Source organism: Phyllostomus hastatus, unplaced genomic scaffold, assembly GCF_019186645.2.
Source record: "Phyllostomus hastatus isolate PE091 unplaced genomic scaffold, TTU_PhHast_1.1 phas_scaffold_1674, whole genome shotgun sequence".
NCBI lineage: Eukaryota > Metazoa > Chordata > Mammalia > Chiroptera > Phyllostomidae > Phyllostomus > Phyllostomus hastatus.
The window spans coordinates 25,415,216-25,559,394 of NW_025334011.1; the positions used below are offsets into that span (position 1 = coordinate 25,415,216).

Sequence of the window (144,179 nt, forward strand, 5' to 3'; positions counted from 1 at the left end):
TCATTTCGAGTATTGTCTTGTTCACCAGACAAATGAGAGGCACTCAGCTAGTTTCTGAATGTCTTTTAGAGGAAATTGCTCTCTGTGCAGCTTTTCATTCAGGTATGTCTATGGGAGGGGCAGAATTCAGGAGCCTTCTATGTCACCATCTGTGAAGACCACCTCAATACTTTCCAAATTGCCCTGGTTGGTGTAGCTCAATAGATTGAGCAAGGGCCTGCAAACCAAAGGATCGTGGTTCGATTCCTAGTCAGGGCACACGCCTGGGTTGCAGGCCAGTTCCCAGCAGGGGATGCACGAAAGTCAACCATACATTGATATTTCTCTCCCTCTCTCCTTCCCTTCCCCTCTAAAGATAAGTAAATAAAATTTAAGAAAAAAATACTTTCCAAATTATGTTTGTTTGTTTTTCGGTCCAAGGATGAGCAGATCTGAGCTTGGCTGGGTAGGTAATGGCAGAAGTCCCCAGTGAGGAAAAAAAACGTATGATAGAAGAGGGAACTCTGGTGGAGCCTGGTGTGGAGAGAAGCAATATGAACTCGAGGTAACATAGGGAGGTGTTGACCCCAGATGTGGGAAGTAGCGAGATCCTTCCTTTGAGGTGGGAGAAAGAAGTGTGAGTGACATGCTAGGAAGTTGAGGACACACATTTCTCATGGACTGTATTTTCTCAGTAAATATAGTGGAGGAACAGATATCTACTGATTATGAAAGAGAAGGAGGTGGCTCAGAAATAAAATGAGAAGCAATTCAAAAAGAGGCTGAAGTTTATGGTAAAGATTAATAAGAAAATTAGAGTCCCACCAAATATTTTTATTTCTCACTCACGTTGGACCTTTCTGGTGAGCATTTATGATAAAAATTATTGTAAGTCACATCTTTTGAGTGCTTGTGGAGTGTCAGGCACCCTGCCAGGAATACTGAATAATTTCAGTATTCTTAACAGTCTTTGAGGCAGGTGTGATTATTATCCCCACTTCACAGATGAGTAAGTATAAAAAGAGAAGTGAAGCTGGCGTTGAACCTTGACTAGCCACCTGTACCAGTTGTGTGCATTGGATGATTTATTTAATCCCTTGAAGCCCCAGATTCCTCTTGGAGAATGGAAATCGGGGGCACTATTTTATAGAATTGTGATGTGTGTGAAAGAGCCTCGCACAAGCTGGGTGCTCGATTGTTTTTAAAGCAGCGTGGAAAGTGGACTGATGCCAGGCCAACAGTTGGTTCGGTCATTGTGATCTGAGTTCGTGTTCTCTCTCCCCGAAGGAGGGTGGGGCCCTGAGAGAATCCCTGTTAACTTCTGTTTCCAGGCAGGTGCCATAGCGTGACGCAGCCTAGTGCTGCACCCTAAAAACAGGAGCTACAGCAATAGAAACAGTGGCCTTAACTGAAGCCACCGAAGGTGTTCACATTCACACACCATGGTGAGGCCCAAGAAACCTCTTCCCCACACTAGGTGTGGCGCACATGCTACCAGCTTGTGACTCTTGGGGACTCTATTTAAAAAGATTCTAGATTCTATCTGCCTCTTGTTTATTATATGACTTTGGCCTGAACCATGGCCTGCACCTCAGAGATTGGGCTAGGAGAATTTGGCTGACATATATCAAGTTCTGGTGAGTGTTTATAGCTGGAATATTCTTGCATGAAAAAGTTCCTGCCAGTACAATAAACAAGTGGCAAGGACCGTGGTTAAGATGGCAACGCGGCAGATAACAGGGACCCAGGGAGTTAGTTCCCTTTGGCAATTGATCTGAGGGTGCGTTTGATGACACTGATTACTGAAGCTGCTGTCCCTCATGTGGGGCAGGCCAGGACAGCACTGTTTCTCTGCAGGTGTTGAGAGACGGACACGCAGAGAGAGACAGGGTCGCTTTATTGTTGTGGCTGAAATATTGCTCATATTTATTGAAAAGGGAGACATAGTGCAGATGTAGAGACCCAGCTCCCACATTCTTCCCACAGTGACTGTAAGTCACCCTTGGGCTTGTCATCCCTTCACCGAAAGCACAACCGCTCTGAGGGAATGTCCCCAGGAAGAGTAACCCAGAAGATGCCCCTCCACTGTACCCCACTGAAGCATGAACTAACAAAGTGCAGGTAGAAGCTTGGAAACGAAGAGCCCTCGAGCCAAAAGTTCCAGTGCCACTCAGTCCAAGACAGAGTCTGCCCCTGCGGCAGGAGCCTGCCATTGAGACTCAAGTGACACAAGGTCCAGTCCTCAGACTGGCTGCCAGTGGGATGGACACCTGACAGGAACTGCCACTTCTAATGGAGAAGACAGAACATTCCGGCCCTGTGGTGTCTTGGGTGGTCTGTGGGTAGCAGACCCCCCAGTGAAGGGCCAGAAGCTTCTATCTGGACAAGCAGGGAAGGGAAAGGTCATTATCTTCTACCATCAATAGAAGATCACCGACAGGACACTCAAATGACTTCTTAATGACACAACTGGGGCCTGATCACATGAGCCTAAGTCAAGAGCTCCAGCGTCAGGTATAGTGAACACTCTGCTCTTTTCTTGCAGGGCTGTCTTTAAAGGTTTCTTTCCCAAGGGGATGAAGTGTTTTACTTGGGTACAGGTGCAGTCAAGACAGGCAGACTGATGTACAAACGTTACTCCAGGGCAAGGTCCATCCCAGTGGGTGGAAAGCATCTGCATACAGCAGGAGGAGATGAGAACACCTGGAACAAGGCCTGCCTGGGAATGAGGTAAGGTCACCTGGTCCTCCTAGGTAAGGAGGTGTTTTTACAGAAGTCCAGAGTATTAGGGAAGCTCACCTTCAATTTGGAAAAGTGGGAAGAAATTACTGAGCAAACAATAAAAATTTAAAAGGGGCTGCAATGCTACTCAGGGTTTTCCCTTAGGAACATGGAGCGATAAAACATGGCAGGCCCATGAGGCTATGTCTCTCTTGATTAAAGTGAACCCTAGCTGTCACTTTCAGCTCTGGGCAGCTGGTATTGGAAATCAGGTATAAGGTATCTTTTTAATGGCCTGCTGCCCAACTCAGTTCCCTTACCTGTGCCGAGTTCATTAAGTCTTCACATGCCTCAGCTGGGAGAAAATGCTGGCTGGAGTAGGGACACCCTGCACCTGCTACTTACAGGCATCATTGGGAGCTTTGCAAGGCCACTGTCCTTCCAAAGATCTGGAAAATGAGACACTGGGCAGTTCCATGACTGAATTCAGGTCACTCCTCAAAACTAGTCATTCTAGAGCTCAGAGTTGAGGCTGCACTGCCGCCTCTTCTGAAATAAAGGCCAACCTCCTTGCAGTCTCATGTATCTAGAGAGTCTAAAGTGTCCTTTCCCCAGTATTTGCACTTTGCAGGCCAGTCCCAGAAACTGAGGACAGGCCCCAGGCAAGCACACAGCTTGCTTGATCCTGCTGCCTCTGGACTGCCAAGCACCATGTGTGGAGCTGGGCCAGGTAGGAGCAACGGGACCTGCCCTTTAGCCAACTAGACACTACCCAATGCAAAGTAAAAAACATCTTCTACAAGGTCTGGAATACATGCACGTTCAACATCACCATCATTTTCCACACCCTGGCGAGAGGCAAGGCACCCCAGCAGTGCTGGCTGTGGCACCTCGGGGTCCCCGCTATCCCCGCAGGTAGGTGCCGCGTGCGGGCTCCCGCTCCAGGGCGTTGATGTGCGGGATGGCTCCTGTGGTGGCTGCCAGCTTCTCACTGAGCTTCTGGTTGACCAGTTCCAGGTGGCGGCCGTTCTTCCGTGCCTGCCGCAGCGACCTCTTCACCTTCTTCACCCGGTCCCGGAGCTGCCTGTTCCGCTTCTCCAGGGTGGCCACCTTCTGCTGCAGTTTCTTGACATGGTCCTCCTCCTCAAACAGGGCCTTCTGCACCGACGAGCACATGAGCTGGGGACATAAATGCGGCGCAGGAAGAGGCAGGTGAGTTTTGGGAAGTCGGCCCAGGTCGGCATCCCAAACCCTGGCATCACCCACAGCCCGGACTCCAGGACAAGGGCACCCGTCAAGGCCCCTTTCTCACTCTGTGGCTCCTGCCCAGACCTCCGACCGAGCCTCTCTTTTGCTTTCTGTGTTTGGGGTCCTTGGTAATCTTGTTTTAAGAAGATATTCTAAATATTTGTCACTCCTATCAAAAAGGAAACAGGTTCAGGGAATTGAGAAGTAAAAGACCAAAACCCGAGACAAAAAAATGCACAAAGGATGTGGATAGTTCACAGGAAAGGTATTATAAACCTCTCAAATGTAGGAACAGCATCTCACCCTCTCTCATAGTAAGATAAATGCCAATCAAAGCCTCGATAAATTGCTATTTCTGACAAACTGAGCCCAGGTGTGGGGGATAGACACTCTCAGACTCTAGGTTTAGTATAAGCCGCTGTAGAAAGCAGTCCAGCTATATCTATTGAACAAAAGCATCACATACCCTTTGACCTAGTGATTCTGGGCTTTTTCTCATAGAAATACTCCCGTGTATGTGAACTGCCACAGGCAGAATATAGGACAGTGCTGCTTGTTATAGATATAAAAAGATTGAGAAGTGATGTTAGCATCATGGTAGCCTAAGATCCCCTTATTTTTTGTCCACCCTCCAAAACCAAAAATTTGTCATCCATCCATGAGCATAAGTGCATTTGTGGGAGCTGTGGGATTCAGTGACCATACACTGAGGGGCCCAGGAAGAGTCTTGCCCCCTATGCATCATCCAGACCTCGGTCCCAGTGTGCAGCCTGCAGTGCCCCGTGAACTGGCTCCAGCCCCTCTTAGGCAAAAGGCCTCGAAGTAGACATACAAATGGCCAACACGAATATCGCTAATCACCAAGGAAATGCAAATCAAAACCAGAATGAGGTGTCACCTTACCCGTTAGAATGGCTGTCATCAAAAAGATAAGAGGTAGCCTTATGGTACGGGATGGTGACATTGGCGGATCCTGAACCCACCTCCTCCCATGGACACAACCGAATCTGCAGCTACATACAGAACAGCTTCCTATGAAGGAAACCCAGTCACTAGGTGAGTGACTCCCACACACTGGGCAAATGAGAAAAAACCCCGCGTGGAAATGGGAAGGAGAGGCTAAGACAGAAGCTTGTCATAAAGCCCGGGTATGACCCACAGGCAGGCGGGGACTCAGCTCCCAGCTTCTCCCTGAGGAGTGAAGGGTTTGAACCACGCGCTGGGGACTCCAACTTTTCAGACCTGCACCTGAGAGATGGATCCCCACGGAGAGCCAGTGGGGCTGTGTCCACAAGGCTACAGCAAACTGAGAAACAGTTCTTACAGGACTCAACCACGGACTCCCCAGCCCAGGCGGCAGACTGAAAAGCACCCAGTCCTTCTGTGATGAGGCCTATTTGCTTTTAAACCTTCAGCCTGAGAGACTAAGTGCACATCTAGAGGCCTACTGCAGTATTCTGCAAATCCTGTGGACTTGGCCTCTGCCTTGCTCCAGGTACCACCCAGAAAGGAGCTTGTGCACACACCTGGTGCCCCAGCGGTGGTGGCTGTGCTCAGGGAACACCCCCTGATCCCTTGGTTCTGGGCCAGCAGGACTCACTGTTGCAGATCCCATAGGACTGTAAAAGTAGGGAAATAGTCTTAACCAGCTACCCCCTCAGGGCACAGTGGGGGTAATGCTGCAGCTACAGGTTGAAATCCCTGTGACCTGGAACAGTGAGAACCCAGGGCCAGAGCATATCAAGAAGCACACACATTAAGAAGTCATGGGTGACCCAGCTTCTTTTCCGGGACACCCTCCTGAATTGTTATGCCAGCAAAATGGAAAATTATGACAGGGAGAATAACATACCTTTCAAGATTTTTTAAAAATTTATTTTGGAGAAAGAAACATTGATTTCTTGTTCTACTTATTTATTCACTCATTGGTTGCTTCTTATATGTGCCCTGACTTGGGATCAAACCTGCAACCTTGTCTTATCAGGATGACACTCTAACCAACCAAGCTACCCGGCCAGGGCCAAGATGATGTTTGTTGTTGGTAATGCTTACAGACATCTTCCTTCCGATATCAAATCCAAACAATGGAACAAGGAGTTATAGCAGCGTTTAAACCCTACTGCTGAGGAAGACCTCTGCCCGGGCCATTGCTGCAACAGGACGACACAGATGCAGCTCTGGAAGGACCACAACCTCTGTAACTGATTGAAGACCCCTGCTTGGGCTTGAGGTGACCTGACCAAAGAGTGTACAGATGGCATCTGAGGTTCATCCATGACCTCAAAGGATGGGCCAAGATGGAGGAGCCTGCAAAAACCAACAAGGCTATGGGTGAGGATGACATCGAGGAGCCCTAGGGCTGGTTCCTGAGGACTTCACTGAGAAATTGTTGGAAAAGGAACACGTAACTGAAGAAAAGGCAAGAGGAAAGGAAACTGCAAGAGAAGAAAAAGAACCACTCCCAAGAAAACTCACAGTGAATGGCTTAGCAGAAGCTTTAGCAGACCTCAAAGGAGCTCCTTAAAAACTTTGAAAACATGCCCCCCCAACACCAAAAGGTTTTCATTAACGGAATGTCCACGTTGCATTATGCATGATGAAAATCTACACTGAGAAAAGGAAACCAAGCAAACCACCATGGACCTATTTCTGAAAAGAGTGACTGATCCTCCAGAAGAGCTGCAGGCGGGTCCTTCAGCAGGTGTTCCAGAAAGAGGCCCTGCTGTCGAAGGAGACGACGGCTCCACATGTTACTGCACTTGGCGCCCTTCCAGGGGGACAACACATGAGTGTGAGAGGCAGTGAGTGACACTGAAGCTCCTGACCCTGTGCAGGCCATGCTAATGTGCAGGCATCTTAGTTCTTGACAAAAAAGTTTTCATAGGAAGAAGCTTATAGAATAAAGATACAAAGAAAAAGATACAAAGAAAATATTTTGTAGCGCTGTACCAATGTCTTTGTTTTAAGATAAGTGTTAATACATGAGTCAAGTAAAAAAATTAAAGTTTATAAAGTAAAAAATTACCATCCTGTAGGCCCCCATCATGGTCAGTGTGCTATACAGGCATGCCATTTTTTCTTTTATACTGTATTTTACTGTAGCTCTTCTGTGTGTAGATATGTTTAGACACACAAATATTTACTACTGTGCTACAGTTGTCTATGGTGTTCGATGCATTAACATGCTGCACAGGCTTGGAGCTTCAGAAGTAGCAGGCATACAGCCTAGGTGTGTGGCGCAGGCTGCACCACCTAGGCCTGTGTAGGTGCACTCTACGATGTTTGCACTGTGACAAAACTGCCTAATGACACATCTCGCAGAATGTATCCCTGTCCTCAAGTGATGCCCAACTGTACTAAGGTGGCAGCTGAATCACATGTAAAGCCATTCTGAAGGTTAAAAGATTAAAAAGCAGTAAAAATGGCTATATCTACAATAGTGTGTTAATGGATACATAGATGTAAACTGTGATTTCAAAAACATAATACATCCAACAGAGAAGTTACAAAACAGCCAGAAAACAATCAATAAGATGGCAATATGAACATACGTATCAGTAACTACTTGGAGTGTAAATGAAGTAAATTCTCCTAAGGACACTAAATGGCTGAGTGGATTTAAAAAAAAAGATCCAACTATATGCTGGCTACAAGAAATGCAGATCAGCTTTAAGGACATAGAGAATGCAAGGGAATGGAAAAAGACATTCCATGCAGATGGAAACCAGAATAAAGCTGACGTAGCTACACTTACATCAGACAAAATAGACTTTCCAACAAAAACAGAGAAAAGCATTAAATAATGTAAAGGGATTGATCCAACAAGAGGATATAACTTTTGTAAACATGCACACAATATAGGAACACCTAGAGATACAGGAGTGGGCAATAGTAGGTTTAAAGTTGGAATACTAATAAATAATACAAGATAAACTCTGTGTTTCATGAGGTCATAACTGCAAACCTGCTGTAGCCCACCCCTGTATAGGGCAGGGACAGATAGAAATATAATGATAGTAGGGGAGTTTAATACCCTGCATTGATCAATGTATGAATCATCCAGACAAAAGATCTATAAGTCAACATTGGTCTCGACATTAGACTAGATGGACTTAAATGACATATCTTAAATATTCCATTCAAAAGCCAGAGCATACACATTCTTCTTAAGTACACATGGAACATTCTCCAGAACAGATCATATGGTGGGCCACAAAACAAGTCTTAGTAAATTTAAGAAGATTGGACTCACATCAAGCATCTTTTCTACCCACAATGATATATGGAACTATTAGAAATTAAGTAGAAGAAGAAAACGGAAAATTCATGAATACGAGGTGATTAAACAACATGCTAATGAATAACCAATGGGCCAAAGAATAAATCCAGAGAGAAATTAAAATATACCTTGAGACCAATGCAGAAGGAAACACAACAAACTTACACTTGTGAAATGCAGCAAAAGCAGTTCTGAGGAAGTTCACAGTGAAATGTACCTACATCAAGGACAAGAAATACCTCCTATAAATAACCTAACTTTATACGTCAAGAAACTAGAAATAGAAGAACAAACTAAGCCCAGAGTTAGTAGAAGGAAAAATAAAAATCAGAAAAGAAATAAATGAAATAGAGATTTAAACAATAGAAAAGATCAGTAAAACTAAGAGCTTTTTGAAAAGATAAAACTTTACCTAAAATTAACAAAAGCAAAAGAGAGGGGAACTCAAAAAATAAAATCAGAAATGAAAGAGGAGATGTTATAATTGACACCACAGAAATACAATGGATCCTAACAGACTACTATGAACAATTTCATGCCAACAAGTTGGACAACCTAGAAGAAATGGGCAGATTCCTAAATATACAACCTAGAAAGACTGACTCGTGAAGAAATAAAAACCTGAATAGACCAATTACTAGTAAGGAGATTAAAATAGAAATCAAAAACCTCCCAAGCAGTTAAATTCCATTACCAGACAGCTTCACTGGTAGATTCTACCAAACATTTAAAGAAGTAATACCCGTCCTCCTTAAACTCTTGCAAAAAAAAAAAAAAGAAAGAAAAAGAAAAAGAAAAGGGAACACTTCCAGACTCATTTACAAGGGAGGACCCAAAAATCCTGGAACTTATTTAAAAAATGTGTATTCTTACATGTTTAAACTTCATTCACCTTCAAAGTATTCTCCATTTGATGCAATACACCTATTGAGATGCTTTTCCCACTGTTCAAAACAATTTTTGAACTCTTCTATTTTGGTGCTTTGAAATCCTTCTGCCGTTTTTTGTTTCACCTCTTCTACCTCTTCACCTTTCACCTCTTCAACAAAATGTTTCCCTTTGAGGACTTTTTTCTTCCAGGAAAACAAAAATTCACTCAGGGTGAGGTTGGGCGAACAGGGAGGGTGGGGTATGGGGGTCATGCTGGTTTTGGTCAAAAACTGCTGAACACTCAGCACAATGTGGGCAGGTGCACTCACTAGTCACCCATCATGAAATGAGCAAACGCATTGAAAGGGTCTTCAAATAAATTCACTGAAGTCAAATTCTGCCTCTCACAACAAGGACAGCTGGTACAGTGATACAGATGGATTCCTATAACACTCACTGAGTGGGGGAAGCCTGCACTACAAAAGGCCCACCCTCCAAAAGATAATTCCAGGTTTGGCGGGGGGAGGCCCTGCCTCATACAAGGCCAGCATTACCCTGATACCAGACAAAAGTGACATAAGAAAATTACAGGCTAATACCTCTGGTGAATACAGATGTAAAAATCTTCAACAAAATATTAGCAAACAGAATTCAGCAATTCATGAAAAGGATCATACACCCTGATAAGTAGGGTTTATTCCAGGGATACAACAATGTTTCAACATCTGTGAATCAATCAAGGTGATACACTACATAAACAAAAGATAAAAATCATATGATTACCTCAATAGTTGTAGAATAAACATTTGACAAAACTGAACATTTATGATAAAAATTGTCAACAAAATGAGTAGAGGGAACGAATATACCTCAACATATTAATAACAAGGGCCATATATCACAAGCCCAGAGCTAACATCACACTTGATGGTGAGAAGCTGAAAGCTCTTCCTCTGATCGGGAACATGACAAGGATGCCCTCTCTTGCACTTTTATTCAACATAGTACTGGAATTCCTAGCCAGAGAGCAGTTAGGAAAGAAAAAGAAAGAAAAGGCATTCACATTCAAAAGGAAGAAATAAGACTGACTATTTACAGATGGCATGATACTAGACAGAGAAAACCCAAAAGATGCCACCAGAAACTTAAAATTAATTCAGTACACAGTTGCAGAATACAAACCAAGAAGGTTAAAGATCTCTACACTAAAAACTATAAAATGTTGATTAAAGAAATTGAAGACAAATAAATGAAAGGCTATTTCATGCTCATGGACTGGAAAAATGATTGTTTAAATAGCCATACTGCTCAAAGTGATCTACAAATTCAAAACAATTCCTATCAAAATTCCAATGGTATTTTTTCACAAAGCTAGAACAAACAATTCTAAAATTGGTACAGAACCACAAAAGACCTTAAATATCCAAAGTAATTTTTAGCAAGAACAAAGTTGGAGGCATCATATGCCCTAATTTCAAACTATATTATAAAGCTACAGTAATCAAAACAGTATGGTATTAGCATAAAAAACAGACACATAGATCAATGGAACAAAATAGAGAGCCCAGAAATAAACCCACACATTTAAGGTCAAACAATTTATGACAAAGGAGCCAAGAATATATAATAGGGAAGGATAGTCTCTTAAAAAAAAATGGTGGGAAAACTGGACAGCTACATGCAAAAGAATGAAACTTAACCACTATCTTACACTATACACAAAACTCAACATGGATTAAAGGCTTGAATGTAAGACATGAAGCCAAATCCTAAAATAAAACATAGGCAGTAAGTTCCTTGCCATCAGCCTTGGTGATAATTTTTTGAATTTGGCAAAGGAAGAAAAGAAACCAACATTTGGACTACACCAAACTAAAACTGCGCAGCAAAAGAAACCATCAACAAAGGGACAAGATGATGTATGGAATGGGAAAATATTTTTGTAAGCTACATATCTGATAAGGTTAATATTTAAAACCTATAAAGAGCTCCTATAACTCAATAGCAAAAACAAAGCAAAACAAATAATCCAATTAAAAAATGGGAATAGGACCTGAATAGACATCTCTACGAAGATATACTGAAGTCCAACAAGTATATGAAAAGATGCTCAACATTACTAGCCATTAGAGAAATGCAAATTAAACCACAATAAGACATCACCTCACACCCTTTAAAATGGCTATTATCAAAAAGAGGAGATAAATTTTGGTAAAGATGTGTAGAAAAGGGAACCTTTATGCACTATTGGTAGGAATGTAAATTGGTCCAGCCACTATGCAACAGTATGGAAGTTTCTCAAAAAATTAGAAATAGAAATAGCATATGATCCAGCGATCTCACTTCTGGGTACTTATCCAAAAGAAATGAAAACAAGCCCTGTCTGGTGTGGCTCAGTGGATTAAGCACAGGCTTATGAACCAAAGGGTCGCTGGTTCAATTCCCAGTCAGAGCATATGCCTGGATTGTGGGCCAGGTCCCCAGTAAGGGGTGCATGAGGGGCAACCACACATTGATATTTCTCTCCCTCTCTTTCTCCTTCCCTTTCTCTAATAAATAAAATCTTAAAAAAAAAAAAAGATCACAAAGACATCTGCATTCTCAAGTTCATTGCATTAGTCACAATTGCCAAGATGTATAAACAGCCTTAGTGTCTGTCAACAGATGAATGGATTAGGGTGTGTGTGTATGTATTTGAATGTGTGTACATACATATATTCAGCCATGGGAAAGAGGCAAATCCTGTCATTGGAGTTTGCAACAACATAAATGGACCTTAAAGGCATTATGCTAAATGAAATAAGTCAGACAGAGAAGGACAAGTACTGTATTATGTCATTTATATGTAGAATCTTTAAAAAGCTAAACTCATAGAAATAGAATAATGGTTGCCAGGGGTGGGGGAAGTGGGGAGATGTTGGCCTAATTTACAAACTTTGAGTATCAGATGAAAAGTTCGGGCATCTAATAATGTGCAGGGTGTCCAACCCACAGCCCGTGGGCCGCATGCGGCTCAGGATGGCTGTGAATGTGGCCCAATACAAAGTTGTAAACTTACTTAAATGTTATGATGTTTTTGTGTGGTGACACGTCACAGTGTATTTAGTGTGTGGCTCAAGACAACAACTCTTCTTCCAGTGTGGCCCAGAGACGCCAAAAGGTTGGACACCCCGATGCAGCATGGTGATTACAGATAACAACACTGTATTACCTACTGGAATGTTTCTGAGACAGTAAGTCATCAGTGTTCTCACCACAAAAAGGAAATGGTTAACTCTGTGACAGGAGGGAGGTGTTAGCTAATGCTCAGGTGGTAATCATTTTGTAAATGTATCAAATCAACACATTGTACACCTTAAACTTATACACCATTATATGTCAATTATATCTCAGTTAAGCTAGGGGAAAATGCAAACAATCTAAAAATGCTTAGCAAGAGAGATCTGGTTCAACAAATTACAGTAAACCCACACAATAAAACACCTGCCATCTTTAAAAGAACGAGGCAGTTTCCTGTGAGTGTCACTGTAGTAATATCTCGGGTAGGTTGTTAGTAGGAAACCAAGGTGCAGGGCAGTGTGGACTGTGAGACACAAGAATATAAAATGTAGACTCTGTATGCATATGCTGTCTTTGGGAAAATATATTAAAAACTGGAAAGGATGGCTGTGTCCAGAGGGGACAGGGGTGAGATTTATGCGTACCCTTTTGTAATTTCTGAGTTATGTGTTGCATATTTATTTTTAAAATATTCTCATCTCCCAACTCCCTTCTCCTACCCATTCTACATGCTACTATCAAGAATATACTTTCTAAAGTAAGGCCTGAGCTGCCAGTCACCTCTGCTTAGAATTATCCATCGGCCCCCAACATACGCCCTGCGATGCAGCGCAGTGATGACGAGTCACCTGCACTGGTTTCCCATCCTTAAGCTCACAATAGTGGGATCTCTGCTGCACCTGCCAGACCCCCCTCCACCCCCACCAGGGACTAAAGGAGTTGTTCCCCCAGATTCTTGCAGTGTTGACAGCCCTCAGCTGAGCCTCCCTCCAGAAACTGCCACTGACTCAAGGGAGCTGCCTCACTCCCATCACTCCTCATTCCCCAGGGTGCCCACACCCAGTGACTGGTTGGTTAACACAAGGGTATGGACACCAGGGCACGCCCAGCCTCCGAGCACACCTGGGGTAGGCTATGGCCTTCGAAAGGCTGCATTTTGTGAGACTGCATTGCAGTCCAGCTTTTCCCTCTGCCCAGTCCCATTCTTCCTCTCCTTCCATTCGCGTCCTCAGGTGTTGATCCGAGGAGTTCTCAATAAAAAACCTCCTACATATGCATAGAATCACTCAGCTCAGTCTGCATCCCAGAGAACCCAGCTGGCAGCACTCACAGTCCTCACCTGTGCAAGGGGAGAATCGGGGCACCCTCTTACAGGGCTGTGTCGAGGACTTAATGAGTTTAAGTGGTGATGCTCGGAACCGTACCGTGTTGGTGTTTGAACATGTCTCTCCAAAACTCATATGTTGCAATCCTAATGTCCAATGTGATGGTATTTGGAAGTGGGCCTTCAAGAGGTCATTAGGTCTTGAGGACAGAACCCTCATGAGTGAGATTAAGGTACCCATGAAGGAGCCCACAGCACTCCCTTGCCCCTCTGCCACACAAAGATAAGAAGTCTGAGACCTAGAAGAAGGCCCTTACCCCACCATGCTGGCACCTGGATCTTGAACTGCGAGTCTCTAGCTCTGTGAAAAAATAGATTGTGTTTATAAGCCACCCAACCTGTGTTAGGGCCACCCAAATGGACTAAGACGTAGTAAATGATCTCCAGGTGTTAGTTATTAGTATGGGATCTTCTAAAACCCTTAACCTTTGTAATCAGACCTGGCCTGCACCTCCAGTCTTATTTTCCATCCTGTTCCCCACTTTATGCGCAAGACAACCCAACTCCTGGCTGTTGCCCAGCACATCCAGTTCTTCCCCATCCTGGGCCTCTGCCACAGCCCTCCTCCCTCCTGGAAGGCTGGCTCCCTCACCTCTATCTGGCAGTGCTATCACCGTGCTGCGGGGTCCTCCGTACCACTGCCCACGGGGCCTTCAGCTGTACATCACGCTTCCTGCTCCCATGTCTCCTTAGTGCCCCTGTAGCTGTTCGTCCAGCACGTACCAAGCGCAGCGCAGCACCGGCGTGCACTCACTGCCCTGTCAGGTTGCAGACTCCTGAGGGCCAGCTCGACCTTGCTCTTTGTAGCCTTGTTGCCCTGGCCACTTTAGGCATACAAGACAAAATCTGAATCAAGGTAAGTGTTCCAAAAATACCTGTCATTTAATAAAGAGCTTTGGCCTCCTGGGGCTTCCACTGTTCTGGGGGAGACCATGTGCGCAACACTGCCCTCTTCTGGCCAAAGAATCCCCTCAAAAAAAGAGGTGGGCAGGGAGACTCTGGAGAATTCATTATAGTTGACCCCTGAACAGAGCAGGAGTTAGGGACACCAACTCCTGTGCAGCTGAAAATCTGCATATAACTTTTGACTCCCCCAAAACTTAGTTGTCTTGTGGTATCCCCAAGTCCCTATATAACATGGCATAGAACGATGAGTACAGTGGGCCCTCCACACCTGTGGTTTCCCAAATGCAGATGCAAATAGCACAGGCATTTACTCATTTTAAATCTGCATATAACTGGGCCTGTGTGGTTCAAACCCATGCTGTTCAAGGCTCAGCTGTGTTTATCTGTATAACTGAGGGTTTAACAGGGCCAAGTACCAGGCCAAGCACTTTTTATCCACTCATTAAGTCATAGCCTTTCTAAGAGTTACAATAGATTCTTCAACTGAAAATGGGATGAGGACTTCTGGCCAAGATGGAGGCATAGGTAGACGCACCATACCTCCATGCACAACCAAGATTGGAACAACAATTTAGAGGCAGAATAACATCCAGAACTGACAAAATTTATCTGAATGGAAGTCGGACAGCCAAGAAGTTGAAATAGACCTGTTCATCCAAAACGGTAGGAGGGGCGGAGACAAGCAGCCAGGCACGGATCGTGGCACGGAGAGCAGAGAGTTGGGCACATAAGGCATCCAGGGGGGCGTGAAAGGCATCTGGGGCACGCAAGATCGCAGTGGGTGGACCCTGAGTATGCAAGTGGCAGCTGGCAGACCCAGTGAGGAGGCGATTGTGGAGCAGGGCAGAGCGAGCAACCCAGGAATCCAGAGAAGGGACTGAGGTCCCACAGAGAACGGAGCAACCACCATTATTCCCTCCCAACCCCACCCCCACATACAACGTCACAATCTAGTGACTGAGGTGCCCAGCCCTGATGAACACCTAAGGCTCTGCCCCTCACTGTAACAGGAGCAACCAGACCAAAAAGAGAGAGATGGCTCAAACAGAAGAACAAATCAATGCCCCAGAACTCATCCTTTTAAGCGACCAAGAGATAGCAAACCTATCAGATGCACAGTTCAAAACACTGGTGATCAGGAAGCTCACAGAATTGGTTGATTTTGGTCACAAATTACATGAACAAATGCAGGTTACCATACAAGAAATGAAGGAAAATGTACAGGGAACCAATAGTGATGGGAAAGAAACTGGGACTCAAAACAATAGAGTGGACCAGAAGGAAGAAAGAAACAACCAAACAGGAAAGAATGGAGAAATAAGAATTCAAAAAAAAAAATGAGGAGAAGCTTAGGAACTTCCAGGACATCTTTAAACGTTCCAACATCCGAATTATAGGGGTACCAGAAGGGGGAGAGGAAGAGCAACAGATTGAAGACGCATTTGAACAAATAATAAAGGAGAACTTCCCCATTCTGACAAAGGAAATAGACTTCCAGGAAGTCCAGGAAGCTCAGAGAGTCCCAAAGAAGTTGGACCCAAGAAGAAACACATCAAGGCACATCATAATTACATTAGCCAAGGTAAAAATGAAGGAGAGAATCCTAGAAGCAGCAAGAGATAAGGGGACAGTAACCTACAAAGGAGTTCCCATCAGACTGTCAGCTGATTTCTCAAAAGAGACCTTGCAGGCAAGAAGGGGCTGGAAAGAAGTATTCCAAGTCATGAAAGGCAAGGACCTATATCCAAGATTGCTCTATCCAGCAAAGCTTTCATTTAGAATGGAAGGGCAAATAAAGTGCTTCTCAGATAAGGTCAAGTTAAAGGAGTTCATCATCACCAAGCCCTTATTTTATGAAATGTTAAAGGGACTTATCTAAGAAAAAGAAGATAAAAAAAACATGTATAATAAAAGGACAGCAAACTCACAATTGTTAACAACCACGCCGCAAACAACTAGAACAGGAACAGAACCACAGAAATGGAGATCACATAGAGGGTTAGCAACAGGGGAGTGGAAGGAGGAGACCATGTGAAAAGGTACAGAGAATAAGTAGCTTAGATAGTAGGTAGAAAATAGACAGGGGGAGGGTAAAAATAGAATGAGATATGTAGAAGCTAAAGAAGTTATAAGTATGACACATGAACATGAACTAAAGGGGGGGACGTGGGTGGGAGAGGGTGTACAGGGTGGAGGGGAGAGAAGGGGGAAATGGGACAACTGTAATAGCATAATCAATAAACTATATTAAAAAAATTTTAAAAATGGGATGAAAGTCCAAGCAAGGTCTATTAAAACAAGAGGACCAGGTTTTCTCATGGCTGTTAGTTCGAAGTTTGGACAGAATTCAGTATGCTGGAACCCACAACAAAGAGAGGTTTAAGTCATGTTTTATAATGCCCTCCAAAGGCTGCCCTCCAAAGTATTTTTAAACAATATACAAGCAAACAGTGGGATGCAACAAGATATGTACCCTTGGTGGGACATTAGTGGTCACTTCTGAGACTTCAGCACTCTTCATAAGCATCCCTTAGAGTCCAAGGGGCCAGCTATTCCCTAGTCTGGTGAAGCAAGAGGAAGACTACCTTAATGACCACCTCAAGAAACCTGGGGGAGAAGAAAAGGACGCCTGGAAGTGTGTGGGGATGGGAGGGGGTGCTGGGTGGTGGCAGGGCTGTAGTTATTAATTTGAGATGGGTGGGAGGATAGGGACCTTGGGGTGTTTGTCATTCTTGACCCCCACAGCCTCTCTGTGACATGGGTGAGGTTTGAATAGCAGCAGAAAGATACAGAAGGACTCTTAATAACTTGCCCAATGTCACCAACAGTACAGCTGTGACCCAAGCAGAAGGTGACCCTTAACCAAGCAGAAGGTCTTGATCTCTGCAGGAAAGTGGTCTATGTCACCAAGTAGGGAGACTCTAGGCCCCATCATATGATGAAGCCACTGCCAACAGTGTCTCACAGAGGCCCCCCAAATCCTGGCCACACCTCAAAAGAAAATTCCTTTTCATCAAGAAAGCAATTTCTACCCAAGAGCTGTGCTTTCAGATATGTGTGTGTCTTTAAGAAACTGTCCTTTCTCTGGAATAGTTTCCAAATGTCATTGATGTCTTTAGAAAACTGCTTTTTAAAAATGCATAAAGTGTCAAGACACATTATTTGCTTATTTAGCTTTGCGGTATTTTTTGTGAGCCGAGAAGAGGAGGTGGGAAGGCCCGGCCCAGCTGGAACAGGTACTGCCACACTTTCCCTGAAGAAGAACCAAAGAAAAACAAATGATCTAGCATTCTGGCCCCGAGATAACAGATTCCTAGGGCACACCCCTCCTTTGGCCTGCATCACACTGACCCTGAGGGGCTAAGCAGGAGAAAGCACCGCAGGCAGGGGTGTGCGTGGGGCGCAGCGCCCAGCCTTCGCCTGTGGTTCATTTCTCCCAGAAAGCTCCGCACAACCAATAGGAGCCTGCCGCCCAGCGGAGGAGCGGGCAGTCACCGGGGAGCCTGCTCGCCTGTTCTTGGGAAGGCAAAATGTAGACTGGGACAACCATTCTTTTTCTTTTTGAAATAATACCTTTTAAAACTAAGCAACACGTTTATTGTAGAAGACTTTTTTAAATTATGAGATCAAAGAAGAACAATTAAAGTCACCTAATTTAATTGCACAGAGGTACTGCTGACATTTTAATATACTCTTCCTAGAATTGTCTTTAGGGGTGGAGTAGAGATAGTGTTTTAAACAAAATTAGAGTCATGCCCTCATTCCATTTTCTGTTCTACCACAATCCCTGTGGCCTTGCATCGTGACTGTTTCCTGCACTTCACTTTTCACCCTTCCCTTGAGCATTTCCTTGGAAGCTGGGGGAGGCCGAGCCAGGGCTGTGCCTCGCTGCCGCTGCCATGAACTGCACAGCTGGACCCCCACCTGTGAACCCTGCTCTCTCTACGAACACGGGCCATGGGAAGGATGTGAGTGGGGCGTTTTTGCATCTGTGAGGCTGAGTGACTTCAGTGTGACTTTTGGTGGGTCACCTGTCCCAATGACAGGACAAACCTCTGGAGAGTGTCTCACCTGTACCTTTACCTGACACCTTCCTGTGTGCTCTGGTCTCCCAGGAAGACCAGTCTGCTGTGGGACACCTCCAGAGTCCAGATCATGGAGGCTGAAGGACTGTGTCTGTGCTGCCACATACCGTCCCCGCTAACTTATTTGTGAAGAAATCGTCTCTAAACAGTTTCAGCTTCCATATGTTCACCCATTCCAGCAAGGAGCATTCATTACTCCATGCCTGGCACTGTGTGGTACAGAAAGTTTTCCTGAATTATTCTCAATATGCCAGTAATCTGTGCATCGAGCTAAACACAAAGAGTATTAAAAATTACTGTTTCACTTTCCCGACAGCAGACCTACCAAATGCTCACTGAGAGGATTCTTGCCTTCTTGCCTTCACGGCTGCTTTGGATTTAAATAACCACCTATTAAGACAAGACAAAGTGTACTTTCTAAAATGTTAAAAATGAGAGGAGGAAAGTCCAAAAGCAACATCACAGACAAACAGCTTGCCTTTTCAACACTTTGTTCCTATTCTTCAGATTCAAAAAAAAAGAAGGAAAAAAAAGGAGAGAGTTTAAATCTAGGGCAGGGGTTAGCCAACCATGGCCAAGTGCAGCCTACCACCAGCTTTTGCAAATAAAGTTTTACTGGAACACAGCCACGCTCATTTGTTTACACGTTGTCATGGCTACTTCCATGCCACAGTGGCAGAATTGAGTAGTTGTGGCACAGTCTGCTCAAAAAAGCCTGAAATACTTTCTCTGGAACTTTACAGGGAAAACATCCCAACCCCTAACCTTGAGAGGGGCTCAAAGCAAAGTGGGGTGCCAAGGCAATAGCTGACCCCTGGATGAGTTCAGAGGGAAATAGCCAAAGGACAAAAGGAGGGTAAAGGGGCAGGAAAACACCTGGTCACCAGGGTATCGCAGGACCCTCCCCAGCCCCACCGCACCATTTCACACGACTTTGAAAATAGTGACTGGCGATGGCTGCTTTTGGCCGCCAGGCCTTAGCTCGAGTTCTTGATAATCCCTGTCAGCAAGGATCCTTCTGACTCCATCTCAGCACACTGCTGCCAATTTCAGCCCTCCAGTGAACAAGACAGTTCTTTCCAGAATGATTAGCAACTGTTTCTAAGATACTTCCCAGGTGGCACTGGAAAGATAAGCTTACTAGAACCTACAAATGTGCACGTTCCCTGCATATCAATGGTCAAAGTGGAGCTCAGGGGACTCTAGACATGAAATTTGTCAGATCTGAAAAGTTTGCATTGCGCTGTGTTTTCTGACCCAGCTGAGGGCAGAAGCCAAGATTCACCTTGTCTGCGTGCTTCGAGTGCTTCGGGCACTCGGGGCTGATGGAGTGCGCACAGGCCTCAGCCCAGGTGCTCTGTGGTCCTCTGCACTGCGCGTTGTCTTCGACCCCTCAGGCACAGAGGTGTGTGAGGAAGGGCAGCAGAGTCAAGTTAGTGCGGAATGGTGTCCTGCTGGTTCAACACTAACGAGCTGGATGACACCCAGAGCTACTGAGAAAGCTTCCCGACCACAGAGGTGACAACGGGGCAGTTCTTCTGAGGACTCTGGAGGCACAACCTGAGATTCCTGGGACGGTATTCAGCTTGGCAGCTAATTCTCTGCTCCACCCAAAGTCTGAAAGAGGAGTCTCCCGTGCCAGGAGCCCCACAGAAGGGGAAGCAAGGGCCCCAGGCAGGCTGTGGCAGGAAGGTGAGGGGAGAGAAAACAGGCACGCAGGCCTGGGGTCAGGCAGGAAGTCAGGAGGGAGCTGTGGGCAGGTCTGCCCTCCCCACTGCGGCACTGACTCCAGAGCTCCCCTCCCACCACTCGCCCCTGAAAGCACGGGACCATCCAGTACCCTGGGTAGGACCATGCAAAACTGTTCAGAATCAGGCAGTGAGATTCTATCCTGGCTCCCCCATCACCTGGCAGTGGGGCCTTGTTTAAGTCAACGAAGCTGCCTGTGCTCAGTCTTTTCTACAACAGGAATAATAAGCCTCTGTCGAAGATGAAACCAGATAATACATGCAATGTATTTGACCTAGCACCTGGCCTGGAGTGAACAACAATAAAGGGAGCTTTTACTATTATTTGTCCTGAGTTTGAGCGTTGTTAATCACATTGTTACTCCCTGACCACACTACTAGGCTCTCTCAAGTGGCTGCATGTTCGCACGTTTACTTGGGTCCTGCTTAGAAACTCTCTGCCAATCCACACTCCTCATACTTTTACCCAGCTCATGAAATTCTACTTATTCTCTGAGTCTCAGTTCAAGGGCCACCTCCTCTGTGAAGCCTTCCCTGATTCCTCCAGGCAGAGCCATTGTTAACTGTACCCTGACCCACCACCAAGTTTACTGCGTCATGCTCTGTTAGCAAGTCTCACTCTCTCATAGACTGTGAGCCCATCTTTACAAGGGTTTCATCTTTTCATCTTGGCATCCAGCACCTAGCGCTCGGCAAGCACTTAATAAATGAAAGGAGGAGTGCAGATTGAAACGGAAATAAGTTCAATGACTTAAAAACGGGCAACAAATGGACAAGCAGGAGCTACCTCTGGAAAGTGGGTGCCGAGCTCATCACGATCCTTGTGAAGCCCTGTTTCCCAAGAAAAAGTCAGTTTTGACTGCCTGTCCTGGGAAGATTAGGAGCTGGCCTTAAAGATTGCTGAAATTAGTGCATGTTTTCCCCCCAAGTTCTCCCCACACCCCTGACTGGGCTAGTTTATACATCTATACCAAATCCTACAAAAGTTGCAGGTCATGGTGGAGATGAGAAAAGACAGTGAATTTCAGAGGGGAGATGCTAGGCTGCAGAAAACTTGGGTACCTTAGGGGACAGGGTCACAGTTGAGAGGCTGGCTGCAGAGGGGCCTGGGGAGGGGAGGGGCCTTAGACAGCCCAGGCTTAAATCGTGAATTGATGGTGATTAAAACCAGAAAAGACTTCACTGCCTTAGGTCCACTCCTGCCATCGTGGAAAGAAAGTTTATTAGTAAAGTTCAGCTACAGAGAAATACATTTGTACCTTTAGGTAATTTCCCTCCAAAGTGCTGCCCAAAGTGGGGTCCACAGGGTGCTCAGCTCATGAGAAGCTCGCATGGGAGTGAAGGGGTTTTCCTGGTCAAACGAAGTTGAGAAACGCAGCGTGTTGCATCTCCCTCTGAGGCAATGCTCATTATCACGTCAGCCCCTGAACACTGGCCCTGGATTGCGTCAACCTCTGTGACCCCGGATCTCACCTGCCCCAGGCAGAGCCCTCCAACAGACACCGAGAATGGACCGCAAGCTACAGAGATTTCATCTTCTTCTTGGTCCTGAAGGGGCCCGGGCCCCCTGACAAATCCACTGAGCTATGGGCAGCCTGCTACATTTTCTCCAGGGGATTTTTTTCAATGTCCATAACAAAAATTTTCTTGTTATTGTTGAAAATAGCATAATGAGTCTAGGAGTTCAGTAACTTTTAAAATAAGTTAATTTGAAGATATTTTAATTACCACTGGTCCAAAAAAAATGAATGACTTTCTCATTGCATTCCACTAGCTCGCTTGCGCTCTAACTAGGATCACTCAGCTGTGCGCACGTGGGCTCACCGACGGCAGCTGAGCCCATCCCATTCTGCGGCATGTCAGTCTTAACTTTTAAGCTTCTTGTGGGTGAATCAGTATCTCACCCAGGGAATTTTGCAAACATAACTTTCTGTTATTTATGATGTAAAGAAGACTAGGAAGTGCCTGGCTATGGCACTTCCAACCCACAATGCTTCTCTGGACCTACCAAGGGGAAGAAACACAGATCCTTGGGTAAGTAGGCTGCTAGGGCTCACTTAGCACCCAACACTTTCTGGGGTGCACTGAAGAAAAAGCTTCCAGGTAAAATGAGAAGGAGGGTATTTTACTTTTTTAGGATCCCAGAAAATCAGCATCACTGCGGAGGGGTTCCTCCATCTGGTCCCAATTCTGCCACCGATGAATTAGTGACCTTGCTGAGTCATGCATGGTCCTTCCTGAACCTCAGTCACAGCCTCTGAAACACATCTTCCCACCTCTGATACCCACACAGGTGTGTTCAAAGCTTCTGTGGGCATCTCAGTCCCCAGCTGGCCAGTCACGGCCAGGGCTGGGATTCCTTCCCATGAAAACAGCAGGCAGGAAACAGGCCCACTGCAGACCTGCTTTCCCTTGGGAGGGATGCGAGCTGTCCATGCTCACTGGAATCTCAGGGTTTTGTGAAGATCTGCCCTCTGGCCTTCTGATGTGTGCGTGCTCAGTCTCCAGGGTATCATGAGCTATGGGAGAGGAAGTACGAAAGGACTGATGATGTAGCCGCCTGCTCCAAACCCAGCAGTCAACAGATGTGCTACCACTGGAGATGGGAGGCAAGTTCACTCCTGCCCCTGCCCTGAGTGTGCATCACTGCTGAGTGAGGTGCACTGACCCACTCACTGGCTTTTTAAGCAGCATGTCTCTGGTCATTGCTATTGCCCCAGAGAACAGTAGTAGGTCGCTAACCACGTCAAAGCTTCCACGCCCCCTTGTGGACCTCTGAACTTGGTCTACGTACACACGGCAGTCCCCTCTGATCTCAATGCCTACTAGTGAGGCTGCTGAGACTGGGAAGGTTGGACGTGGACCGCTGGGGTCCACCAAGGTGGGGAAGCCTAGAGAAGACTGGCCCAGAGCAAATGCTAGCCTGTTCCACCCCTGCTCTCTCTCCAACAGAGCTGTTGACTTGACCCCTCTCTGATCTGATGCCCATTTCACTGGGGACTTACACGTCCCAGGTTCCAAGTATTTGGGTTCAGTCTCCAGCCACCCTCCTGCAAAGGGCAACTAAGGACCGGGCCCTACTTTTTCTCTCAATGACTGGTGTGTTTTCCTGGCATCATCACCACTGGCTGAAAACCCTACGGGGCTCCTGCCACCCGCCCTGCCGGGGAATGTGATGAAGATTTACGAGCTGTGAGGGCAATCCTATTTACTTCTCAGGGACTGACAGACAACTTGTCCATGTGGCCACATCCAGGGCCTGATTCAGCTGAAAGTCTGCTTGAGAGAGCTTTTCAAACCCAGAAACTGGCTTTTCTGCTACTGAATCAGGACAGGTGGCCCTGCAACATGCCAAAGAATGAAATGAGACTGCCGTTTGACACCACACACAGAAACTGACTCCAAACGCACTGAAGGCTTAAATATAAGACCCGAAACAATAAAACACAAAGAAGGAAACATAGGTACTAATCCTGTGGACCTTGGTCTCCAGAGAGGCTTTTGTGAACTTGACCCCAAAGGCAAGGGAGGTAAAGGCAAAAATAAATGAATGGAACTACATCACACTGAAAAGCTGCAGGGCAAAAGAAACCATTGACAAAACAAAAAGGCAGCCAATAGGATGGAAGAAGATGCCTGCAGTATCTGATAAAGTGCTAACATCTAAGATATACAGAGAATACATACAACTCAACAACAACAACAAAAAATCCCATTAAAAAATGGTCAGAGGCTGAACACATACTTTTCCCAAAAAGATATACAAATGGACAAGAGACATAAGAAAAGATACTCAACCTTGCTAGACATAAGGGAAACACAAATCAAAACCACAATGAGATACCATCTCACACCTGTCAGAATGGCGATTCTCAACAAGACAGGTAATGAAAGTATTGGCGAGAATGTGGAGAAAAAGGAACCCTCACTCACTGCTGGTGGGGATGCAGACTGCTGCTGACATGATGGAAAACAGCTGGAGGTTCCTCAGAAATTAAGACTAGCACTACCATAGGACCCAGCAACCCCTCTTCTGGGTGTCTACCTGAAAATTTTGAAAATAATTATATGTTCACCCTTATGTTCATTGTAGCATTATTCACAGTAGCCAAGACATGGAAACAACCTAAGTCAACCTAATTGTCCCTCGATGGATGAGAGGATAAAGAAGATGTGGGCCATGTATACAATGGGACGCTACTTAGCCATAAGAAAGGATGAAACACTGCCATCTGAGACAACATGGATGAACCTCAAGAATATCATGCTAAGCAAAATAAGTCAGACAAAAAAGGACAAGAACCCTATGATTTCACTCATATATGGGAGAAAAAACAGAAAGCAACAAATAAACACACAAAACAAACTCATACACACAGACAGCAGTATGGTGGTTACCAGAGGGGAAGGGGTGGGGAGGAAGAGAAGGGTACAGGGGGCCAAATCTATGGTGAGAGAAGGAGGCTAGGTTCTGGGCGGTAAGCGCACACTACACTATACAGACGTTGTGTTACAGAACTGCACGCCTGGAACTTACATAATGCTATTAACCAATGTCACCCCAATAAACTTAATTTTTAAAAGAGACCTGGGGCAGGGATTTAGTGGGCCCTCGCTTCAAACCTGGCTCTGCCTCTTGCTGGCTTGGCAGGTGTTTTCCTTCTTTCACTCAGTAGAGATGCTGAGAAATTGTTCAGAATGTGCACAGCTTCACTCAGTAGACCTTAAAGCCACTCAGTGGTAACTGTTATTCCTACAGACTGCTGGGCTATCAATAACCTCCTGTCCAAAATCATCTTCAGTTAATATTTTATTAGGGACAATATTATTAGAAAACCTTGAAACAACAGATGAGAAGTGGATACTAAAGCACTTAAGTGACATGTTTCTGCTGACTTTCAAAGGCTTCCTTTCTGGCTTGGTATCTGGCACAAGTCCTTGCAAACCCGAAAGTTTCAATAACATGGTCAGGGCACAATTGCCATGTGAAGAGCATTAGATTACAGAATCCTACCCAGTGCAAGGTTATGACCAGACTCTGTGACAAGTGAAAAATGGATATTAGCCGTGAGAACTTATAAACATGCCTTAACTGTTGTTCCACTCTGTAAACAGGTCTAAATTATTCCTAGCAACCTCTTTAAAAATTTGCTGTTCCATCTTCCATGGGTGCTGTGTCATGATACTGCATGGCAGGGTCGCTCTCATCCTGTTTCCTATCATCTCATCAGATATCTTTCCCCACCTCCCTGTGCATGGCCTCCCCCCGTGACTCTATCTCGGCACCTGCTTGTGGCCCAAATGGCCTCGGACAATCAGGTTTACCCAGTAATGGTAAATGGTCTCTTTCTTCTACCATAAAACCATGACAACAGCCCCGCTGCCTGACACAGTGCCTGGCGCACAGTGAGTGCTCAAAGGCGTGACTGAGGAATGAAGTGACGGATTCCAGAATGATCACATGCTGGCTATTTGTGACACAGGACTCCCGAGAAGCAGACAGTAAAAAAAGTCACCTATCATGTCACCACTAGAAGACTACCTTCATTTTTTTTTCCTGGCATGATTATTTCAACCTGGTTATAAACACACCATTTTCAGTTTTGCTTTTTTTAAACTTACATTTCACAAAAAATTTATAATCCAAGGGTTTCATTATTCTAATGGCTGTAACTATTTTACTCTTTCATTTACTTAGCTCCAGCTTTTGTTGGGCACACAAGCTATACCTAGGTGTTGTACTATTTTAAATAACATTCAAGAAAATAAGACACTGTGTTTATTCTTTATCTGGATTATTTCTTTAGGGTTGACACTTGGAAGTGAAATTATTAGATTATTAGATTAGAAGTACTAAACATTTCTAAGAATTTTACTTTATGTTACCAAATTGTTTTCTAAAAGTATTATACTAATTTAAGGTTTAATTTTCATGCTTATTTCTTTAATTTACTAGAATGTATTTGTGTACATGGTGTGATAATAGTATATAAATTTTTTCTAAAGAGCAAATTGATTCATTCCCCCACATTTTATTGAGTACCCTCCATTGCCCACAGATCATATCACCTCCTCCTTAGACTTCTGACTGGGCCTCCCTCATCCTGTGTAGCTGTGGGTTCCTATATCCATCCCATGTGGCTTTCATTAAGTTAGTTTGAATATGCAATAGGATATTCCTCTTTTTCAAAAATTTTTGGCCAAACTTTTTAAAACCCAGGATTGTATCATAATATTAAAATTATAGTATGGAAACTATGCAGCTCTACACATATTTTGAATGGATCAAAAGCTACAGACTAATATTTGATAATGACAATGTTAAAAATTAGAGTATATGCTTCCCTGATTTATCTTCCTGCCCATTGCTTTTTCTTAGATACACTCTTGATTCTATCTATGTCTTATTCCTAGTCAGGGAATAAAGCCATAAAATTTTATGTTTCATTCTTTATTTAACCTATAAAAGTTGTATTTTCCGCTCTTCTCATTACCCATCTATGAAAATATGCACAGATGTTCCTAACGGGGACAAAGAAGGATGGCCACTGCAGAACTGCAGACTTGTTTGTAAGACTGGAAAAGTGGGAACAACTTGCATTCCTGTCAAGAAGGGAATGGCTAATAAAGAAGAAGGGAATCTTACCGTTTGTGACAGCATGAATGGACCTAGAGAGCATTATGCTGAGTGAAATAAATCAGACAGAGAAAGAAAAATACCACGTGATTTCACGCATATGTGGAATCTAAAGAACAGTGAACCAACAGAACAGCAAGACTCAGAGAGACAGAGAACAGACTACGGGTTGCTGGAGCAGAGGGTAGGACTGGGGGACTGGGTGGAAAAGGTACAGGGAGTGAGAAGTACGGTTGGTAGTTACATAACAGTCACGGGGGTAAAAAGTTACAGCGTTGGGAGTACAGTCAACAATACTGTGTTGTGCTAGGTGGGTCCTGGAAATATTGGGGGGAAAGTTTGTGAAGTATATGATTATATAACCACTCTGCTGTACACCTGGAACTAATACAGAATAATATTGAATATAAACTGTAATTGAAAAATAAAAAGATAAAATTTTTAAAAGGGAATAGTTAAATAAACTACAACACCCTCACCCCATGAAATACCCTGCAGAATTAAAGGATGAGGGGAAAGAGCTCTTATAAATATATCAAGTGAAAAAAGCACAACCACCAAATTTTAGAACCATTCCTATAGTATGATACCATTTAAGGAAAAAAATGCCACAACACTATTTTTTAGCATTAAAGATATGTATTTTATTGCCAAACTCAAATACTGTAAAGCCAATACTTATGAACTCCATTTAAAATGAGCCATTGGATTTGACAATAAATGACAGTCTTTTGGTACTAATCTTCCTTTTCATGTCAGCTTTTTCAAACCACAGTTTGCATTCAAAGAAAACCACTTTTTAAGGGCCTACATACGGCATGTAAAGCCCCAGCCAGAGCTGGGAAGCATCTCTACCTCCAGCATGGTCATGTCTGGGGAGGGCATGAAGCTGTGTGTGAAGGAAGCTGTGTTTTTATTTGTAATGCTTACATTTTTGCACAGATAATATTTCCACACCTGTCTTTCTAGTGCAATTAGAAATTAGTAAATAGTTTAAAAGCCATTCTCTTTAAAGGGATTATCGGGGGTTGTATTTCTCCTGCGTGCACCTGGGTGCCACAGGTCACATGGTCCCTTCTGCAGGTGCTCAGCGCAGACTCAGCCCCCACAGAGCACATGAGTGATTGGCACACGAGTGATCAGCACACTGCAGCAGAGAGGGGCGCTTGGCCCCCAGGGAGATGTGCGATGACTACGTCCTAGCCCTGAAGGAGCCACAAGGACTTGCAGATGCCATTTTAGGTTAAAAAAAGCCCAGCTTGGGAAAGAGTGGGGGCTTGACCAGGAATTGGCACCAACTTACCGCAGACGCAAGCAGAAGCTAGGCTTCCCCACCGAGCCTCCCAAAGGAGCAGTTGCTAAGCCTGTTAACTGCCTGGGGACATCAAATGTAGATGTGGCCCTCGGAGCTGGTTCACAGCTATGGGGGCGAGTAGTCATTTACCCAGAGAACTAAGGTCCTCAGCCTTGGGGCTTGATCTTCACTAGATTCTGGCATCGGAGAAAGAACAACTGTCACTACTATTAACTGAGCACTTACTATGTGCTGGGCCCTGCACTAGGTATTTTGGATACATTCTCTTACTAAATTCTGACATTCAGCCCACACAGTAGGTTGTACTACTTTCCCCATTTTAGATTTAAATAAAGCTTAGATTGCTGAAGTCACTTGCCTAAGGCCCATGGTCTGTGATAGAGCTTGAACTTGAAATCAGACCATCTACCTTAAAAGGTTGTGCCCCCATGCTCTTAAGCTCTGTGATAGACTCCTAATGTCTTCAGATCAGCTTTCATTTGCAAACCAGAAGCTCAGTGGCAGTTTCAGGAGCCTCTGCCCTCCCCTCGGCTCTCCCTGACCCCTGGCAGCACACGCAGGGCGTGCTCCTCACAGCACAGCTGCCTTCCAGCTCTCGAGAAAACCCCAGGCAAACCACACACGATACTATTTGTCTGGGACATGGTGGTTTCAGTTACCAAAAAATAAAACTTAAAACCACCATTCCAGATGACCGCCTTCTCATCCTCTTCCATAATCCCACTTGTGAGCAATCTGGATATTCAATTTAAAATGAATTAAGGAAGCAACTTAAGTGAGGAAGAATGGCAGCCCCAGCCTTTAAAAACTCACAGTTAATGAACATCAAATTCCACTCTAGTCCCTGAGAAGGTGGCCTTTGGACTCATGAGCTTGATACATCCTCCGCGGCCAGAGCCGCCTCTGTGCCGCAGTCCCACCCCAGGGCCGTGCATGGCTGCTCGTGAGGCTGGCCCAGAGAGCGGCCCCAACAGGGTCCTCTGATTGACTGAACTTACAGCCAAGAAGCCCTGCCCACTAATAGACTTCACTGATATGAGTAGAAAAGCCAGGCCTTATTTTTTTAATGATTTTTTATTGTGGTAAAATACACGGAACATAAAATTAACCATTTTTATGTGCATAGTCCTGTGGCATTCAGCACATTCACACCATTGCACAGCCATCACCACCCCACCCACTGCCAGGCCTCGCCTTTGGACTCCTGGAGTGCTTCCTCCCAAACCCTAACTTTTACCGTCTGTTTCCACCTCTGCCCTTGCAAACTGATGTCCACTCTCCAGATGGTCCTCTGCTTTCTCCAGAGCTGCGGTGTTTGTGGCCACCCTGCACAGGCTCTGAGGGCTTCCTGGGCCTCCTTCCAGGCCCGGCCAGACCTCCTGTCCAGAGAGCTCAGGATCCGCCGCTGGTGCTAACTCCAAAGCTTCCTCCTAGCAGGCCCCTCCTCCAACCTCTCCCCTTCTCAGCCTCCTCCATGCCAGGAGATGCTGTGGAGCCACATGCCCTGGGTGACAACATGGCACCTCCTTAGCAGCTACGTAGCCCTGAGCAGTTGACCAAACTTCGGGGAGCCTATGCACCCTCTCCAAAATCAGGCCATGGAATCAAACTGCTGGGGTGGTTGTGAGGACTGGAAATGAGACTCATCAAGCGCCTGGTGCCTGGAAGTCCATGTCATATGCTGTCACACTCTGCCTATTAAGTCTGTCCTGACCTGCTGATCCCTCTCCAGCGTCCCCTCCCTCCATCACTTTCCTTCTCCCTCATTTCCTTCTTCCCACAACATCCTCTTCCACCCCCACCTCATTCTCCGCCTTCCATGGGAACCCAGAAAGTTTATGTTATCCCAGGAGGGGGTAGAAACTAGCAGTCTGGCTCTGCTGCCTGAGCCCCAGCGAGCCCACGTTTTTCCTTTCTCCCCTTTGGCTGAATCTGGCAGAAAATGCCCACTTGGGTGTCATGTCTCAGAGTGTGGAGTGTGAGGAGGATAATTTGCCAAAAGCCATTTTACAGCCTCACAGGGGAGCCTGGAGTCTGGAAAACATGCTCTTCTTCCGATACTTGCCAAATGTTCAACAGACAAACCTGTGATATCCTTTCCTGGCCTTCCCCCTTGCTGAGATAAGAAAGACAATCTCTTGACAGGCCTTGAAGAATAAATCACTTATTTTTAAAAGTCAGTCGGGGGGAGGAGACCATCTGGATGGAGGCTTTGAAAACCTGAGAACACAGGAAAGAAACTGAGTAGACGAAGCCACATTAGAGTGGCCTCCGACAGACGTCCCATGGGCCCCCCATCTGTAAGTTTAATTTTCTAGATGGCAAAGGTCTCTCTGGGTGACAGCCCCTTACTTGGGGAACACATGCTGGCCAACACACTTGCATTTTGTCATTTCTCTGCTTAGAAACCTTCAAAGGCAACCAGAGCCCCAGGGGACCGTCCTCACTTCACTTCCTAATGTGACATCATTACTCTTTCAGGAGCACTCGATTACAGGCACCCTGAACTAGTCTCGCTGCTCCCCAAACACACCCCAAGCATCACATCTGAGCCTTTGCTCTTGATGCTTCCTCCACCTGGCGTGTCTCCCACCACCACACCTTAAACAGCACGCTCTCCAAGGCCAATCTCTGATGCCACCTTCACTGAGCCTGTCCTGGATCCCTCACCTGACTGGAATCCACCCTCTCTCTGGACTCCCATGGTGCTTGGAACCTCCCTTTTTGCATTTATCTCACAGAGGCAAAAATGAAAACCAATTATGTTATATTTTGTTATAAAGTTCATATGCCTTTGGGTTATACATCACAGTCATGTACATACTCGTCTTCACCTCTGTGCTCAATGATGAGCTGTTTGAAGGCCACAGGTGTGTATGCCTCTGGTCTCCATCACTCACCACCCTTTCTCTATGCCTGAAACTTGCTGGGTACTCAGCAAGCACTTGCCTGTTAAGCTGTACAAGTCAATAACCCTACTCTGTGCACACAGTCTGTGGACACGACCTCCTGTGCCACGTGTGTCTTTGCAAACAGTGGTGAGGGTGCCTGGACTCAGCGATTCAAACACCGACCTGGAAGAGCTACCCTTTGCAGGGAGAGCAGAATGTCCTCCCTTTGAGAGACTGAAGAAACACTAAGTTTGGGGTGGGATTCATTTGTGTGCCCAGTGCTGTGCCTTGAAGGAGACTGGTCTCAGAGGCTGTAGAATTGCTACAGCCTCAGTTTCTGCTTGAGGCATCCAGTGTCATTAGCTCTGGCTGTGCAACCTTCAGGTGAAGCTCTGAGTTTTTAGAGCCCTTCTCCATCTCCCAAAAAGCTGTCAAGAAGTCAAAGAGCTGGACATGCCATATCTCTAACTCTGTCTTTACACTACCTTGCCACACAGTGTGGCTTACAACATGACTCCTCTGACAACTGGCCAGTCAGCCTCCAGGGCAAGATACTCTGCCTGTGCATGGGATGCAGCCCAGTTTTTGTTTTGTTTTCTCCTGTGACAACTACCTATTCCGAAGGTAAGTATAACTATGTACCTTATAACAAAATATAAAATAAATGGTTTTGACTCCTCCTTATGGAATCACTCAGAATAAAGCCATTTCCTCTTTTCTGGGGCAGCATGCCAAAGGGTTGTGCACAGCGTCATGCCTCCTCCAAACCTCCTCTATCCCCGGGTGAACATGTCAGTTCCCCAGATCATTTCTCAAGTCACATTTTTCAAGACGCTCCATGATCTGACCTCTCCCATTTTCAAGATCTGGAATCCACCAATCCATCATTCTCATGTAGTTCCCGCAGCTGAGCACTGTGCTCTAGGGTTGGTCTAACCACGACTGTTAAAGCTCAAACCTTATGTATGAGGCAAGAAGGAGAAAGGAGGGGAGTCCTCTCAGGCCTCAGGAGGCCTTACTGGGCTGCAGAGGGAACATCTGCAGGTGCACTAGGGTATTTGAGGTGCTATGCCCAAGAGAGAGGTTGGGCAGGAGCACAGGCCACGTGGACACCTCATGACACACTAGAAGTACAGGACAGTGCTCCAGTTCCAGGTGGGGACTAGGATACTGAGTAGCATGGACACAGGTGGACACGCAGAAGGAGAAACACAAATAAGAACATCAATCCATGCTATGGCCAAGGAACACAGGTGGAGTGAAGAGCTGTGAATTAGCAATAACATGCTGGTCCCTACTCTGTGCACCGGACTGTGTGTAATGGTAGTGATCATCAAATTAAGAAATTGACATAACCCTAAGCTCTTCAGCTGGGGCCATGTATTTAAAGCCATTCATATATTTCTCAAGTAGACCAAGAACTCTGGCTGAATGAAACCTGAGAATGACAGGAAACAGTGGTCTTTGCCACAAGGTCCAGAGAAAAGCAAGCAAGCTAATGAGGACTCTAGGGTGGCTCAGGCAGGGTGTACTGGAACTGTGCTCCAGGAGCATGCTTCTCAAACAATGGGGTACGAAGGATGTATCGTGAAATTCTGCATCTACCCACAGGGAGAGAGACTCCTTTCTTCACTGCATCCTGTCTGTCTACTAAGGTAGGAACAAAGGTTACATAACAGATAGAAATAGAAAACAAAGAGCAAATGGTATAGCTAAACTGAACCGTTAAATATGAATGGACTAAATACTAACTAAAAAGGCAGAGATGAGTCCTGGCCAGGTGGCTCAGTTGGTTGGAACATCATTCCATGCACCAAAAAGTTGAGGGTTTGATCCCCAGTCAGGGTACATACCTGAGTTGCAGGTTCGATCTCTGGTGGAGGCAACCAATTGATGTTTCTCACATCAATGTTTCTCTCTGTGTGTCTCCCTCCCCCCGCCCCTTCTCCCTCCTTTCCCCTCTAAAATCAGTAAGCATATCCTCAGATGAGGATTAAAAAAAAAAGACAGAAGTGATCAACCTGTGTAAAACTAAGACCCAACTATATACTATCTGCAAGAAACGAACTTTAACTACAGCCAAACAGTTTGAAAGTAAAAGGATAGGAAAAATATATAAACATATCGTGGAAACACTCAGCATAGGAAAGTAGGTGTGGCTACACTGCTAGCAGGCAAAGCAGACCTGAGGACACGGAGCATCATTCCTCAAGAAGACAGGACACCTCAACAAGGCCAACTCATCATGATGACATTATAATCATAAACGGTTTTTGCCCCTAAAGTAAAAAAATACATGTAGGAAACCTGTATTTAGCATTGTAGGCATTAGAAAGATAAATAAGAAAATCACTTCCCCCAGATACCTTCTGTCTTGCAAAGAAAAATAAGTATTTAAAGATTTTCAGAGTAGAGTATTGGCAGCAAGGAAGGACAGCCCACCATCCTGGTCGTCTTCATATCAGCTGATGTGATGCTTGCCACATCCCGTTTTCCATCTCCACCCAGGAAAGGAATCTTTTTTGTAAAAGATCCCTTTTTTATTATGGAAGTTTCCAAACACACATAAAAGGAGGAGATTAGTACAGTGAACCTCCATATACTCATCACCACCCACCTTCAACAATTCCCAGCATTTCGCCTCTCCTGTTTCATCTACCCAGTGGCTCATCCCGACTATTTTTTAAAAGCATGTTTCAGAGGCAACCCCAGTTATCACATCAGATGACCTGGAAATACTTCTGTAGGCTTCTCTAGCTGTAAGGACACTTTTAAAAAAGCATAACCATCATACCTTGATCTCATTCAAGAATATTAATCATAATTGCTTAATATCAGGTAATACCCAGTATATTTCCCTCACAGATTCTTTTTTTTTATTTGGTTTGTTCAAATCATGATCCAAATAGGGCCCACATTTTGCCATTTGGGTGTTATAACTCCCAAGCCTCTTTTATGCTATAATAATCTTTTTCTTATTGTCTAAGCCATTGATTTCTTAAGAGGAACTGGGTCATTTATGCTACAAAATGACCAAAAAAAGAGCTCTTTCTGACTTAAAGACCTCTTCCAGAGATGACTATTATCACCACATAAAGAACAATAATATGGAAGTTTAGGAGGGGTTTCTCTAATACATATTCTGTTCCAAAGCACTCCAAAGAGATTGCTTCTTATTGCCCAGCAAGACCAATGACCCTCTGGGTAAGTCTATTTGAACCCCATTAGAGTATAGGGACCTTGTTAGAACCATCAGGAGCAAAGACTTACTCTAATTCAACTTCAAGTGAAATTCCACCACCATTTGAAAAGCACTATAACAAGACACATAGGTTTGCCCAGCCAGTGTGGCTCAGTTGGTTGGAGCATTGCCCTGTAGACTGAAAGGTCACCAGTTTGAGTCCCAGTCAGGGCACATACCTTCAGTCCCAGTTGGGGTGCGGCGTGTGTGTGGGAGGTAACCGATCAATATTTCTTTCTCTCCCTTCCTCTCTCTCTCTGGAATCAATAAATATATTAAAAATAGTAAAGAGTGGCTCTTTAAAAAAAAAGACACACAGGTTCTATTGATTTCAAATGACAGGTAAATCCAGAAAGTAATTAAAACAAAGAAAAGAGGGCTCTGAAGGAGAACACTGCCAAGCCACAACTAACTGTCTCCCTGACCTGAAGGCCTGCTGGGGCACACGGGAGCCGTCGAGGAACCCAGGTGTGCACACCCAGGGCCTCCCCGTGTTCAAACCAGCCAAGCAGATGAACCCGCAACACTGTTCAAATGCAACAATGCAAAGACAATGAGAGCTTGGAGGGGGTGTGGCAATGGCACAGGAGGTGAGTCAGACAGGGAACTATCTCTACCCTTGCCCACAGCAAACCCAAACTTTGTTCTCTTTTAAAGAGCTTGGAAAGCCAAAATCTTGGGAAGAAGAAAGTTCAAAAAGCCCCAGGCACAGAAGAGAAGACAAGGACAAAAGGAAAGAAAGAAGAAGTGTGACATGATTGCCATTCCCCAGCAGCTTTGGGCTCCATTTCCTTCCAGTCCTTTCAGGAACAACCACACTTGACATCCTCAGCCGGACACATCAGTGAGTTCAAATGACCCAAAACCAGCTTATCATTAGCCATCTGTCCTCCTGCCCCTCTGCAGGACTGCACTTGGCCACCACCATAAAGAAAATTGCCTCTTCACAAAGAGAGGCTGAATAACCTCAGTAACCTCCTTCTAGAACGCCTTTTCAGGGTATACAAACTTATATGGACAGCGGAGCCTTATTAACATTCAGCCAAGTCACCTGCTCTGCCTCGCTGCAGGAGGGACTCTGCACACAGGGGCCCTGTGCAGAGCACAGGGGTGCTCTGTGGGAAGCACCAGGTGTCCCGTCCTCTGATCCGCACGCCATCCATGAAACAGCACTGTGTAGTTCAGTCCTCCCCTAATGTGGCCAGCTCTGATGTAACAAAGAGCTCTTGTTTCACTGAAGACCTTCCACTGAAAACATGCCCACATCCAAAGTGAGGGGACAGACAGGGTCCCATCACCCAGGCAACCATTGTTAAAGGAACCTCTTTGACACATGCCCCAGAGAAAACAAGAACAGCTTTGCAGGCACCTGGCTGACCTCAGCTGGAGATGAGTGTGATGGGTAGTTTTCTGTGTCAACTTGCCTCGGCTAAGAGATGCCCAGAGTGCTAGTAAAACATTTCAGGGTGTGTCTGTGAGGGTGTTCTAGAAAAGATTAGCATCTGAATCAGCAGACTGAGTAAAGATCTACTCTCACTAAAGTGGTGGAGCCTCATCCAATCCTTCGAGGATTGAACAAAAAGAACAGAATAGAACAGAAAGGCAGAGGGAGGGGGAGTTCTAGCTCTCTGCTGGAGCTGGGATGCCCATCTCCTCCTGCCCTTAGATGCCAGCTCTCCAGGTTCTTGGCCTTTGGACTCAGAGCAGGACTTAACACCATTGGTCCCCTCGGTGCTCGGACCTTCAGGCTCAGATCCAGCTTCACCAATTTAATCATTCCCTCATTAGACTCTTTCTTTAGAAGTATAGAAACCTTTAGACATACAGAATTTAGAATATTTCTATTTCTGTTTCTCTGGAGAACCCATACAGAGAACCCTGACTGATACAGAAGGGATCCAGGCCAACTGGGACCATCCAACTAAAGGATGAAAGCTCAACAGGAGAATGTTGCCTAAACATTTTATTAACATGACAGCACCCTGTCATGTTAGACTAGCTACTCAGCCTGCCTCTGCCTATTCTCAAGATCACCAACAGGATGCAAGAGCTATGAGGGGCTCTGATGAATGACTTCCACAGAAGTCATTCCACGGAAACAGAGCTTGTGAGCACAAGGTAACACAGCTGCCGCTGCTTTAGTGGCTCCATCATTTTCTATCATTTCTCTGGGAGGCCTGGATCCTGGCATTGATGGATGGCACCTACATACCCATTGCTGGTTAGCATCCAAGGGATTCGAGCCCACGCTGCCCCTTGCTGCTACAGATTCTCTGTATCACTGTCAGCCACGTGGCATTAAACACAGTGACCCCCTCGCCCTTCCTGGCACTCCAGCAGAGGTCTTCGCCCCTTCCCCACTGGTCTGTAAGACCAGCATGCCTCGAGACTGACCCCATCCAGACAACCCAGCATCATTGGATCCTGAGCTGTTAGCCTTCACCTCTTGAGGCTGGCATTTTTTTTTTTATGTTTAAAATGGGACTAATGATGTCAGTCTGAGAGAATTTGGAGGAAATATCAAACATGGAAAACGTACGTGGAAGGTCTCTGAAGACTGTAAATGCTGCACAAAACCAAGCTAAATGACCAGCTCAGGAGGAAGTGAAGTTATGTTCTGTAGGACACAGTCAGAGAAGGGCTAGACCGAGAGAGAATTTTCTGGTTTTGATCTGGCCACTGAAATTTCTTTTTGTAATGAGTAGGTGGAAGGTGAATAGTATTAGAAAGCAGTCTTTGAAGAGAAGATGGGAAATAATGTTTAATAGTTACATTTCATTTTCAAAAAATGAAACACGTAGATGTTCACACATCTACGTGTTATAATGGGAGACACTAACCTGGGAGAGAGCCTCGAGGATGGTTCTGAGTTTGCTATAACTGCAGTCAGAGCAGGTTTCCTGATGTCATCGAGCTCCTGATCTGGGCAGAACTTCAGCCAAATCATTTTCATCACATAGGGCTCTAATCCTTTTAAAAGGCTTTCCAGAAGAAGAGTTTGTAAAGTTTCTCTACAAAATGGTTCAACTTGTTTCAGTTTCTTTTTTATTCAGCGGTAATAGGTCACCTACCTACTTGCGATGAGCACTCTGAAAGTTTGGATGTCACAAAAGCAATGTGCTACATTTAGCAGGGAGCACAACCAGATATTATTTTAAGGAAAAGCATAAGGAGAGATCCCTTTTATTTATGAGAGGTCACTACCACATTAAGGGGATGGGAGGTCATTTTCACATGGGCAGAGGTCTTCCTGTGCCACCGACAACTGCCACAGCAGACAGCGGCTGCTGCTACTGGGTTAACAGCTGAAACCATGTTCTAGAGCCATGGTTCTCACATGGGGGTAAATCTACCCCCCAGGGGACATTTGACAGTGTTTGGAAGCATTTTTGTCTGACACAACTTACGGGTTTTGCTACTGCCATCAGTGGACAGAGGGCAGGGATGCTGCCATACACCCCATAATGCACAGGACAGCCCCCCACAGCAAGGAATTTTCCAGCCCCCATGTCAACAGCGCCAATGTTAAGAAGGGAGCTTGTGAGGAGGAAGCTTCAGGAAAACCTCCAATGGCATGTGCCTGCCCCAGCTCAGACTCCACAGTGAGAGGTGCACATTGATTTAAAGCCCTGACGAGTATACTGTGGTCACAAACCTTTACAAACGAGGCCAGCCCAAATGCAGCAATTAATAACTTCATTAGTTTCTAACTAATTATTTACAGTGCATGGCAGATATGGTGAAATGGGAAAAAGCCAGAAATTCTAAACCTACCAGACATCAAGAATTCAGTCCTGCATGTTTCCTCTATGTGGGGGATCTTAATCTGGGGTCCCCACTGCCCAAAGGGCTGTGAGGAAAATTCAGAGACCATGTGGATTTGAGTGAGAAAACATTACAAGTTTATTTCCCCTAATCTCTAACTGAAAAATAGCATCTCCTTCTATTATTCATGGGATCAAGAAGCTGCAGCGGCACAGCAGCACCTGACATTCTGTCACAGGGAGGTCTCATGGATATCTTCATCTCACGTTATAGCATAATACATTATGTACGCTCGTCATTGCTTTGAAATTATAACAGGTATTAGATCTGCTGCCAGCTCTTCTGTTATACTGTAAAGTGTTAATGCAGTGTGTTTCTACATCACAGGTTTTTTTTAATATTCTGATAACCTATTAAATATAACTGGTTGCCTTTGTAATCCTGAGCATTTTATCAAATGCACTTAAAAATACTGTTGTGAAAAATGGTCCATAACTTCAGCAGACTGTCAAAGAGCTTTATGGCACAGAAAAGGTTAAAAATCCCTATTGGGTGGGGACAGTGTGTGACACAGAATAAGCCCATTCATAGCTTGCTGTAGTGGCTAAGGGAATGTGGACTGTCGTGGAAAGCACATTCACTGGCCCAGCTCAGATGGAAGGCCCACCTGGTCCCCTTGGACAACGGCCGCTGCCTGGGACCTTGGCCCACATGGAGTACTGTGCAACTTTATACTAGGGCCCTACATGGAAACTTGAAGGCAGACAGTCTGCCCATGCCTCAGTCATCACCCAAAGGGTTGGTCCCTTCAGTCTCCCATCCTTTGTCCTACCCTCAACCCAGCTTCCTCTGTGTTCCTATGCCTTTGACCCAGATTCCCCACATCTCCCTCCAAAATCCCTCAAACTCTGCAATATGGAAAATAAATTCCCAGACATCTTCAGCCCACATGGAGAATTTTCCTCCCATCTGCCTACTTAGCTGAAGCAGGGCTCCGTCCCCCAAACACAGCTTCCCAGTCCCTTAAGCTTCAGGGTTGGAAAGAGGGGTTAGCATTTTCCACCCTGAACAATAGCATGTCCACATTGTTTCTCCTCCACTTACATATAAAAACCCTGGGGCTTGGGGACTCATGCCATCTGACTGCATCACCATCTCCACCTCTTCATTTTGCCATCTACTGGCCTTCCGATCACCAGCCTACACACGTGCCTGCTTTTCACCCCCAGCCACACAGTCTTCTCTCCCCTCAGTTCTGCTGTCATTCTGGATATGACATCAGTAATTATGTGGATAATGAACCTGCCAGTCTTGCCTCCAGTGACACTTACCCACACCCAGCTTCAGCTACTTTCTCCTCTAGATATATCCAATACTGTGTCATCGCCTGGAACCACTCCAACTTCAGCATTCTGCATCCCATCCTGACCACAGCCCACTATAGGCAGGATGGTACAGTGTGGAAAGCTTAGGCTTCAATGCCAGTCTGCCTGGGTTCAAATCCCAGCTCTGCTCCACACTAGCAGGGAGACCTTAGACAAGTTACTGAACATGTCCATGCTTGTAATATGAGTAATAATAGTCCTTTCTCATAGCGATATTATAAGAGTTAAAAGAGTTAATGTGTGAAAATAATCTAGAATAATGTGTGGCATACACACAGAGCTATTTAAATACTGGCTTCCTTTATAATCCATCCAGATTTCTTGTGTCCTCACTTCCTTTCCTGGCCTTTGAACACCTGAGGCTTCTGATCTCCTGACTATCCATTTTCTCTGACAGTATTCATTTACTTCTACATTTATCTCTTTCCTAATCCAGCCACTCTTTTCCCATGGTTGCTTAATAAATGTTTATTTAATGGATGAGACAATCAATGATTCATAACTTCAACTGTGTTCTCATCCATCCCCTTAATCCCTCTGCCCTCTTGTCTTTTCAATAAACACACCCAATGATACACTGGCCCCAGATCTAAGCAGAAATCTATCTTCTCACCTCCTACCCCTGAGACTGTTTCCACTAGAGGTTCAGCACCTCCAAATTCAACTCTGCTGGGCCATTCTTTTCTGTGTCACAAGTCCACTCTCTTTCTAGTCCTTATAACAGTGACTTCTAGCCTTAAAGACTCTCTTCAAGTCCCCTCTTCTCCTTTCACCTCTTCTTTCACTCTTGGCAGATGACTGTTTCCTACTATATAGAGAAATGAAGTCTTCCACATATCTACATAGAGAAAGAAAGACTCCTCGACTTCCTTCCCCATTCTTTAAAGGTGTCTGCATCCTCTAATCTCCCCCATTCCAACAGAACAGATGTTATCCTCTCCAGTAGGGTAAATTTCTACACCAGGGCTCAACTTCTGTCCAGCTCATCCAACCGGTAGTGCTTCTAAGCTGCATGAGAAAGAAACTTTATATTTTATAATGAAGGTTAGTTCATAATAAATGGTAGAAGTCAATCAATTCTGTCCAGCTATCAGCTGATCACTAAGAATAAATAAGACACTCTGGGGAGGTCAGTCTCTCTCACACTGAAGCCATGAAGAAAAAAAATTATTGCATGACAGAATACAGAGTCTGAGAAAATCATAATAATTACCTAAAAGGGTGATGAAATCAAAGCCTGGTCAATCCTATTAAGAATAACCAAAAAATAACTATATATAGCCAATGATTTAATAAAAATATTAACTACAGCCAGCCAAGATGGAAATGTAGGTAGATATACTTTGCATCCTTGCACAACTCAAAGGACAACAACAATTTAAAAACACAAAATAACCAGAACTGCCAGAAAATTGAACTGTATCGGAGTCCAACATCCAAAGAATTAAAGAAGAAACATTTGTTCAGACTGGTAGGAGGGGCAGAGATGGGCAGGTGAGGCAAAGAGGACATGTGGCAAGGTGGCAACTGCAGGACAAGGGCAGTCACACATTTGTATGCAGATAACCCAGAAAGAACAACTGGGGAGTGAGACAGACTGCACAACCCAGGGTTCCAGCACAGGAAAAGAAAGCCTCAAACCTCTGGCTATAAAAACCTGTGAGGGTTGCAGCTTCAGGGGAAACTCCCAGCCTCACAGGAGAGCTCATTGGAGAAATCCACAGGATACTAGAATGTACACAAGCCCATCCACCCAGGAATCGGCATCTGGAGGGCCCAATATGTGTGTGGTTAGTGGGGAAAGTGACTGAAAGCCAGCTGACAGCTGAGCAAGTGGCACTGTCCCCTCTTGGACCCCTCCCCTACATACAGCACCACAGTGCATCAAAGTGGGTTGTCCTACCCTGGAGAATACCTAAGGCTCTGCCCCTTACAATGTAACAGATGCACCAAGACAAAGAAATACAGCCCAAATGAAAGAACAGATCAAAACTCCAAAAATAGAACTAAGCAATGAAGAGACAGCCAACCTATCATATGCAGAGTTCAAAACACTGGTAATCAGGATGCTCACAGAAATGGTTGAGTATAGTTGCAAAATAGAGGAAAAAGTGAAGGCTATGCAAACTAAATAAAGAAAAATATACAGGGAGCCAACAGTGAAGGGAAGGAAATCAAGACTCAGATCAGCAATTAAGAGCAGAAGGACAAAATAAACATTCAGCCAGAACAGAATGAAGAAATAAGAATTCAAAGAAATGAGGAGAGACTTAGGAATCTCTGGGACAACTTTAAACATTCCAAAAGCCAAATCATAGGGGTGCCAGAAGGAGAAGAGGAGGAGCAAGAAATTGAAAACTTATTTGAAAAGATAATGAAGGAGAACTTCCCCAATCTGGCAAAGGAAATAGACTTCTAGGACACCCAGGAAGCACAGAGAATCCCAAAGAAGTTGGACCCAAAGAGGACCATATCAAGACACATCATAGTTAAAATGCCAAAGGTCAAAGAGAGAATCTTAAAAGCAGCAAGAGAAAAGGAGACAGTTACCTACAAAGGAGTTCCCATAAGACTATCAGCTGATTTCTCAAAAGAAACCTTACAGGCAAGAAGGGGCTAGAAAGAAGTGTTCAAAGTCATGAAAGGCAAGGACCTCCATCCAAGATTACTCTCTCCAGCAAAGCTTTCATTTATAATGGAAAGGCAGATAAAGTACTTCCCAGATAAGGTAAAGTTAAAGCAGTTTATTCTCACCAAGCCCTTATTCTATGAAATATTAAATAAACTTATCTACGAAAAAGAAGATGATCAAAAATATGAACAGTAAAATAACAACAAACTCACAACTATCAACAAATGAACCTAAGAAAAACAAAAACAAAAATAAACTATGCAAAAACTAGAACAGGAACTGATTCACAGAAATAGAGATCACATGAAAGGTTATCATTGAGGAGGGAGAGTATAGGGGAAAATGTACAGAGAATAAGAAGCACAAATGGTAGATAAAAAATAGATGGGAGAAGGAGAGGTTAAGAACAGTATAGGAAATGGAGAAGCCAAAGAACTTATATGTACAAACCCATGGACAAGAACTGGGTGGGGGGTATGCTCTTGGGGGTGATGCAGGGTGGAGGGGAGTAAAGGGGAGAAAAAAATGGGACAACTGTAATAGCATAATCAATATAATATACTTTAAAAATATTAACTGCAATAATTGTTAAATAACAATTTACTTAACACAGAGATTGTTAAATAACAGCACAGTTCATCAAAGGAGATTGGAAGCCTTTAAAAATAAAATAAACCTGGCCAGGATGGATTAAATGCCCATTCCAGGGCCTCCACCATCTCTAATTTTACTTCTGAGTAAATACCTCAGACCTAAATGTCTGAACACATGCCGATTTTTCTGACAACGTACAAGACCCTGTTGGCAGATGCTTTACATGGAAAAGGAAATAGCTCAAAATACATCAGACTATTTCAGTCACAGAAGCAACAACGCAAGAAGAAACATAAGGCATCTGGAAAAAAAGCAATTGAAATAGTATTTTTCCCTAAGCCAAACTGCAGTTCACTGTTTCTCCTGGGAATGAGATTTTATGGTTGGGAAATGTGATTGGAAGATAATGGTTGCATTTCAAATACGTGACTGGTACGCAGGAGACCACAGTGAAATGGTCAACAAGGACTTCAAAATCACATGACCTTTGAGAGTTACACTAATAAAATCCACAAAATGGATGAGCTCAGATGTCTCCAGAAGCCACTTTAGGGTCAGGGTGGTTCCCTAGTCAAAGAGGGGAGAAATGGTGTCAGGCTGTTGGTATAGCAAAATCAACAGATGGTCTTATGTCAGACTGATCTGAGTTTGAATCCTACTCAACCACTAACTGCATGACTGTCCTCCATATCTAATCACATTTACTACCTATATTGGTGGTGAGGATTATGTTAAGAAAGAATATGAGTCCAGAGGCTTCTGGTCAAGATGGTGGCATAGGCAGACATGGCTCACCTCTTTGCACAACCACATCAAAATTACAACTAAAATATAAAGAAACCATTACCCAGAACCACCAGGAATAGAGTTCAGTGGGAGTCTGGCAACTACAGAATTAAAGAAACCACACCCACCCAGACTGGTAGGAGGGGCAAAAATGCCGAACAAGACGGTCTCTCACCCATGTATGGTGGATAAAAATTCATGAGGGATATCACAGGAGCAAGCAGGCCCAGCCCCATACCAGGTCCCCCAGCCCAGGGTTCCAGTGTCAGGAAGACAAGTTACCACAACTTCTGGCTGTAAAAACCAGCAAGAATTAAGTCAGTGGAAGAAACTTCTGGAGCCCCAAGCAGTTACTCTTAAAGAACACACACAGACTCAGCTACTCAGATTGACTCTCTTTGAGCTCTAGCACCAGGGTGGCAGTTTCAAGGGCACCAGTGGCATACTAGAGAGGCTGAAGTGTCTGGCATTGGAGAGAGCAGAGGCCATTGTCCCTTTTCTAAGTCCTCTCCCTGCAGAGCCACTGAGCCAGCAGGCTAGTACCTATATGAGACTCCATCAAGCTGGTTAACACTGACCTGCCTTTGATATCCCCAGAGACTCTACCCCAGTCAACTTACAGGTCCACCCAAGCTGTTTTTTCACATGAGTGACTGGTCTTGGCTCATGCTTCACAAATTCCTAAATCCTACCACACAAGCAACAGCTGGCCTCTGTGAGGTCCATGCCTGGCACTAGCAGCAGCCAGATTACTTTCATAGCTTGGCTTCACCTGTGAATCTCCAAACCCAGCACAAGTAGCAGCCTTCTCAGATTGCTTTATAGCTAGAAAGGACAGCCTCATGCAAAACAAGGGGCAGGGGGCTGACTTTGGCCTACATCACCCAGGAAATCCCAGGACCAGCACACCCAGTGGCTACAGACCACTCTGGAACACTGCTACCCTGCTCCTGCACAGATGATCCTCCACAGAGGGTGAGGTTGGTTATCAGTGGTCACAGCCAATCCTTGCAACTGATTGGCCTGGGCAAATCCTTCCCATTAATCTGCCATCAAAAACCAAGTCTCAAATACAAGAAGAGAGTGTACTCAGCCCACATGAAGGGCAAACCTCAAGTACCCAGCGTGGGTAATAATGGAGGCAGTGCCACTGGACCCTACAGGACACCTGGTACAGTAGGACACACTACCAAGACACAGAGTCAAAGCAGCTGTACCTAATATATAGAAACAAACACAGGGAGGCTGACAAAATGAAGAGACAAAGAAACATGACACAAATGAAAGAACAGAACAAAACTCTAGAAAAAGAGCTAAACAAAATGGAGATAAGCAATCTATCAGATGCAGAGTGCAAAATACTGGTTATAATGATGTTCAAGGAACTTAGTGAGGACTTCAACAACATAAAAAAGATCCAGTCAGAAATGAAGGATTCACTAATTTAAATAAAGAACAATTTACAGGGAAACAACAGTAGGGTGGATGAAGCTAAGAATCAAATCAATGATTTGGAATGTAAGGAAGCAAAAAACAACTAATCAGAACAACAAGAAGAAAAAAGAATCCAGAAAAACAAGGGCAGTATAAGCAGCCTCTGTGACAATTACAAGAGGTCCAACATTCACCTCAGAGGTGTGCCAGAAGGAGAAAAGAAAGAACAAAAACTTGGAAATTTATTTGAAAAAATAAAGAAAGAAAACTTCCCTAATTTCATAAAGGAAATAGACATGTAAGTCCAAGAAGCACAGAGAGTCCAAATCAAGTTGGACCCAAAAAGGACCACACCAAGACACATCATAATTAAAATGCTTAGGGTTAAAGATAAAGAAAGAATCATATAAGCAGCAAGAGAAAAGCAGAGGGTTACCTACAAAGGAGCTCCCATGAAACTGTCCGCACGTTTATCAAAAGAAAACTTGCAGGCCAGAAGAGCTGGAAAGAAGTATTCAAAGTGACCAAAAGTGAGACCTACAACCAAGATTACTCTATTGAGCAAGGCTATCATTTAGAATGGAAGGGTAGATAAAGTGCTTCCCAGATGAGGTCAAGTTAAAGGAGTTCATCATCACCAAACCATTATTACATGAAATTTTAAAGGGATTTAAGAAAAAGAATATCAAAACAATGAATATTAAAATGACAACAAACTCACAATTATCAACAACTGAATCTAAAAAATAAAAATAAAAACAAAAATAAACTAAGCCAACAACCAGAACAGGAACAGAAACACAGGCATAGGGATCATTTGGAGGTTTACCACTGGGAGGGAGAAGGGAGAGAAAGGGGGAAATAGTGGAGTGATCAGGAAGCATAACTGGTAGGAACAAAATAGACAGTGGAATGTTAACAATAGTATAGAAAAGGGATAAGTCAAAGAACTTACGTGCACAACCCATGGACATGAACTAGTGGTGGGTAGGGGAATGCTGGAGGGAAGGGGAATACCAGGCAGAGGCAGCAAAGGGGAAAAATTGGGACAACTGTAACAGAATAATCATAGAATGTACTTTTAAAAAAGAATATAAGTCAAGTTACATAAGAGGTGGACAATTTAGTCTTCTCCCTTGTCTCCTGGCTTTAAATCAAATGTGGCTGAATTAAAGGACAAAGAGCCTTCAGTCTAACCTTTGGCATTACTGGTTCTGAAGAAGGATGTGATCGACAACAGGTAGCAGCTGATGGGAATCTAGAAGTGGGAATCTGTGAACATGACAGGATTTATTTAGCACTATCCAGTAAAAGGCCAGGAAGGTGCTGCAATTACAGAGCATTGGTCTCTGATCCCTGAGTAGGAATTATTCATCTCTGACCCCTGGTGTTCTGTGGGCAGGCTTTAGAAAATGAATGAAAGTATAGTGCATACCTAAATGTATTTTACTGTGAGAAAGTTCATTGCTTGCACCCCATTCCCAAAGGAATCTGTGAGCAAACACCCACTAAAAGAAGTAGTTCAAATAACTGCAAAGCCAGATAAAAGGTTAAAAGGCAAAAGGAAGAAGGTCGTGTGAAATTACAACAACAAATTCAGGGATACAAAAAACATACATACAAAAGAAGTAAAAAATGATGACAAAAATATAGATGTGGAGGAGTTCAGTAAAAACTGTAGTGATTTTAGAATTTTGAACTGAAGCAACCATCAATTTAAAATAGACTGCTATAAACATAGCTTAGGATATATGAAGTAACCACAAACCAAACTTTGCAAGAGATATACAAGAAATAAAGAGAAAGGGACCCAAACACAATACTATAGAAAGTCATTGAAATAAGAAAACCAGAGCAAAAGAATAAAGGAAGAAAGAACTATAAAACAATCAGAAAACAATAAAATGGCAATAACTACATACCTATCAATAATTACATTAAGTGTAAATGGACTAAATGCTCCAATCAAAAGATATTGGGTGGCTGAATGGATAAGAAAACAAGACCTGTACCTCTTCTGCCTACAAGAGACCCACTTCAGGTCAAAAGACACACAGAGACTGAAAGTAAAGGAATGGAAAAAGATATTTCACGCATATGGAAATGAAAGAAAGCAGGGGTGCCAATACTTCCATGAGACAAAATGGACTTTAAAAGAAGGGATAAAAAAAGACACAAAGAAGGGCATTTTGTAATGATAAAGGGATCAATCCAACATGAGGATATAACTTTGTACACCTAATGTAGGAGCGCCTAAATATATAAAGCAAATATTGACCAACATAAATGTAAATATTGACAGTATTACAGGAACAGCTACCATGGATTGCCCAATCAGACAGAAAATCAACAATGAAACAAGTGGCCTTAAATGACACATTAGAGCAGACAGGCTTAGTTGATGTTTTTAGGACATTTCACCCCAAAGCAGCAGAATATAAATTTTTTTCAAGTGCATATGAGATCTTTTCCAGAATAGATCACATGTTAGGCCACAAGACAAGTCTCAATAAATTTAAGATTGAAATCACATCAAGTATCTTCTATGATCACAATGGTATGAAACTTGAAATCAATTATAAGGAGAAAATTAAAAACACACGGAGGCTGTATAACATGCTGCTAAGCAATGAGTGGGTCAACAATGAGATCAAGGAAGAAATCAGAAGATATCTTGAAACAAATGAATTGAAACACAATGACCCAAAAATCTATGGACAAAGCTAAAGCAGTTGTAAGAGGGAAATTTATAGCATATAGGCCTAATTCAAGAAAAAATAAAAATCTCAAATAATCTAACCTTATATTTAAAGGAATTAGAGAACAAAGAACAAGCAAAGCCCAAAGTGAGAAGGAAGGAAATAATAAAAGCGCACAGAAATATGCAAAAGAGTAAAAAAAAATAGAAAAGATCAATAAAAACAAGAGCTGGTTCTTTGAAAAAGATAAACAAAATTGATAAACCTTTAGTTAGATTCATCAAGAAAAAAAGAGAGAGGACCCAAATAAATAAAATAAAAAATGAAAGAAGAGAAATAACAATCAACACCACAGAAATGCAAAGGATGATAAGAAAATACTATGAACAACTGACTGCCACCAAATTGAAAACCTTGCAAAAAATGGGTAAATTTCTAGACACATACAATCTCCCAAGGCTGAATCAGGAAAAAAAATAGAAAATCTGAAATACTAATGAAATCAAACCAGTAATTAAAAACACTTCCAACAAACAAAAGTCCTGGAACAAATGTCTTCACAGTGAATTTTACAAAATATTCAAAGAATTAATACCTATCCTTCTCAAACTATTGCAAAAAATTGAAGAGGAGAGAAGCCTCCCAAACTCATCTTACAAGGCCTGAATTACCCTGATACCAAAACCAGACAAAAATACTATTTAAAAAAAGAAAATTATAGGCCAATATCACTGATTTTTACATAGATGTAAAAACCTGAATAAAATATTAGCAAACCAAATACAGCAATACATTAAAAATATCATACACCATGATGAAGCAGGATTCATTCCCAGGATGCAAGCCTAGTTCAATATCCCAAATTAATCAATGTGATACACCACATATACAAAATGGAAGATTATATCAATACATGCAGAAAAAGCATTTGACAAAATCCAACATCCATTTATGATAAAAATTCTCAGTAAACTGGGGATAGAGGGAACATACCTCAACACAATAGAGGCTATATATGACAAATCCACAGCTAAGATACTCAATGGTGAAAAGCTGAAAACTTTTTCTTAAAGATCAGGAATGAGGCAAGGATGTGCACTTTCACCATTTTTATTCAACATAGTATGGGAAGTCATAGCCCAGCAATCAGACATGAAAAAGAAATAAAAGGCATCCAAATGGGAAAGGAAGAAGTAAAATTGTCATTATTTGCAGATGACATGATAAAAAACCACACACACACACACACACACACACACACACACACACAAAACTATTAGAACTAATAAATTCAGTAAAGTAGCAGGATATAAAATTAATATTCAGTAATCAGTTGTATTTTTAAACACTAATAACAAACCATCAAAAAAATTAAGAAAACAATGCCATTTACAATTGCCTCAAAAATAATAAAATACCTAGGAATAAACTTAACCAAGGAGGTAAAAAACCTGTACTTGGAAAACTATAAGACATTGGAGAAAGAAATTGAAGGAGATACAAATGAATAAAAGGATATACATTGCTCATTGATTGAAAGGATTAATATCATTAAAATGTTTACACTAGACAAAGCAATCTACAGATTCAGTGCAATCTCTATCAAAATACCAATGGCATTTCCACAGAACTAGAACAAATAATCCTGAAATTTGTATGGAACCACAAAAGATGCAAAAAGCCAAAGCAATCTTGACAAAAAAGAATAAAATTGGAAATATCATGCTACTTGATATCAAACAATAGTACAAGGCTACAGTAATCAAAATAGCATGGTACTGGCATAAAAAAAAACAGATATAGACCAACTGAGCAGAACAGAGAGCCCAGAAATAAACCCACCCCTATATGATCAATTAATCTATGACACAGGAGAAAAGACTATACAATGAGGTAAAGATAGGCTCTTCAAAAAAGGTTCTGGGAAAACTAGACAGATACATGCAAAAGAATGAAAATGAATCACTTCCTTACACCATATACAATAATAAACTCAACATGTGTATTGAAAACCTAAATGTGAAACCTGAAACAATAAAACTCCTAAGAGACTACATAGGCAGTAAATTCTTTGATGTCACTCTTTGTAACATTTTTTTGATATGTTTCCTTGGGCAAAAGAAACAAAAGAAAAAAATAAATAAATGGGACTACATCAAACTAAAAAGTTTTTACACAGCCAAGGAAACCATCAACAAAACAAAAGACAACCTACTGAATAGGAGAAGATATTTGCCAATGATATATTTGATAAGGGGGTTAATATCCAAAATTTCTGAAGAACTCGTACATGTTAACATGCACTCAAAAAAAATCCACAATCTGATTTAAAAACAATCAGAGGACCTGAATAGATACTTCTCTAATGAGAACATACAGATGGTCAATAGACATATGAAAAGATGTTCTATGTCACTAATCATCAGGGAATTTCAAAGTAAAACCACAATGAGATATCACCTCACACCTGTCAGAAGAGCTATCATTAATAAATCAACAAAAAACAAATCCTGGTGAGGTTGAGGAGAAAAGGGAACCCTAGTACACTGTTGGTGTGAATGCAGACTGGTGCAGCCACTGTGGAAAACAGGATGGAATTTCCTCAGAAAACTAAAAATGGAACTGCCCTTGACCCAGCAGTGGAACTGCTGGGAATATACCCTAAGAATCCTGAAACACCAATTCAAAAAACTTATGCACCCCAATGTTCATAGCAGTGTTATTTACAATAGCCAAGTGCTAGAAACAGCCTAAGTGCCCACCAGTGAGTGGATCAAAAAACTATGGTACATTTACACAATGGAATGCTATGCAGAAGAAGATAAGAAGGAGCTCCTACCTTTTGCGACAGCATGGATGGAACTGGAGAGCATTATGCTAAGTGAAATAGGCCAGGTGGTGGAAGAAAAATACCATATGATCTCACTTTCAAGAGGAATCTAATGAACAAAATAAATAATGAACAAAATAGGGCCAGAGGCATGGAAACATGGAACAGACTGACAGCAGCCAGAGGGGAGGGGGAAGGGGGATAAAGGTGGAAAGAAGGGAAAGGGGTTAGTCAAGGAACATGTATGAATGACCCATGGATGTGGACAACAATATGGGGATTGACTGTGAAGTGGGGGGTAGGCTGGGCAGAGGAGGGCAAAGGGGGGAAAATTGGGACAACTGTAATAGAATAACAATAAAAAAAAACACAATGAGGTATCACCTCACACCTGTTAGAACAGCTATCAACAAAAAAATCTACAAACAAGTGTTGGTGAGGATGTGGAGAAAAGGGAACTCTCCCAGCCCTGGCTGGTATGGCTCAGTGAATTGAGCACCCTGCCTGCAAACTGAAAGGTCACTGGTTCGATTCCTGGTCAGGGCACATGCCTGGCTTGTCGGCCAGGTCTCCACTCTGGAGCCTGCAAGAGGCAGCCAATCAATGTTTCTCTTACACATCGATGTTCCTCTCTCTCTGTTTCTCTCTCCCTGCCCCTCCCTCTGAAAAATAATGGACTAGCCCTGGCTGGTGGGCTCAGTGGATTGAGTGCTGGCCTATGAACCAAAGTTTCACTGGATCGATTCCCAGTCAGGGCACAAGTCTGGGTTGAGGGCCAGGTCCGCAGTGGGGTACACTCAAGAAGCAACCACACATTGATGTTTCCCTCTCTTTCTCCCTCTCTCCCCCATCTCTAAAAAATAAATAAAATCTTAAAAAAAAAAAGGGTACACTCATGCACTGCTGGTGGGATTATAAATCAGTGTAGCCACTATGGAAAATAGTATGGGGTTTCCTCAAAAATTTAAAAATAGAACTACCATATGATAGCAATTCTACTTCTGTGTATTTATCCAAAGATAACCAAAACACTAATTCAAAAAGATATATATAACCCTATATTCACTATAGCATTATTTAAAATAGCCAAGATATGTAAGCAACCTAAATGTCCATCAACAGCCAACTGCATGATGAAGATATAGTATATACACATATGTTTAAGAGAAACAGAGAATCAGCCTAAGGAGTCACCAGGTTATTTAAACAGACAATATGACAATAAAGGATATGGCTCTGCTGAAATGCTGAGCTAACTCTGAGAGGGTGGTGGAATTCCTCCACCCTCCCTCTCAGATTCAAGCCATTGTGCCTGAGATCAGCTCTGGGGCAACCAGCAGAATGAAATGAGGTGTTCTCTATTCAAACAAACAGTGTGAAGTGCTTTAACATGTTGGAGTTGGTGAACCCCAGAAAAATGTGCATTTGATTGTCATTTTCCCCCCTTACCCTGGGTTTTCTGTACATTAGACTAGGGAAGACAAACAGTTCTGAACTTACAACCACCTCGCCCACATCAGAAACGCTTAGAGGAGCCCTTTTGCCACAACCAGAACCCACTGCACAAGCTCAGACCTGTGTTTCTCTCTGGGGGAAGGTGTCACATCATGCTCCTTTGTTCAGAGCTGACAGCAAGACCTTCTGGAAGGAAGGAGGGCTTCTCACCCACCGCATCTGATTATACCAGGGCAGCCTGGGTCACCTTGTGGTCAGCAGAGTGTGCAGTGGGCGTGGAGACTGATTTCCCTGGTAATACCAACTATGAGTGATCTCTAGCTCAGCTTGTAAACAGTTACTTGGGTTATAAAAGGCCAAGTACAAGCTGAAACAATCCATCAACAAGTAGAAACGGGAGAAATCAAGTTTAAAACCCTGCTGGCAAGGGAAACAATCCATCAACAAGTAGAAATGGGAGAAATCAAGTTTAAAACCCTGCTGGCAGCACCTTTAGGCAGTTGTTCTTAGCCTGGAGGCTGGGGTCCAGGCACAGCGGGCTGTGAAATCAATGTAGCAGCTCTCCACCAGCATTTGTGAGTATAGCAGAGTAGAAGAGATGAAGTATCAGGACATCACTTCCATAATTTTGTGAAACTTCTGTTTGGCTCCAAAATGTTCTTCTTTGCCTGCACCACAGCCTAAAACGTTTGGAAGCCACTAACTGAATGAAGGATGGAGAACCTGCATTCTCCTGGGAACCCCTCTTTTTAATATGACCTCCATTGGCACAACATCTGATTTGTTCTCCAGCTGTTTTCACCAAAGGTGGCCACAATGATGCCCATTTGACAGGTAAGGAAACACAGGTGCAAAGTAGGAAATGACTTCTTGTAGCCACACAAGAACAGAGCCAGAAACGATCATGCTAAAATCCAGTAAGACCCCAAAAACAGGCCTGTGCAGTTCTCAAAGCTCCTGTGTAGCCAAGCAATGAACAGCCACAAGCAGGTAGTTAGAGTGTGAGTTCTGGGGCACAGGCTTTGTTTAGCTCAGCACTCTAACCTCAGTTTCTAGAACAGGCCCCAGCACAAAGTGGGCCCTGAATAAACATTGGTGGAAGGAGTAATTTAATGATGTATTAGGACATCCCCAAACTCAAAAACAATTATTTACTGAAACAGACTTTTAGCTGACCCTACACAGAAACCATGTTTCACTGAGGTGCAGTAAATAGCCTCCACTGGACTTAGAGAACTAGTTAGAAGGAGAACCACGATTATTCATCTCCAGCTTGAAATGCTTTGATAGCATCAGCTACATGAAACACTCACCTGGCCTGGGACGTTTTTTAATACCCAAGTTCCTGCCTACCTTTCTAGCTATACCTTTTTCTTCCCTTTCATCACAACTTGAAATATATTCTTTAGCACTAATGAACCTATTTAAATTCTCCAAATTCTTGGGAGTGTAGTATGCCTTGGTGCCATTGCATATTCAGCATCCTTTGTCTTCTTTGAGAGCCCAGCCAAATAATACCATTAAACCCCAGGTCAGGTGTGACCTCCTCAAAGCCATCCCTCATCACATGCCCCTCCCCCCAGCCTCTGCAGAGTTGAGCAAACTCTCATCTACGCTGCCCCTGTGCTGTGCACTGTGCACCTCTACTGAAAGGAGTAACCCAATGAGGCCTGCTGGATCCCTCTGCCTACCCTGAGCCCATCTCGTCATGTCCCCCAAAATTACGTGTGTGAAGAACATTGAAGCAATGAAATAAAAAGATTAAAATGTACACAAGCAAATGAAATACTAATATGGCCTGAAGTAAAAGGAAAATAGGAAGTGCTTGATCACTTCACAGGTATTCCACAGAGACATTATTAGTCCACTTCTCCGGCACCAGCTGTTTACACATGGGAGGGAAAACTCCCCTGCGCCTCATTGCAGCCTTGCTCACAGATAATCAGCTGATAACCAGCTGAGAGGACAGGACCCTCCAGCTTAACCCTATGGAACTGTGACTTAGGAAGAGCCTGGGGAGCTCACAGCCACTCAGCCTGAGGAACTGCTCAGATGGCCTGACCCCAGGAAAATGAACTTCGTGTGCAGGACGAGGAGAGTAACGGAAACCACCAAAAGGGTCTAGCACAGGGGTGGACAAGTGTGTTTGGTAAAGAGCCAGTTAGTAAATATGTCCAGCTTTGCAGGCCACACAGCCTCTGACAACTACTCACCTGGGGCCACTGTGGCACAGAAGCAGCCACACACGAAATGCAATGACCACCCAAGGCTGCGAGCCAAAAAGCCCTATTTACGCACACTGAAATTTGAATTTCACACAATTCTCATGACTGTCAAACTGAAAAACCTTTTTAATGTAAAAACATACTTAGCTACAAGCCATACAAAAATAGGCAGTGGGCTGGACGTGACCAGCTGAGAAGATGTGGCCTGTGGGTCCAAGTTAACCGACCTCTGGTCTAGTGTGGAGAAATCGTGCTACGTAATCATGTCTGAAAATCTTCACTTAGAAAACAAACACTGCGGTAGTTTACCCAGAATGCCCGTTTCCTGACTTGTTCTAAATTAATCAGGATTTGTAGAATTGGGATATTTTGAATCCAAACAATCACAATGTTCATGAAAGACTTCACCCAACCCAAATGTTTTTTATTGTGAATGATCTGATGTTTCCTTTCCAGGACACAGGTTATTGAACAGGGTACATAATACGTATCTGCCCGAGTAGGATCCAACATCCAGACGGACTGTTGTAAATGAAAACACGTGAGAGAGCAGGCAGTCCTGACGCCCGTGCCACTGTGAGGCTGCGGGACAGCCTGCCAGCGTCCGCCGCCACCTGCCTCTCTGCTTTCAGCACGAGGACTGGCCCACCCACATCTCACCACTGCTCACTCACACAGCAGAGCTTCCCATGGTCACCACACACCCCCTGCAACAGCAAACCATACTTTGATTTTTTATTATGTTTTAAATGTTTAGAATAATTCTGTAATTTTTCAAATGTGTGTGGTGTTTAGACTCCTTGGTATACCACATGGAGTTATGAGTCACCAAAACTGTTTACTTCCATTTTCATAAAGGGTCACTATAAGACACCTTTAAATACCACGCTCTTCTAATGCAAATAAAGTATAATTAACTTTTTAAAGAAATATCTGCCAAGCAACCTGTACTATTTTGCTTAAGAAAACCCTAGTACCCACTCTCTGAGTAGTATTCCACTCCTCTTTCCACTCCATCACTTAGATTCTGACTCCTGTCTGAAAACACCACCTTTCTGAGGCAAAACCAAGTTATTTCTAGGCCTATCCTTAGTTATTATGGCAGGATATTGGGAGTGAGGAAAGTAAGTTCAAAGTGAGCCCTGTGTATTATCTGGTTTGTAACCAAGACCAGATTCAGGAAATTTGTCCTCGTTCCAATGACTTGTGACTGTGTTGCCGTTCTGCCAAGCCACCATTTCCATGGTCAAAAATAAAAAGAAACTTTCTTATTCCATCATTCCATGCCTTTTGAGGTCTAATGGGTTGTCCCTGAGAGAGCTAAACATGTTACACTCTTCAGACCAATTTTCCTCCATTTGGCATTTCCATGGAGCAAGACAAATTATTAAGATGAACAGTAACGGCCCCACTACCCATCACAACTGGGGAGTCAGCCCAGGAACCCAGTGGTGGACCCCGACCCACTCCTCACCCCCTTCTCCTACCCTTGGAACTCTGATTTTTGTCACCTTCCTCCTGGCCTTGGGCTCAGAGAAAAGGCCCTTCCCAGCTCCAGAAGATGGATCTTGATGAGTCCAAGATTACACTCTACACTAATAATGAAAATTACAAATCTTTTGCCACAGTACATGCCTGGAACTTTTGGTGGCTTGGTCGATCAGGGACTCATAATGCAATTCTGGCCAAGGAAATAATGGACCCTTTCTCTGACCATACTTTAGCCATGCTCCCCTGAGCCTCTTTCCCACTGGGCTTCAACATGGGCGCATAAGAACTGCGGCTTTCGGCACAAACAGTTCTGTCCGCCCCACCACACTAACTGACCTTAACAAACTCTAACATGGCTTCCAGCAACCCCAGGCCATGTCCCTGGACCACCCGGCCCCCTTGAGTTCTTGTCAGAAAAAACTCAAGGCTGCCAATCAGATTCACCACATGTTCCAGCCAACAACCTGAGAGGCCCCTGCCTTCCCTTTTCTTAAAGCACTTACATTAAAAACTTACAAGTGTGAATCATCCCACTGCCCCTTTGAGATATACATGTATCTCCTACAACCCAGGGGTGTCTTTCTCAAGGCCCCAAAACCCATTCCACTGAAATGCCACCATCAGGAAGGACAGCAGCCCTGTCTCCCACTCTCTGTCAGAGGGGAGGAGCCTAACTTCAATAAGCAACAGTTAGCAAACCCAGATGGCCTAGTAACACTGACCAGCATACCTGCTCTTTGTAATTTTCCACCTCCCGTCTACTCTTTCCTCTAAATTTTTCCTTTAAAACTTCCAGCCACCTCTACATGGATCAGAGATGAGCTGGTCCCACAGATACCTCAGCTTTTCTCCCTCCTGCAGCAGTGCTCAGTGACATCTGCCTTTACCTCCTTTAACTAGCGCCAGGCTTTGTTTTGCTTTAACAGAAACATAAAGGAAATTCTGATAAAGGGCTGCTGAAAGATTTTTTTCTGATCTAAAATAAAGAGAAGTAATAAAAAGCAAAGAAACCAAAGAAACCCAATGATCCAACTCTATGAAGGAATTTTGGGAGAAATTGCCATTTGGGATACAGCAGCCATGTGAGAAAATGATTTCTAGAGCTGCAATTTTGTACCATGTGGGAACAGACTTAAGGATCAGCCAGAAGGTGCCAGGACCCTGACAACCTGAGCATCTGGTGCCAATAAATACCCATCCTGGACCCATGCTGCCCCCGAGGCTTGTTATAGGACTAATAAACACCCTACCACTTAAGCTGCTTTGGGTGTGGGTCCTGAAGTCAAATGCATCCTAACTGGGTAAAGGGCCTCCAGAGAATGTGGCAGAAAGGCAGTCATACCTTAAGAGTAGTACTGACTGTGACTCAATTGTAGGGGACAAAAACTCAATCCAAAACTTTAGGAGAGAAAAAGAATAGTATACTAGCACAAATAACTGACAAGTCCTAGCCTCATTTTAGATTCCAGCCGAGCTGAACTCAGGTGTGCCAGCAATGCCATCGGAAGCCCCACTCTTCTCTGCTCTCCCCAGTGACAACCTCATCCTCACTAGGTCCACCCCATGCCATGGTGATGGACCAGCAGCATCAGGCAGATATTTCTCCAGCTTGGCAACCCCAGTGAGAACAGGGGGCCTCTGTCTGCACAGTTCCAACAAAAGTCTAACCTGCCTGGCTTAGGTTTCTACCCATTTCACTACCCACTGACCATAGCAAGGGGATCTGACTGCTTGGCCAGGCTCGGTCACAGGAATGTGACCAGCCCAACAGGGAAGGGAAACCACAGGGAAGTCAGGGTGCCATTGCCAAAAGCAAGAGGCAGACAGAAACAGCAGATACCCACTCATGGAGGGGATGATGAATTAAATTTTAGACTCTAATCAACAGACTACTGCAGCCAGCCTACTGCACTGTAAACTAGAGATGGCCACCAGTCCCACCTCATTCACCCACATGACAAGCTACAAAGAGTAGAAATATGCTTTATGATTTCCTCTCATAGTACCTGGCTTATAACAGGCACTCAAATACTAATTAGCCAAGTGTCCTACCATTTGAATATACAGGGTCAGAGTGAGTCAAGAGTCAGGGTGAGTCAAGGATCAGCCCATGGGAAACCATCCTTATGGACACAGTATTTCCTCTGTTCAAACAACAGAATGTCAGACGTAAAAAGGTACCTTATAAATCATCTAGTCCAAATGCTTCAGGCTACAGGCAAAAAACTCACACCTCAGAGAAGGTTAGTGACATGGCCTGGACATCAGGGCTGCTCAGGGTCATAACCAGGGCTGGAGCCTCTCCCCAGCCCAAGCTTACCACTGTGTCATGTGGCACCCAGAATGCTTCCATGTGAGACCCAAGGAAAATTAAAATTTCTTCTCCTTTGTTAAGGATTTTCTCAATACAACTGTACTGTCCTTGAGGGGTAAAGCAACAAAAACAACAGACATGTGTCTTTTGAATATCCATTGTCTTTGTCCCTCAGCTCTACAGACCTTTGTATGGTTGCATTGTTTTCTTTCATGTTTCCTTTGTGTGTTTGGGAAGAGGGGAGGAGGAGAGCCAGAATGGAGACATGAGAGATCACTGGGAGCCAGAAAGAAGTGTTTGTGTCCTAGTGCCTCAGAGGATGGAAATTCCCCATCCCTAGGTTTAAGGCTCATCTGCTTATTGGCCCAGAGAAGGCACTGCCAGACATGGAGATTTATATTGTGACATTCCAGCCCTGAATGGTGTGAAACCAACAGACCGAAGCCCATACTACTCAATGTATAGTGAGTGCTTCTGTAACAGGCTCACGAAGCTTCCCACTGCAATGACAAACCATGCAAACTCAAAACACAAGGTGTGGCAGGGGCAGTGGGGAAAGGTGGGAAATGACCAGCAGGCTCCTGAAGGGGTCAAGGCTGCACAACCCTGCCCTATAGCCAAGGGTTTGGAAAGGCCAGCACAGATCCAGAGTAGCTGCTGCCCAAGCTCCGCCCACAGATCACAAGCTTAGGACTTCTGACCTGATACCCAGAAGGAGCCCTATTGACCAAACCAAGGAGGGCAGGACATGGGGAAGCATTCCATAGGGTATAAACTACTTTGCACCTACACAAAGGGAGTTTGGGGTAACCTTCTGACTTCCTTACTTTTACAGTTTGGGGTGGTATTCTTAGAATATGATATCTCAGTGGGAAAAAAGTAGGCAGAAGGAAGAACAGAAGTGCCTAACAGCGGGGGAGGAACCTAGAAATACACCCTCCACTTAGCACCATCCAGAAACAGCTCTGCGTGATGCTACACACAAGCATGGGTTTGGAATCCCATAGATCTAAGTCCCAGCCCAGGCTCTGCCCTCGTGAGCCCAGTGGTTTGGGCAAGTGGCTTAATCCCACCTCGTCTCAGTTTCCACATCTTTGACACACTAGTAGTAACAGTATACATATCACAGGGCTTTTGTGAAAACCTAGAGCCACAACAGCCTGCCCAAGTGACTGCTTCCCACTCAACCTGTTCCCAAGAATGCACCAGGAAAGGAAACAGCAGGTGGGTCAAGTCCTCGCTGAAGACTAGTATTTCCTTGAAAGAAGAATAGAGTTGAGTAGCATGAAAAGTGGAGAAAGGGCGGAAAACTTCTGTCAGTCCTAAATTATCCTAGCTACAGTCCATGGAACAAATCTATGAACAGAAATGGTCATTGTGAGCCTTTAAAAAGATGTTGGCATCCATAACTTTGGGTATTTATTCTGTTGTTTCTTCCCAAAGGCCCTGTGGTCACTGTACAGATATGTCCTAGCACCGCTCAGTATATTGGCTCTCAAGCATGGAACAATTTGGGACAGCTGGTGATGTCCATTAGATTGACGTCCAAAGCGGGGCTAAGCATCAGGAAGTCAATGGAGCTTAAGCTTGTAGCACCAGGGAAGCAGAAAGGGACCTCCCATCCAAAGTAATCAGCCGAAATCAGTAGAGGTTCCATTACAATCCTCTCCTTGGGGATCCAGAGCCAGCCACAGTCAGCTTTACAGACAATACTCTGCAAATGTAGAGGAATACCCCTCTGACCCTTCTTTGAGTGGGTATGCATGGAAAAACTAAACCTCTGATAAAGGAGGAAGTTATAATTTGGACTTGTGGATGCTCAGTGCTAAAGCAGACAGAATTGCACAAATATCAGCTTTATGAGATTGATTATAAATAATGGAATGTTGCTTTCTGAGAAGGCTGGAAGTAAAATTTGTTATAAGGCCAAGAAGGATGAAAACAGAAACTGCTGTTTTCATGCTAGAATTAAGACCTCCAAGACTTCTCCGTGTCTTCTTTTGTTGCCCGGCAGGTAAGGGAATGGATAAGACAAATCCTCCTGTCCAACATACAACCAGTCTTTAAAGTAATTTGCTTTGTATTTAAGAAAAGTACATAACAATCAATAAACCCTCCAAATCTCTTCAAGGCTATAAAAACAAAACTTGATGCATCAACATGAAATGAGCTTTAGAACTGCATCTTCCTTTTTTCTTTTAAAGACACAAACAGTAGCTACAATTGTCCCTCATTATGTTTAAAATGCCATGTGAAGTGGCCAGAACAAAGCCTGTCCCAAATGGTGTAACATGCTGTCAGATATAACAGGGATCCTCTAGAAGTCACACAGAATGACAATGAACTCTAAAATCATTCAGGATACACAGAGTGAATTTTTTCTGGAGTAATGTTTCAAACATGAACTAGGAAGATTACTTTTAGTTATAGCTAAAAGCTTTAAGAAACCATTTTTTTCTGTTCATTTTTCTTGTCTAGGATTACTATAGCTCTTATACAGTTTCTTATAAGTATGTACATTTTTCATAAAGAGATATTTAAATTTACATACAGAGATATACAACACACAGTCTTTCACCTCCATTTCCCCCTTGCCAAAAGTAATAAAATCTTCCCTGATGGTGTGGGTCAGTAGGCTGGGCATCATTCTGCAAACCAAAAGGTCACTGGTTCTATTCCTAGTCACAGCACAGGCCCAGGGTGCAGTCCAGGTCCCCGGTTGGGGATGTGCGAGAGGCAACTGACCAATGTTTCTCTCCCTCTCTCCCTCCTTCCCCTGCCTTTAAAAATAAATACATAAAATCTTTTTTTAAGTAATAAAACCTAAACTTTTTGTTTAAGAGACCTCTGGCTGTTTTAAAAATACTTCAGCAAATAAATACCACTTTCAAATAGTGAAAAAAAATAGCTGTGGGAAAGAGGAGACTATTGGGACTGGAATTCATTAACACATTGGGCAATAGTAGTTTTTCTTTATTTAGAAAGCTGTCCTAACTCCTCCCAGTGTAAAAACTATGACCAAATATGGGCCAACTGCTCACTGCCTCCTCTTTGCCTCTGAACATCAGCTAGATTTCCCCTCTTGTTTATCTCTGGTGTCCATCTGTTTCCTTTTACCTCTAATAAAACAACACCAGTCATAAGACTATTTCAGATTGGTATGACATTCTGAGACTTGCCAATGAGCCATTTATTCATCATGATAAACAAATACATATATAGTACTTCCCATATCTTAAGCACTGTTTGAAGAGTTTTGTATGTGTTCACTCATTACACCATATGTTATATCATCTATTCCTCACAATAATCCTATAGGGTTTATTCTGTTGGTTGTTTAAATTTTTCTTCCATTCCTAATAAACCATAATTGTATTAAAGTTTCACCCTTTTCCACGTGATCATTACTTCAGGTGACCTAGGAGGCAGGTCCTTATTGGTCTAAACTAATCAAGGAGACCTGCTAGGTACAGGCATGTTACACACTTCTGGCCAATTACATGTGAGAGAAAATCTGCTCGTTGTGAGGAGGGAGAAGTTCTTCAGGAGAATTTTTTTTATTCCTGTTTTAAAAAGCCACAAAAGAAAAGACTGTCTCCCTCTTCTGAATTTTGTTGGGTCCAGAGTTGATGCCTGGAAATACTGCAGTCTTCTTGCAACCATGAGGGAATCTGGCCTGAGGAGAGAAGCACTACAGAGAGAATGCCAAGCCAAGAGAGTCGCCCAGAGGGGACCCAAGCCCTGATTCTGTGTCTGGAACTGCTAGAGCTTTGGCTTACTTCATGTGATAATACAGTCCTCACTAGGAAATGTATTAAATGTTTTAAATTAGGTGAATCCAGGTTTTTCTCTTACTTGCAGCTAAAGGCATCCTTAATGATATAATGAACTCTACTTCACAGACGAAGAAAGAAAGAGACTAAGAGGGCAAGTGACTTACCTACAATCACACTTAACAAATGTACTAAGAACATGCAGGCATTAGGGTCTAAAGCTTACACATAAAACTTAAAAGAAATGCTAAGAGGACTTCCAAACACCAAACATTTTATAATATATATGTTCATACACTTTTATAATCCCACACACTCTCACATCACAAATAATCTTGAAATATGGTTAGCAAGTTCATCAACTACAGCTCAGTACATATTTCTGATTTCTACTCCCAAAGGTTGTTAGATTTAAAAAAATATGTTTATTGATTTTTAAAGAGGGTGGAGAGAGGGGGAGAGAGAGAGGGAGAGAGAAAGAGAGAGAGAGAGAAAGAGAGAAATATTAGTGTGAGAGAAAAAACATTGATAAGTTGCCACCCATATTCACACTGACCAGGGACTGAACCCATAACCCATAAGCATAGGTATGTGTGTACCCTGATCAGGAATCAACCCTCAAACTTTTGGTGTATGGGGTGATGTTCCAATTAACTGAGCTTCCCCAGCCAAGGTGAGGAAACTGTTAGATTTTGACTTTGCTTGTATGTGAAAGATTACAGGTGTAAGTCACTGAAAGTGTCACAGGTACTTAGACAATTGTTTTTTATCAAACTCCAATGGTTTTGACATTGTTAGTTCATCTTGGTAAAATCAAGTGAGTAGCCATGAGAGTCAAAGTACATAAATATAGTAGTAATTTGCTGTTAACTGCTAGTTTCTTTTCTCATGTGACCACTAGTTCATTAACTTGTGGACACTAGCAGTGTGGGGGTTTCAGCTATGCGGAGATATAATGCAAAACAGAACCCAGAGATGTCTCACCCTCAAGAAGAAGTCTTCATTACTCTACATGAGCTATAAAATGATACGTGGAGAAGGTACACTCCACCCAAATGAGACTCGAAATATAATTCACTTTGGATAAAAAGTCATTGAGTTCTATGAAAGCAAACCAAGAGTTCATTTTTTTTAAAAGTAGCACCAGACTTCTTTTTTTTTTAAGATTTTATTTATTTATTTTTAGAGAGGAAAGGGAGAGAGAAAGAGAGATAAAGAGAGAAACATCAATGTGCGGTTGCTGGCGGCCTGCAACCCAGGCAACTGCCCTGACTGGGAATTGAACCTGTGATGCTTTGGTTTGCAGCCCACACTCAATCCACTGAGCTATGCCAGCCAGGGCAAGAGTTCATTTTTTTGTGACCACACATTGTTAGGTTTCCAGTACAGAAAGGAAATCTATCCAAGTATCTTTACTTATACGTCCTCTTTGCCAACCTCTCCCCAGATGTTCCTAAGGCCATGTCTCAATATATCTGTCACAGTCTATGGACAGGAAACATCTAGGAGTGATGCAAATGGGTTTTAATAAATTCAGAGGCCACAGCATCAGCTCTTAGGGGCTGAGTTCTTTCTAAGCAGTGGTATCTGTGGGGAGAAATTGCCTCCCTTGCCATCTCATTTCTGTGTGGTGGATTCTTCACTAGAGATCTGTTTCTGGTCTCTCCAGGCCCCTCGCTTATACCCCCAGGAATGGGAATGAATCCATATTGGTGGACTGGGAACAGGAACTTGCTTATTCTCACCCTCTCTCCTCATCCTCTTGGGAGCTAAGTGAGCACAGAGAGCTCCCTGCCGAATCTTCTCATCAAAGCTGAAAATGTTCGAGTGTCAGAGTGCAAGGACACGGGCTGTGGTTTTCTGGGGCCACCTGCACCTGCCTGGATGGGCAAGTGCATCAAATCCTAGGTTGGAAACAGCCCTCTCACCTGCAGGTAGGGACCCCGTTTCCCAATACCGTCTTGATTAGATTTTTTTTTAAAAGCACTCTTTGATGCAATTAAATCAGAACCTGGGAGAGGAAGTTGGCGGCTACCTACTGAGCTTGCTGAAATGCCAACACTTTCTAAAAATGGAAAGACTTCACCATACTTTTATGTGTATAATGCTTGATGGCATAGGCAGCACTGACCTATCTTATCTCTTTGAGCTTTTCAACAAACCTAGGGGGAAGGCAAGGTTTGCTATCCCAAATGGACTCTGGCATGGGAACTGAGACCCAGAAGTGTTAAGTGATCTATCCACAATATACAAACCCGTGCAATGTCCCAGATCTCTAGCTGCTGTGCTTCTGTTCATTCTTTCCCTCCCAAGTGCCTCCAATGCTCTGAGTCCAATGACCTGAGTGACTCCCCCAAGGTGGGGCATGATATGGACCCACCCTCTCTCCACCTCCCACAGCACAGCAGTTCTGCCTTGAAAAGGCTGCTTTCAGCTGGACAGCTACATGCAAAACAGTGAAATTCAATCACCAACTTACATCGTACACAAAGATAAATTCAAAGTGGATAAAAGACTTAAATATAACTCATGACACCACAAAAGTCCTAGAGAAGAACACAGGCCATAAAATCTCAGATATTCCATACAGCAATATTTTCATCAATATGTCCCCTAGAGCAAGGGACATAAAAAATAAACAAGTGGGATCTCATAAAAAGCTTTTGCACGGCTAAAGAAAATGGCATTAAAATGAAAAGGGCACCAACCATATGGGAAAACATGTTTGCCAATGATACCTTGGACAAGGGTTTGATCTCTAAAATATATAAAGAACTCACATGACTCTACTCCAAGAAGACCAAAAACCCAACTAAAAAATGGGCAAAGGACTTGAACAGACACTTCTCCAAGGAGGATATACAGAGGGCCCAGAGACATATCAAAAGATGCTCAGCATCACTAGCCATCAGGGAGATGTAAATTAAAACCACAATGAGATACCACTTCACACCAGTCAGAATGGTCATCATAAACAAATCAACAAACAGCAAGTGTTGGAGAGGATGTGGGGTAAAGGGAACCCTAGTGCACTGTTGGTGGGAATGCAGACTGGTGCAGCCACTATGGAAAACAGTAGGGAACTTCCTCAGAAAACTAAAAATGGATCTGCCTTTTGACCCAGCAATTCCACTACTGGGATTATACCCTAAGAATCCTGAAACACCAATTCAGAAGAACCTATGCAGCCCAATGTTCATAGCAGCACAATTCACAATAGCCAAACGCTGGAATCAATCTAAGTGCCCATCAGTAAATGAATGGATCAAAAAACTATGGTACATTTACACGATGGAATATTATGCAGCAGAAAGAAAGAAGGAGCTCCTACCCTTTGCAACAACATGGATGGAATTAGAGAGTATTATGTTAAGTGAAATAAGCCAGGTGGTGAAAGACAAATACTGCATGATCTCACCTATAACTGGAACCTAATCAATAAAACAAACAAGCGAACAAAATATAACCAGAGACATTGAAATTAAGAAAAAACTGACAGTAACCACAGGGAAGGAGGGAGGGGAAAATGGGGGTGGGGAGAGAGGGAAGGGTTTTCAGGAACATCTATAAAGGACACATGGACAAAACCAAAACCAAAGGGGGTAGGATCAAGGTGGGAGGTGGGGATGGCTTGGGCAGGTGGAGTAGTGAGGGGGAAATGGAGACAACTGTACTTGAACAACAATAAAAAATAAATAAAATAAAATAAATTTTTTAAAAAAGAAAAGGCTGCTTTCACACACTACCCAGCCTATCTACTTTGGTGTCATTTAATAAATAGCCTAATTTACTGGAAGCCCCAACTTTAATTTTCTGAGCTTCAGAGGCTTCTGCCAGGCAAAGAAGATAATTATATTGATTCTTTCATTATTGTAATGACTTATTTTTCATTCTTAAGCACCACATCTCTACCCAAATTCGAGACTGTTAAAAGTTCTTTAAAAGTCACTCAACAAACTAATAAACTAAGCAATTATAAAGCACTCTGTAAAGTTAGACAATTCATTAAACCCTTCTACTTCTCAACTTCTCAGTGTCTACAGTTGTAATAGGGAATCGGTCTATTTAGAAGCATAGGGTCGAGTATAAAGGACACATGGATAAAAACTAGGGGTGGGTGGAAATGGGAGGGAGGATGGAAGGGCTGGGTGGGTGGGTTGGGATGGGAGTAAAAGATAGAAAATTGTACTGCAACAACAAGTAAAATAAAATTAAAAAAAAAAAGAAGCATAGGGTCAAGGCTAATTACTCCAACACATAAATCTACCAAGTTATCATATTTTGAAGGGAAGAAGAGTCCTTGAATGTCACCAAGTGCAATCAGACCCCAAGCTGTCTGCTGCCCTCCCTGCCCCTGGGGCCTTGTGGGCTAGTTTACATCATGGAGCAGGGCTCTAAGTCGCTGAGATGGGCAGGAAAAGGGTTATTGTGTTCAGCTGAACCAATGGTTGGGCAGAGAACAAAACTGGCTGGTATCTTTTCTAAAATGAATGAGGACATTTTCTTGCCTTAACTGGCCATGCACTCTGAATACAACTTACACCCAGAGGCCCCCGGATCGCTGGCTCAGAGCACAGCTTCTTTTGTAGAACCCGGTAGGCAGAGATGTGCAAAGGGAGGAGAGAGCACCAGGGGGACCCAGGGAGTCCTCGATGACTTCTTCCTGGCCAAATACAGTGTCCTTTCCATACCTTGAATTTCTTGGCACCACTGCCCTATTCCTTTTGGCTCTCTCTTCATGTGGGTCCCACCACATGGCTCTCCCACCACCATTTCCCATGGCCCCTCTCTGTGCCCTGAGTGTTACCCCTACTCCCACCCCCACCTGCCACAAAACTCCTATGGCTGGTCCTCAGATGGACTCATTCCAGCTTCCAGCTGCAACCATCAGCTCCCAGGCTGGGGGTATTACCTTCTCCCCATCTCTCACCCTCACTGCCTACAGGCTTGTAACCCTCACTGTCAAGTGTCACCTCACACCATCCACAAACCCAGAGCATGCTCACTGTTCTTCCCCAAAGCCTTGAATGCAATCCCTCTCTCCAACCTCACTTGTGATCTTGTTTAGCTTTTGTTGTTTTGCTTTTGACATAATACTCATGGCCACGCAGGCCTAGACTCAAAGAGTGCACAACGTACTTGGGCTTCATTGATACCTCACCTCCAGTTTCTAAAGCTAGACAGAGGCAAGTCCCCCCAGCTTCTGCCATGGGCACAGATCATGCAGTTGACTTCTGCCTTGTTTCCCAGCCTAGCTTCCTGGGTTTCCTGCTGGACTTGAAGCCACATCCCATTCTAAGCTGGAGCCCTGACACCTTCCTAGCTCATTCCAAGTCCCCTTTCACCAGGGTGGGCCAGAAAGCTGGCTCATAGCACTTAGCCCCCAGGTCATGTTCCAGATGCTTTTAAAATGAGGAATCCCAGAAATCAACTTGGCTTGCCATGAGCAGGACAGCAGGGTAAGTAGGCTGATAGAGCAGAAAGAACCCAACTGTGGATGTGGTCAGGCCTGGGTTCAAATCCTATCACCACAACTCACTGACTGTGGGACCAGGTAGGCTTATCCAAACCTGGTTCCTCATCTGTTCAATGAGGACATCACCACCTTACTTATGGAGTTGCAACAAATAAAGGAGGTCCTGGTAGCAGCAGCTACCAGGTATTGAGTCCTTACTACATGCCAGGTGCTTTACTAGGGACCAGGGGGAGACATGAGGACTCTTTTGCTAATAAACAGTCTGAGGGATCATCAGGGAAAGAAGAACAGATGAGACCTGCCCTTGGGGAAGCAAGAGACAAAATATCATAACACAGTGCAAGCCCCTGCCCCAGCCCTGAGTCCTGGTACAGAGCCCACGGCAGCTGCCCGCCCCCAGGGTAAGTCACACAGCTGCAGGGAGGAGGCTCTATAGGGACCAGCCAAGTCCATTCCTGAACAATTTCTAGTAACAGAAAAGGGCACAGAATCAAAAAGCAGCACAAGGCCCAGCCTCTTTCCCGAGTCCTGGGGAATGCCACCAATTCTGGCCTATCTCCACCAGCACTGTCTGCTCAAGAAAAGGTAAGGGGGTCCAACCACCCTCTTGCAATATGGAAGTCTCCTCCACAAGGTCAAAGGCAGCAATCATTTGGTGGGTTCCTAGTGCCAGCAGAAAGGTGTTGCTGCCTCCATGTCAGTGAAGTGTTGAGTTCTCTCCCATTCACTGCACGTTACCTAACTTCTACTATACACACAATCCTTGGAGCCGTGTGGGTTCAGTTCCAGACCATAGCAATAAAACAAGTATTGCAATGAAGTAAATCGTTATCTTTTTGCTGGTGGAGGGTCTTGCCTTCAATCTGTAAAAATGTAGTATCTACAACAAGCAAAAAATGAAGGTGTGCCTGGACTGTAGGCTTCCAGGCACATCTGACTCAGGCCTCATATCCCAAGGCCTCTCGCACATGCCCCCTGCTTCTCCCCAAGGAGCGTGATGGCACCAAACCGGACATCCGAGGCTTTGGATTATTTTTCTTTAGCAGTTAACAACGTCTGTGACCTTAAGTGGGTCACTTACTTCCACATTCTCTTCTGTCACGACACCTATGGTTGTGAAGGTTAAATGAGAAGAGAAATGCAAGTGCCCGAAGAACTAGGCAGCATTCTAGAAAGTTCACAGATGATCAAAGGCATGATCAATAGCCCCTCTAACAGTGGGAGATAAGGGGTGATGAACAGAGCATCCCAAATCTCAAATCTGCTGAAATATACTGGATAGGGAAGGCCTGCTGAGCACGATGAGCAAAATATCATTGCAGGCAGAAAACAGGGCAAGGCTTCCAAACTTCCTCTCTGGAGTTTCCATCTGGGAGACGGGCTGCTTTCTGGGCGTGGCCAAGCTGGCTGGTGGCTGGCGTGTTCCATGAGCAGCATCACCAGCAGAGAACAAGAATAGAACCCTTTGGCGCAGGCCAGAGGTCTGTTTCCACAGCCACCAAAATGACTATCCCCCTGGCAGAGACTGGCCATATTCCCCTCCTCCTGTTTTGCTCTCCCAGTGTGTGTTTACCACTGTTATCTCCACTGGCAGAGGGGATGGAGCTGACTGATGGTAGACTGTTATATTTCAGCGATTTCAACTAAAGGGAATTGGAAAATCCTATATGTGGCCATTTTATCCACCTAACCGCCACCTCATAATACCCTTCAGCTGGTACAGGGAAAGGGGGTAAGTGGATTGGGAATTATGACCTGGCCAGAACAGGAGCTACTGGAAGCAGAGGGTGTGGAGCAGGACAGTGAGCTCCAGTTATGAGTCATGGCAGAACTGTGAGCTGACTATTCTTAGTCAGGAATACCAAAGCCGAGCTGCACCTCCAGGCCAACAGGACCCCACCCCACTTCTAGTCTTTCTAGAAGAAAGGAAGGGTGGATGAGAGGGTCAGAAGGTTCAGCTTTTCCTAGTGGTAGGATCTCCACCCTGAATCCCACGTAAAAGGAATTGGCAGAGTGTTTTATGTGAGATCTCCCTGTTGCCCAGAGAAACCCCATGCATGCCTGAACCTGGGCTCACTTCTGCTCACTTTCCCCTTGCCTGGAGGTCCCAAAGTCAGAAAAGGACACTCTCTTGTCAGCTCCTGCAATGGTAGGAACCAACCACATGGAATGCAAGACCTGACTGCTGCCACATAAATTTTGGGGGACACAGCAGACATTCAGTCTGTGGCAGCAGAAGCCCTTGGCATCCAGCCAGCCTACTTGCCCTGACAGCTCTCTCTGCACAGTGTTCTCTCCACGGCAGCAATCAAGCCCATGCTCTCACCTGGAGGGAGACTCCCACACCCCAAAATGAGATGTTTCATAGTAGCACACCAGGCATTTGACCCTCCATGCCCACCCTCTGGGGTTCAAGATTTAAAGAGATGTCCAGGCTGGCCAGGAAGGTGTGTGGAAGGGGAAGAGGAGACGTGACCCAAGGGCAAGGCTGGGGCCTTGCTCTGGCAACTCACTGGCCCCCTGAAATGACCATGTCTCTGTTATACTCGGGCAGTAGGCGCCACAAAGCAAGGTGGCAGGAAAGGACCTGGAAAGCCTCTTGGAGAAAATGATGCAAAATGTTTTTTATCCAGAAAGTGAGAAAAGAAACCAGAAGCAAAGTCACAAGATTGAATGAGCTGGGACTCAGGGACCTATAGTGAATCTCTGGTCACAGATGGACAGGCCTGATGCACCGTTGGCTGCAGAAGGTGGTCATGAGGCCGGCACTCCCACTGGCTCAGCCTCCCACTGCTGTCCTCAGGACTGTTTGCCATGGATTTTTTAAATTTAGAGAATACACCAGATACCACTCTTAGAAAACCCAGGGGAAATTATGAAGAAATGCTTTAATTATTGAAACCACAGTTGAAATCAAGGCTACACCCGGATCATGGAGCCCAGCGAAGTGTGGAAGAGTGTCCCAGCCACGACAGTCTAACTGGCATGCCAGATGCTCACATAGAACATCTATGTGATGTTCCACAGGGCCTCTGGCCTGTAGGAAAGGCTACGCAGATATGGTCAAAATGCGGGGTGACTGAGGCGTTGCTGTCAATCAGCTGGACTCAGTGCAGAAGGACCAGCTCAGGGTGTTACCATGGGAATGGAATTCAAAGTGCCTAATCAATTTGGTATGAGTATGTGTTCTCAATCGGCAAAGTCCTTAAAAGAAAAGGGTAGTAAAATCCTTAAAAGAAAAGGGTAGTAAAGGGTCAAGGTCAGGTTGTCTCTGACCTGGAGGTGGCATCTGTCCTATTTAAAGCTGAATGCAATATCCATGCATCTCTTGTTGCGCGTGGGTCACTGGCCAGCAGTGACCATGGAACGCTGTGGATGGCTCGCCGAAACACACGCGAGAAAGAACAACACATGCACAGAGACAAACTAGTTTCTGTGGGGAAGTAGGGACAGAATGGCCACCCCCCCCTAGTGGGGAGCGCGCTGATTTACCGTCCGTACCTGCTTTTATTAGGCTCATTTTGCATAATAATTCAGGTAAAGTACAGTACTCATTAGGGGAAGTAAGGAACTATAGAAAACAAAGAACTCTGCCCGTCTATTGAGTTGGGGTCAAAGAGCTGTAAGACTGAGGAACAAACTAACTTCCTCCTAAGACCCTTCTCATTCAACTGAGAGCATTCTAAACAAAGAAGGTTTCACAGTAATTTACATGTTCTTTCTTAGGCCTGATCACCCGGGAAATCCGCACTTCTCAGTACCTAGCCACACCACCCTGTCATTGTTTCAGGCTTAGGTGGAGCAAGGGAACTAAGGCTACTGAGAGATAAGGAGATTTTCTTCCAGACGCTGAGAACTCAGGCTATGTCAGAGCCAAGGAGCGAGGGTCCATCACCCCCTTTTGCTGCAGCCCCCCCCAAGTCCTTCTTTTGGGGGGGCCTCCCAAAGTGATCGTGCCTGGCTTAGGTCGTTCCCCCCATGGGGAATCTTACCCGTCTTTGGCTAACCGACCAAGCTTTTTGGGGGTTCATTCATGAATAAAGCAGCAGAAGCAGCATTCCTGCCAGGGAGATAAGCTTTTGTCTCCTTGCTGGCTTACAGTTCCAAGGGCGTTCCCTTAGCCTTAGCTAGGCGGGGGTTTCAGCCTCTGATACCAGTCAGGGCGGTTCCCAACATCTCTTCTCTGGGAGTCCAAGTGAGGACTTCCTCAGCAACTAAGCACTTCCCACCGATAAAACAGTCAGCTCCCTTAAGCCACAAGCACCGAGGAAATGAGGTCCCAACCACCCGTCTCTTAGCTGATTCATTATCTGTTCACCAATTGGCTGCTCTGCAAGAGATGCTCTACCTGGCTACTGTTATGGAACAAGAAATTGAAAGACAATGTTGTCAATCACACACGGATGAAGAAGGATTTTCTCCTCTGATGTGGGCTGCAGCACACAGTTGAATTGCTGTGATAGAGTTTTCACTTCAGAACAGTGCTGATCCCCAGCTTTCAGGAAAAGGTACAGAGACCGCAGGGCCTCTGGCCTGTAGGAAAGGCTACGCAGATATGGTCAAAATGCTGGGTGACTGAGGCGTTGCTGTCAATGCATGTGATGGGAACAGAGGCACAACTTAGCTTTATGCTGCACGTGGAAATCATGCAAAATGTGTAAAAATGCTCTTAGAAAATGGAGCTGACCCAACCATTGAAACCAACTCAGAATGTAATTCTATAGATTTAGCTGCAGTCCTGCACTTCGGAAGTGTTCAGTAGGTTGTTGAGTCACATTATCAAAGCTGTTTCTAAATACCAAGCAGTCGCCAGTCTTCAGAAAGTGCTGTCTGCCCTTCCATTTACTTTTTGGCCCTTACAAACAATTGTTTTGTTTACTTATAATTTTTAGCTCAGTTGTAGTTGGAATATTTACTGATTTTTAGTAAGTTTTAATAAATATTCCTCTGAGTAATTCATTGGTTTATAATAGAATTACTGGTGATGCATTTTAAATAAATGTGTTTTATGCCATATTTAAAACTATAAATTAATGTTTTATGGCATGTAAATTTTTATGGTACAGATAGTTATCTGTCTTTGTATCAAGTGTTGTGACTTAACATCTTCCAGAAATTATTCTACCCTATTCATCTTTACCCTCGCATTAACTCATTGACTTGATATGGGGTTTGCTATAAATTCATAGAAAAAAATTGTTATTAAGCTAAAATTGCACAGTGTGATTGTTTATAAAGTATTATAAATAAACAAAGTACATGTTCTGTTCAAAAAATAAGAGGTGTCCACCTGGGACCCAAATTTCTTGATCTGAAAGCTCTACCCCCCACACACCATTCTGAGATGGCAATTTAATGGGCCCAAATGCAAATACCAAATGCATTTGGGAATCTACCAAATTATAGAGCTCCCATTCACCAGCTGGCCCCTTCTTACTCTGTGCCAAGACTTTGCATGAATATCTCATTTAAATCTCGAAATAAACATGTGAAAATATTTCAGTTTTATAGAAAAAGCGGAGGCTCAGTGAAGCTGAATGACTTGCCCACAGTCACAGAACCCGTCTGCAGCGGCGCTGGGTCACAGCCACAAGGCCTGCTCTGATCCAATGGCATCCCCACTTTTAAGTGTCCACAGGAGGGTAAGCAGTGCCTTCTCCATTTTTTTCTGGGCAATCCTGAATGCCTGCCCAACCAGCATTGATAACTGCTTCTCAGGGGAAGAGAGCAAACCAACCACCCCACTCGAGTCAGTAGCTGACGGCAGTGCTGACCATGAGCACCTAAGGCTCATTTCCCGGGCAGGTCTCTGCAGGAAGCAGACATTCCAGCCACAAGAGAAACCTGCAACAGGAATTGGCTGAAGGGAGAAGAAACCACCTTCACTGGAGGGTTTCAGCTAATTGGTATTTATAAGCAGCACAAAATCCAAGCCTCCGCAAGGCCTTTCCAATAAGGTTCTATAAGCAGTTTCCAAACACTGGGAAAGACTTTTTGCTGACTCCTTCAGCCTTAGTAATATTTCATCTTTGACAAACACGTATTAAGTTCCTGTTGTTTGTGCAAAAGAACTGGATTTAAAAGATAGGGAGCCTTTTCATTAGTAGCTTATGACCTAGCTATAGACAGATAAATACTCATGAAAGACACACCTGGAGTACATGTGGGTATAATCTGACTTAGACAGCAGGACGGAGGAAGGGACTCAGCCTGGGCTCTGCATGACTGGTGTCAGCTTTATGGCTTGAGCCATTCAATGCATCATCCAGAGAAGAAAAGCTATTTTCTGCCTCTTGCTTGAGTGGTCTGTTGCACTCACATTTTTTAGAATTAAGGGATCAAAAGCTTTAAAATGCACATGTTTATAAATAATGCCATTACTACTCCTCACCACTTTAACTTGAATTATTCCCTAGGATCAGTTTCAACTGTCCCACAGAGCCTTGGGGTGAGTGGCATGGCACAGATCAGCAGAAGTCTGTGCAGCCTGGTGAACGTGGCACTGAGCAGTGGCCAGGCGCGGGGCATCAAGCAGGTGGACAGCCTGGGGCCTGCTGGGAGAACCCAGAGCAGGAAAACAAGACAGAAAGATGGACAGACAAACAGCGCAGAGAGACCACACTGGTGTCCAGACACAACTACAAATGTTTCCCAGAAAACAGGAATTGATACTTCTCTCCAGCCATAGAGCAAGGAAATAGAAAAAGGACCCTCTCCTCAGGTCAAATAAATAGAAATAACAAAGAAAGCACCCACAGAATTACCACCCAATACTATGCAAGAATGCCCTTCCCTTCCTTTGTGTGTATGCATGCACACATAATTGCAGGTATGTGTTGGTTCACTGCCTTTGACTTTCAGTATGACAGTTTTCCTTTATTACAAAGCTATGACAAAGGTTTGCACACTTTTAGAACCCTGTGCTCGTTTCTACTAACATTTAAAAATTATTTTTAGCATTGAAATTAGGATTATTTTATTTAAAGTCAAAACAGCATCACTAGGCCACATGCTAACAGTTGTAGCTGTGGAGTGAGTCTTCATTTTCCTATAAAATTATTTCGTGATGTTGCACTAAGGGGCTGAACTACATGACTTCTTAGCTCCCTTCTAGCCCTGACATTCTTCATCCTGTGTCTGTACGAAGTAAATGGAGTGGCCTGAGTGCACTCTGAAGACAATGACCCTGGCACATGCTGGTGGCATCTGGGGTTGCCTAGGCCCCTGGGGGGGGTGTGGGTCTGCCAGGTGTCACAGCTGATTTAAATAAAAGAAAGATGAGGTCCAGTCAGGGGAACTGAAGCTTGACAGCATCCCAGAGGGTCTGTCCAGTGAGAGCCAGAGCAGTGTGGGGAGACAAGAGACCTCCGCCCAAGATGCACAGGCAGTGCTTGTTCTAACCACTGCGATCAATACCCAGGCATGTCCCCTCATGCCTGCAAAACCACAGTGCAGGGTGAGCAAGGAGAGCTGAAGCCGTTGGGCAACAGGATGAGATGACGCAGAAGTGAAGGGCTTTTGGGGAGGAGGAGTGTGGGGAAGAAGAAAGCATATAGGCAAAGACCCTTTCCCCTTCCCAAGGGAAGTCTGCATGAGCTAAGATGTCCACGGAGGGAGCTCAGATGGTGGCAGATTTTCTGCTTCCAAGACAGAAAGGAGATAAATGGTCATCATTTCTCATTTAAAATCACAGCTTGATGGCCAGAGAGCTTACAAACCTCTCATGCCTCTTGGCAAAGCTTCTGCAAGGAGAATCAACACATCCAGCTTCCATGGCCACATGGGGACAATGAGACATTAAAAAAGAATTTAATGAAGAAAGCAACCACAGACTTTGGGAACAAAAGTCAGAACTTCTATTTGCTGGTTTGCAAGACACTCAGAATACTTTAATTTATTTTTGGTACTGGAGCACATTTCCACAGTAACTCCAGGAACTGGGAAGTCTTCATAAGGCTGGGTGGAGGATGGAGGACTCTCCTCTTTGGGGACATAGGAGACCCAGGATGGGTCTTCTTTTTTACTTCTTCATTTTTATTTCTTCCCCCTCCATCTTAGTATATACGTACTGAGGTACTCTGGAAAGGCTTCAGGACAGACCATTATCATGTAAGAAAAGAAATAAAATTAAGAATGAGGACACTCAGTGAAGTCTCTTCAACAAACCAGAATGAGAACTTTGTCCTGCTGACTGCTTAACTGTATTTGTAATAAGTGCCACAAAGGAAGTATGTGCTAACAGCCTTCTTGGAGGACAAAATCAGACCAGCTGGATAAGGAAAGCAGGTAGGAAGTGGGTCAGGGGAGCGACAGTTACTGTGTAAGCAGAAAGTGTCTCAGGTATGGGAAGCAGAACACCAGTGAGCAGGCACAACGGAGAACAAAAATAGCCTGGCTGGAAGTCAGGAGACTGTGGCCTCACTTCCAGATCCTTCACTCTCTATGTGCCTCGCATTTCCCTTATCAGACCTCAGTCAACTCAACTGTAGAGTAACAACAGAAATAATTCCAGTATCTATAGAACCCTCAGGAAAATAAAATATAGCCACTTAGTTTTCCCAAGAAATAACAATTCAAATGCACAAAGTATTTATTGAGCATGTAGTATGTACCAAACATGAAGATACATAAGATGAATGGATTTGTCCTAGATTAATATTAGTTCTTAGGGACAGTCCAGATAAAATCCAAATCTCCTGAATCCCAGCACTGGATTCTTTCCAAAGGTATCCACAGCCTCTGCAATCTGACCCAGCCCTACCTATGCAACTTCCCACTGTTCCCGATGCTAGAAGCCCAATGGCTAAAATCATTTCAATAAGTGTTTTCTCCAGTCTTCTGGGCCCCATGTAAGGTCACACATCCCCCTTTCATAGCTGAGACTGTGAAAGGATCCCCATCCTTGAGTGTTCATCTCAGGTAACATCTCCTCTCGTGCCGTTCTCTCATCAATGAGCTGGTCTACAGCAGTGGCACCTGAGGTCTGCAGATTGCTGGGGGATCCCAAGATCCTTTCAGGGGGTTCACCAGATCACATCTATTTCCAGAATAATACTAAGATGTCTTTTTTACTGTGTTGACATTTGCACTGCTGATGCAAAAGCCAAGGTGAGTAAAAGTGCTAGCACCCAGAGCAAGCCAAGGCAGTGTGCCAAATTACACAAACAGTCATTGTATTCTTCAGTGCCTTGTGTGGGAAGAAAAGAAAAGTGAATTTAAGAATGTCCTTGATGAAACAGTAAAACTCATTAATCAAATACTGGTCTTGGGTACACATGTTTGCGGTCTCTGTGTAAAGAAATCAGAAGCGTACATGGAGCACCTCAGCGGCTCATCGAAGTGCAGTGGCTGTGTCGAGGGGAGGCACTAAGTGACTGAGTTCTGAGCTGAACTGGTGGCTTTCTTCATGAGACACTATTTTTACTGGAAAGAATGATGACAACTATAGGTATTCAGATTTGAGTATGTGATAGACATTTTCTTAAAAATGGGTGAATTAAGCCTGCCACCTCAAAGAAAACAACTATTTGTTGCCAGTGATAAAATTCAAGCTTTCAAGCAAAAATTAGAATTTTAGAAAATTTGCCCCTGTGTGCTTGACATTCTCAATGTTTAAAGACTCTCTTGATGAGATTGGTGGTATATTAATGAATGGGATTCTTTAATATTGTGTAATTAAAAGTCCTGACATATGCAAGATCAATATAACTGAATTTTCTAAATGGCTAATTCATCATGTTACAAAATAATGCACAGGAAAAACATTTATTTGCAGTGCAAGACAGGCTAATGGATTTTCATGTAGGAATACAAAAAGTTCATTGGTAAAGTTTCAGATTCTGTGCTGAAACTAACTTTTAAGAAATTATCACTTTTGGGAGTTTTGATATGGTATTAAAGAAGAATACAGAAAAAGCAATACTTAACAGGTGCTCAGGTACCTATTAAACTGAAGTTAGACTCCTCTATCCCTAAGGGGTCTCTTTGTTCTTGAACAAATAATTTGGTGAACTTGACTGTCTCAACAAACTTCCAGGAATATTTTAAATCAAATACTTCTAGGGTGTCATGGATGATCTGGATGAAGTGACTTCTGATTTTCTTGTCCATTTAGGGCTCCAATCTCACTTTAAAAACTACAGATCATCTTTCCCATTCCCATTTGTTTCTGATAGTCTGAAGGTAAATCCTGTTCTTCCCCTCCCTGCAGTATGTTCTACCCAAGTTTGACCAAGTGTTCTTTTTCAAATTTTATTGATTGATTGATTTTAGAGAGAGGGGGGGAGAGAGACCGATCTGTTGTTCCACTTCCTTATTCATCCTTTGGTTGATTCTTGTATGTGCCCCGACCATGGATCAAACTTGCATCCTTGGCATACTGGGACAACACGCTAACGAACTGAGTGACCTAGCCATGGCCTCCATGTTCTCGATGGGCAGAGTCAAAAAGAAACATCAACTTCGAGTGCCAATCAAGATGCAGTAAGCTGGATGTGTATGACTCCTACTGAATACAGTTAAAAATTCTCTGCACATAATACAAAAGGCAACTACCCATGGACTCTGAAAACTAAACAATTAGCAGCAATGGGACCTGAACCAATGGGGGATGAATCATGGAAATGCACAGCAACATCTCCAGGAGAAACTCCCTATTCCTATCCAGAAGACCCAGAGAGAGGGCCCCCATATACTGGAGAGTATAAAAAAGTCCATGGATTCAGTGGTGGTTACTGAGCAGATCAGACTCTTCTCTCACTCATGTGCCTTCCTTGGCTTCCTCAGCAACCATGCCTGATAAACCCGATATGGCCAAGATTGAGAAATTCAATAAGTCAAAATTAAAAACAGAAACACAAGAGAAAAATCCACTGTCTTCCAAAGAAATGACTGAACAGGAGAAGCAAGCAGGCAAATCGTAATGAGGCCTGCACCGCCAATATGCACTGTAGATTCCACAAGCATCGCCTTCATATTTTATTTCTTTTAGTTGCTTAACTTTGTAAGCTGCAAAGAGGTTGGATCAATTTAAACAACTGTGCTGCCCCTTTTCACATCAGAACTACTGACAATGAAGGTCGCACCTGCCTCTCCCATCTGCCTCTCTGGCTGGCAGGGAAGGAAAAGAACTTGCATGTTGGTGAAGGAAGAAGCTCGGTGGGACAACAGTGAAATCCAGAGTAAAAACCAAGCTGGTCCAAGGTGTCCTGCAGGCTGTAAAATGCAGTTTAATCAGAGTGCCATTTTTTGCTAAAATTATTTTAATTACTGAAATGCACAATTTTTTAATATGCAAATAAAAAGTTTTAAAACCTGAAAAAGTCCCTGGTTTTCTTCCCTTTTTCTTCTCTTTTTTCTCAGTTAGCCTTGCCCTAAGGCCAACCCCAGATCTGCACTGCCACAGTGGAACAGGCCAAAAGAAATAAATAACCTGATTACTCCTATCTATTAAGGAAATTGAATTGTTTGCATATGACACGATCCAATATGCACTGTATAAAACCCTAAAGGCTACACACACACACACACACACACACACACACACAAACACTACAACTAATAAATCCAATTAAGTTGCAGGATACAAAATCAATATGCAAAAATCGGTTGCATTTCTTTACACCAACAATGACCTATTTGAAAGAAAGTTAAAAAATTTAAAGAAAACTATTCTGCCCTGGCTAGATAGCTCAGTTGTTTAGAGCATGGTTCTGATACAATAAGGTTGCAGGTTTGATCCCCGGTCAGCATGTATAAGAAGCAACCAATGAATGCATAAATAAGTAGAACAACAAGCCAATGTCTCTCTCAAAATCAACTTAAAAAATAAAAAGAAAACAATATCATTTATGATAGCATCAAAATGAATAAAGTGCTTGGGAGCAAATTTAAGCAAGGAAGTAAAAGATCTGTGCAATAAAAACTTTAAAACGTTGATGAAAGAAATTTTAGAAGACAAAAATAAATGAAACTATATCCCAAGTTATCGATAGGAAAAACTAATATTGTTAAAATGTTTCTATTCTAGATTACTAGAATCCAAAGCAATCTAAAGATTCAGTGCCACCCCTATCAAAATTCTAATGGCATTTCTCACACAAAAAAAATTTAAAAACAACTCTATATTTCACATAGAACTACCAAAATGCCCTGAATAATCAAAGCAATCTTCAGGAAGAACAGAGTTGGAAGCATCATGCTTCTTGGTTTCAAACTATATTACAAAGGTATAATAATCAACACAGTATGGTATTGGCATAAAAACAGGTGCATAGACCAATGGAATAGAACTAAATGCCCAGAATTAAACTCACACACATGCAGCCAATTAATTTACAACAAAGTAGTCAAGAATATACAATGGGGAAGAAACTTCAATAAATGGTGAGAAAACTAAACAGCCACATACAAAAGAATGAAACAGAAGCACCATCTTACACCATATACAAAAAAAAACTCAAAATAGATTAAAGACTTGAAAATAAGACCTGAAACCATAAAACTCCATGAAGAAAACATAGGCAGTGAGCTCCTTGACATGGTCTTAGCAATGATTTTTTTTTGGATTTGACACCAATGCAAGGGCAATAAAAGCAAAAGTGAACAAAGTGGCTAAATCAAACAAAAATGCCTCTGGGCAGCAAAAGAAACCATCAACACAATGAAAAGTGAACCTACAGAATAGGGAAAAATATTTACAAGTTATATATCTGATAATGGTTTAATATCCAAAACATGTAAGTTCAATAGCAAAAGAAAAGAAAAAACAAATAACCCAATTTAAAAATGGGCAGAAGATTCGAAAACATACAGACAGCCAACTAGTCACCAGGGAAACGCAAGCCACAATCACAGTGAGATATCACCTCACACCTGTGAGGATGGCAACTACCCAAAAAATAAAAGATAACACACGATGGCAAGGATGTGGAGAAGAGGGAACCCTTGTGCACTGTTGGTGAAAGTGTAATTGGTATAGCCACTATGGAAAACACCAAGGGGAACACTATGGAGATTCCTCAAAAAATTAAAAAAGGAACTCCCATAATAGCTAGCAATCCCTCTTCTGGGTATATACCAAAAACACAGAAAAAGAAAAATCAGTAGGTGAAGGTGAAGGGACATCTGCCCTCCCCTGTTCATTGCAGCATAATTCGCAATAGCCAAGATATGGAAACAACCTGTTTCTGTTGACAGATGAATGAATAAAGAAATTGTGATGTAGAAACACAATGAAATATTATTCAGTCTTTAAAAACAAGGAGATTCTGCCATTTGGGATAACATGAATGGACCTTAAGAGCAGAATACTAAGTGAAATAGAGAGGCAAGGACAAATACCATATGATCTCACTTATATGTAGAATCTGTTTTTAAAAAAATGAGATACAGCCACACACCAGAATGTCCACTTTTTTTCTTTTCTTTTCCCAACACCAAATACTGACGAGGATGCAGAGCCGAGCTCTCATACAGTGCTAATGTGAATGCAGAATGGCAGAGCCACTCTCAAAACAGTTTTTCAGTTTCTTATAAAAGTAAACACACATTTACCTACAATTCAGCAAACTTATCCTAGGTACTTACCCAAGAGAAACTGAAATTCATGTTCACACAAAAACCTGTACATGTATAGAAGCTCCAGTAGCCTAACACTAGAAACAACCTAAGTATCTCTCGTCTGGTAAATAAATAAAACCCGGGTAGATCCCTAAAATGGGATACTGCTCAGCAATGAAAAAGGAGGGAACTATTGACACACACAATATGGACGAATCTCCAGTGCATTTTGCTAAATTAAAAATAAAAAAAGCCAAACTAAAAAATGCAACACACTGTAAGATTCCACTCACACAACAGTCTGGAAAACACACAAGCGGTGGTGGAGGGCAGATCAGCAGCTCCCGGGAGCTGGGCTGGGCGAGGGTCTGCCTGTGAAGGGGTGGCACGCGGGAGGTTTTCTGTGATGGGAGTTTTCTGTATCATGGTTGCACTTGTGATTATACAACCATGTGCATTTGTCAAAACTCATCATAAAAAGTGAATTTTACAGTTATGTGCATTTTAAATATTAATTTGGAAAATAAGACAGGGAGAGACGGGGTGGAGAAGGGTTGAAGGAGGAGAGATGGGGAGGAGAGGGAAGATGAGAAAGAGGAGAGAAACCTGTAATTTTATTTCTGAAATCTCTCCCAAACTTACTTACTTTACTCCATTCCCCCCTGCCTCGTAGTTCGTAGTTCAGCACCTAGCTGGTAACTTTATAACAACCACTACCTGTTCTCACCACAGCACTTGGATCCCCTCTAATCCCGTTGGTGTTTTCAAAATGTAAACTGATTCTAACACTCTGCTTTCAAAACAAAAGGTTTCCCATTACTGTTAAAACAAAGAGCAAATCCTCCCCAGGATCTATGAGTCCCTGCTTGGTCTGGTCCTAACTACTAATGCTCTTTCCTCATCCTTCCCCTCATTCCCTTTGCTCCAACCACAGGGGCTTCCTTTCATTTCCTCAAAGGCACCATGTACCCTGCTACCTACCACAGGATCTTTGCATATACTGTGCTGCTCTGGATTGCTCTCATCTCCCCTGATGCCTCTTTATCCAGTATATTTTAGCTCCAAAGTCAATGCAACAGAGGCTTTATGTATCTCTAAGTCTAGGCCAGACTCCCTGATTATTTCCTTTCTTTCCTTTGGAGCATTAATTTCCAACTGAAATTATAAAGTCATTAATGTGATCTTCTGATTGTGCCAACCACCAACACCAGGACTATAAACCTTATAGATTAGGGAATTCATAGTTTGCTCAACATTTAACTATCACAGTAATTGCCTCACAGTGGGTACTCAGTGTTTGCTAAAGACTAAACTCAACAGTCCCACAAAATGAGGTATGTATAATATTATACATATCCATACTCTCTGTAAGAGGAATGCATTAGAAACAACCTAACTCCCTGTCAACATGGGGACTTAATTAAATACATTGGGACACATCCATATGATGGAATACTATGCAGCTATTTAAAGCAACTGTGTATGCATTGATATGGGAAGATCACGGCATCCTCATGAATAAAGCAAAGTACACATGGTGCGCTGCCACTTGTGTCAAAGGCAGCAAACAATGCACACCTGCATTATTTGTCGGATGAAAACACTCACTGAACATTTATAAGAAACTAAAAGCAGCAGCTACTTGTTTCAAGGGTAGGTGAGAACTGGACAGATGGGTGTCAGAGGTGGGAGAGAAACTACGAACTCCCCTTTTACACTTCCAGATTTGGGAACCCATATGAGTGTGTGATTACAACTCAGTGAAGGAGTTAAGTGCTCCTGCATGGAATCCAACACATTCCGTTGAATGCATGAAAGCAGGCACGTGGTGGCCTGCCTGTCCTGTGTCCCCATCTGCAACACACTGTCCCTCACCACACTGCCACCACTCTGCCACTCCCCTGGGAAGCAGCAGGAAGCTTTTTAAATTTTAAAAATATATCATTTTTAAAGGCACACTTTAAAAATGATCAATTTACAGTAATAAGCTCTTGTATCACCCTTTACAGTTTATAAAGTATATATACTTTCAAATATGCTCTAGTTAAGTCCTTATAACAACCTGAGAGTTTATCTTGGGTTGGCTGAAAAATCTGTTACGTTTCTTTCCATCAAATAAAAGACATATTGTTTATGTGCACCAATAACTTTATGAATTTGGACATTTTGAGCATGTCAGCTGTCTCCCACTATTGGTTTCCAGTGAGTTGAGGCCAGAGGGGCTGCTGAACATCTTCCAATGCATAAGACAGTCCCCAGAGCAAAGAATTATTTGGCCAAAATGTCAATAGTACCAAGAAACTTCACAAACCACTTTTAACACATTTGATCAGTCACAACACTTTCTCCATACATTGCACAAATCTTTCTTTTGCGTTTCAGTTGTGTTTTTACCTTTCTTGAAACAATAGAACATAATATACCAAAAAGTTGCATATTTTCTTGCATCTTCAATTTTTAAATGGCTGCACAAAAATTCATCAATTTTGATTTTTTTTAAATGCACGCTGATATGACAGCTGTCACAATACAATGTAACAAAATTGTTTCGAATGAAGTTAAAGGCAACTAAGTACTACTAGAGTCATTGTGTGGAAAAAATGTAATGGACTTGTTGGCCAGCACAGTATATTGTAGCCCCATTTTATAGATGAGAAAACTGACATCATGAGGAATGAAGGGCCCTTCCCAAGGTCATTCCTCTCGAAATGGCGGAGCCAATCAAGATCTTCAGATCGCGTGTATATTCCTTCTAATGCAGCTTAAAGAATAACTCCCCCACCATTCCCGACTCAGAACGGTGATGCCAGAGGTCTTTTACAAATTGTATTTCAACCCCATGACATTCTGTGAGAGATCTATGCAAGTATGGGTCAGTCTGGGTCTTGGTCCTAGGGGACAGTACTTACAGAGAAAGGAAAATATCCAACTTCTGTTTTGACAGTTATACTCACCCAGCAGGACAGAAAAGAAGAAAGAAAAATGTCCTTGGCTGGTGTGGAGAGAATCCTGCCAGTAAGTCTGCTGGATGCTCCAGCTTGCCAAAGGCACCCCCCAAGGTCCCATTAACACCATGACACTGAAGCAGAGCAGCACTGAACACTCAGTAACACTGCTGACTCCCTGGCAGCTTTGGAAAGATTGTGTTTCTGCTTGTGAGGCTGGGTGGGACGGCTGAAAATGGAACTAGGGAGAGGGAGGCTGTGCTGCGGAGGACTGGGGTGAACGAGGCGTTGGGTGTGCATCACAAAGTGTCCCTGTGCGACCTTCCTCCTCTGCCATGTCTTAGCATCTGGATGGACTTCAGAGTCCCAGATTCACTGACCCTCCAACACAGAGGGAGGGAGGGTGACCTGTCGGTGAAGAGACTAAAAGCTGCCTGTCACGTCCATAGCCTCAGTCATCGTCCGAGCTGACTGGAAGCTGAGAGTGACAGATTGAGCAGTAGAAAGCCCAAGGACTCACCCATCTCGTGAGGGATGGACAATACAGCATGTGATTCAAAGGAAAGGCATGTAACAGGCAATGCCCTAGGCCACTTGTAATGGGCTCAAAACATGTGAAGGGTTCCTGGGCTCCGATTTTCAAAAGTATCCTCAGACCTACTTCCACTGAAATAAATATGTGACCTGAACAGCTCTTCTGACTCCTCCCTAAAGTGAGGGCCCCCACAGGAAAAGTATAGATTCCTTCTGACAGAACACAAGATAGTCATCCTGGGTAGGAGAGACAATGTGATACTTACCTTCACACAGAAAAGGCAGAAAATGTTTAACATCTTTTTTTGAAGACAGGAACAAGTAATTGTTGATAATTCTTCACCCAACTCTGAGATCATCAATTCACAACTACTTTAATCGCTCCAGAGTACATAAAAATTTCTCAAGGAATATCATAAAATGTAAATCCTAATATTGACAAAAGAGGAAATTAAATTCTAAACTAGCTAGCTAATTTAGCTAGCTAAAAAGTGCAAGGCACATCAGATCTAACTTCTAAATTCAGCTGCACAGGAGCTCAGCAACCCGGAACGATTATTTTCCTCCCCCAAAGCTCCTGACTCTTCCTCAGAGTCAGGTGGCCTCCTTCACTTCGTCATCTGAGTGGCTGGGGCGATTAGAGGGCAAATGAGGAGGCCTTCTGCCCAAGATCAACATCTGACCACCAGAAACAGGGCTGCCGCACACTGAAACAATTCTCCACTGGTCCTATTGTTCTGTTTTTTTTTCAATGATGGAAAATCTAATTCCAGGAAATGTTAATAGTTTCATTATGTGACCATTGGACTAATAAGTTATGTAACCAAAGAGTTTGGGGCTAAGCTACTAAAATAGTTTTGGAATATTATCTGATCTCTTCATATAAATACATTGTTATCAAGGCTCTAGGAGTATAAGCAAGGCTCCCACGAAACGGAGAACCCAATGGCTGTGCCTAAAAGGATTTCATCTGGAATGCGCTAGGACATGACTCAGGCTTGGGATACTCAGGCTTACACTTGGCAGGCCCAGGGCAAAAGGAGCGGGGCCAGTACAGGTTAAAAATGGTAAGAAACGGGTGCTTGGTACCATGCTGGGAGCAAAATATAGGACAAGTGTCCAGGAAATCCTGACAAACCAGGGAAGGGGGTAGAGGAGTCTAGACTGCTATTAATAAAGTAGGTCTAAGGGAAGAACCTCTTCATAATACCTAGGAAGTAAAAATAAACAGTTTTCCTTAGTTGGATGTACCTGCCCACCAGGCTAACAGTTTCTGTACAGGAGTATGAAGAAGGCCCCCAGGTGCCAGGGAGCGCTGTGCAGAAGGCACGTAAGTTTGGAAGAACAAGGCAGAGTCCCTAGGCCAACTTACCAGGCAAGAGACAAGCACTTCGCACAAACCCATCATATAAGGGTGGAAGGACAAAGCCCCCAAATATGCACAATGGTTCATTAACCCATAAAACAGCCCTTGTTCCTTGGGGTCCCCACATCCCCACAGCAGAACTCTCTCCAGCAGTCTGTCACCTTGCCTTAAAAAGTCTCAGACAGGGCACTGGGCTGGTTCCACAGTCATCCCACCACCACCGGGGCCATTGCTTTGGGAAAGTAACGATCCTTAAAATTCCCTCTTTTATGTCTTCATCCTCCAAACCACCCTGACCCTGACCACCATAACCACCATGGCCACCCTGTACCTCTGTGTCTTAACAGCCATAGTTAAACATCATAGAAGTGTTAGCTGTGGTAAAATTCCACTTCACTTCCTTAAGGACATTCTCTCTCCTCTTAGAAAATTTCTTAGAGTGCTACACGATCGAGAACACCACCAGAACAATAACGGTGGTGATGATGGCAGTCACGATGGCCCACATGTGTAGGGTGCTGACTCTGTCAAACCCTGTGCAAAGGACTTAAACCTTCATACAGCCACATAGTGAGACCACACGGCATCTGCCCCATGGTGTGCATGCTCTTACTGACTCCACATCACAGAAGAAGGAGCTGTGGTGAGGCATGCTGACCTTCTTCCCGTCTTGTTCCCTCGCTCTGTGAGGGACCCCGTGTCAAATGGCAAAGCCTCAGAAATCTGCAGTACATGAACAATGTTTTCTAACTGCTGGTGGGAGGGAGAAGGGAGGATAATACTCTTTGGTCTGGGCTTTTAAAGAGTATTCTTCACTCCTTTGGTCACAAAACTCATAAAGCCCTGACCAGTGTGGCTCAGCTGGCTGGATGCCATCCCACAAAGCAAAAGGTCATTGGTTTGATTCCTGGTCAAGGCAAATGCCAGGTTGCGGGTTCAGTCCCTGGTCAGGGCACATACGAGTGGCAACTGATAGATGTTTCTCTCTTGCATCGATGTTTCTCTCCCTTTCTTTCTCCCTCCCTGTCTTTCTATCTAAAAATAAATAAATAAAAACTTAAAAAAAAACCTCATAGAAGATGTGGCTATTCTATCATGTCGCTGTTGCACAGGATACAGCCAATTCTTACCCTATTGTCCTCCTGGATCTCCCAGTCGCTGGAGAAAGTGGCCAGCTGCTGCCCTTGGGAACAGTTTGAAAACTGGAAAAGGCTGGAAAACATCCTTCTGTTCTCTTGAGTATCAGGAAAGATGGCATCTTGGAAGTTGACTCCATGAGGCAAGAGGTTATAATTGTCATCCATCCTAGTGGAAAAGAGGGAAAAAAAAGCAGATGTAGATTGGACGCCTATGGTGTATACCAGTTTAATCAAGAGTCAGAAGACTGAGACGGTCCCGCCAATTACACAACCACGTCTCACAGGGCTCTCATCAGAGGAGTTCCTGTTTCTAATTATTTCTCTGCCTCAGATACATGCATCTATTCTTAAGGTTTTCAAATAGATGACTTTGGGTAAAGCAGGGGGAAAATGCTTGCTTGCATGTATGTTTACCTATTTGTATATCTCCCAAGAGGCCCTCCTTCTCCTAGAGGGTGTTCCTTGTTTCTTGGTGTGAGGAAAGCCAGTTGAAATGACCCAGGTTCAAATCCTACCCTTACTACTTATCTTCTGTCTGGCATGAAACAGATTTTTAAAATTCTGAGCATTAGTATTCCAATCTGTAAAAACAAGATAATAGCACCTACTTCTTGGTGGCAGTGTGAGGACTGCATTAGAAAATGTAAGTAAATAAAGTACTTGGCATGAAATGAGTGCAATATAAATGTTAGTTAACATTTTTACAGAGCTTTGTGTAAATAGCCTGCTGAAAAGATAAAGTCATTAAAAAGAACAGGAGAGAGAGAAGTTACACTTCAGCTCACCAGCGGGTCTCCACTGACACTTTTCCCTGTGACACTGACCAGAATCTGTCTCAGTGGGTCCCCAAATAACAGAGGAGGAATGATTTGTATGCAGCTGTTAATACTCTTCAGGACAACACAGCCCTGTGACATGAAAATGTGTCAGACTACTATTTAACTCTGTATTTCTGTCCTAACTCTTTGTGAGTATGTCGGAGCAAAAGCTGACAGAGGTGGCTGGTTACCACAGAGTCAGTGGACAAAACTGTATTTCATTATAAAGTCAGGAGGTCGGGGGAAACAATGTCTACTCAAGTACTCCAGCTCTTTTTGCTTTGGAAAATGGAATTTCAGTGTTGTGTAGTTTTATAGCTGGGTTCTCAGTGTTTTTCCCAAATAAAAACATGAAAAATCTTAGTTAAGCCTCTGTGTATAAGATAGGTACAGTCTCAGTCCCTGCTGACTTTATTTAGAAACTATACTTCCCCAGGAATGAAAAAAAAAATTCAACTGAACCTAGCTGAACCACTCAAGCCAACACCAAGCATGCCCCATGGGTTCTAAACTTAGCTGTGCTGGCTTCAATATGGGAAACATGTGTTGCCGTGGGCTCATGGATGCCCTCTGTGTAACTTTGGTTTCCTTCTCCGAGAAACGTGAAATCTCAAGAGCTCAAAGTGCATCTGCAGACCAAGGTCACATGCATTCAAATATCCTTATCGCTAGGCACATACACTGGGCAGACTGGAACCAGTAGCAATCCCAACTTTGGTTAGTTCACTATCTGGACGTAGATGTTAGATTCCATTTTGATGTTTCCCTCAGTTGCTCTGTATCAGCAGCATTTAGGGTTTCACCTGCTGCTCTGTTTCAGACTTTAGTGGAACCACGAACCGAACTCTCTATGCATATACATCCCATCTTGACCGCAGGCCAACTTTCATGGCACAAGATTCCAGGAGTCTCCAACCAGAGACAATCTCCTGCCTGACTCACCTCTATCCTCTTCGAAGCACCATGATTTGGGTGGTACCCCAGAAGCCTACCCCCCTAAACCCTGGCTATTTTGAACAGCTTGGCATTGAGGTTTGCTGGCAGCTGATAGGAGACTGATATCAACGGATATGAGTGAAACCAGAGGACAGCTGGGCTGCATTCCACACCATTCATATCCAGGCGTTGGAGCAGGTGGGGAGAAGAGAGTGTGGCTATTCCTGCGTCTAACCTGCACCAGGTGTTTGCACGAGTTACTGTGTTCTAGTCTCAATCAACCCTGCTTTGCACGTGACTAAGGAGAGGATATTGCAGCTCTTGAGAAGGTCAGTAACTTGGGCAAAATCAGGAGAAGCAGAATTCCAACAACAGTCCAACTTCAAAGGTTTTTTTTTTTTCTTTCTCACCAGCCCAAGCCACTCCCACTGAATCCAGTTTTTAAAAAAATGTTGACTCGAATGGAGTATTGGAAACCACCTCGAGCGGTTGCCTGTAACTCTTCTTTTCATGAAGCCCAGAAATCATTCCTGTTTTTAAAACCCCCGTAGCCAGAGATACCTGGGATCTTTGGAGAGAGGCAGATTAGAACGAAAGAGGGGGACCCCAAAGCATATTCTCATATAGCACGGACAGGGTTCTGTGAGAGGTCATGCAGACGGGCAGAGATGGTGCTGTTGGCACGCCCGGCTCACCTGAGAAAGAAGAAATAGGAGTAGTCCTGGACCACGGTGTGGGAGTGACAGGAGAAGTAGCCCAGGCCAGTGAGGTTGAGCCTAGAGCCGGCGGGGACCTCGAGCATGCTGCCCCACGCCTGGTCGCACAGCATCTCGATCTCCGCGGAGTAGAAGAGCCCCGCCTCGCCAGCCTCATATTGCCAGGGCAGGTAGTTGTAGAGGCCGTGCACCTCCTGGTGCAGCGCCAGCACTTTGGCGTACACGATGATCTCGGCCAGCTCGGCGCGACAGCTCTCGCTCAGGGGTCTCCACTCCGACGGCAGCTGGCAGCCGTAGCTGGGTTCGAGCCGACCGGCCAGGCAGAGCGCCGCGAGCAGCAGCGGGCGCAGCATGCCGGCGGCGGCGGGAGCGGGCGGCAGGGCAGCGGCTCGGCGCTGCGCCCCGGGCGCACTAGCCTGGTCGCATGGCCCGACCTCCCAGGGCCCGCAGGGCTGAGCAGGGGAGCGGCCGAGGGGCACAAGGGGCGTGGGGCAAGGGGGGCGGCTCGGAGCGCCCTCCCCGGCCGGGAAAGGGCAGTCCTGGGCGCTGGACCCTGCGCGGCACTCCGGGAGTTCGGCACACCACTTTCCTCGCCGTCAGGCTCACCGTACCCAGCCCTCGCCCGGGACTCTTTAATAGGGTCGTGGGGCGGGCCGACCACCGCCTCCTGCCCTGCCTCCCCCCGCAGGGGCGTGGGCAGCGGGAGAGGGCGGGGAGGCGGCCGGCAGAGAGTGAGATGGAAGCCAGGGACTAGCGGGACACTGAGGAGCCGCGGGGGCTGTCTCTCCGGGCCGGGATCTGTGTTTAGGGTACGCGGAGCGCCCCGAGAGGGTCAGTGCTGAGAGCGGCCGCCCAGCCCTCTTGCTAGTCGCCACTGAGGCGCTGGGGCAGAGCTTTCCAGGAGTAGAGCGTGTTTCAAACGCGTTGCATCCTTAAAATAATTGCATCCTTAAAATACAAACGCTGGCTTGATTACTCAGCGTGCATTTTTACATTTTCTATGTAATTCATTTAGAGGCAAAATACATAGGAATCAAATCTGACTTTACCACCACAAAGGTTAACTACGGAAGTCAGTGTGAGCTAATAAACTTTTTGGATCTCTCCCTCCCTCTCTCTCTCTCTGCTTAATATTTAATTATGAGCTTAGAAAAGCCTTAATAAAAGATTGGAAAAAGTCATTTTGCCCTGATTTATATTCTAAAGGTACATGATTTACAGAATTCCTACTTCCAGATTCTGAACACGCTACACCTGAGAAGTAAATTCTGCGGTCAATTCCAAACAGCTTTCCACAAGCCAATGAGTGAATCTGAGGAGATGCAGACCCGACAGTTCTACCAAGACCTCTAAACGCAGCAGCTCCTTTTACCTCCAAATTGCCTTAACTGTTCCTCGTGTAGTAAAAAGAAGAAAAATGAGATGCTTGTTATTTATAAATATATTTATAATATTTATTATATCATACATGTAATATGCATATATAATGTTATTGCAAACATATCATGCATATTATACAATACTTATTTATAATAAATGTATTAGCAAAATTGCCTGAAAAGGGAAGGCTCTTTGTTCTGCAAGTGCCTTACGAACTAGGGTTTCTGCGAGTCTGAGCCTTGTAACTCAGTTGCATTGTTCCACACACTGAAGGGAAAAGAATTCCTGGGAAATTCTGGAAGAAAAGATCAACAGAAAAGAGGCTGCACAGGTAGGAGAGAAGGTCCCTAGCTGGGCCTTGCCTCCCATGACCCCCAGCCGCCTCCCCTAGATCGCTAAGCCTTCAGCTGGGACGACTACGTGTGTGCATGCTCGCTGTGAGCCAAGGTTTTGAAAGGCAGCTCTAGGGTGCAATCCAGCCCATCGAGACAGGGACTCGGAGAGAAGAGGACATGGGAAGAAGACCTCGAGGGAGGGCTCTGGGCATCCCCTGAAGTGGAATGGCCAGGACTCCAGTCAGCACTGCCCAGCAAGTGAGGGAATGGGAGGCCACAGCTGATGTTAGTTCATATTACTCTAGAATCTGGTGACTCAATCACCCAAATTACTATTCTTACAAAATCCTCTGGGATGGGCCTAAAAGAAGAAAGAAATAAGACTGAGAGCTCTTCACAGGAGCTAACTCCTGCACATCTTTGTGTCAGTCTAGGACCTCAATAAAGTTTGTTGAAAACATGAGCACTAGAGGGAATCACGTGGGCAGCAGTGTACGTGGCGTGTGACTCCCTGCTGTGACAGCTCCCACCCCGGAGACACCAGACTTCAGTCCAGTGGGTAAACATATCCAAGGATGGCATCGGACACAGTGTCAGCACTACTCATGTGTTTCTCATTAAACAGGTGAATTCAGAGACTTCAATGTCATTGTCTTAGTTTGCTAGGGCACCATAACAAAATACCACAGACTCAAGGTCTAAACCACAGACATTTATTTTCTCACAGTTCTGGAGCCTGGAAGTCCAAGATCAAAGTGCTGTCAGGGTTGGTTTCTGGTGTGGTCACTATTCCAGGCGTTTAGATGGTCACCTTTCCTGTCTGTCCTCACATGACTTTTCCTCTCTATAGAGATCTCTTGCGTCTCTTCCTCGTAAGTACACCACCCAGTTGAATTAGGGCCCCACTCTTGTGACCTGATATAACCCTAATCACATCCCTGAAGGCCCTCTATCCAATACGGTCTCATCGGGTGTTAAGACTTCAACATATGAATGTGGGGGAGTGGGGACAGACACAATTCAGTCCACAGCAGTTATTTTGCTAGAGAAAGAGAGGGAAGGGAAATAAATGGTTTATATTCCTGGCAAAGAGAATTAGAGCAAGCATTGCCAAATTATAATATTAACAGCTGCTAACAAGTATTCGTTGTTTACTATGGGCCAAGTGCTGTTTGCATATGTTATGGTACTGAATTCTCCACGCAACAGTCCAAAGCAGATATCACTGTCATCCTCATTTTAGAGAGAGGGAAATTCAGACATGGGTTAATTGACTCACCCAAGATCACAGAGCTAGAATGTGACTGAGATAGCATTCACGCCTCGGCCTCAGGCTCCAGAGCACTGAACTTAACTACAATACTAGAATGTGGACAAAATAGGCAATGCTTTAAAGGAACAAGCTGGCCCTTTAGCTAGAAGTAAATGGAGTATATAAATAGTAATAACCTTAGCATAATCACTAGCGATGGCTAAATGGGTGTGTAATAAGACTAACACTAATTTTGTATGAAGCAGCAGCTCTGCTCTGCATTATCCTATGCTATAACTTATACAGACAAGGTAGTAAGAAAGGTTTTTTTTAACTGCATCTTCAAGACCCTCGGAGGTTTGGAAAAGATTTTTCCTCTTCTACAGACCTTAAAACACGGACTTTTCTTTCCATTTAGATGAGCAAATAAATAAAAATCAGTATGCATGCCTGTTCTCTCTTTTTTATAAACTTAGAATCAAAATTCTTCCAATAACTACCCAGAATGTATTTTCCAGAAGCGAGCCCTCTGAGAGGTTGTCCTGTGCCTGGATTCTTCACAGACACATTGGTCATGCTTTTCTTCTCTCTGCTATAAGTTCTGGCAGAGTGCCTCGCTGTCTGGGGTTCTTTACCTGGAGTCATGGGGTGACCCCCGGGAGCAGCTCCTTTCTGGGGACTGAGAACACCAAACAAGCAGAGCTCAAAGGAGCCAGGATAAGAAGGAAAAATTCTATGAGTGAATTTTGGGGCTTAATAGTGAGACAAGCTGCTTCCACCACTAGATTCCAAGACCTGTATGATCTGGCTGTTGGGCACCAGCACCATATATTGTTCTGTTTCAAAGCATATACCATCTCCTCTAGGATGGCACCTCATCCTTTTAGGATGTTGACTCCCAACGGACATGAAAACTGAGTCTTCAGTAAGCCCTCACATCACATTAGAAAGCTTTCAGAATGTGCTCTGTTGCTTCTAGGTGATGGAGTATGCTAAAAGCAACTAAGTCTATGGCCCAGAGCCCATTGCTGCATTCCCTTGGCTGTACAAGAAGCAATGCCGTGGGAAGCACTGATCAGAGGCAATGCTGGGGGCAGTGCCATGATGGTGGGTAAGGTGTTCTGTGAGTTTGTAGATAGTACTGCTGGCAGAAGCATGGTGGGGCAGGGAAGGCATAACCGTATCCAGATTGGATCTATTCCAGTGAAGACAAACATCTGCCCCCTCCAAGATGGAAGAGGTCCAGTTATTATTAACCTGCCACCAGGTGACTGGCTGGTTCCCTCAGTGACCATATTAGGGGATCAACACTCATCTCCGTTGCTGAGATAAGAGGCCCTCAGTGGAGGTGTTAGCAAGGCCGGCTCGGTGAGGGTGAATCCTTGTTGCCGAGTCTGTGCATAGCCTCTATCACTACTGGCCTGGCCATTTTGTCCCTTAGGGTTTTCTCTATAAAATATCATGGCATCAGCAGATAAAGAGTTTTACTTCTTTTCCACTCTTGATGCCTTTTATCTCTTTTTCTTGCCTAAATACCCTGCCTATAGCTTCCAATTCAGTGTTGACTAAAACTGGCAAGAGCAAAATCCATGACTCTTCTGCTCTTAGAGAGAAAGCTTTCAGTCTTTCTCCATGACCTGTGATGTTAGCTGTGGTTTCCATAGATACTTTTGATCACAAGTAGGATGTTCCCTCCCATTTCAAATTTCTAATTTGTTGATTGTTTTTCCATGAAGGGTGTTGGATTTTATGAAGTGTTTTTCTTTTTCTATTGATACAACCATGTGACCTTTGTCCTTTATTTCTATTAATATGGTCTATTGATTCTCATGTGTTGAACCAACTTTGCAATCATGGACTAATTCCACCTGGTTGTAGTGAATAATTCTTTTCTGAATTATTCAGAAAAGAATTCTGTGCTGCTGAATTCAGTTGATGGTATTTTTTTCCTATTTTTGCATCTGTATTCATAAGAGATAATGGTTTGTAGTTTCATTTCTTGTGATGTCTGGTTTTTTGTTTTGTTTGTTTTGTTTTGGTATTAGGGTAACACTAAGCTCACAGAATGAATAAGGGAATATCCTGTCTTATTTTTGGAAGAATCTGTGACTTACCAGGGTTAATTCTTCTTTAAATGTTTGGTAGATGAATCAATAAACACATGTGTTCCTGAACTTTTCTTTATATAGGAAGTTTTTGGATTACTGACTCAATCTCTTTACTTGTAGATCCATTCATATTTTCCATTTCTTTTTGAGTTAGTTTTGGTATTTTGCGCTGTAGGAATTTGACCATTTCATCTAGATCATCAAGTTTTTTGAAAGAATGATGTGTTGATGCATACATGACCATTTTGACATGATCCCACAACAAAAAGGTCTCACGGAGACTCATCGGGTGGCAGAGTGGCCAAGCAAGGGAGCCTCTACTAAGTCACTGGTCCCAGAAATTCTTCTCCATAAAACTGCCACACACAAAAACCTTAAAATTAAAAAAACCGTCACTCAAAATTCACATACCTAGGTGTACAGAAGTACAAGTAACTAAACAAAGTGGTTAAATCATTGCTCTTCAGCTGAAAAGTACCAAGGCCAGGATATGGATCTATCCACGCTTCGGCTGCTACACTGCCCTGTGTCCCTGGCACTGGTGCTGAGAGAGCTGACAGTCATCACAACAGTTACTGGGATCCTGTGCCCCAGAGTGGGTCAGACCATGTGCTGGGTACTCTGCACTCACCTAGCCCTCACAACAGCCCTGCAAAGATGATGTTATTACTCTCAGTTACTTAAGGAAACAGGGCACATGGCTGGTAAACAATGAAGCTGCATTCAGATGCTAGTGACTAGATGTATTAGATCAGCCATCTTCAACCTTTTTCTTTTTTTCTTTTTCTTAAATTATTTTATTGTTGTTCAGTTATAATTGTCTGCATTTTACCTCCACCACTCCCCCCAACTCCAGCCAAACCCACCTCCCTCCCTTGTTTCCACCCTCCCCCTTGGTTTCATCCATGTGTCCTTTATAGTAGTTCCTGAAAACCCCTCCCCCCATTCTCCCCTCCCCCTTCCCCTCTGATTACTGTCAGATTGTTCTTAATTTCAATGTCTCTGGTTATATTTTGTTTGCTTTTTTCTTTTGTTCATTATATTTCAGTTAAAGGTGAGATCATATGGTATTCATCCCTCATCGCCTGACTTATTTCACTTAGCATAATGCTCTCCAGTTCCATCCATGCTGTTGCAAAGGCTAGGAGCTCCTTTTTTCTCTCTGTTGCATAGTATTCCATTGTGTAAATGTACCATAGTTTCCGATCCACTCATTTATTGATGGGCACTTATGTTACTTCCAGCACTTGGCTATTGGAAATTGTTCTGCTATGAACATAGGGGTACATAGGTTCTTCTGAATTGGTGTTTCAGGATTCTTAGGGTATAATCCCAGCAGTGGAATTGCTGAGTCAAAAGGCAGTCCCATTTTTAGTTTTCTGAGGAAATTCCATACTGTTTTGCACAGTGGCTGCACCAGTCTGCAATCCCACCAACCAGTGCACTAAGGTTCTCTTTTCTCCACATCCTCTCCAGCACTTGTTGTTCGTTGATTTGTTTATGATGGCCATTCTCACTGGTGTGAAATGGTATCCCATTGTGGTTTTAATTTCCATCTCTCTGATGGTTAGTGATGCTGAGCATCTTTTCATATGTCTCTGGGCCCTCTGTATGTCCTTCTTGGAGAAGTGTCTGTTCAAGTCTTTTGCTCATTTTTTTAATTGGGTTTTTGGTCTTCCTGGGTGGAATCATGTGAGTTCTTTATATATTTTGGAGATCAAACCCTTGCCTGAGGTATCATTGGCAAATATGTTTTCCCATACAGTTGGTTCTCTTTTCATTTTAATGTTGTTCTCTTTAGTCATGCAGAAGCTTTTTAATTTGATAAGGTAACCTTTTTCATCTCATGGCACACATAAGCTAATTATTCAAATTCTGTGGCATACCAAAAAGTAGATTTTATGCCAATATGACAAAAATAGGTATAATTTTGATTCATTCACACCAACGGCTATTGTTAGTCTTTTATTTGACAACCTAAAGGAAAAGAGGTCAGTGCATGTTTGAAAACTTCTTTTTGGCACACCAGTGTGCCTCTTGTGACTGGTTGAAAATCACTGCATTAGAGACACAAACTAAGTAGTAGCTACATGTCAGGCACTGGAAAGGTAGTGGAGATATAAGACAGAATTCCTGCCATACAAAAGCTGACCTTTCTGATGGACTCCGAACTTTGGTCCTTCCATTTATGCCTGCTGCTATTCTCCGGTAGGACTGCTCATCTGCTGTTGTCTAAATACAGTCCAAGGTCAGGTACCTCTCCCAGGAGCAATCAAGTTATCTCCCCACCCATACCTCCTTCCCACAAAGTTAAATATGAACAAATAAGCAAACAAACAAAAACAGTCCAGCAGCTATGATTCAGTTATTATACCTGAATTAGGTTTAGAACTTTCTTTGATGCTTATCTGCCATTTTAATGCTGGGTAGATATGGGGAATAAGCCCAGAAATGCTGACCAGAGACCAACAAATGAAAAATTAGACATTTTTCTTATTCTATCATATTTCTTCTCATGTGCGGCCTTTCTTGGAGGTTCCCAATGTGCTATCTAAATGTTAACTCATTCTTCCTTCTGGTATCCTTGGGAGGCAGGAAGCCAATGTTATTTCATAGATAAAGAAGCTAGAGTCCCAGGAGGTTAAATGCCTTGTCCAGGGTCACATAACTGAAGGCAGTTGGGGGTGCTGGGAATGGGGCTTGGGGTTAGGAATCCCTGCCTAGGGTCCTCTGGCTCCCAAATGGGGCCCCCTTCTTACAAGATAGCTGTGTATATTTAAACCCTGTTGGAGTCTTGTTCTATAAAAGGAATGCTCTGGGACTGCTGAGAGACAATGGCATTTTTCTCCCCCTGCACATTCATACATGCTACATTTTCAGAAGTCAGGTTTGAAACATGGAGCCTTTGTCTATAATTGTTCCAAATTCACCCAATTTGGGGACTGAAATTTAGCTCAAATGACCCTTCCAATGACTGTGAGTTCATGACAATTCTGTCCTGTCAGAGCAGGGCAGAAATCAGGGGCCTGAACTCTTCTTGATACACATCTTAATCTGTACCATTTTAAGCATCTGCATTTCAGAAAAAGAGCAAGCTAAGTTCAGGATTGACCACTCCCCAGTGAAATGCATTAGTCTTTGGAAGGTGTCAGGAGCACTTGGGTGAAGCACTGTGCTCACTTCCTCACTCTGCTATCATGACGAGGACACTGCCAACAGCCCCTGGCACAGCTGGCAAAATGGAAATAGGTAGACTAGTTGATCTATTCTAGTAACCAAGCTGAGGTTCTAAGAATTCCTACTGTACTTTTGAGTCCATCAGACCAAATCCCAATAGCTTCTCATGTAATTTTCTAGATACTAAATGGAAATACTAGGCATGAATTGAGCATTTTGACCCTTTGTGGTCATTATTCAACATTTATGTTTCAACAAATAACTTTCAATATTTACCCTTCAACCACTGCATCTTGGGCACTGTTCTAGGCCCTGGGTACACCAAGATGATTAAAGCAGAGACTGTGCCATCTTGGAGTATGCATCCATCAACACTCAAGTCAGTACCGTTAATAAATTGGAAAGAGAAAAACTTGCCTTTGGAGATGGGACCTATGTCTGGGAAAGAGTGGCTTGAAAATCTTGTTCAATATCCTCTGAATACTTTCATTTAAATGTTTGTGTAACTGACAAGGTTAAGATTAAGCACATGGTCTCAGGTCTCTAAGAAGCCAAGGCCCACTTTACATGTTAGAACATAACCAACCCTCAGACTGAGATGAGGTGGGTTTCATTGACCTTCTTTTTACATCAGTTTCCTTGGAATGAAATGAAAGAACAAAGAAATAAGCCACAGTGGGGAGGAGTGGAGAGAGGAAATATGTGTGATTACCATGAAGCTGCTCTGAGTGTCCCTGACATGTTGTCAGTAAGCAGCTCTTTCTCATAGGAAATGAAGTCTCCTGGGGAGGTGATAGAAGCCATAGCGAGTGGAGTGGAGCACAATTCTTAAAAGGCAAGACCCCTCCAGCTGAAAGGGACCCACAGCTGGGCCCATTCAATAGACTGGAAATTCACAACTGAGCACACCAGACCAATTTTCACCTCTGAGCACTTGCCTGATAGCTCAGCTCATCAGAATGTGCTCAGGAAATATGTGAAGCTGATAGAATACCATGCATGGGAAAGTTTATAAACACTCCAAACATACATACCACTGTGTGTTTTCAATTTGCTGGTTCAACGTCCTTGCCAGCTGCATATAAGAGTTCAAATCCTGTTGAAAAGCACGATGGAGAAACGGCCTCTAATTCCTGAGCAAGGATCTCACAGTATTTTCAGCTTGGTGATGACTGCTGAGAAATGAATAAACGTGTGGAAGAAGTTTAGATATTCTCATATTTATAATGAAATTGCATTGAAAGGGTTAATAAAGATGGCTCTGAAATGTACTGTAAATATAACTAGTGCTGATTGCAGCCCCTTTTTTTTTTGGCATCAAGGAAAAATCCAACTGGTTCATTTATAACTAAATCCCAAAGGCATCACAATTAGAGTATTTTTTTCTCTAAGTGATTTTTCACTCACTTTCTGCATTTATTAATCTTTCTATCTGTGCTGTCATCACAAAGACATAATGTGGTCAGTATTTCAGCAACTTCCACCCCAAGGTAAAGTACTTTGTAGAAGAATACCTGCTTTTCCCAAATTTTCTATTACTGACCTTGTTCCATTTAAAAATATTATGACTTAGTGCCAGTGACTCCACTTTACACATTTTAAACACAAGTTTTCCAAGCCTGCATTAGTAGTATGAACACTGGATATGACTGGCATTGAGCAGGCATTCAATATTTGTTGAATGAGGGAATACATGAATTTATATACCTTATACCTAAAAATGTACAACTTCAGCTTTCGGGGTTTTTTTTTCCAGTTATGCCACACTAAAATTGTTTATTCAAGTTAAATGTTCTCATCATATATTTAATTCATGTGTCCCAAATCAAAATCATGGGCTTTGAGAGATAGATTATAGCTTTACTATAATACAGCTATAAAAGTTCTATTTGTGAAAACAACTAAGAAGAACATTTGCCAATAAAAGTAGGTAACTTTTCTGGAATCACTTTTTTAAATAAATTAATTCAAGGCACAATTAATTCGTCTCCACCTTTCTGCTCTTCTCAATCACGACTTCAACTTATACTGATCTCCAGATTGTCCATTGAGAGCTTCTCACTCCACTTCAGTCTTCTCTTGGAGTCAGCTCCCTCCTAGTTTGGACTTTAGGAAAACTTGGCTCTAAAAAATATGGCAGGTTTTTTTTCAGCAATAAATCCTGAGAACTTCAACTTGGACAAGAACTCATCCTGTGACCAAGTTCTCTTGGTTTGTTGCTAAAGCAATTCTGCCCAGAGGTGAGGTTCCTTTGCTCAGTTCTCTTGTTTCCTTCCCACTGGGCAGAATGAAGAAAGAAATATAGAGTGAGTTACCCTCAGAGTATAACACCTACATCTTTTCTGCTTTGTGACTTCCCAACTGCCAACCACCCAATGGGTAGATTTCCCACAATAAGATGGATATTGTACACAAAGGAAATTCTTCAGTCCTCTTTACCTCCTCCTTGATTTTTCTACCTCCTCCTTTCTCTGTTCTCCCTCCCAAAAGAGATTAAAATTCAGTAATCTTATTGATGAGAGCCCAGGACCTTCACTAGGTCACATCTACCAGTAAGCAGACTCAGGGTGGCTTTATAGACAACACAGGGGGACAGACCTCTCTCTTCAGCCTCCTCCTGCAGACTATGCAAAAGCTGAATTCTCAGAGCACTCATCTCTGTTTTCTCCCTCTTCTGCATTTATAATGGCATGCTAGAACAGGCCTGAGGTCCAAATTTCTCCCTAGTTCTTTCCCTCTAAGTCATACCTGAGTGGATCATGCCAAAATTTAGATTCAGGGTGAAGAGTAGGAAGCTCATCTTAGACCATAAGTCTAAATCACATGCTTCAACTAGGGTTTACCAGAAAGCCCTGAGATGGATACCAGGCCAGTGGTATCCATTGCTGCGGATGCTCGCCAAAACACGAGAAAAACATACACATGGACAATGGAGTCCTGTGGGGAAATAGGTATGAAACGGCCACTCTCTCTAGTGGAGAGCACCTTGGCCACCCTCTCTAGGGGAGAGTGCCTCGTTCTCCCGCCCAAGGAGGCTTTTATTAAACATACCAATACAGTTTTCAAACTCTGGTCTGATAAGGAAGATAAAACAAATAATTAACTTTGAAAGGGAGTGGCCAATCTCCCGCTGGGATTCTGAGATTTTGGGGTTTTATCATTTAAAAAGACTACAGGACTTAAAGCTTAGTTTCATTTTCTGCCTGTGCCTTCATATTCTAATTAAAGAACATCCTCCAGCAAGCCAATCTTACAGGATCTTTCATATTCTATGTCTCAGGTCTGATTGCCCCAGGGGTCCACCAACTCTGGTCTGGACTGCACCACCCCTGTTATTTCTGCAGGCCTGAGTCAGGCAGAGGAGAAAGGCAGCCAGGAGACTTGGATTTCTTGTAACTAAGAACAAGGACTCAGGCTTTGACAAAGCCAAGGGGGCAGGGGTCAATGTTGATCACCCTTTCATTTCCACAACCCCCACAAGTCCTTCCCTGAGACCTCCACGTGATCATGCCTATCATAAATGATTCCCTCATGGGAAATCTTACCTGTCATTGGCTAACTGATCAAGCATTAGGGGCCGGCACAAAACAGGCAGCATTCATGCCAGGGAAATAAGTTTTGTCTCCTTAGTGTCTCCTGGTTCTGAGGCCTCTTACTCAGCCTTAACCACGGGCAGTTACAGTTTCCTGAGACCAGGCAAGGTGGACCTCAACAAATCCCAGCATAGTCTGTTACTGGGGACTGCTCAGCTCTAAGTAGAGAGTTACAGGAGGCCCCCTCACTTTCTGAGTATCCATTATCTGAATTGTTTAAGTGAAGCAAAGTCATCATAAAGCAAAACTAGTTATGAATAAACTGACCATTTATAAAATTAATCCCCAAATGCCCTTCCTCTCAAGACATTAGTGTATATCCCATCACCAGTATAGCAGATAATAAATTCAAATATAGCAGAAGTCTACTGTGAAAAGAAATTGTAGATATTGCAAAGGATGCAGGGTTTCATGAAATTGAAAAAATATTGCAGAATTGCTTGAAATAGATGTCAAGCCAATAATAAATGTAAATATAGCACAATTTGACCAGTTAACAATTGAAGAGAAAATAAACAACAATGAGATAAAAGATACTGAAAAATAAAAAGACTCAAGTATCAAAGGATTAACAAAGCACTTGGGAAAAATCAAATAAATCCTTGAATATTTTTGCAACAACAGCCCTTCTGTGACAGTCTGGCAGAAGTCAAATGTGAAGTAAAAGATATTTTATCCTATCATTACATAATTTTATCTAGAAATTATTATCCTCCTGTCTGACTTATCTATTTCTGCATAACAAACCACCCATGCCTTTAATGATTTTAAACAATGACAACATTTTGCACAATTCTATTGATTGATCTGGTAGTTTTTCTACTCACATGTTATTGGTGAGGATGCTGGAATAACAAAAAGTTCAACATGTCCCTATTCACATGACTGAGAGTTGGTGCTGGCCTTTGGTTGGGAGCTTAGCTTGAAGTGTTCTCTGGGGCCTCAGTTTCCCCCCACATGATTGCTTTGGCTTTCACATAGCTCAGTGTCTAGGTTCCAAGAGAACAAACCCCAGTGTGCATGTGCTTATCAAGCCTTCAGTTGCATTACACTTCCTAAAGTCCCATTGTCAAAAGCTAGTCACATTCCTGAGCCCAGTATCAATGAGGGGGGAAGCATACAAAGGTCTGAACACCAGGAGATGAGGTTTACTGAAAGCCACCAAAGTACTGTCTACTATAGAGCACTCTCTGGCCTCCAATAAACCATGTCCTTCTCACATGCAAAATGTATTTACTCTCTTCAAAGCTTCCAATGTCTTATCCTATTATGGCATCAGGTATAGAATCTCATTATCCAAATCAAATCCAAATGCAACCAGATCTCTTGAGTGCAATGGCTCTTACTTTGAAACAGTGCAAACAAAAGAGACAAGTTTTCTAGCCCTCCCACACCACACATACTATAAGGGGCAACAACAGGAGAACTTCAATACAAACTCCCATTTTCAGATGTTGAAAAGTGGAAGGCACACAGCAGTTCTTTGTCCATAGCTATTTTGAAATACACCCAGGCACGTGGAGGCATTTTCTTGACTATGGTTCAGTTCAATTCACTGGAGATTATTCTCTGTGGCTTTTACCTCTACCCTCTGTGCTTCAGGCTCTGTTTTCTGTAATATCCTTTTTTCTTTCCTAAAAGAAATGACCCAGATTTGTAGCTGAGTTTTTTTCTCAGCTTGCTTCCTCTCCATAAAAGTTTGTGGGTCCTGAGGCATCTTTTCATTTTGAATTGTCTCTATCTTTTAAATCTAGGTTAGTATAATATTATTATGAGCTTTGTAGTTCTCTATGTATCAAATTAGCATCCACTCTACTAGACAAAAATAAAAGATTCACAAATCTCTTTAAGACATTCTTCTCTGTGCTTGGGGATGCCAATCAGAGTACAATGAGAAACATAACCTTCATATTCTTGGAGGTCTTCTTGTTTAGCAGAGAGGATCTTTAAGATACCTCTTAAATATTTCTGATGCCCTTACCAGCACGATTCAGTGGGTTGGGCGTCATCCTACGAAATGAAAGGTTGCTGGTTTGATTCCCTGTCAGGGCACATGTCTGGGTTGTAGGCCAGGTCCCTGGTTGAGGGCATGTGAGAGGCAACTGATCAATGTTTCTCTCACACGTCAATGTTTCTCTCCCTCTCTTTCTTCTATCTTTCCTCTCTCTAAAAATAAATAAATAAAATCTTTAAAAAATATATTCTGATGCTTTAACAGAGACCTTGACCCTGAGGCCATATTTTACTTCCAGTATCCTGGCTTTTATCTTCAAATCAAGGCTTTGAGAAGTTTTTTACTTTTATAATGATTTTCTTGAAGAGATTAGAGAAGAGAAACAATTTTATTATCAACCCACAAGTTCTAGATCATTTTTAGTTCTTCCGAATTCTGCTTTAAATCTAAATAGTTTATCCTTTAGCTCAACTCAGTTCTTCACAATGTAGGCTTCTCCACATTGCTGCTTATGTTTCCCCATTGTATGGCAGACAGATGCACCCAACACTACACCTTCTAAGAAGACAAGGCCTGATTTGCAAGGAATTACCAGGCCTTCACTTGCATCACCTTTGCTAATGTTTCTTCAGCCAAAGCTTGTCACGTGACCAGGCCCAGAATGAAGGTGTGAGGAGACTTACGAGTACAAATAGAGAGAAGCATAGTTCCCTGAGGGCCACCAAAGTAACAGTCCATCACAGCTTTCAAATCAACACTTGAATCATTTGGTTGAGCAAGTAATTTAATGTACAATTGTCATTAGAAAATTATTTTGTTAATTGTAAGACAAAATAAACTCATTTTTATAATTTTTTTTCTCCAAAAATCATACCAATCAAACCTGGTATGCACTGTCCAATACAACATTTTGGTAAGTGGATTCCATTGGAGTGGCCTTTTCCTAGTATTAAGTACTCTCAGATATAAAGAGTTCTGGTGTTTTGCTTTCCACTTACCTTTGCACCTCGAGTGTCACTCTCAGGTCAAGAACTCTTTGTAGAGGAGGAGTGAGCACAAAACAGAGTTTGGGCATTGCTAGTCCCCAGAAATAGCACCATCTTAATAGTACCAAAATATCATTTGTCATCTTGATGTACCTTTTTTTTTACTTTACTCATAAAGAAGAATTAGATGGCCACTCTTCCACCAGAATTCTAACTAGATGCTGATAACTAGGTGTGGCTTGAAATTATATGCAACAGTACTTTCCTCGTCAAGCCTTAACCTACAGCTTTTTTCAAACTGCTTCCTTATGAGAGTTCTACAGAAATTAGTTCTGAAAGGCCTTCAGTCTTTAAAAAGAACATTTTGGAACAAAGATGCACTTTTTAAAGAGAGGTTTAATTTTGTTCTCTGCTACATGTTTAAGTTCTAAATGAAACTTTAAAGGATAAGAGGACTTCATGTTTTATAACACTGTGTAGTCTAGCCTTCGAACGCCTGGTATATGTCTTCCCTACATAGTGACAGAAAAAAATCTGAAATGCCTGAATTCACTGACACTTAGGAAAAAGTCTACATTCTTATTTAATCCTTGATGAAACTGCAGGTAATTCTTTAAACAGTATTTAAAATCTAGCCAAGAAGCATATATGCTCATCATTTTTTTTTCTCCTTGGCAATTCTGTTTAATCACACAATAGTCAGTGTAACATAACCTTTTTTGTTGTTATTGTTATGTACATCTGGGAGGCAGTGTAACTAAAACTCTATAATCAAAATGCTTCCACAGAGCCAATGATTTCAGCAGTCCTGGTCTGGGTCTTCCCAAGGCCTGTCCTCCCATCTCCTCTTCTTGAGCAGGTCTATCATTGTACCAGGCCGAAACTGTCTGTTCCTTTCACACATCTTCATAAGCAATTAAGCAAAGGATGCTTCCCCCCATCCCTTGGAGTTTCAGTTTCCATGGCAATCTTGGTCATTTTTAAAAGACCTATAAATGCTGTTTCAAGATCAGTTCTTCTGTCAGACTTGAAAACAAAACTTCCAAGGCCAATGTGTTGGTCTATCAGCAAGCTGGAAGGTAGGGCCAGTTATCAGGGATGAGCTTACAGAGAGGCTGCAAAGCTATTTGTTAAGCTTTGAACACCCTGGAAGCTAAGACTTCCAAAGGAGCATCCTTGGATCCTGGGGCGGGGCGGGGGCACAGGGCCGGGGTGGGGGGAAACCCTGCATCATCGAATTTAGTAAAACTGGCTGGCGTATATAACCTGAGTGTCTATACTACCCTATTTATCCCCTGGATCCATTTGGAAAAATGAAACTAGCCACTTAGAACCCTCAGAAACAGCTTTTCTCCAGGGGAGGCCTCTAATAGATTTGAGATGAGAGCTGGAGGAGAGAATAGTTTAACCACAATTTGGTTAGGAAAAGCAGCCTGGGGATTTGTAGGAGCTCTGCTGGGAAGAAACAAAAGTTGATTGTTTAATAAGAAAAAATTAGCATATATGTCCCAGAAGAGGAAGTGCCTCTCACAGACAAAAATATAGGACTTGCTGATCCTTAGAAGCAGAGGCTTAGTGTCTCTTGTTGGAAAGGCACGTAGCAAACCGCAGCCTGAGGGGCTCACACATCTTGGCTTCTGTCTACCCAGCCCCATTCCTTCCTTTATATTTCCAGACACAGAGCCCAGGATCTGCAGATTAGAAACAATAATAAGGCTATTTGTTCCGCACCTTGTTCCAGGCAGCTCAAAGCACTTGGCAGGCAGTATCTTGCTCACACTGCTAAAGCTTCTGGGAGGGAGGGATTTACGAGCTGGCAACGGGACCTGTTCTCTGCACCCCACCCAGCAGCACCGGTGGCATGTTTGGGCCACATCCTGCCCATGTTCCCATTCAATCCAGGCTACTTTTAAGGGTCCGTTTTCCTCAGCACAATCCAGGGAGCCTGAATAGGAGCCTGTGCAGTCATTAGAAATGAAACTTCAGGAGACAGCTTTTGAGAAGCTGTCTGGGAGAGCAGCTTAAATGCAAACAGGCATGTGCTTCAGTTCGGATGGACAAACACCAGCTGACTATCACTGCGTGCTAGACTTGGTGCTCAGCACTGGCGTGTCAAGAGACTACTCCAGACCTGCCCTCGGGGACTGTCAGTCTGGACACAGCTGCATTCTTCTGTCCATCCCTGATCTATCTTTTTACAGAAAGTATTTCCAGAATGGATTATAATATAATTTATTAATTTGTAATTTATACTCCTAAATAGTATAAAGTCAGTATTTAGTAAAAAGTCACTATTTATAGCCTAATAGTGACTTAGGCTATAAATAGATATATAATTGGGATAGTTATTTAGTATTTTTGCCTAGAACTTTCAAACAGTTCATACGTACTAACCATAAATAGTAAATTAATTAGTGGTTTCTTTTTTATTTGTACTTTTATTTATTTTTTATTATATTTTATTGATTATGCTAGTACAGTTGTCCCAATTTTCCCCCTTTTTCTCCCTCCACCCAGCACCCACCTATCCCTTAGGCAATCCCCACACCTTTGTTCATGTACATAAGTCATGTGTTTAAGTTTTTTGGCTACTCCATTTCCTATAGTGTGCTTTACATCCCCATGGTTATTGTGTAACTTTTTGTAATTCTCAATCCCCTCACCTCTTCGCCCATTCCCCTGCACACCCCCTTCCATCTGGCACCATCAAATGCTCTCTGTATCCATGATTCTGTGTCTGTTCTTCTTGTTTGCTTAGTTTGATTTTTAGATTCAATTGTTGTTAGACATGTATTTTTGCCATTTTATTGTTCATAATTTTGATCTTCTTTTTCTTAAGTCCCTTTAACATTTCATATAATAATGGTTTAGTGATGATGAACTTCTTTAGCTTTACCTTGTCTGGGAAACATTTTATCTGCTCTTCCATTCCAAAATGATATCTTTGCTGGGTAAAGCAATCTTAGCTGTAGGTCCCTGCTCTTCATCACTTTGAATATTTCTTGCCAGTCCCTTCTAGCCTGCAAAGTTTCTTTTGAGAAATCAGCTGACAGTCTTATGGGAACTCCCTTGTAGGTAACTAACTTCTTTTCTCTTGCTGCTTTTAAGATTCCCTCTTTATCTTTAACCTTTGGCATTTTAATTATGATGTGTCTTGATGTGGTACTGTTTGGGTCCAACTTAATTGGGACTCTCTGTGTTTTCTGGACTTGCATGTCTATTTCCTTCACCAAATTAGAGAATTTTTCTTTAATTATTTTTTTCAAATAGATTTCCAATTTCTTACTCTTTCTCTTCTGTGAATGTTGGACCTCTTGAAGTTGTCCCAGAGGTTGCTTATACTGTCCTCGTTTTTTTGGATTCTTCTTTCTTCTCATTGTTCTGATTGGTTGGTTTTGGGGGGGTTTTCTGCCTCCTTATGTTCCATATCATTGATTTGATTCTTGGCTTTATTCAACCTATTGCTATTTCCCTGTAAATTGTTCTTTATTTCAATTAGTGTATACTTCGTTTCTGACTAAATCTTTTTTTATGCTGTTCAAGGCCTCATTAAGTTCCTTGAGCATCCTTATAACCAGTGTTCTGAACTCTGCATCTGTTAGATCCCTTATCTCTACTTTGTTTAGTTGTTTTTCTGGAGCTTTGATCTGTTCTTTCATTTGGGCCATGTTTCTTTGTATCTCCATTTTGTCGGCCTCCCTGTGTTTGTTTCTATGTATTATGTAGAGCTTCTATGACCCCCTGTGTTGGTATCATGACCTACTACAGTAGGTGTCCTGTAGGGTTCAGTGGCACAGCCTCTCCTATAACCCAAGCTGGGTAAAACTTGAGGTGTGCCTTCCATGTGGGCTGAGTACACCCTTCTTTTATAGTTGAGACTTAATTGCTTTTGGCAGGTCAATGGAAGGGATTTACCCAGGCCAATCAATTATAAGGATTGGCTGTGACCACTGACCATCAATTTCCACCCTCCATGGAGGATCAACTGTGCAGGGACAGGGTGGTGGTGCTCTGATGTGGTCTGTAGCTGTCCACTGGGTGCACAGGTCCTGGGATTTCCCAAGTGGTGCAGGCCAAAGTCATCCCCCACCTGTGTTTTGCCTGGGGTCACCCTGCCAGAGCTATACAGCAATCTGAGAAGGCTGCTACTTGTGCTGGGCTTGGAGATTACCAGGCAAAGCCAAGCTGTGAATCCTGGCTGGTTGCTGCTAGTGCCAGGCCTGGGGCCAGTTAAAAAGAGGTACTGGAGCCTTGGGGCTCACTGAGGCCAGCTGTTGCTTGTTTAAAAAGATTTAGGAAGTTGTGCAGCATGAGTCAAGACCAGACATTCATATGGAAAAGCTACTCTTAACAGCTGTAAATTGGGTGGGTAGGATTCTTAGGGGATCTCCAGAGTAGACAAACAGTGTTAGCCTGGTTAATGGAGTCTCAGATATGGCAACCACCTGCCAGTTCTGTGGCTCTGCCCACCTTTCTGTCTGGGAGGAAGCTGTCCCCCAGCTCTCACCTTGACACCAGACACTTCAGTTCCTCCGCATATGCTGCTGGTGCCTTTTGAGCTGCTACCCCGGTGCTGGAGCTCAGAGGGAGTGAGTCTTAGTAAGTTCATGTGTTGGTTCTTTAAGAGGAACTGCTTGAGATTCCAGTAATTTCTTACACTGACTCAATGTCTAGTAGTTTTTGCAGCCAGAAGTCATGGGGACTTATCTTCCTGGCACTGCAGCCCAGGGCTAGGGGAGCCCAGTGTGGGGCTGGGACTCCTGACTCCAGAGATATTCCACCTGATATTTTATCCACCACACACGGATATGCAACCAGTCCGTTCCACGTCTCTGCGCCTTCTATGAGTCTGGATGGATGTGGTCTCTTTCATTCTGCAATTGTCAGACTTTCGGTCAACTCAATTTCTGCCAGTTCTGAGTAATGGTTGTTTTATAATTTAGTTGTAATTTTGATGTGGTTGTGCAAGGAGGCAAGCTGTGTTTACCTATGCAACCATTGACCAGAAGTCCAATTAGCAATTTCTAAACTACTGCTTTAGTAATTAATAAAGTAATTACTATTTCATGGGTGAACAGCAGCAGGAGGATGATTCAAGGAACTGCAGAGTAAAATTCTTTTTTAATTCTCAATTTTTTTTTAGTTTTTACTTACAGCCCTGGCTGGGTGGCTTGGTTGGTTAAATCATGGTGCCATACACCAAATGCCTGTGGGTTCAATCCCTGGTCAGAGCACATACCTAGGTTGTGGGTTCAATCCCCTGTCAGGGTGCATATTGGAGACAACAAATCGATATTTCTCCCTCATAGCATTGTCTCTCTTTCCATTCCTCTCTATCTAAAATCAATAAGCATATCCTTTGGTGAGAATTAAAAAATTTTTTTCAATTACAGTTTGCATTCAATATTATTTTATATTAGTTTCAAGTGTACAACATAGTGGTTAGATAATCATATACTTTATAAAGCATTCTCCCTTATATGTCTAGTACCCAATGGGCACCAAACATAGTTATTACAATATCATTCACTGTATTCCCAATGCTGTACTTCACATCCCTGTGTAACTACCAATGTGTAATTCTCAATCCCTTCACCTTTTGCATCCATCCCCTAAAGCCCCCTTCCCTCTGGCAACCAGCAGCACTCTGTGCTTCAGGGTAAAATTCTGACTTCATTACTAATTTGAATTCTGACCTCAGGCCAGATCACTCCCCCCTCAGGAATCCAGGTGTCCTCTGTAAAAAGCAGTGTCAGCTGAAAGTAGTGCAACTGTTTTTCTCCACTTTCCCAATATGTAGAACCATGGGAGAGGCGATTTTCAGTTTTCATAATAACTGGCAGATGCATTATTGATAACCAAGGGCCAGGATGCTGTTTTTCCTACACAGGAAAGTTTCACAGAAAAAGGTTTTCCTGCCCCAAATGCCAGTAGCACCCCAGGTGACCCTTCACACTGGTCAGTGACCTCTCACTTCCTTCCCAGTGTGACAGTCTATGCAGGTGGCTCTGAGAGTTGGGTCACAGAGTATGGAGGTTCTTTGTTTCCAAGGTCTGTCCCCTGCTCACAAGGATGATGAGGACACTTTAGAAATAGGAACTGGCAGAGAACTGGCATGGAGGCTCTCATTTGCAAGTTTTCAGGATTCCCAGATTTGGCTCGGGAAAGGCCCCACCGCTCCACCCAGATTGGCTGTTGAGTCCCACTCAAGAATTTAATATTTGTAACCCAACCAACTTATGTCAACATGCTGGGCAGCCCAAGAATGACTCTGACAAAGGTAATGGGGCCCCAGTGGAGCCGGACTGGGCTCAGAAGTGACAGCTGAGGCCGACCAACGAGGACAGGTATCGTAAGTTCCTGGTTACTCAAGTCCTGGCCACCTGCACACCTGCACTTCCAGGCAGTCCTTGTGCTCTTTGAAGGTGACCTTGGCCTGTTTACAGTACTGTTGTCCTCCTTTTAGTAAATGATGTCCTGTGTGCACTAAGTGGCCTGACACTTTTTACTGTGTATCTTACCCACAGAACTACTCTTTTAAGTCCTAAAGAATCAATCACTTTTAGAAATTCCTACTAATGTTATAATGTTCTTGAGGGTTCAGCCTTAATGAAATACCTCACTCTGAGGGATAAAACAAATAAATTGCACCCCAAAATGGAGTATTTTTTTTCCAATATGCATGTCTAGCAACCTGGATGCAGTAAAACACACACCCCACTCCAAATGTTTTCAAAAATAACACACAAAGCATGAAGTTGACTTATTCAACCAGAAACGCCTATTAATTTGTGCCCTGTGAGGTAAGTTGAAACAGATTTAGTATTTCTTCTGGCTTCAGAATGTCTTTGTCTTTAATTAAAAATCAAAACTGAAGTGAGATCACTGGCATTTTGACATCTGACCGAGTCTCACTTCTGGTACAATTGTTGTACAGACTACAACACAACTCATGGCGAATCTTGCACATTTTTGTGTGAACATTTGTCTGTACTCGTCTCGTCTTGGCTGCGCACTGTAACATCTCGTTCCGAGTTATGTATGCAAACGTGCTGATTTCCATCTTGCTGTCTGCTCACCCACTCCAAGTGTCTGGTGGAGAATCCTGAAGGAGACCCCAGAGGAGACCCCAATGAGACAAGGAGATCGTGCTAACACCCATCCGCATCCCCAGGGGTGGGGCTTGCTCAGGGAGCTGAGGAGTAAGGAGACATACTCCAGACTCAGGAGATCCCAACTGGTGTGCTCTGGCCTTCGACCAAAATAGACTCCTCAGAAACAATGAGATGTCAGATAAATCACTAGCAAACCACACCAGTCCTCTGAGCCCCAGTTTCTTCATCTACCACAGCAGGTTGTGGCAGGACCTAAATTAGGTAAGGTAGAGAGGGAAGCCCTTTGAAAACCGCAGCCTACACATTAATGCTAATTCACGAGATGGTGATGCGGGCTCCTCAAGGACCAGAACCGACATTGACTTGGGAGGGTTTGTGGAACTTGGGGAGGGAATGAGGCAGTGAGTGTGGGGCGGGGCCACGCCCCTGGGACGGTCAGGTCTGTGAGGTGGTTTCAGGGCCAAGTCCCCGGGGTTGGTTGTGAAGCACAGCAGAAATGAGCAGCACCTCTGGGAGCGGGAGGCTAGCCCTGCTGTGGGGCATTAAGGTGGAAGTTGAGGGGACCTAGACCTGCAGAGACAAGGGTGCCAGACCGCGGGACGGCAGAAGGGGCAAGTGTGGTGGCAGAGCAGCCCCAAGCCCGATTTAGGCCGAATATCGCCACCTCTGGACCCGCACCTTTTCCTTTTCCTTACGTGCCGTCGGATGTGAGACCTCCAACTTCTTTCACGTTTACCCTTTAAAATAATTTTTTAAAACTGCTTTTCTTCTTACAGACTTCGAAGTTAACATCTAAAACATGTCTTTGAAAGTTTAAATAGTTGCAAAAGATGTAACTTTAGGCGCATTGGAAATACTGAACATTTAAAAATTAAACTCATGTGACTTTTTAAAATGTTTCCAGTATAATCCAATACTATGGCAATTTGGTTTCCATCATAATTCACTCTAAATATACACCAACAAGCTTGTCTTCAGTAGGCAAAATATTATTTCCTTTACTCCTTAAAGCGGTATTTCCACTTCATTCTCCCCAAATAATTTTATGTTAATATGATATATTTTATGTCTGAAATTCGATTATTAACCACCCAGCAAAAATATCTGCATACTATGAAATTAATCTTGCACTTTAATTAATTTGAAATTAGTTTTAAAACTTTCCTTTGACCACATAGCTGTGGGTATCAAAGAAATATTCCGGACTGAATCACCATTGTAGGCACTACTCATTTGTAATTTAGCAAAACAAATATATTATAATTTTCATAAATTATTAGATATGAAAAGTAAAATTTTAAAGGTTTTATTTTTATTTATTTTTAGAGAGAGGAGAAAGGAGGGAGAAAGAGAGGGAGAGAAACATCGAGGTGTGAAAGAAAGATCAATTGGTTGCCTCTCACATGCCCCCAAATGGGGACCTGGGCCACAACCCAGATGCGTACCCTGACCAGGAATCAAACAAGTGACCTTTTGATTCGCAGGCCGGCATTCAATCCACTGAGCCACACCAACCAGGGGATAAAGAGTAAAATTTTATTGCAAAATAAAACTACCATAGATGGTGTTCCTCTTCAACAGTATTCCAATTTTACAATTGTTGTTGTTATCAGTTACTGTACACACTATGAAACCTTTTTCATAAAAACGACCAAGTGAGACGGAAAGGAATTTTATCATGGCAACGTCAATTACAGAGCTCCTCCTGATTCGATGTTCTATCATCAAAATTATTTTTGATGATCCAATTCTCTGACAACTCAGTTAGGTCTTCCCTCAATTTTCATGAAAGCAGAAAATTAGAAACCTGAATTACAAAGAGATTTATTAATCAGTCGACAGACTCATTCACTCACGTTCTCACAAAACCGAGTTTGTCTGGCATCTCAGAGATTGGCCTCGAGGGGCGATGCACAAACTGAGAAGCGGGGAGTGAGGGGACCTCTTGCTTCTGTGAGACAGATGCTGTGAAAGGGGGACGAGGGGGAGACCCTCCGAGCCTCGGGCAGGCAGGGTTCACTGCCTTCCAGCTCTTGGCAGAGCTCTTTCAGGGAAGGGTGCACCTGTGAGGGGCAGGCCCGGGATTCCCTTTTTCAAATCCACATATGATGTACCCTTAGCGAGCCCTCATGTGCCCACCAGTGATGTGGGTCCCCAAATGTTAAGTCCACTACCTTGGAATGTCCCCACTGGGTTGGGAGCTGAGCCTCAGTGGAGCTGGTGACCCTGGACAGCTGGGGCTTCCCTGACTTTTCCAAATGACATTCTCCAAACTGGGTCTTGTGGGACATCTGTGCCCTTGGACATGTTAGCAATTCCTAGTGAAGACTCCCAGGTCAGCAACATTTGGGAGGTTATTAGAGAGCAGGATGCATCCAGTGTGCGAATGGGAACCCCTGTAATTTGTGTGACAAAAAAAGCGATTTTAAAATGGGTGACATTGAGGAGCACGAGAGGATTGTTGTTCAGAAGGGTGCCCAGTGCCTTACCTTGGAATAAGGAGGCAAGGACAAGACTGCACCAAATCTCCATGATCTTTTTGGGCAAAAGACAAGTCAGGCCCCTGGATTTTGTTACACGAATGCCAACAAGAACAAAAACATCTTCTGGGGAGAGGCTACACTGAAGGGTATTTGGAGAATCCCAAGAAGTACATGCCTGGAACAAAAGTCATCTTTGCTGGCAGTAAGAAGAGTTCAGAAAGGGCAGATTTGATAGCTTATCTCAAAAAAGCTACTAATGAGTAAATGTTGGCTACGGCCTGATTTATTACAAAGGTCATGTGGCTTTTTTATGTGTACCATACTGAAATGGTCCTCACACACCAGAATTCAGGTCATGGAAGGCTGATGGAACGTTTCTTTGGGGCAATTCTGATTTAAATAAGATTGGCCTGTGATTAAATGGATTTGATCGGTGTTTTGAACTTTGATGGTGATCTCAGTTCAGCAACTGCTATCGCAGCTTTCCCTTCTAAAAATATGGCTGGGCATGATTCGTAATATTCAGCTCTTCACCGACAGGGTGCATGCCACCTCAAAACCTGTAGGAGATGGGTTTTATGCTTAGATTTATGTAACTGGTATATTAAGGTGTTTAAATACTGAGGAAACTCCTTCGCTGTTCATGAGGAAAGCAAGCCCCGCTTGTGCTTCACAGCATGGTCGTTAGCCTGTTAAAAGGCAGGGGCCGCCGATAAGCTGGCATGCCACTTTATCTTTTTGGTCCTAACTATGCCAATTTAATTAAAATGCACTGTATCTAACCTGTTGCCTTTTGCTTAATGAAAGGCATTTTAGTGTGGTTTGTGTATAACATGAAATGAAGAGTATCTAACGCTTCTCACATTTTATAGATGATCTGCAAGGTCAGATGCTGTTAAAATTCATCGTGATGAGACATAGTAGCAAACTGTGAATTCTTTAAGTGAGACTGAATTATAATTCAGGATTGTCTTGAATAGCTATTCAAAAACAACTGTGGAATTACTACATGTGTGTGTGATTGGTGACGGTGCCTTTGCCAGCTCACTAGAAAGATTCAAGTAGAGGAGAACAGATCGTCAAGACAAAAGTGTAAATTATGTGATCATAAGGCTTAGGATAATTAAAATCAAAGTCACTTTTAAAAAGCTTGGGGAAAGTTCCCTTTTATATTTCCACCTCTTAGAGCTTTGCAATGAAACCTGAATATCAAAGGCTGAAGAAACTTGTTTCACTTTGTTTAGTGCAGAATTTCCCCAGCTGGATTCACCCACCCCCCGCAACCTTCTTCCCTCTCCAAAGAATACGTAGTTACACATGAAGGGGCCTTAGACATGTGTATGGTCCTGATCTCCAGCCACAGGCTCCCGTGCCTTGCCTGCGCAGCCCGACCCACAGGGATCACCCTCACATACTCCCAAGGGACCTGGACCTGAGACTGGTTTGTTCCCACAGACCCTGTTCCCTGCTCAGGCAACATTATCTCCGCTCTGGTTTCCTGTTGGTGCCGTTTTTAGGTGGGGTTTTGTAGGACAGGAAAGTTCCTGTGCAATTGACTTGGGCAGCACCCGCTGCAGCCATGTACTTGCAGGCACCTCCTAAGCATTGTGAGCCACTCTCAAATAACCCCGAGTGGACGTGGGCGGTTAGCTTGGCGCTTCTCCAGCTGTCTTTCTGGGTCCCCTGGTCATCGGTAATGTGGATGAAGCCAAGACAGGAATATGACCAGCTGCAGAGTGAAGTAAAACTCCAAACATGAATGGTGTGTGTGTGAGTGTGTAAGAGAAAGACCATGTGACTGTATAGCTTTCATTACATGCACAGCCACATGGATTTTAATCATCTAGTTTGCATTTCCATCTTTTCAAGGCAAAAAAAAAAAAAAACAGAGTAAGCTATACAACAATAATAGGATGACCATACAAATGTCCAGTGTCACAGCTGGGAGAGAAGCCACCTGAGACATTTATTGCGTATGAATGAAGGTCAGGTGGCCTGGGTTGTGGGTTGAGACATCTTATCTCTCTAGTATGCAAAATTAAGCCCCTGCTGCCCTTTCCCTTCATTCACCAAGAAGACTACAAGTTAGTTATGCACACGTCCTAAACAATTTGGTTAAAGTGGAGATACAATTACACTCTCCATTCAGACAAATGGAGCTCGAAATTCAAACAAATCAGTCAGTACCTGCTGGAAAAAATGCTTGAAGAGTGAGTCTCCAAGCTCCTTGTTTGTGGGAACAGAGGCACATGGAGCACTTCTGCTTGTCACTCACTCTACGCACCTGCTTGGAACAAGCAAGTCTGGTGGAACCAACGACACGGATTACTGATCCCGTCTCAGCCGGAATCCGCTTTGCCCCCTGAAAACCTCTGCTCTCACCTGGGAAGCTGGAAAATAACTAATGCATTTTTATGAGCTTCCACAAATGCAGGACAACAAAACTCTGAAAAGCTGGAAGAAATGAGATAAAGAACCAAAATGAGCTTTTGATCTTAAAGTCACTTGGGATTTCCTGGAGAATTTTCCCCCCAAATTCCCTTTCTGGGAAGACAGAGGCAGCAGAAACCAAGTGGTTTGCCTGCAGTGTAAGGGGGGTGCCCAGTCAAGGTGGAACTCAGGACAGGGCACCGTGGGGCTGTGGTGCTGGGGGCTAAGGCTCAAAGGAAGCCACCCCTGAAGAGCCCGGGAACAAATGGCATGAAGCCAGACCATCAGCTTGGTGCTTATCTCAAGGGGAAAAAGTTTTCTACGCCCTCACTCACCAACCTGTCCCCTTCCTGTGGGGGGTGGGGGGAGGCAAGAATGTGCCACCAAAGGCTGGGAGCCCTTTTGGGGGTTGATGCATTACCTTCTGCTTCACTGTATCAGGTGTGGAGAACAGCTGCAGCGGGTTTGAAAGAGAAACGATGGTTTCCTCTCCATCAGCTCTTCCAGGCAGCAGCTAAGAGGAGGGAGAAGCAGAGAGTAACCATGTGGCTCAAGGGCATTCTCTGATCCAAACCCACAGCCTTGCATAAATCTGTCATTTTTACTCCACTGCAGAAGCCACCACACATCTGAAAGGTGGAAAAGCAAAATGAGTCCAGGTGTTACCTGGCTGTGAGGCAGGGTTGAGGGAAACGTTCTTGGTCGTGGTCAGGGCTGCCTTGGGCGGAGCTGGAGGGGGCTCTGCCTGTGAATGTGGCGGTGTGGTGGAAGTTTTATTTACACAGGACAAACGGGGCCGCGGGCAGGACGGTGCAGCCCAGCATCCACATGGGTCAGTCTGTGAAGCTATCAAAATACAGGAAATCCGACGGTGAAGGCCAGCGCTGGTGTTTAAATCCATGAATAAGTGATATCTGTAGGAGGACAGAATTCATGGGTCATTCCTGGGCCCAGGGCTTTGAGGAGAGACACTTTAGTAATATGGGGTTAGACAAAGCTCTAGATGTTGGAGTTTCTTTAAACTATTTTTCTGACATTTCCCCAAATGAGCCTCAAATATTTATAATCAACTTACTTTTTCTATGTTTCTGTCTACGTGCAAACCGACTGCACATTCGATTGTTTGTCTGGGGAGGGACATGACCCTGGTACGTCTCTCAGCGAGGCCGCTCCAGTGCTGATGTGGCATCAACATAAATGAGTCCCCACCACCTGGGCCGTGACAAGAAAAGCCACGGGCTGTGACAGAAAGATTCGAGCCTTGGTGGCAGGCAGGCCATCTGTGTGCAAATTGCAGCTCAGATATTCACCTTGAACTCTCGGCCTTAATGATCACACCCCTGAAGTGGGGATGATGGCCTCCCCTTACACAGTTGCTATGGGTGCTGTGGGTCACCATGCAAAACACAGGCACTCAGCAGCCCTGCAAGTGGCAGAGGTCACTACTGGTCTTACCGAGTTATCACTGTTCCTCCCAGCCCTGGAAACACTGTCACTAAGGGTGACACTGGTCTACTAAGGATGAATTGTGCACATTTGCAAGACCAAGCTGAGGTCCCAAGGGGAGACTGACTGCTAGAGGGAGTGATGTACCTGGGACAGGTGAGCATCGTGTCCCAAACCCAGGGGGAAGGGAGGAGCGGGAAGGAAAGGGAAATAGTGACATCATCAGACTGGACAGAATGTTCTCACCTGGGGCGGGGCAGACTTCGGGATTGAGACGTTCTGCCTCGACAAGACCAAGCAGAAATGGAGTGGAGCCCAGGAATGTGCTGCCGGGATGCACAGGAGAGCGCGCAGCGCGCGCACGGGCTTCTCCAGAGGAAGGCGTGAGCTGCCCTTCGGAGGCTAAGGCGAGGAGGGCCCCAGGCATGGGGCTTCAGGGGTGGGGGTGGGGGTGGGGGTGGGGGTGGGGGGCACAGACCGCTGGGACGGTGTGCCCTGCAAACTGTCCTGATGGCTACCTGATTTGATCAGATACCTTCATATGCATACTTTTATCTGTGAGTTATTCATCTGTGCTGATAATGTATACCGTATGGCTTAGATGAGAAACCAACTCAAAGAGATCTGTGTGCGGTGTTGTGCCTGCAGCTAACAACGCTGCATCACACGTTTAAAAACTGGTCAGGAGGTAGATTCACATTCACCGTTCTCACCACAATAAAAAAAAATAGAAGTTTCAATGTTTTTTTCCTGGCCCTCAGTGGGTCTGCTTGTGCACCCAGTTTTGACACTCCCGGCCCCCCAAACAGGAGACTGGTCATAGGAGGGAGGTTCCCCCTCCACCCTCACAAAGATACCTCATTTTTCTTTCTCTACTGTCAGCAGTCTGAAAAGAGTGCAAATAGAATTACTTTTTTGTTTTGTTTTGTAGGTCAGAGGGTTAAAATCAGAGAGAGAAAATCATCTGATGATAATTGATGTATGCACTAAAAGCACACAGAGCCCAAGCTGATGCTTTCGAGAAAAACCGGAGGTGATAGAAACAGGGGGATTACCGCTTCTCCGAGTAGGAATGCTGATCTCTGACCCACTTGCCGCTTACAAACCTGAACCTGACGCTTTATCTGAGCACCACTCAGACCAAAGTGAGAGCTGCCTCGTTCGCCCCCGGAAGCCCCGTGGGCAGGTGTGAAGGCAGCACAACTCAGGGCGTCCTTGGGCACCGCCTCGCCGAGCTGGCCTGCTCTCAGCCCAGCTCCTGCAGACTGCTTCGTGCCCGCTCTTCACAAGATTGGCCCTCCCCGACTATGTGCAGGAGCTCCCCCACCTGGAGTGTTTTTGCTCCTCTCCTGTGATCCCTTTCAGCTACTCACCAAATCGTACTCACCTTAAAAACTCCACTTAAGCTTTTAAAAATGGATTGCTTCCATTGCCCCCCACTCAATACCATTCCCACAACCAGCTGTTTGTATTTCTGTCTCTCTCAGCTTTGCTCCTAGCTCTGTGAGAGCAGTGATAGCATCTCAGTGTCTTTGGGGGCCCTGGCCCAACAACTCTGTCTAAGGAGGCTCCAGCATTTGTTGTTGTATGATTGCCTTCTCCACCCCACTGTGTTTTATCCGCTGCCTTGCCTGGAGGGTCCACTTCTTGCTAAGAGCATTTATCTCTTATGCTGTACCCTGGTTATCCATTGCCACGTGATAAACCACCCTAAAACTTGGTGTCCAGAAACATGATTTAGTATTTCTCATGGTTCAGTGGGTGGGCTGAACTTACATCAACAATTCTTCAGTTCCCTCTGGTAGAGACTGTGGTCACGTGTGTGGCTTCGTTCAACTTGGGGCCTTAGCTGGGCCAGAACAGCCAAGCAGGCTTCACTCAGGTGACAGGCAGTTGGTGCTGGCCGTTGGCTGGGGCCTGTGAGTTCTCCCCGATATGGCCCCTCTTCCTCCACAGTCCAGATGGGCTTCCTTACCATGTGGCAGCCAAGTTCAAAACCAGCGGAAGCTGCCTATGCACCGCATCGTTTCCCCGCATTCTGTTGGCCAGAGCGAGTCACAAAGTCAGCCAGATTCAGCAGGAGAGGAGGCAGAATCCACCCCTTGATGCAGGGGAAGCTCATGGACACAGGGGGAGGAGATATCATTGGTGCCCAGCTTTAAAGACCATCTCCCCTCCCTGAGTGGTCCTTATTACGGGGCCTTCAGTTCTTCTGAAGGGTTTACTTCACTCCACTGGGCTTGGCACCTTGCTAGCTGCCCGGTTTACTCCTACACAGACTCAACCACTTGATGAGGGCCCTCTCTCTATCCTAAGCTAATTTGCATTCTCCCTGCTAAATGCCTGCCCTCCGGTCTCCACATCAGCTTTTTGTTTTGCTGAAACAATTGGGGTGGGAGGCCTTTAAAACCCTCTTTGACAGGGAGCAATCACTTCCTCTTTGGAGTCTAATGTGGAAAAAAGACACCCTATTATGCAGAAACTTGGATGCTTCCTACAAAATATCATTGACTGTTTTCCCCAGGAACACCACATGGAGCAGTAGGGTTTCATTAGTTAAGTTTTGTATTAGTAAAGGTAGGCTAATCAATGCAACAACAAACCCCACAATTTCAGTGACTTAACACATCAGAGTTTAATTTTATTTGTAATGAAACTGGAAAAGACCAGTGTTCGTGCTGACTGTCACTTACTGAACCCAATAAGCAGAAAAGGGATTGAATCTTTATGGGTGCTTTATTCAGATGGCTGGCGATCTGAGAAGGTGACTGGTTCATACCCTAACAGACTGTCTTAGGTTCCATTTTAAAATGGCCCTTTTTACAAGGAGAATAAAGTATAGATAAAGGGTTTGGAATTCAGGGAAGTTAATTGGATTAAAGAACTGCAGCATTCTCACCCTGGGCAGTGGTCTTCAGCTGAGTCCTAGGCAGTGGTCATCACACCCTGGAGCACAATAGCTCAGGTACCATCATGAATTGCTTGCAGTCCTCCTGAGGCACAAAAGTGGAACTGCTCATGGTCTCCCGGAATCAGGGTGGGTCACACCTCCAGTTCTGGAACAAAGCTTTTACGTGCATTGACTACTAAGCCTATTAGTTATTACTTAAACTAAAATTTTCCAACTCTTGAGTCCCCTATCAGTAACACAGGGAAGTGGGCCCCAGTCAATGGGGCACTGGGCTCCACACAGTCATTCAAGAAGCTGAAGTGGTAGCAACGCTGCCACCATTGACCTGTTACTTCCAAGGTCATCCTGGGCAGTGACATACAGCTAAAAAAGAACAGAAAGCACGGGAGATTTTTATAAGCCAGGCCTGGAAATGGCACAGATCACTTCCTCTCACTTCATCAATTCCATTGGCCACATCTCAGTCACATGGCCAAATTCAGCTGCAATAGAAACCAAGAAATGTAGTCTAGCTGTGTGCCCAGGAAGAAGAGGAAACAAGTTCAGCAACCACAGTGTCCTGGACCATATACGTTATGCACACAGTATTACTTATTCCTGTTAGTGCACAGCTCACACTCACTGTGAACACTCAGACGCAGGATGAGGAGGGTGAGCAAACCTATAAAATTAAGGATGGGGTGAGCACATTTTCCCTCCCTTTTCCCTGAGTGTGAAAACATCTTTCCAGACGTGTGCATAGCACCTTCTGCTGCTCAGAATGAAAGGAGGGAAAGGAAGCTGCACTGAGTTGGGGAGCCCAGGAAGATGGCCAGAAGGATCAGAACTGAGTACAAGCTGTGGAAACTTAAGTGGTTTGCTAACCATAGGAGATTAGGGGAAATTCATACAGCAGTTGTCTTCATTTCATGCACAGTAACCAGGAATTGTGAGAATGAGGGGGAGGAGTTATTTGTTTGGTTTTGGCTTGGTTTGCTTATCTGTGAAATTCAACAAGGAGGTAAACACAGGATTGAGAATCAAGAGGACTATGTGAAGGTGTTTCCATAGGAAGGCAACTAAGTACAATGGAGCACTTGACTGGAGTCAAAAAACCTAGAACTGAGTCTCAGCTTTGTCGTTACCTGGGCTGCAGTTTTCTCTGTTTTAAAATAAAGGAACAAGAAGACTTGTCTAGATCCCTTTCAGGTGAAAGTTCTAATCCAATCTCTTCTATGACCCATTTAAAGAAAGTAGATGAAGCCATCTGAATGCATCGGATCCCCAGGGAGAGTGGCTTTTGCTTTCTTCTTTTAAAACTCCAAATCCATTGGTTTTTTAAAACAATTTTATTTATTTATTTTCAGAGAGAGAGGAAGGGGCCAAGAGAAAAAGGGAGAGAAACATCAATGTGAGACAGAATCATGGATCAGTTGTACACACCCCAACTGGGGACCAAACCTGAAACCCAGGCGTGTGCCCTGACTGGGAATCCAACTGACAACCTTTCACTTTGCAGGACGATGCCCAAACAACTGAGTAGCACTCATCAGGGCCCTAATCCATATGTTTTGATTTTCATATAAGAAACACCTATTCCTTGTATTTAAAGAAACATAAATATGTACGAGGTCTATCCAGAAAAAGTCCAGCCATTGTTAATATAATGAGAATAATTTGTGCGACATCAACGTAACCTGGCAGCCAAGGAGTAAGGACTGGAATGCACATGTGTGAACAATGATGACTTCACTGTACTAGCCAGTGGGGGCAGTAGATGCTGTTGAATGAGCATGTGTACTGTGTGGCCATCACATTCAAAATGACTGAGTGAGTAGAGCAAATGAGTCTGCATCAAATTTTGTATTAAGCTTGAACATTCCTCTACAGAAACTATTCAGATGATTCAGAAGGCCACAGCCATGGGCACCTGGAGATTGACAGCTTTATCACAACAACACACCCACTCATGCATCACATCTTGTGCAGGTTTTTGGTGAAACATCAAATCTTCCAGGTAATTCAGCCCCACTACAGCCCAGATTGGCACCCTGCAACTTCTGACTTTTTCTAAAATTAAATCACCTTTGAAAGGGAAAAGATTTCAGGATTGTTGATGAGGTTCAGGAAAATAGGATGGGGCAGCTGATGGCGATTGGGAGAACTATGTGAGGTCCCAGGGTACCTACTTTGAAGGGGACTGAGGCATCATTGTCTTATGTACAAGGTTTCTTGTATCTCGTATCTTCTTCAATAAATGTCTATTTTTCATAACACATGGCTGGATACCTTCTGGACAGACCTTGTATGTATTTTCAGTTAGGTAAGTAGGACTTCCTGACTGTTTTGAAAGTCAGCGATGATAGAAGAGAGTTTCTAGCTTGGTACAACTTGGTGGCTGATGAAATCCTGCAACTAATTAATACCAATAATAGTTAATGAACTTTTGAGCATCAACTAACTCTAAGTCAGGCACATTCTAATTGTTTTGTATAGATTAGCTCAATTTTTATAACAGCCACTGCAGATAGTACTAGCGTTGGCCCATTTTACAAAAGAGGAAACAGAGACACAAAATATCGGTGGAAGAACAAATTAGACATGGGGAGGCAGGGAGGGCATGAATGACTTTGTGGAGAGGACCTTCTGCGCCCAGTTTCAACCCCACATCCTGACCTAGAACACCTACCTTGGACTGTTACACAGGTGAGAAACAAATTTTTATTGGTTAAGCCACCAAAATGGGATACCTCTGTTACAAGAATAACAGAGAGTGGATCTCTTGCTATAGCTAATTAAAAGAGTGGTACATAAATGCAATAAATTAAATCTTGTACATGTTAATTTTGAAATCTGTGGTACAACCAGATGAAAATGGCTACTAGGCACACAGTGAGTTGCAGGAACACCTGGAATCATCATTAGCATATGCAAATTCACCTGTGCATGGTCTTAAATAAATAATTAAGTGGAGAGAGGGGATGAATCACCTAAATTTTCTCTTTCTGCCAACTCACCCCATGGCTGTGAGCTCTACACGACTGTGAAATGGGACGAAACAGCCTGCTTCTCCTCCAATGATCTCATTTCCCTTTTGTGTCCTCACAATACGAACATGTCACCACTCAACATGATTCCAGTTTTTAAAGCAAGCTTTCTTCCTAATCACTCTCAATTTGAGCCTGCTGCCTTGGTCTCTTATTCAACTGAAAAAAACAAAGAACAAGTCTTCTGTTGACGAAATGCCATTCTTACCTCCAATCCCCTACTGTGTAAGTTTGGGAATTAATGTTCTCAAGATGGCAGCTGATTTCAAGAGAGATTTGGTGTCGCAGGGAATACGCATAGTGTGTGGTGAGGAGAGGATCAAAGGTGGCAGCCTGGGGAACTCCAACCTTTGGGAGGTGGTTGTGGACAAGAAGTTGCTTACAGGACCATAAGTGGGGAGGGAGGGAGAAAGAGAGGGGGAGAAACATCAATCTGCTGCTCCTCACATGCACCCGGACCAGGACCAAACATGCAGCCCAGGCAGGTGCCCTGACCAAGAATCCAACCGGCAACCTTTCACTTTGCAGAATGTGCCCAAAACATTGAGCCATGTCACACTGGTCAGGGCAAGTATTTTTCATATTAATACAATTATTATTTATTTATAAACTATAGCATGCAATTTATTAATTAAATTTTTGCATAAATTAATTGCATATGTTAATTCCATATCAATATAAATTCATATAAAATATTGTCAATGAATTGATAGTTTATATATTAAAATGTGTAAATGAATTATAATCATTCTTTAATATCATACCCCTCCACCCACCTCCATGCCCATGGAACTTGCTCTTGTGCACCTTTCTCAACACCAGAGCTCATGACAATGGCTGGCATGGGTTGAGCCCTGACTACTGGGCTTGGCTGTTTTAAGTATTTTCTATGTATGGATTCATTTAGTCATCAAAACATGGGTTTTTTATGTCCACTTTACAGATAAGGAAACTGAGGTACATAAAGGTTAAGTAACTTCACCAAAGCCACATAGATAGTAAGTGGTGTATCCAAGATTAAAAACCCAATTGTCTGGCAGGAGAGTCTGGCCCTTTTCCATCTAGCATGGTGGTGTACTAATCCCACCTGTCTAAATGCTCAGAGAAATCTCAGACAAATTTGCTTAGATATTTTGTTTTTGATGCTTTGTAGGATGATGCCAAGAAGAGCTGGAGACAGAGAACAAGATGACTAGACTAAAATTTATTTTATGTAATGCAATGGGCAAAATATAGCTTAAAATAATATATCTAAATATAAATTTAAGAAATACAGATATTAACTTCCTGCCAAGATGGAGGCATAGGTAGATAGTCTTTTCCCAACCAAAAAAAGGACAACCACAAATTTAAAAAAACAGCAACCAGAACTGCCAGAAAATCGAACTGTATGGAAGTCCAACAACCAAAAACTTAAAGAAGAAATAATTATCCAGACAGGTAGGAGGGGGAGAGACAGGAAGCTCGGGCAGAGAGTACATGAGGAGAGGTGGTAGACCAGTGGTGGCTGGAGGACCAGGCGGTCACACATTCATGTGTGGATAAGCCAGGAGGAACAACTGGGGAGCAAGACAGACTGCACAACCCAGGGTTCCAGTTCAAGGAAATAGAGCCTCAAAACCTCTGGTGGTAAAAACCTGTGGGGTTGCATCAGCGGGACAAACTCCCAGTCTCACAAGACAGTTCATTGGAAAGACCCATGGGGTTACAGAAAGTACACAAAGCTACCCACCTTGGAATCAGCACCAGAAGGGCCCATTTTGCTTGTGGGTAGTGGGAGAAGTGACTGAAAGTGGGCCAAGAGCCAAGAAAATGGTATTGTTTCCTCTCAGACCCCTCCCCACAGACAGACCAACAACACAGTGATGTGGGTTGCCCTGCCCTGGCAAATACCTAAGGCTCCACCCCTTACAACATAACAGGTACACCGAAATAAAGAAATATGGCCCAAATGAAAGAACGTGTCAAGGCTCCAGAAAAAGAACTAAGTGACAAGGAGAGCCAACCTATCAGATGCTAAGTTCAAAACACTGGTAATCAGGATTCCCACAGAAATAGTTGAATATGGTTGCAAAATGGAGGAAGAAGTGAAGGCTGTGCAAAATGAAATGAAGAGAAATGTACAGAGAACCAACAGTGACAGGAAGGAAACTGGGACTCAAATCAATGGTTTGGAGCAGAAAGAAGAAATAAACATTCCACCAGAACAGAATGAAGAAACAAGAATTCAGAATCATGAGGAGAAGCTTAGGAACCTCCAGGACAACTTCAAACATTCCAACATCTGAATCATAGGGGTACCAGACGGAAAAGAGGAAGAGCGAGAAAATGAAAACTTATTTGAAAACACAATGAAGGAAAACTTCCCTAATTTGGCAAAGGAAATAGACTTCCAGGGAGTCCAGGAAGCTCAGGGAGTCCTAAAGAAGTTGGGCCCAAGGAAGTACACATCAAGGCATATCATAATTACATTACCTAAGATTAAAGATAAGGGGAGAAATCTTAAAAGCAGCAAGAGAAATAGAGACAGTTACTTACAGAGGAGCTCCCATAAGACAATCAGATGATTTCTCAAAAGAAACCTTGAAGGCAGGAAGAGGCTAGAAAAAAGTATTCCAAGTCATGAAAGGAAAGGACCTATATCCAAGATTACTCTATCCAGCAAAGCTGTCATTTAGAATGGAAAGGCAGATAAAGTGCTTCCCAGATAAGGTAAAGGTAAAGGAGTTCATCATCACCAAGATCTTTTTATATGAAATGTTAAAGGGACATATCTAAGAAATAGAAGATCAAAAACCATGAACAGTAAAATGACAACAAACTCACAACTATCAACAACCAAACCTAAAAAACAAAAACAAACTAAGCAAAAAACTAGACAGGAACAGAATCACAGAAATGAACATCACATGGAGGGTTATCAGTGGGGAGGGGGAGGGGGAGGGGCAAGAATGGGGGGAGAGGTACAGGGAACAAGAAGCATAAATTGTAGGTACAAAATAGACAGGGGGAGGTTAAGAATAGTGTAGGAAATGGAGAAGCCAAAGACTTAAATGTACAGCCCATAGACATGAACTAAGGAGTTGGGTTGGGGATGCTGGGGGTGGTGGAGGGGAATAAAAGGGAGAAAAACATGGGGCAATTGTAATAGCATAATCAATAAAATATACTTAAAAAAGAAAAAGAAAAGATGTACAGTTCTCTTTGTTAAATAAAAAATGATTTTCAATTTAGATAAATCTTCCTTTCTTGGTCTCATATGGTCCTAATCCTCTTCTTAGGATGCTAATTGTATCTACTGCATGTGTTTTATAATCATAATTTTAACTTTGAAAGCAGCTGTATAAAATAAATATGGATCTACACAAAAGCAAAATATCTATAATAAACATGTCATGTCAAGTGTTCCTATTATTTACCAACTTACTGAGGTAAAAATGGTCCAATTGGATTTCCTCAGAAAACTGAAAATCGAACTGCCTTTTGACCCAGCAATTCCACTGCTGGGATTATACCCTAAGAGCCCTGAAACACCAATCCAAAAGAACCTATGCACCCCAATGTTCATAGCAGCACAATTTACAATAGCCAAGTGCTGGAAGCAACCTAGGTGCCCATCAGCAAATGAGTGGATCAAAAAACAATGGTACATTTACACAGTGGAATTCTATTCAGCAGAAATAAAGAAGGAGCTCCTACCCTTTGGGACAGCATGGATGGAACTGGAGAAATATTATGCTAAGTGAAATAAACCAGGTGGTGAGGGTCAAATACCATATGATCTCACCTTTAACTGGAACATAATCAACAAAAGAAAAATGCAAACAAAATATAACCAGAGAAATTGAAATTAAGAACAATCTAACAATAGCCAGAGGGGAGGAGGGAGGGGACAGAGAGGAGAAGGGTTTTCAGGAACTACTATAAAGGACACGTGGATGAAACCAAGGGGGAGGGTGGAAGCAAGGGAGGGAGGTGGGTTTGGGTGGGGTGGAGAGTGGTGGGGAGAAAATGCAGACAACTGTAACTGAACAACAATAAAGTAATTTTTTTTTAAAATGGTCCAATTGGCGTAAGAATATTTTAAAAAAACAAGAAGATGTATTGCTGTTTCAAGGACTTTTGACTTCTCATCCTTTATTTCTCCTCTGAGAATAGATAACAAGATTATAGTTTTAATCCCTGGTCATGCTTTGCCACCCTGCTATCTTTAGTATAGACTTAGGGATATTAATAGCATTTTTGCTTAGTAAATATAATAGGTAGTTCGACCTCTTCCTTCCTCTCAAATATGCTGCTCACTCCTCATCATTCAGGGCCTAAGCAATGTCCCACTCTTACCCTAATCCCTCCTCCTTTTCCAGTCATGCTAGCTCACTTGATAGGACTTCCTTCCAAATTCCTGCAACACTCTCTTTAACATCACGTCTACAAATTCAATACCACCTGACATTGTCATTCATATGTGTATAAGTATCTGTATCAGGCCTTAGATATATTATGCTAATGGTATATATACACATATGTAATATATCTAATGCCTAATATATATGTGCATATGTATCTAATGCTTATATATACAATAAATCCAATGTCTGCAGTATATATACATCTCAGGCATTAGACATAAGTTCCTTTCAGGCAGGAAATGAGTCTTTATATTTACTATGTCCCACACCACCAAATACAATGTTAGGGTACCAGAAATGTTTGTTGAATTAATGTCTTCAGGAGAGAGGGAGAGAGTGAGGAGGGAGGGAGGGAGGGAGGAAAGGAGGGAGGGAGGGAGGGAGGGAAGGAATTTTGAAGGCCTTTCTGACTGATCAATTCTGCCTTTGCCTAAGACGATGTTTCTTTAAAAGCGCTCTTTCAATCTTCTGCATCAGAATCACGTGAAATGATTGTTTAAAATGCAAGTTCCTAGGCCCCACCCCCAATCCCTTTAACCCGAATGCCTGGAGCTGGGCCCAGGAATTTGCATTTTAACAATCACCTCCTGTGATTCTTGAGCACACAAATTTAGGAGCCACTGGCTTATCAGAATATGCTTAGAAAATATTTTTTAATGATTAATTGGAATAATCTATATTAAACACCGCTCCCCTCCCAAGATTTTGTAATTGACCTCAAACTGGTAACAGTCTGGGTATCATATTCGTTTTGTAAGAAATCAACTGTCCTGGAGAAGAGGGACTCTTAGTTGTGGGGCACCCAATGTTCTAAATTAACTGGAATTGTGGTAAACTGCAAACCCCGTAATATTTGCATACTATTATGCATTACATATTATTCCTGTAGCGTCATTTCACTTAGGAGATTTTTAACTTGCAGGGAACACCGAGGGAAGCAGCGTTCCCGGGGGCAAGCTACCGTAGCTTCTCACTCTCGTACTCGGTTGTCACCCGTGCACTCCTGGGACTATCTCATGGATGTTCTCCTTTGTCCTCATTTTTGAAATGTCACCGGGTAGATGACCTAGGACACAGACTTGGAGTCATTTTCCGAACTAGTCCATGGTCCTTCTCCGGAAGCAGCTTCTAAACCGAGCCATAAACCCTCAACTACAGCGGGAATGACCCCCTCTTTCCCATCCTCCACCTTGTCGATGCAGACTTATTCTTTTAATGGGAGGTTTTAAAGGCTTAACAAAGAGAAAGTGAACCCAATAGGTCTACCTTTCCCACTTAACTTTGCCGTTTTCTTTTCTCTTTCTCCACAGTAGGGCTCTTCCTCTTTCAGTCCCCAAAGCTTTGAGGTCACCTTCCCCAGCAGGTACTGCCTGTGGTTGGGATCATTCCCAGTCTTCGTGAACACTTAGAGTCCCTTAACGAGAATAAATTCCATTGAATTGATTCTAGAAGATTTGGTGTCTTTTTTTTGTAAGCCTCTACTTGTATGATATCATTGAAATCCAAGTCACCTGCTATCAGGACTATAAGAAATAGAGGAATAGGATCCTTTTGCCGGACTTCCCCTACTAACACTTTTAAACCAAGTTCCTAGCCCCATGCTCAATTGAGAATCTTTTTCTTTCATCTTCTCCAACTTTTCTATTCTCTTTATGTGTTATTCTACAATACTTTTACTTTTTTAAAGTATTTTTCATCACTTCCGTTCTTCACTGTCTAATCTCAGAAGAATGAGTACACACACACACACACACACACACACACACGCAGGGAGTTAGTTCCCCGGCCACCTCTGGGTCCAGGGGAGGCAATCATTTCCTTGTCCACTTGTTTTAATCCACATGTCACAGTACAACGGAGAAAAAGAACGGGTCTCAGACAATATGACTACTTTCCTTAAGACGCTGGCCTTAAAAACATTTTCCGTTTTTGGAATAGGAGCCAGTGCATCTTAGCTATGGTGAGTCCTTTGGTGCCATCTAGTGGACGCCAGTAGTAGCAGTCTGGGAAAACTGGATTTCACGAAGAGCATCACTGCACTCCGGGAACTGTTCTGACCAAACCATTTCCTGGAACAATGCTTTGTATCCTTTTATAACAAATCTCTCCAAGTTCCAATAAGTATCTCAGAAGTTAAGGGGTTTTTCCTGTTGCTTTTTCCATGACTTTGTTTTATTTGGTTTAGCAAATCATGAGAATTAAGGGGCCTTGGGACAACCAGAAAAAAACAATGAGAAAGCAGAGGCCTCATTTTCCTTGTCATTGCAACAAGCACCTGACATAGCTATCAGAGTTCTGAATGGGTCTGTTTTTGTTTGTTCTGTTTTTGTGGCTTTTAAGTGAAATAACAAGCAATTGATATCTGAGATGGAGGAATATGACAAACAGATGTCTTTCCTTTAAGGAGAGAGATATTTCTAGACTTCCCAGTCTGGATGGGTGGTTACTGATAAGCTCCTAACTGGGAATCCCTCCCCACTCTGAAGTAATAAACCTGTTAAGAATAAGGAGAGGGGACACTGAAAAGAAAATAAATCAACAGCAAACCCCAGCAGGTGGCAGGAGGAAATGAAGATTTTGTATCATAGGCTTTCCATGAAACCTAGCCTAGAACTGAAGAATGATTAGAATATTTCAATCTTCTTAAAATCGATCATTGAAATATTCTACCCAATGTGATGGTTAATTTTATATATCAGGTTGGCTGGGACAGAATGCCCCGTGATTTGGTCAAACACCAGTCTAGATATTTCTGTGAAGATATGTTTTAGGTGTGATTACTACTCAAATGGGTAACTTTGAGTAAAGCTAATTATCCTCCATAATGTGGTGGGCCTCATCTAATCAGCTGAAGGACTTAAGAACAAAGACTAAAGTTCCTCAAAGTGGAAGGAATTCTCTTCAGAATTGAAGCATAAAAACTCTCTCTGACCCTGGCTAGGTAGCTCAGTTGGTTAGAGCATCATCTCGTACAGCAAAAGGTAGTGGGTTCAACCCCCAGTCAGGACACATACCTAAGTTGTTGGTTGGATCCCCAGCAGGGGAGCATGGGTGAGGGGGGGACAGATCGATGTTTTTCTCTCACATCAGTGTTACTCTCTCTCTCTCTCTCTCTAATAAATAAACATATCTCTGAGTGAGGATTTTAAAAAAAACCCTGTGTGTTTTTCCAGCTTGCTTCCCTATGGAATTCAGACTCAAGAATGCAACATCAAGTCTTGGCTGAATTTCCAGACTGCCGGCCTACCCTACAGATTTCAGAAAATCTTCTATCATCTTTTTCTTCTTGGAGAACCCTTACTGATACAGCCAGTCCTGCACTTTAATGTGTATTCTACATCACTGGATCTCAGACTCTACTACACATGAAGATGAGCACCCACAGTATCCCTGTCTCTGGAAGCACAGCCCAGGGCGTCTGTGTATATAATAAGCTCTATAGCTGCCACACTTGGTAGAGAGCTATCAACTATGTGATGCACCTCACACCAGATTGATTAAGAGGTTTTGGATGCACTATTATTTAACTTAAACTTGCTAACAGTTAATAAACACCTGCTCTATGCCAGGTTGCAGACAAGACTCTTTCAGGTATGCTGTCTTACATCCCACTGAATTCTATTAATACTTTAAAGAGACTGGAATAGCTCCTCGAGGCTAGGTGATCTGCTCGGGGCACCCTTTCATTCCATCACCAGATATGTGCTGAGCAGTGGCCATGGGTCAGGCATTTTGCCTGGCCCCGGGCATGGAAAAACAAATGAGAGACACGATCCCCTCATGGAGCTAAAATCCTAGAAAGGATGACCAATCACAGTCAAGTGAACAAGAAATGAATTCCATTGGAGAGCATGTGAGAAGCACAATGATGAAAACGAGCAAGGTGAAGTAACAGAATACTGTGGGATGGGTCCACCCCTAAGTTAAGTCAATCACAGAAGGTGAAATGAGACCTGAAGGAAGCCAAAGCTCGCAGATTCCATTCTCCACATACTCGGTATTAAAGCTGCATTCTTCCTTTGTAATATATTCTGACATCATCCCACCTTGCCATTCCAGTTTGTATCACCTCATTCAGACCTTTATTGTTTCATGCCTGGAGAGCATCTTAGAAACGCTGTGTATCCAATTTCCTCTGTAACTTTACTCTCTTCTGCACTCTGCACCAGCTCAGGCTAATTATGATGTCAATTGGATTATGTTCTGCCCCTATTTAGACATCTTCAGTGGCTAAAGTCCAAACATCTTATGGCATCCTTCAAAGTTCACCCCACTCTAAATACAACTCCTGTTTCTACCCTTAGCTTCCACTACCTGACTGTGGAATTATTATTCGGGTGAACCACAGACCATGCCTTGCTACCTCAGTGTCCACCTATCAAGGCTACACCCATCCTTCAAGGATAATTTTTAGGCCTTTCGAAATCATAGCAACCTGGTAACTTTTCCCTTCCTGAATTTCTTTTTTTTTTTTTTTTTTAGATTTTATTAATTTACTTTTAGATAGAGAAGAAGGGAGACAGAAAGAGAGTGAGAGAAACATCAGTGTATGGTTGTGTCTCATGAGCCCCCTTCTGGGGACCTGGTCGGCAACCCAGGCATGTGCCCCAACTGGGAAATGAACTGATGACCCTTTGATTTACAGGCTGGCACTCAATCCACTGAGCCATGCCAGCCAGGGCTCCCTTCCTGAATTTCTATTGCTCATGTTATAATGAACATAAGTGTTGGTCAATTTTTACTGTTAGAAAATTGCCTCAAGCCAAAGATAAGGTGATCTGGGTCAGAAACTTGTAGTCTGATGAGAGGAACAGTTTATTCTGGGAATCACTAAACATTTCTGATAATAGAGTTGAGTAATTTTCTGATAAATGTAGACCCAACTTGCACAGGCCATCTGTCCTGTGAAAAACTTAGTCACTTTTAACCAAATATTCCTTTCTTGAATCTAATCTATAAATGTTATCTAGCTACCCTTTGTTTCTAAGAAAAAATAGGTATCTACTAGGAAAGAAATCTTTGAATGGACTTACTGGAAAGTACCACCTTGCAGCAGGCTTGAAACACAACTTTGGCATGTCATGCTCACAGAGAATTTGTCTGAAATTGCTTTAAAATATGTTAGTGATAGTTTAATGCAGATGCATCTTAACAAATAGCAGTTGTACACCACATGTGTGACCCAACCTGTTGGGTGACATGAGTTCAAAGATAAGTTGGGTCAGGCTCAGCCTCTAGAGGCCCACAGTTTGGCATGGAGACCTTTAATCTGTGACCTCAGGCCCTTGAAGTTCAAAGGGCCCATGACTTTTCTGAAACAGCCTGCCAACTTACTGATTATGTGCTGATGAACTTTTTTTTTCAAGGGAAGAAACCATACATTACATCAGACTCTCAGGAGTGTTCTTAACTCCCCTAAAGATCAACCACCAGACCAAAGGAAGAAAAGACATATAAACAGTGGATTACAACGCAGCATGGCAAATCCCATGAAAGAGTGAGTATAGAGGATAAGAAAAGGCCTCCCGGAGGAAGTGATACGCAAGTGTCTTTCCATCTCAGTTCGTTAGGGGAGGCAGCTTGGGTATATACAGCCTCTGTATGAGATTGTACACAATTCATGACAAAATGGACCTACTTCCTTCTCCTCCTCTCTCTCTATCTTTTCTCATAGTGCAGTGAACATCACCTAGAAAGCTCAAGATCATTAATGACTGAGAATTCAAACTTAGAGTTCAGCTCAGTGTGAACTATAAAAGTCAACTAGGTTATTTGTTTTGCTTAGTCCATCTTAGCACCAAGTGCCTCTTATTTTGTCAAAAAAAGTGGGGGCTTTGTGATATGGTATTTTAAATTTTTCATTAATATGAATTTAAATACTTTATAATTACAGTTAGTTAAATACTTGAAGATATTTGTTCTGCTGCTTTACTAGTTGCTTTGCTACTTGAGCTTGAGGCAATATGTTGGTTCAAATATCAAGGCAATGTTTACATGAAACTTAAAATTATATTAGGAAGAAACCTCAATAACAACATGTGAGACATTTGAATAGTTAGATTTGTTCTTCAAAGCAAAATGGCAGAGTCCCCATATTTTCAAAAGATATTTTTATTAGAAGTTCATAAAATGCTGCTTTTCCCCATTGATGATGAGTCAGATATAAGCTATTAAATTATCATGATATTCTTATGTGATTTGAGACTTGTCAAGGCACTCCTAAGCAAGCTTGCTGCCCCACAGTAAATCACTGATAATAGGAACATGAGATGCTTGATCTACCCATTGAGACCGATTATATCAGTAGGGATGAGCTAAGCTGTCATAACAAAAGATGAAACATTAATGTGATTTAATTTTTTATTATTGATTGAATTTTGAGAGAGATAGAGAGTCATTGATTTATTGTTACACTTATTCATGTATTCATTAGTTGATTCTTGTATGTGCCCTGATCAGGGACTGAACTCACAATCTTGGCATATCAGGACAATGCTCTAACCAACTGAGCTACCTGGTGGCCAGGGCTATGTGGTTTAACATACAAAAGAGTTCATGGCTTTCCTACATAACAATTTGAGGTACATGTTCTGGGTCACAGGTCCGGTGCTCCAGACATTAAAGGACCCAGGTGGAGCAGAGTGCTGCCATTTTCAACACCCAGCTCTGGAGGTTACTCTGGTCACAGCATTCCAGCCAGCGGGAAAACAGAAATGCCAGGATTTCCAGTTACACAAATGACTCAGAAGTGCTACCCATCACTCATGCTAATGTTTCTTGGTGAGAATTTCATTACATAACCACACTTCACTGAGGGAGGTTGAGGAATGTATTCTGTTCCCAAGAAGAAGGGAAGAATAGAATGACTTTGGTGAACTGCTGGCACCCCCCATCATACTAACTGTCACGTTGATGATTTATTGGTCTCTGTCACATAACTTGAGGTTTAATTTCACCATGTGTTTATGGTACTATTCAGTTTAATAAACATCCAAGATTTTAATCACACAATCATGTTCACTTGGCTTTGTGACTAAAAAACTTTTACATGGTTCTCCAACAGGGACTGGCAGAAGCAAGCAACAAGTCCTAACATTTCAAGGTAAAAATGTAAAAATCCAACCTGAAATTTCTTACACATGGAAAAGTGAGTTTCCTGAGGCAAATCAACTGGTAATTTTTGGGAGCGATGAGCAATTTCTATATTCCTCTGTTTTCCCCCAACATATCAGTGCAGGGTAGAATGTGAAAATTGTTAAATGTGGCCTCTGAAATGAGGCTCTGACTTAGCAACACTACTCATAAAAGTTATCATTATTTGATTAAAAAAAGCTCCCCAAATCATTATTTTTATTTTGATAATTTGCATATCATTTAAAATAATAAAAATGTAAAATGTGATTTTTAATATATTTTGCTAATATTTTATTACTTTGTTACTAATAAATGGATTTAGCTCTTCTAATTATGATGAGCAGGGATTGAGGAAAGCTCTAACAAAGATATTGCAGCATTGAACAATGCCCTAGATCAAATGGAATTAACTGATATATATATAGAACCTTTCATCCTAAAGAAGCAAAATACATATTCTTTTCAAATGCACATGAAAAACTTTCAAAGATAAACCACATGATAGGACACAAAAGCTTCAACAAATTCAAGAAAGTTGAAATCATATCAAGAATTTTCACCAACCAAAGGTTGGTGAAACTAGAAACCAACCTCAGGGAAAAAACTCAAAAACACTCAAATTCATTAAGATTGAATAGCATGCTATTAAACAATGAGTGGTTTAAGAATGAGAGCAAGGAAGAAATCAAAAAGTTTCTGGAAAAAAATGAAAATGAACTCACAACAGTCCAAAATTTATGGGACACAATGAAGGTAGTCCTGAGAGGGAAGTTCATAGTGATACAGGCCTACCTAAAAAAGATAAAAACATTTCAAATACACAACCTAACCCTACATCTATAAGAGCTGGAGGAACAACAACAAAGACAGCCCAGAGCAAGTAGAAGGAAGTAAATAACCAAGATCAGAGCAGAATTAAATGACATATAAAAGCACAATTCTAAGGATCAATAAATCCAGGAGCCAGTTCTTTGAAAAGATAAACAAAATTGACAAGCCTTTAAGCAGACTCATCAAGAAAAAAAAAAAGAGAGGACCGAAATAAACACAATCCTAAATGAAACAGGAGAGATTACAACTGATACCACAGAAATACAAAGGTTTGTAAGAAATTGCTACGAAGAATTATATGCCAAGAAATTTGAAAACTTATATGAAATGGACAAATTTCTAGAAAAATGTAATCTTCCAAAATTGAGTGAAGAAGAAGCAAAAAGCCTGAACAAGGCAGTAACAGCTGATGAAATCGAAGCAGTAATCAAAGAGCTCCTGGTGCACAAAAACATCGGGCCAGAAGGTTTCACAGGAGAAATTTACAAAGCATTTAAGGAAGAACTAACACCTATTCTTCTCAGACTATTCCAAAAAATCTTCTCAGACTATTCCAAAAAATCAGAGAAGAGGGAAGACTCCCAAACTCTTTTTATGAGGCCAGCATCATCCTAATCCCAAAACCATACAAAGACACAACAAAGAAAAAACTACAGGCCAATATCACTGATGAATATAGATGCTAAAATCTTCAACAAAATATTTGCAAACTGCATCCAGCAATACCTTAAAAAGATCATATACTATGATCAAATGGGATTCATCCCAAGGATGCAAGGATGGTACAATATTTACAAATCAATAAACATAATGCATCACATAAACAAAAGGAAAGACAAAAATCACATGATCGTATCAATATATGAGGAAAAAGCATCTGAAAAAGCAACTGATAAGATGAGGAAAAAGCACCCACTTATGATAAAAACACTTGGCAAAGTGAGAATAGAGGGAACATTCCTTAACATAATAAAGGCTGTATACAAGAGACCTATAGCCATCATACTCAATGGGCAAAAACTAAAAGCCTTCCCACTAAGATCAGGAACAAGACAAGGATGTCTGCTTTCACCACTCCTATTTGACATAGTATTGGAAGTTCTGGCCAGTTATCAGGTAAGAAAAAGAAATAAAAGACATCCAAAGTGGAAAAGAGGAAGTAAAACTGTCATTGTTTGCAGATGACATGATAGTATACATAGAAAATCCTATAGACTCCACCAAAAATCTACTCAACCTAATAAGTGAATTTGGCAAAATAGCAGGATACAAAGTCAATATTCAGAAATAGAAGGCATTTTGGTACACCAATAATGAAATATCAGAAACAGAAATCAGGAAAAAAATCCCATGTGATATAGCAACAAGAAAAATAAAGTACCTAGGAATAAACCTAACCAAGGAGGTAAAAGACCTGTCCTCAAAAAACTATACAACACTGAAGAAAGAAATTAAGGAAAACACAAACAAATGGAAGCATGTACCATGTTCATGGATTGGAAGAATTAACATCATCAGAATGTCCACACTACCCAAAGCAACTTAAGGATTCAATGCAATCCCTATTAAAGTACCAATGGCATATTTCACAGATAAAGAACATGTAGTAGATCATACTGCATGGCGTGGGCCCAGCTCCCACTCGGAGATGCACAGAACCCACGCCCATGGATAGGTTCTCCTGTGGGGAATCAGGCTTGCAATGTGCCTAGGCTGCTATGAGTCTTGCTTCTCACTAAAACTCCCTCACCCTGAATTGAGGACATTTACTGCAAAGCAACTTCCTAAAAACCATGCTAAACCTTCCAAGGATGAGTGTAACCGGTCCAACTACTTTTGCCTTTTCATTTGCAAATATCCCTCTTCTGTGATGTGATCAGCAGCATTGGCTCCTTTGTTTTCTGTAAAAGGTAACCACCTAAAGCAAATCTGTGCCAAGTAAATGAGGACCATCTTGTAATGGGCGGAGCAACCCAATAAAGGCCTGTCATGGCAGAGGCCAAGGCTTTTGCTCCCCTTGAGAGAAAAGCCATGCTGTCCCTTTTCCTCCACCAGACTCGGTAGTCTGTGTGAATGTCTCATTTCATCCATAATGATGTGGACACTGCGAGCCAGTTCTATATTAGAACAAACATTTCAAAAATTTATACAGAACTATAAATGTCCCTTTGGGGACATTTATATAGCTGCAGCAAATTTGAGAAAGAAGATGAAAGTAGGAGGGATCACAATGCCTGATATTTAAAAAAACCTGTATTACAAGGCCACTGCAATCAAAAGAGCATGGTACTGGCATAAGAATAGACACATAGACCAATGGAACAGAATAGAGAGCCCAGAAACAAACCCAAGATTCTATGGTCAATATTTGACAAAGGGAGCAGAAGCATAAAATGGAGTAAAAATAACCTCTTCAACAAATGGTGTTGGAAGATCTAAACAGCTACATGCAAAAAAATGAAACTTGACTACCAACTTACACCATACACAAAAATAAACTCAAGGTGGATAAAAGACTTAAATATAAATCAAGACACCATAAAAGTCCTAGAGGAGAACATAGGCAGGAAAATCTCGATATTTCATGCAGCAATATTTTCACCGATATGTCCCCTAGAGCAAAGGACATAAAGCAAAGAACAAACAAATGGGACTACATCAAACTAAAAAACTTCTGGATGGCTAAAGAAAACAGCATTAAATTGAAAAAAGCACCAACCGTATGGGAAAACATGTTTGCCAATGATACCTTGGACAATGATACCTTGGATCTCCAAAATATATAAAGAACTCACATGACTCCACTCCAAGAAGACAAACAATCCAATTAAAAAATGGGCAAAGTACTTGAACAGACACTTCTCCAAGAAGGACATACAGAGGGCCCAGAGACATATGAAAAGATGTTCAACATCACTAGCCATCAGGGAGATGTAAATTAAAATCACAATGAGATACCACTTCACACCAGTGAGAATGGCTATCATAAACAAATCAACAAACAACAAGTGTTGGAGAGGATGTGGAGAAAAAGGAACCTTAGTGCACTGTTGGTGGGAATGCAGACTGGTGCAGTCACTGTGCAAAACAGTATGGAATTTCCTGAGAAAACTAAAAATGGAACTGCCTGTTGACCCAGCAATTCCACTGCTGGGATTATACCCTAATAACCCTGAAACACCAATTCAAAAGAACCTATGCACCCCAATGTTCATAGCAGTGTTATTTACAATAGCCAAGTGATGGAAACAGCCTAAGTGCCTATCAGTAAATGAATGACTCAAAAAACTATGGTACATTTACATGATGGAATACTACACAGCAGAAAGAAAGAAGGAGCCCCTACCCATTGCAACAGAATGGATGGATATGGAGAGCATTTTGCTAAGTGAAATAAGCCAGGTGGTGAAAGTAAATACCATAGGATCTCACCTATAAGTGGAACCTAATCAACAAAACAAACAAACAAGCAAAATACAACCAAAGACAATAAAATAAAGAACAAACTGACAGTAATCAGAGAGGAGGGGGTAAGGATAATAGGGGATAATAGGGGAAGGGCCATCAAGGAACATCTATAAAGGACATATGGACAAAGCCAATGGGGGTAGGTTCGAGGGTGGGAGGTGGAGGGCATTGGTGAGGTGAAAATGGAGACAACTGTCTGACAAAGCAGTGGTACTGAGCACGTAAGGCATTCTGGGGGCACAGGACCACAGCAGGCAGACCCTGGGTGCACAGGTGGCGGCTGGCAACTAACAACTAACAATATATATGTATATTATACCTTTCTGTCTTTATGTACTTTAGTAGCATAGGTATAACTCAGATGATACAAAACATAAATTATTTTGGATTTTTAAAAACTTGATACAATCTGTGTTTAAAGTAAAGCTTGTGAGATTTTTTTTTAAGTCCCATGTTAAATGATTCAGGGTGATGGTATGAAAGAATATGATGTATAGTATAATCAACCAACAAAATTATAGTTGAAAGACATTTTAGAAATCTTCACATCTATTCTCATACATGGGGAAATACAGTTCTTATACAGACAAAAATGCATCTCAGAACACAAAGTGTTGCAATTTACTTTTGAAAATCTGATAGTATTAGTTAGAATACAGTATTTTACCTCCTGTTTTCTACTTTATTTCTTTTCCCCTCTCTTCTGATGTAAAAGACTAGATTGCGGTCCAAATAGCAGGATTCTAACAATTAGGCATATTTTGAAAAGCTTACTACTTTTACCATTTCAGGAGAATACAAATTAATTACTTTAATCCCACTTTCTTTGAAAATGTCAAATTCATACAGTCAGAATTTTTTTATTGGAATATTTCTTCTGCTTTTTATCTTTCAGTCACTATCATGGTTACTTGGAATATACCCAAGGAAAAGAATATTATTCTTGCTTATGTAAATGTGCACACACGCAAACACAGACACACAAATACTGTAGTCACATTTGACAGGAAATGCCATATGGATATAGAAAAAAATAGTGCTAAAGATATTATATACTGAAGTAGTAGAATGGATTTTGTTCCTGGATTTTTGGGGGGTTTTTTCCATCAGAATTTTACATGATCTAGGAAAACAAAGACACTTGTAGATTTTTTCCCTTAGAGCTTGTTTCTCAAAATTATTCTGATCATATTTGTAATCATTTAGTTAAATATATCTATTATTCTATCATTTTGCAAAGTATCACTGCATATTACCAGCTTTTAATACTGATAAACTTCAAAGTCCTATAGACAGATATAAAACAATGACCCATAAGAAAACTTTTTGGACTTCTGGCCAAGATGAAGACATAGATAGACACCCTGTGCCTCCTCACACAACCAAAATAAGGACAACAACAATTTAGAAACTAACAAGCAGAACTGACAGAAAATTGAACTGTATGGATGTCAGACAACCAAGAAGTTAAAATAGACACATTCATCCAGACCAGTAGGAAGGACGGAATGGGGCAGCCAGGCAGAGAGGTGTCCTGGCACAAAAAGCAGTGACACTGAGCGCGTAAGGCATCCTGGGGGCACAAGACCACAGCAGGCAGACCCTGGGTGCACAGGTGGCAGCTGGCAGACCCCGGGCATGGGATGGCAACTGCAGACCCAGCGAGGCAGCGATTATGAAGTGAGGCACTGCACACAAGGCTGACCAAGCAGTCCCACATTTGCATGCAGATAAACCAGGAGAAATTGGGGAACAAGACAGACCTCGCAACCCAGGGTCCCAGTGCCAGGAAATAGAGCCTTGAGGCACTGATTGAAAACACCTGTGGGGGTTGAGGTGCTAGGAGAGACTCCAGCCTCACAGGAGAGTTCATTGGAGAGATCCACGGGGCCCTAGAATGTGCGCAAGCCCACCCACACGGGAATTAGCACCAGGAAGGCCCAGTTTGCTTGGGGGAAGCGGTGGAAGGGACTGAAGTCCGACAGAGAGCGGAGCAAGCACCATTGTTCCCTCTTGGACACCACCCCCACATATAGTGTCACAACCCAGAGACTGGGGTGCCCCGCCCTGGTGAACACCTAAGGCTCTGCCCCTCACTATGTAACAGGAGTGACAAGACAAAAAAAAAAATGGCCCAAATGGAAGAACAGATCAAAGCTCCAGAGCAAATACAACTAAGCGACTAAGAGATAGCCAACCTATCAGATGCACAGTTCAAAGCACTGGTGATCAGGATGCTCACAGAATTGGTTGAATTTGGTCACAAGTTAGATGAAAAAGTAAAGGCTATGCTAAGTGAAATGAAGGAAAATGTACAGGGAACCAATAGTGATGGGAAGAAAACTGGGACTTGAATCAATGGAGTGGACCAGAAGGAGGAAAGAAACAACCACACAGAAAAGAATGAAGAAACAAGAATTTTTAAAAAATGAGGAGAGGCTTAGGAACCTCCAGGACATCTTTAAAGGTTCCAACATCTGAATTATAGGGGTACCGGAAGGGGAAGAGGAAGAGCAACAGGTGGAAAAGTTATTTGAACAAATAACAAAGGAGAACTTCCCCAATCTGGCAAAGAAAATAGACTTCCAGGAAGTCCAGGAAGCTCAGGGAGTCCCAAAGAAGTTGGATCCAAGAAGAAACACACCAAGGCACATCATAATTACATTACCCAAGATAAAAATGAAAGAGAACATCCTAGAAGCAGCAAGAGATAAGGAGACAGTCACCTACAAAGGAGTTCCCATCAGAATGTCAGCTGATTTCTCAAAAGAAATCTTGCAGGCAAGAAGGGGCTGGAAAGAAATATTGCAAGTCATGAAATACAAGGACCTACATCCAACATTGCTCTATCCAGCAAAGCTTTCATTTAGAAAGGAAGGGCAGATAAAGTGCTTCTCAGATAAGGTCAAGTTAAAGGAGTTCATCATCACCAAGCCCTTATTATATGAAATGTTAAAAGGACTTATCTAAGGAAAAGAAGACAAAAACATGTACAGTAAAATGACAGCAAACTCACAATTATTAACAACCACACCTAAAACAAAAACAAACTAAACAGGAACAAGACCACAGAACAGGAACAACTAGAACAGGAACAGAACCACAGAAATGGAGATCACATGAAGGGTTAGCAACAGGAGAGTGGGAGGAGGAGAGAGGTGAAAAAGGTACAGAGAATAAGTAGCATAGATGGTAGGTAGAAAATAGACAGAGAGAGGGCAAGAATAGTATGGGAAATGTAGAAGCCAAAGAACTTATGACACATGGACATTAACTAAAGGGGGGAATGTGGCTGGGAGAGGGTGTGGAGGGTGGAGGGGAATGAAGGGGGGAAATGGGACAACTGTAATAGCATAATCAATAAAATATATTTTTTAAAAAAGAGTTTTTGACTCAGTTATTTAACACATAGCATAACTTTGATATAGAGAGAACAGCATTTCAAAGTATTGCATTTACATTTACTATTAGAACATTAGTAAAAGGTATGCACAAATTGATCTGTAAAGAAAGTATCAAAGTGAGAGATGAAATAACTATGACAAATAGTTTGAAAAGTTCTCATTAATTAGCTTTTGTTGGTACAAGGTAGTAAGGAAACTTGATATACTTTATTATAAGGAGGGCCAAAGGTATGGTTAAGAATTATATTGGGGAAGGAGAAAAATTATGCAATATTCATAAATATTTTCCCTAAAAATTTTCAAAGCATCTACCAAATCACTGCTTGTCATCTAGTTGATGTTTGAGTATCCCAACCTTCGCATACAGTTTTTAGTGAAACCCAGTGCTAAAGGTTCGTGTTAATGTAAACACCTAGATGATGAACCCCCACCCCACTCACAGCAGTGTGGATGACTGAGAGTTGAGGGTCATGCACCTTCCCAGTAGCGCTCATCCTGGGCAGGACAGGCTCTCATAGGCCCACACCTGTGCGCCCTAGCGCTGCTCAGAGGTGGAGATGCTGATGCGGTGACCTACAACCCACAACCAGGGTATCCAGCAAGAGCACCCACCACCCACAGTCACCCCAGACTGGCAAGCCTGAAATGAGCTGCCAAGTGGCTACAAGCATCAGAAAACTGGCACTTTTAAAGTGCAGTGTGTGTAAGGTTTCAGAGGGCAGTGAGTGCAGATGACATAGAACCTGCATGTCAAAGGCCACAGGCAACAAAACTTTCCCTGACCCAGCACTGACCGTATTTCACTCCCCATTAAACAGGGCCTGATGCAAGCAAACAGGGAAGTGGGCCACCTGCAAGCACAGGATGTCCGTGTCACTCCCACCCCCACCCCAGTGGGTTTCTACTTGCGCAGGAATTACAGTGAATCGCCAGAGTGAGGGCTGTTTCCCTCTGCAGTGAATCTAGCCTACTATAAAAAAATCCTTTCAGCGTCTTGAAAAGGCAGGCCCTGTTTTATTCCCTCACTGAGATTTACTGCTGTGATTCCCAGGTCTCCCTTAGTGGCTTAATCTCGGCTGTCCCCGAGCTGTCCGAGTAAATTATGTGGCTCTACCTCTGAATGGCCATGGTGAGTGCCTCTGATGAGCTGGCACAGGGATAGACGATGTCCTGGCACACACAAGGATATAGAGCAATGGAGAAAGAAATCCCACAAACCTATTTTCCAAGTTCAACAGCTATCAGCATTTGGCATATCTGGTCTCACCCCAAAAACACACACATGCACACGCAGACTGAAGTATTTTAAAATGAATCCCACACCTGGGGCACATCCTTTCATGCACATATATTTTGGCTGTGAGGGTCAGCCCAGGGTGCCAGTGTCCCCCTCCCCAATGCCCAGATCCCATGGTCTCCTCAGTATCTCTGATTGCCTGAAGGGGAGATTCTGTGACTGATTGTAGGACATTGTAAAAATGTGATGAGACTTTGATGTTA

General features: G+C 43.2%; 2 protein-coding genes and 2 pseudogenes across 2 annotated transcripts; 3 read left to right on the plus strand and 1 right to left on the minus strand.

Moving 5' to 3' along the window:
* Positions 1 to 1,873: 1,873 nt before the first annotated feature.
* Positions 1,874 to 89,968, minus strand: CCDC3 (coiled-coil domain containing 3). The gene is made up of 3 exons (XM_045858246.1): positions 89,217 to 89,968; positions 86,759 to 86,933; positions 1,874 to 3,879 (listed from the first exon to the last, which is right to left on the minus strand). Exons 1-3 carry the CDS (start codon positions 89,588 to 89,590, stop codon positions 3,604 to 3,606), a joined length of 825 nt encoding a protein of 274 aa, XP_045714202.1. The 5' UTR covers positions 89,591 to 89,968; the 3' UTR covers positions 1,874 to 3,603.
* On the plus strand, positions 18,347 to 72,018 carry LOC123831043 (annotated as a pseudogene).
* Positions 78,002 to 78,145, plus strand: LOC123831354 (thymosin beta-4-like). Its single transcript, XM_045858247.1, has one exon. The coding sequence runs from the start codon at positions 78,014 to 78,016 to the stop codon at positions 78,143 to 78,145; it is 132 nt and encodes a 43-aa protein (XP_045714203.1). The 5' UTR covers positions 78,002 to 78,013.
* A 23,599-nt stretch (positions 89,969 to 113,567) lies between the features above and the next one.
* On the plus strand, positions 113,568 to 113,884 carry LOC123831333 (annotated as a pseudogene).
* Positions 113,885 to 144,179: the final 30,295 nt, after the last annotated feature.

Coding starts and splice junctions, on each gene's coding strand:
- LOC123831354 (XM_045858247.1), top strand. CDS start 78,014: ATGCCTGATAAACCCGATATGGCCAAGATTGAGAAATTCAATAAGTCA.
- CCDC3 (XM_045858246.1), bottom strand. CDS start 89,590: ATGCTGCGCCCGCTGCTGCTCGCGGCGCTCTGCCTGGCCGGTCGGCTC. Junction 86,934..89,216: donor TCCTATTTCTTCTTTCTCAG/GTGAGCCGGGCG, acceptor CTTTTCCACTAG/GATGGATGACAATTATAACC. Junction 3,880..86,758: donor AGATCCAGGAGGACAATAGG/GTAAGAATTGGC, acceptor TTATGTCCCCAG/CTCATGTGCTCGTCGGTGCA.